This window comes from Stegostoma tigrinum, unplaced genomic scaffold, assembly GCF_030684315.1.
Source record: "Stegostoma tigrinum isolate sSteTig4 unplaced genomic scaffold, sSteTig4.hap1 scaffold_54, whole genome shotgun sequence".
NCBI lineage: Eukaryota > Metazoa > Chordata > Chondrichthyes > Orectolobiformes > Stegostomatidae > Stegostoma > Stegostoma tigrinum.
In genome coordinates, this window is record NW_026728472.1 from 1,579,359 (window position 1) to 1,723,537 (window position 144,179).

At 44.3% G+C, this 144,179-nt stretch overlaps 2 long non-coding RNA genes across 2 annotated transcripts; one reads left to right on the forward strand and one right to left on the reverse strand.

Annotated features, from left to right (window-relative positions):
* Positions 1-31,383: 31,383 nt before the first annotated feature.
* On the reverse strand, positions 31,384-39,875 carry LOC132208812 (uncharacterized). Its single transcript, XR_009444941.1, has 4 exons — positions 39,174-39,875; positions 37,624-37,723; positions 35,634-35,707; positions 31,384-33,932 (listed from the first exon to the last, which is right to left on the reverse strand). It is a non-coding gene; the product is annotated as an uncharacterized LOC132208812 (long non-coding RNA).
* Positions 39,876-42,047: 2,172 nt separating this feature from the next.
* On the forward strand, positions 42,048-119,887 carry LOC132208822 (uncharacterized). Its single transcript, XR_009444950.1, has 3 exons — positions 42,048-42,278; positions 68,127-68,200; positions 119,734-119,887. It is a non-coding gene; the product is annotated as an uncharacterized LOC132208822 (long non-coding RNA).
* The last annotated feature ends 24,292 nt before the right edge of the window (positions 119,888-144,179 follow it).

Genomic DNA, 144,179 nt, shown 5'->3' on the forward strand with positions numbered 1-144,179 from the left:
GAGCTTGTTCTAGTGGAGGAAAGACCAGCACTGGAACAACCTCTTGACTTTTTTTGAGGGGGGAGGTGGTTACTGCATTGTACATGGGCAGCACTGTAGAATCATTTAACCGGCAAAAAAGGAAGCAGCCATTATTCTCCCACACAACTGACTTCATCAGAGCAATGTGTAATCGGAGATAAGGCCAATAGCCAGAGATTAAGTCACCCAAACAAGTCCACTTATTATATTGAACTGAAGGTTCTCTAATTAAAGGAGTTAACTGGAACTGTTTGTTCAGTGACTGTGATTGATGTCAGTCTCCATGGATTCTAATTGTGTCACAGGAGGCTTTCTCTCTCCTATTACTAAGGGGCCCCATTCAGTGTGTTATCCCATAGTATAAGCGTGAGCATCGGCCAAAGCACTAACAGGGATCAGCAGCTGCAGAGAGAGGGCGCAGAGAGATCAGAATCTGAGAACAATAGACGGGAATGTTACAACAATCGGTTAGAGTCTGAGAACAATAGACGGGAATGTTACAACAATGGATCAGAATCTGAGAACACTAGACTGGAATGTTACAACAATGGATCAGAATCTGAGAACAATAGACTGGAATGTTACAACAATGGATCAGAATCTGAGAACAATAGACTGGAATGTTACAACAATGGATCAGAATCTGAGAACAATAGACTGGAATGTTACAACAATGGATAGGAGTTTATCTGAGGGTCTTTTCTACCTTTCAAAGCCTTGGGCCCTGTTAACATGGCGAATATACGGTCTACTGATGATCATTCAAGCCGGTTACTATCCCCTCCTCGCTATTGTTGGTGTTCCTGGTAAGTCACTGTCTCTGACCATTCTTTAATGCCAGAAACCATGTTGAACTTCATTGCTATTTCCGTTATCCATACTTGGGCAAAGGTGGAATCTATTTTCTTTTGTTTCAATTACAAATACCGTTCATTTCCATGAATTTAAGACCCTTCCTTTACAGACATGACTGCTCACAACTTTGAGGACCGTTTTTGCCCTGAACTGATTTATGTATCATTATTCTCTCCATCAGCAAACTGGTCCACGACCAGCTCGATAATACCCCCAGGCTCCACCTCTGTGTCATTGTTGCTGTAGAATAAACCATTAACTATGACTTGGTATCACACAGACTTTATGTTTCTAGCTCTCCACCAGCCAATCTTCCAGTTACAAATATTTGGTCAGAAACTTGTTCTTGTGTCTGAATTTACGTTACAATATGGTCACTGTGTCAGAGTAGTAATGTTGATCTGCACTAAGAGTGACCTCAGACCCATAATAATGCGCTTGGCTCGTTACTACCTTGAGAATTGACCTCACAGGCAAGAACAATTAGCGACGGTGAACAAATGCTGGCCCTTTCCAATAATGCCAAAATCCCATGAAATCACAAAAGAAAACGTTAAAGCAAACAAAGAAGGATGCTGGAGGCCTGAAACAAAAAGGAAAAGCAAGTGCTGAGGAAATTGATGATAATAAAATGTGAGGCTGGATGAACACAGCAGGCCCAGCAGCATCTCAGGAGCACAAAAGCTGACGTTTCGGGGCTAGACCCTTCATCAGAGAGGGGGATGGGGTGAGGGTTCAGGACTAAATAGGGAGAGACGGGGAGGCGGACCGAAGATGGAGAGAAAAGAAGATAGGTGGAGAGGAGAGTATAGGTGGGGAGGTAGGGAGGGGATAGGTCAGTCCAAGGAAGACGGACAGGCCAAGGAGGTGGGATGAGGTTAGTAGGTAGGAGATGGAGGTGTGGCTTGGTGAGGGAGGAAGGGATGGGTGAGAGGAAGAACAGTTTAGGGAGGCAGAGACAGATTGGACTGGTTTTGTGAAGCAGTAGGTGGAGGGGAAGAGCTGGGCTGCTTGTGTGGTGCTGTGGGGGGAGGGGACTTTCCACATTAAGCATAGGTTCACCTGCACATCTGCCAACGTGGTATACTGCATCCACTGTAACCGGTGTGGCTTTCTCTACATTGGGGAAACCAAGCGGAGGCTTGGGGACCGCTTTGCAGAACACCTGCGCTCGGTTCGCAATAAACAACTGCACGTCCCAGTCGTAAACCATTTCCACTCCCCCTCCCATTCTTTAGATGACATGTCCATCATGGCCTCCTGCAGTGCCACAATGATGCCACCCGAAGGTTGCAGGAACAGCAACTCATATTCCGCTTGGGAACCCTGCAGCCCAATGCTATCAATGTGGACTTCACCAGATTCAAAACCTCCCCTTCCCCCACCGCATCCCAAAACCAGCCCAGTTCGTCCCTTCCCCTCACTGCACCACACAACCAGCCCAGCTCTTCCCCTCCACCCACTGCATCCCAAAACCAGTCCAACCTGTCTCTGCCTCCCTAACCTGTTCTTCCTCTCACCCATCCCTTCCTCCCACCCCAAGCCGCCCCTCCATCTCCTACCTACTAACCTCATCCCACCTCCTTGACCTCTCCATCTTCCCTGGACTGACCCATCCCCTCCCTACCTCCCCACCTATACTCTGCTCTCCACCTATCTTCTTTTCTCTCCATCTTCGGTCTGCCTCCCCCTCTCTCCCTATTTGTTCCAGAACCCTCACCCCATCCCCCTCTCTGATGAAGGGTCCAGGCCCGAAACATCAGGTTTTGTGCTCCTGAGATGCTGCTTGGCCTGCTGTGTTCATCCAGCCTCACCTTTTATTATCTTGGATTCTCCAGCATCTGCAGTTCCCATTATTGCTGAGGAAATTGAACAGGTTTTGAAGCCCCTGCCGAAAGAAGAACAGAGTGTGCATTTTGAGTCCACTGGCCACACATTGGAACTGAAAGCAGCTGGGAAATAATGTGATTGAATCTGATGACAGAGATGTATGTTTTGAAGGAGAGAAGGAGTGTGTTGAATGCATGGAGAAAGAGAGAGATAAAAAGAAGCAATTAGGGACACTGCTGATGATCAGCTGGAATGGAAATCAAATGTGAGGCTAATCGTGTTTATTTTTGGCCTATTACAATATTACTGAATATCATTCCCGTGCAATATGTGTCCAAGTCCATGTTTAAAGTGAGTTATGTTCCCTTTGCTTCTCTTCCCTGAGTGTGCTCATCTTCCTTTATTCATTAATTGGACGTCAGCATCGCTGGCTGGGCCAGCAATTATTGCCTTTTCCTGCTTGCCCTCCAGAAGGTGTCAGTGAGCTGCTTTCTTCAACCACTGCGGTCCACGTGTGTCAATGCCCAGAGCCATTCTGTTCATTTCCCTGGGACCTTGCAGTGACTGATATAACTGAATGGCTGTCTTGCCCATTTCAGATGGCAGTTGAGAGCCAATCACATTGCTTTGGCTCTGCAGTCGCTGACGGCCAGACCAGTTGAAGATGGCTGATTTCTTCCATGAAGTACAGTGGTGGGCCAGATATTTTTTTTCTCTCTGACAATCGATGATGGTTTCACAGTTTCAATAAATACATAATTCCAGATATTTTGTTGAATTCAAATTCAAACATCTGGAATCCAGGATTCGAATCCTGGGTCCGGGTCATTAACTGGGTCCTTGGATTAACAGTCTGCATAAAATATCGCTAGAGTGCCTCCTCCCAGCATGTCCAACCATCTTCACCGGTAATAGTGGTTTTACTGTTATTGTGACAGAGGTACAGAAAAAATGTGCAATTGTATTGTAAACTACTTTTATGGAAAGTGGAACTGCAAGTATTTCAGGTCACTGGGACTGCATAAAGATGTAACAGTTTATCGTCCAGGAACAGAAAATGAGGAGAGGAAGGCATTTTCAAAACTGAATGTGTGCGCCACGTATGCACAAATTTGACTTTCCCCTGTCATTGGAAAGCCGGTGAATGTTATTTTCGTGGTTTCTTCGGATTGTGTTGTCAGCTGCTGCATTCATTTCGGGAGACCTGAAGGTCCGGTGACTCCACTCTGTGAGAGATATGGTTGCTGCGTTTACAGTGCATCTGGGATTTCAATATGGCTAACAAATAGGACAGAGTCTGCATCGAAGGGAAGCTCTGTGAACAGCGAGTATCAGGGCACTGAGGTCTCCTCTCTGGAGTTTCATGGAATGCTTTCCAATGTTGTACTCATTTCAGTTGCAAAGCTTGAAGCCAGTTTTATTCAACAATGAAGAGATCCCAGAGCTGTGTCACCACTTTCAGTATAACCTGTAGTCTCACACCAGGGAGAAGTCTGTGCTGACTCTGGCCATGAAGTTAACTGGTTTAATTCTAGAAATTTCTGGGCAGGGTTGATTTACATGCCCATCATGTTCCAGAGAGCCATCCTCTGACGTATTCATGAGGTGACAGATGTCATCTCTGTCCAGTGGACGTGAACATGTTGGTCTGTCTCCACAGAGGGAGGAACGTAAAAACCTTCCAGTAATATTAGGGAACAGGTTGACTGGTAAAAATGAGGATATGTATCAAATTAGGAAGAATAAAGAGGATGTATTCAAAAAATACATTCTTTTGAACAGTGATATTTTGCTGCATCAGATGTATGATGACTTTAGAGGGCTACGGATATACAGCTGGAGCATTAAACTTGCTGGATTGCTCTTTCAGGAGTTGATACAGACACGATGGGTCAATAGCTTCATTTTGTACTGTAAGTTCCATGATTCTATGATCTACATTCCGGAATATTGAGGGAGGTCAAGATTTTGGAAATGATCCTGCTGACTGGAAGTAGCCATTGTGATCACAAATATCTAAAACAGGATGAAAAGGGAGAACAGAAAATTAAGTAGTGGATAACATGATGTCAGTTATGAGAAAATATCAGTTTTTTGTAATTAATGTAACAACTAGATATATGGAAAATGATGATATAATTTGGTAGAGTCAGCCTAAATTAATGAATGGGAAATTATCTGATAAATCTGCTGGAGTTTGTCCAGGATGTTGGTTATGGCATCGGCAAATGAGAACTAGTGGGAGTGATGTATTTGAACTTATAGAAGACCTTTGATGTGGTTGCACACAGGTGAGTAAACCCATTTAGATTCCTTGGGTAAGGGGGAATGTATTACATGGATGAAATTTGGATAATGGAGAGAATACAGTGAGCCATGTCCTTCTGTACGCTGAAGGTAACCACTCAGAGGGTATCACAGACATCAGTGCTTGGAGCACAGATGTTCACAAGGCAAAGAAGTGACTTGCATGCGAGCAAAAAAAAATGCCATCCTTATTATTTTGTACTTATTAGAAAATGAGGTTTTGAGAAATGATGTTGTCGAAAAGGACCTGGATTGCCTTGGTCATGAGTTGCTGACAGAAATCAGGCGGGTTAGCAAGTGATCAGAACAGTAAATTGTGTATTGTCTTTCATTGCAAAATGATTCCGGTATGGGGTTAAAGACACCTTTCTGCATTTGTTGAGCATCGTGTGCAGGTTTTCTCTCCTTAATAAGGATTCTTTGCCACAGACAGAATGCAAAGGTGTTTCACCAAACTAATTCCTGAGATGACGCTGACATGAGGAGAGTGTGTAGAAAACTGGGGTGGCATGGTTGCTCAATGATTAGCACTGCAGCCTCACAGTACCAGGGACCCGGGTTTGATTCCAGCCTCGGGCAACTGTTCTGTGTGGAGTTTGCACATTCTCCCCGTGTCTGCGTGGGTTTCCTCCGGGTGCTCCGGTTTCCTCCCACAGTCCAAAGATGTGCAGGCTAGGTGGATTGGCCATGTTAAATTGCCCGTAGTGTTCAGGGATGTGTGGTAATAGGGGACGGGTCTGGGTGGGATTCTTCAAGAGGCGGTGTGGACTTGTTGGGCCAAAGGGCCTGTTTACACACCGTAGGCCATCTAATCAAAATGAGTTTTTAATCTGTCGTACTGTGACAGAATAAGAGCTGATTTCATTGAAAGATGGAAGTTTATGCACCATCACATATGTCTGAAATAAAACATTGATACGTGCCTGCAGATAGTTTACAAATCCCTGCCAAACCTTCACGTTGTTTTTCGTTTTTCTTTTAGTTTTCATTCGTGTGAATTGGGCATCGCTAGCTGGGCCAACATTTATTACCCTTTTGGCTCTTGAGAAGTTGGTGATGACCTGCCTTCTTGAACCAATGCAGACTACCTTCTTTGGGTTGACCCAAAATGTCATTTGTGAGGGAATTCAAGGATTTTGACTGAGCAACAGTGCAGGAAATCACAATATATTATCCACATTAGGATGATTAGTGTCTTGAAGGGGAACTCGATTATGGTGATGTTTCTAGATATCTTCTGCCCTTGTCCTTCTCGATGGAAATGATCATGAGTTTAGAAGGTGCTGTCTGAGGATCACTGGTGAATTTCTGCAGGCTATCTTGCAGATAGTACACACTGCTGCCACCGAGCGTTGGTGCTGAAGGGAGTCGACGCTTCTGTCTTAGAGGATGTCAAGTTTTTTGAGTGTTGTTGGTGCTGCATTGTTCCAAGTAAGTGGTAGTATTCTGTCACACTCCTGACTTGTGCCTTGAAGATAGTAGACAGGCTTTGAGGAGTCAGGATCTGAATTCCTTGCCAAAGTATTCTTCGCTTCTGGCCTGCTTTTGTAGACACTGCATTTCTGTGGTGAGTCCAGCTGTGTTTCTGATCAACGATAGCTCCCAGAATGATAAAGAGGGGGATTTAGTGATGGTAACACCATTGAATGTCAAGGGGCCGTGGTTGGAATGTTTCTTATTGGCGATGGCCATAGCCTGGCATTTGTCTGGGGCAAATCCTTTCGCCCAAGCCTGGATGCTGTTCAGATCTTGTTGCATTAGAATATGGACTGTTTTGATATCCGATGACTTGTGAATGGTGTTGAACATTATGCATTCATCAATCAATATCCTCACCTCTGAATTGATGCTGGAGGGAATGTTGGGCACTCGAAACTACCTTGCAGAGCTCATGCTGTGATGTCAAGGAGATATGTTGGCTAACCTCCAACAGCCATGGCCATCGCTCTTTGTGCCAAGTATATGTCTAATCACTCAAGAGTGTGCCCCGATACCAATTTATTCCATTTTTAATCAGGCTCCTTGATGCCACACTCAGTCGAATGCAGCCTTCAGGCCAAGCACTGTCACTCTCATTTCAGCTCATGAATTCAGTGCTTTTGTCCATGTTTGAACCAAGGCTTTAATGAGGTCACGAGTTGAATGACCCCAGTGAAACCCAAACTGGACTTCACTGAGCAAGTAATTGATTGCAAGGTGCTGTTCAATAGTAATATTGAGGATACCACCCACCACTTTATTGGTGATAGAAAGTAGACGGATGGGACATTAATTATTCAGGTAAGAGTTGTCCTGCTTTTCACGTACAGAAACTACCTGGCCAATTTTATATGTTGCCAGGTAGTTCCCAGTGTTGTAACTGCCTGGAACAGCTTGGTTAGGGGAATGGCATGTTCTAGAGCATAAGACTTCAATATAATGCCAGAATGTTATCTGGGCCTGTAGCCTTTTCAGTATTCAGTGTCTCCAAACATTTCTTGGTATCACATAGAATGAATAGATTTTGCTGAAGACTGGTATTTGTCATGGCGGGGACTGGTGGAGGAAGCCAAAATGGATCACCCACATGGCATTTCTGGCTGAAGATAGCAGCCAAAGCTTCAGCCTTACCTTTTGCACTGATGTGCTGGGCTCTTCCATCATTGCGGATGGGAATATTTGTGGAGCCTCCTCCTCCAGTGCATTGTTTGATTCTCCACCATCATACACAAGTGGATGTACCAGGGCTGCAGGGCTGAGATCTGACCCATTTGCTGTGAAATTGCTTCGCTCCATCACTTGCAGCTTATGCTGTTGACATACAAATAGTCCTCTTTGGTAGCCTCGCCAAGTTGACACCTCATCTTCAGGTTAAGAGAGCTCCAGGCTCTCGATGAACTCTCACCACTTTATTTGGCAGTTGGTGTGTGACCCTGCACTGATTCTCATGTTGTTCACAAACCTGTCAGGCACCACAGTGCCCTACATCAGACGGAGTTTGCCATCGCTTCCAGTTTCTGACCTCCATATAGAAAACCAATTTGTATTCTCGGAGATGGAAGACGTATCTTTGAGGGTGGCATAACCGATCCACTTTCCCTTCTCACAATCAGCAAATTACATGAAAGTACCATTAGCTATGCAGCCAGAAGGAGCAACATGGGACAGTCTATCTGTGCAGTCTGTGCTTCATTGATTAGTCATGTTGGGCTGGCAATAATGTCCTCCTATTTCTGTATAAGTGGTTCGAAGGGCTGAATGGCATCTTCCTCATTCCATGGAAGAGGCTCCTGGGCCAGATTAGGCAACCTCTGAGTCCTGTTTAAAAGTTTGATGTGCTGACAAGACACACTCTCTTCTGATGTAATAGGCAGGAATGGCTGAATGGGCTGTGCCACTTGCTCTCCAAAATCTCCATGGACTGAAAGACTTTCTTATACTCCTGTGAAATGATCTCATGGGGCTGAATGAGCTTTTCCTTTTACTACAGATATGTTCTGTGTCTTGTAGTGCTGTGACATGAATGTTACCCACACTTTCATATTTCAAGCTTGAATGTTTCCCAGTTCTTGCTACACACTGACACAGACTGCTTCAGGAACTGAGGCCTGACAAGTTGTGATCATTTTGTCATCTTCAGTGAAATCCCAATTTCTAACCGTATTAAGGGGGTAAGACATTGATAAAACAGCTGAAAATGTTTATGTCGAGGAAGCTACCTTGAAGATCTCCCGCAATGATACCCCGGGACTGAGATGATCGATGTCTAACAACCACACTATGCTATGAATGTCTCCGCCCAATGAAGAGTTTACACTGATTCCTTATTACTCTAATTTTGTTTGGTTTCATTGATACCATTGTGACTCAAATGCTGCCTTGCAATCTGTGCCCATCACATTTACATCGTGTTTGTATTTTTTGTTAATGTTAATAGGTTATGCTGCATGTGCAGGGACCGTTTCCTTCTTACAGAGAGTAGTGACTGTCGGAACTTCTCAATTCCAGAGAGTATGGAGAGATTGATCACTGAAATGTTTGGAAGTGGTTGAGGTTTTGACACAACAGAGATTTGAGAGCTACAAGGAATTGGACATGAAAGAGGAATTGAGGCCAACAGCCGATTAGCCATGGCCACATTGAAGAGGAAGGCCTGCTTGAAGGGCTGAAAGATCTACTTCTGTTTCTTACGTCCTTTCATGCTTTGGAATGTTGCAGTCAGGAAGACCAGAGGATTTTGTCACTGATCTCAGTGATCAGTGTGGGGGCTGTTTTTACAGTGAATCTAGGTCTAGACCACGACAAATTAATGGATACTGGGAAACATCTGTGAGGAGAGTTTGGGGCTGTTTCACACTGGTACCCACGTTTTCCACCAAAAACATTATCCAACATGCATCAGATGGTGTGTGACAGTCCTAATGGGTTTCTGTGCATGAGGTAGCTGGAGCAAGTGGCTTTCTACAGCTTTAGTGTGGCAGATTTGAGGAACCGAATGGGACATAGGAACATAGGACTGAGGACCAGGGCTGGGTCATTAGACACTTTGACTCCGCTCTTCCAGACACGAAGATTGTGGCTGATCTGGTTGCGGCCTCAGTTGTACTTTCCTAACTGTAGTTCGTTATCCTTGGATCACACTGCTTTCAAATATCTCACTAACACTGCTTTGAATCAATACAAACATGCAGGCACCCAGACTTCTGGGGAAGAGAATTCTCACTCAAATGGCCCTGAGAATTTCTGCTCACTCCTGTTTAGAAAGAGAATGGAGGGTCATTGTTTCCTTTTGTAGTCCTACTCATGACAAATTTTATTTGCAACCATGTTGGTGATATGGCTAATTACGCAGGTCTCAGACTGGGCTACGTTCACCGTTAGGCACAAGTCGAATAGACATCTTACATTTACTAAAAACAACTAAGCTATAAACAAAGCAATGTTACTCAAGCTATGATGGATGGATAAATGGCAAACAGTCTGAGCAATGAAAATATGTACATCGTATTTATTGATCTATAAATACTGAGACACATAAAGATAAGCATATACAGAGACTGTTACAATCGCGCGCGCACACACACAGAGTCATGCACACACATACACACGTGTGAAGACAAATGGAAAGAAAAAATCACTGCAGAATATCAGTTTGAATGAGCTTTCTGAAAAATAAGTGAAACTTCTGACACAAGCAAAAAGTAGATTGTCCCAAATGTTATTCCGCTCCAAAGTCATTCTGGTCACACAAGCTGCTGGCAGTTGGGTTTCTAATTGGAAAAGTTGGATTTAGTTTAATTCACTTTGCTTCAGGAAGTTTGAAAACTTCAATGTATCCTCAACAGGAATCCTCCTCGTGTAATAAAGATGACTGAAGGGGGTTTCAAATTCATATACATCGCTGTGAGGAGAAAGAGATAGATAAATGGATAGGCAGATAGATAGATAGATAGATAGATAAATAGATCGGTAGATAGATAGATAGATAGATAGATAGATAGATAAAGAGATAGATAGATAGATAGATAGATAGATAGATAGATAGATAGATAGATAGATAGATAGATAGATAGATAGATAGATAGATAGATAGATAGATAGATAGACAGACGGACAGATGGACGGACGGACAGACAGACAGACAGACAGACAGAGATTGGGGCAACAAGCCATCGCTTCTCAGGAAGGTTACATTTTCTCCCTGTCTGAGTTGAATCATGCCAAAGCATATTCTTAATCCGAATGTGTCTGAAAACGTCTTTCCTGTTTGTTCGTATAAAAAATGACTCCCCTTTTCATCAAAAATCAGTCGAGCTCAGCATTGAACATCTTCAAAAACCAAGTCTTCACTGACCTGGAGGTGAGAATAGACAGCACAACACGAAGAAAAGAGAACACCTTTGTACTAGTCTTAAATGAGAGTGCCCTTATTTTTTAAATGTGTTAATCTCACACCATGTCACCATCTCTTCGGAGTTTGAAGGATACAACCAATTAATAACAGGCATAGACCTCAAGCCAACTCCGCCCCCCACCCCCCCATTTTACCATTAAGACTTTTCAATCAAACATTTATCAAGCTCAGCCTCCAGTGCTCTTTCGGGAAGATAGATTACAAATAGGATAAGGTCATGAAAATGTAAGAAATTAGAGCAGAAATAGGCCATTCGTCCCCCACAGTCTGCTTTGCTGTTCGATCATGCCTGATATGTTTCTCAAACCTATTCTCCCGCATTCTTCCTTTAACTCTTGATCGTCTCATCAATCAAACAGTTGTGTCTGTGTCTTGAAGATACAATTGGCTGTGCATGCTTTCATGTCTGTGTGCATTTGTGTAAACATTTACATATGTATTTGAGTGCCTGTGTCCATGTATGCCCCCATGTGTATGTCAGTTTGTACGTTTCTGTGTTTGTCTCAATTTTTGACCGCATGTTTTCATCAATCTCTGTGTCGTTGTGTGAATTACTACAGTATTATGTATTTACAGGTTTGTGCAGAATATTGTGTCTGCATTCTGTCTGTACTGAAATTTCTGTTATTTTGGGGTGTATCCATTGAAATGGGGTCGAACACCAACACCCCCTGCAAATCTGCATTTGCTCTTTTGTTTAAAATACTACAATGCTACCCTCTGCTCGTCTCCCTGCACCGCTGCAAAAGCTGTCGGCTTTTTCCCCAGAAAATAATGAAGCTTGTAAATCTCTCACATTACATGACTGTGTCGTTTTTTAAATAATACCTTTGTGTGAGGTGATGTAGATTTGTCGAAATCACACTGAAAGACGATGTAAAATAGTCTGTACAAGCGAGTTTTGTGAAGGTTTGTAGCTCAGGTTGAGGTACTGGATGTGAGTTTGCTCGCTGAGCTGGAAGGTTAGTTTTCAGACGTTTCATCACCTTTTTTTTCTTTCTTTTAAAAAATATACTTTATTCATAAGATGTACAAATAATAAGACATATTTATACACCTACCCAGTCATGCAAGCCGCTCGGCGTTACCCAGGGGTTACGTACACCAACGAAAGGAAAAAAACACAAAACAAAGAAAAAAAAAACAAAGCAAAGAAAATACCCCAGCAGTTGTCTCCCCGCACAGTCCCCTTTGGCCCACTGACCAGATGGGGAAGGCACCAGCTGGGCCCAGTTACCAGATAGGGCCCTTTTTTACCATTCTGGACGAGAGGTTTCATATGGTGGCCTTTCCCCACTGCGCCTTGGCAGCAGCTGCCCCAAGCTTTCGAGCGTCCCTCAGCACATAGTCCTAGACCTTGGAGTGCACCAGTCTGCAACACTCAGTCCGTGTCAGTTCTTTCAGCTGGCAGACCAGCAAGTTGCGGGCAGACCAAAGAGTGTCTTTCACCGCATTGATGGTCCTCCAGGCGCAGTTGATGTTGGTCTCGGTGTGCGTCCCGGGAAACAGCCCGTAGAGCATGGAGTCCCGCGGCACAGAGCTGCTCGGGACGCACCTCGATAAATACCACTGCATCCCCCTCCAGACCTCCTGCGCATAGGCACACTCCAGAAGGAGGTGATCGACAGTCTCCTCCCCGCACCCCCGCAGCCACCTCGAGGGCAGCGTGCGTTGGCACAGAGATTCCGGACATGCATAAAGGATCTCACTGGCAGAGCCACTCTCACCGCCAGCCAAGCAATGTCCTTGTGCTTGTTTGAAAGTTCTGGTGATGAGGCATTCTGCCAAACAACTTTGGCAGTCTGCGTGGGGAACCACACGATGGGATCCACCCTCTCCTTTGCCCGAAGGGTCTCAAAGGTACTATGTGCTGACCACTGCCTGACGGCCTTGTGGTCAAAGGTGTTTCCCTTCAAAAATTTCTCCACGAATGACAGGTGGTACGGCACGGTCCAACTACTCAGAGTGTTCCACGGCAACGAGGCCAGGCCCATCCTTCGCAACACCGGGGACATGTAGAACCTCAGTAAGTAGTGACACTTGGTGTTTGCATACTGAGGATCTACGCACAGCTTGATGCAGCCGCACACAAAGGTAGCCATCAGGGCGAGGGTGGCGTTCGGTATGCCCTTTCCCCCATTTCCCAGGCCTTTGTACATGGTGTCCCTGTGGGCCCGGTCCATCCTCGACCCCCAAATGAAGTGGAAGATGGCCCGGGTGACCGAGGCGGCGCAGGTTCAAGGAAAAGGCCAGGCCTGTGCCACATACAACAGTACCGAAAGACCCTCGCACCTGACAACCAGGTTCTTACCCGCGATGGAAGGGACCGGAGCGTCCACCTGCCCAGCTTCTGCTTCAGTTTGGTGATACGCACCTCCCAAGTCTTAGTGCACGCCCCAGCTCCACCAAACCAAACACCCAGCACCTTCAGGTAGTCTGTCCTGACGGTGAAGGGGATGAAGGAGCGGTCGACCCAGTTCCTGAAGAACATGACCTTGCTCTTACCCCTATTGACTTTGGCACCCGAGGCCAGTTCAAACTGGCCGCAGATGTCCAATAGTCTACTTACCGACCGACGATTGGTGCAGAAGACAGCGACATCGTCCATGTACAGGGAGGTCTTGACCTGGAGGCCTCCGCTGCCTGGGATAGTCACGCTCTTCAGGCTCACGTCCTTCCTGATGGATGCGGCGAAGGGCTCCACACAGCACATTAACAAGGCAGGAGAGCGCGGGCAGCCTTGCCTGACTCCAGGTCTGACGGGGAAACTGTCCAATTCCCACCCGTTGATTGAGACTGCGCTAACGACTTTGGTGTAGAGCAGCCGGATCCAATTGCAGATGCCCTCCCCAAACACCAATTTGGAGAGCACATCCCTCATGTAAGCATGAGAGACCCTGTCGAAGGCCGTCTCCTGGTCCAGGCTGACGAGGCAGGTGTGCACCCGCCTGTCCTGTACGTAGGCGATCATATCCCTGATGAGCGCGAGGCTCTCAGTGATCTTCCTGGCCGGCACTGCACAGGTTTGGGCGGGATGAATCACCGACTCCAGGACAGACCTGACCTGGTTGGCTATGACCTTGGCTACGATTTTGTCGTCCACGTTCAATAATGAAATGGGACGCCAATTCTTAATTTCTTCCCTCTCCCCCTTCCTCTTGTAAATGAGGATGATGATGCCCTTCCTCATGAACTTGCACATTTCCGCTGCCCGAAGCACACTATCGTACACCTCCAGCAGGTCCTGGCCGACCAGGTCCCACAGAGCGGAATACAGCTCGACCGGTAACCCTCGCTCCCACGAGTCTTATTCCTCTCCAAGGACTTGAGGGCTCTGGTCAGCTCATCCAGGCATATCAGCCGGTCCAGCCACTCCCTCGTGCCTTCGTCTAAGACCTCCGTGATAGACGACAGGAACGACTCAGAGTCCGTGGCCTTTGCGTGGTACAGTCCGGCATAGAAGGATCTGCTGATCCTCAAAATGTCGGGCCGAGACGACGTCACCGAGCCGTCATCCTCTTTCAGCTGGCTAAGTACAGAGCTCTCTTTTTGCACCTTCTGAAAGAAGAAACACGAGCACATCTCATCCTGCTTCACGCAGCGCACCCTGGACTGGAAGATTATCCTGGAGGCCTCCGTGGCGAAGAGCGAGACTTTCTGGCCCCTCATCTGCCGGAGTTCCTCAGTGACATCGCCCCCATCAACTGCAGAAGGAGCAGATTCTGCACCCTTTTCTGGAGTTGCGGCAGCTTTCCCCGCCTCTCACTCGCCTTCCGAACACCTTTGAGGACAAAGAAACTCTTGATGTTCTCCTTCACCATTTCCCACCAGTCGCCCGGAGACTCAAAGAGGGGTTTCACGGTTCTCCAACCAGCTTACTCCCTCTTAAGCTCCTCGACGTTCTCTGGGGTCAACAGAGTCCTGTTGAGCATCCACGTCCCCTTGGCAGCCGGCTGGTCATCCTGTAAGTGACAGTCGGCCAGCAGGAGGCAGTGGTCAGAGAAAACACTGGCTCGAGGCCAGTGGACCTGACTGAGAACACCCGTGACACGAACAGGAAGTCTATCCTTGAGCGAATAGACCCATCTGGCCGTGACCAGGTGTACCTCCGCTGCGCTCCGTCTGCAGGGGTGCTGAAGACGTCGAGCAGCTTGGCGTCCTTCACTGTGCCCATCAGGAATCTGGACGTGACGTCCAGTTCACTCCCCCCACCCGCTGTCCCCACGCCAGATCTTCCATCTGCATCGATGATGCAGTTGAAGTTTCCGCCGAGGATGATCGGCCTGGATCTGGCCAGCAGGGGTGGAAGCCGCTGCAGGACGGCCAACTGCTCACTCCGTACCGCAGGGGCGTACACGTTGATCAGCCTCAGGGGAGCGCTCCCATTGGTGACATCAGCAACTAGGAGAAACCCCCCCACCACCTCCTGAACTTGAGAGATGGTGAAGTTGCGCCCCTGCAGCAGAATAGCCAGGCGCGAGGAGAGACAGCCGTTATCCCCCGACCAGATCGAAGGCCCAAAGGTCCAGGTGCCCGACCATTTCGCGTATCTGCTGAGCTGCAGTATCCCACACTCCTGCAGAAACAGGAGGTCTGCCTTGACGGTGGTCAGGTAGGCTAACGTGGACACACATCTTGCAGTGGACTTGACCCTGCGTACATTAATGCTCGCAACTCGTACCCCCATTTTGGGCAGTGACAGCAGTACCCTCCCCGAGTCTAAGGTCCAGCCCCTCCATCTGTCCCTTCATGCCCATTGCTCGGACGATCTGCTTGATGCTCTCTGGGCTCAGGAAACCGTCCATGCTGCCTTCCTGGTGGCATCTCCCCGTCGGGGGTACGGAGGCAGGGGAGTCTGGCTCTGGTCAGGCTGGGGACACGCTGTTTCCTGCTTCCCGCCTGGAGGTTTTGGGGGGACCTCCAGGGCCCCAGCGGCGTGTGGCTGGGTGTCAGAGGGAGCCTCAGGACGCCTCCCGTCACCTGGAATCGGGGTGCTGCTTTCCTTCTCCCTTGACATAACAGCTCTGTTCACATCCATCAACATCCACCTGTCAAAAGAAACACTGACTACACTATTATGAGAAGAACCAAAGACACATACACCAGACACCACTAACCTCATCAGCAAGGACAACATCATCAAGCTCGTGGACCTATGCCTCACCACCCACTTCACTTTCAATAACAAAACCTACAGACAAACCAACGGTACACCCATGGGATCTCCAATATCAGGGTTCTTAGCAGAGGCAGTAATGCAGAGACTCGGACAAACAGCTCTGCCAATCATCCAACCCAAACTTTGGGTCCACTATGTGGATGATACCTTTGTCATCACTAAACAAAACAAATTAGAGGAAACCTTCAAGACCATCAATAATACCCTTACTGGCATAACATTCACAAAAGAGGAGGAAAACAACAGCAAACTGCCATTCCTAGATGTCACAGTAGAGCGAACAGCCAATGGGGAACTTCAAACCATCGTCTACAGGAAAACAACACATACGGACCAAATACTGAACTACAGGAGCAACCATCCCAACACCCACAAACGAAGCTGCATGACAACATTATTCCAACAAGTCACCACACACTGCAGCACAAAGGAACTACGCAGAGCAGAGGAAAATCACCTATACAGTGTATTCAAAAAGAACGGGTACCCAATGAACACAGTCCGCTGATTTCTCAGCAACAAAACCAAAAGAAACAGGCAAAACGGGCCCCTACATCAAAGACATTTCCGAAATGACTGGCAGGCTACTCGGACCACTTGGCATAAGGGTAGCCCACAAACCAACCAGCAAACTAAAACAGCAGCTAATGAACTTAATAGACCCTATCCAGACAACAAGCGAAACAAACGTCATCTACAAAATACCTTGCAAAAACTGTGACAAACACTACATTGGACAAAGAGGCAGAAAGCTAGCCACCAGGATACATGAACATCAAATAGCCACAAAATGACATGACCCACTGTCGCTAGTATCCTTACATACAGATGAGCAAGGACACCATTTTGACTGGGACAACACATCAATCCTAGGACAAGCCAAACAGAGACACGCATGAGTATTCTTCGATGCATGGCATTCCAACCGGAACTCCATCAACAAACACATTGATTTGGAGCCAATCTACCATCCTCTGAGAAAAAGAACAGGAAATCACATCACCAACGCTGGAAATGTTATCACCAACCCAAGGAAACCTCAACAGATAAATAGAAAGTGGGACATAACACCAGCGCTTCATTGGAGGCTATCTGATGATGTTATCTAGAATGGTGGTGAAACGTCTGAAAACTAACCTTCCAGCTCAGCGTGCAAACTCACATCCATAGTCTGTACAGTCACAAAGGGGGTAGAGCAGCAAAAGGGTCCTGAGTGCTTATGAGCTCAGATTATTAAAGATGTCAGGATAATTGTGGAGGGAAGTGAATATTACAAATTTGATTCAATGCCTGAGCTTTTTGAAGGAGAAGGTGTAGGAGGGACCCTCCAAGTTCTTTTCCCAGGAGGTGATGGAGATGATGTGTTGTGACTCAACAAGACCGTGGAGATTCCGTTTGTAGTGACTCAACACAAAGAGAGATGGCTTTCAGGGCTAAGAGAGAGGAAAGTATGGAGCTGGATGAACACAGCAGGCCAAGCAGCATCCTAGGAGCACAAAGGCTGACGTTTCGGGCCTGGACCCTTCATCAGAAAAGGCGATGGGGAGAGGGTTCTGAAATAAATAAGGAGAGAGTGGGAGGCGGATTGAAGATGGAGAGAGGAAGAGATTGGTGGAGAGGAGACAGGCAAGTTAAAGGGGTGGGGATGGAGCCAGTGAAGGTGAGTGTAGGTGGGGAGGTAGGGAGGGAATAGGTCAGTGCAGAGAGGACAGATAGGTCAAGGGGACAGGATGAGGTTCGTCAGTAGGAAATGGGGGTGCGGATTGAGGTGGGAGGAGGAGATAGGTGGGAGGAAGAATAGTTTAGGGAGGCGGAGACAAGCTTGGCTGGTTTTGGGACACAGTGGCGGGGGGAAATTTTGAATCTTGTGAAGTCCACATTGATACCATTGCACTGCAGGGGTTCCCAAAGTGGAATATGAGTTGCTGTTCCTGCAACCTTCGGGTGGCATCGTTGTGGCACTGCAGGAGGCCCAGGATAGACATGTCGTCTAAAGAATAGGATGGGGAGTTAAATGGTTCGCGACTGGGAGGTGCAGTTGTTTATTACGAACCGAGTGTAGGTGTTCTTGAAAGCCGTCCCCAAGCCTCCGCTTGGTTTCCTCGATGTAGAGGAGGCCACAGCATCTAAGTTAGGCCAGGTGAAAAAAATAACTGACAGTATGTTTAAAATGAGAATTGTTCATCACTGAATATTGCTTCTTCCTCAGTTGGTGGGATATGGATATTTCTGAACCTCCAGGCAAGTCATCCTGGTCCTCTCTGAGTCCTGTCCATAAGGCGCAGGGTGGGAGAAAGGTGTGAGGAAACGGATGCTGGGCCCTCCACCAACCGACTTCACACTTTCTGCGCCATTACACGCTTGTTCTCCTGGAGTGACAGAAAGGGAGCGAGGGAGGAAGGGAGGATGGAAGTGGGTGATACTGCTGCTAGTGCTGTTGGAGGTAGGGGGTAACTGGTGAAATATCTGGAGTGACTCGGTCGAATTTTGAATCCATGCAGTGTTATTAGTATGGGGGTTATAGTGGAGGCAAGAAAGATAGAGAAGAAAGATCCTGCATGCACCCAGAATGTCAGCTCATGAATCTTGTTCGAAGGTCAATGTTATGAAAGAAGTCCATTGAGTGTGACAGAGCGGAGAGAATATGGTGGCACTTATCCGAGCAGAACAGGGAAGGGTTTGACACTTACCCCTATATTGCTGGGCATTTCTTCATCCCGCAGATACTGGACTGAAGTGGTCAGTGAGCTCGATCATGCTCAGTGTGCCTGGTGTTATGGCCTCCCCTGGAAAGAGAATAGTCTTCTTCTGTACGAACCCATTCACTAGGACCTCCAGGCCGCTGTCAAAAAATTGTGACGCAATAGCCCCTGATCTGCCATGCTCGCTATACACAGTGCTGGGCAGGTCCAGACTAAGAAAACCGCATCATGTGCCCATTAGCCTTTTAAAGATAGCACCAGTGCCAGGGATCACAGAATATCCGGGGGCATCCAGGCAATGATGCATACCATTAGCCATGATGAAGAGGAGAGATGGGATAACATTGAATGAGAGAGACAGTATGGGGTGGAGAAGGTAATTAATGAGATAGTAACAGAAAATAACCTCAGCCTCATGCAGATGTTCCTCTGTCAAACTCAATGAAAATGACACTGAGACAAATTATTGCAAGATTGAGCCCAATGAGTCGGAGGCCCTGCTGTTGCCACTCCGAGTCACAAAGCTACCGAACAAATGGTCATCCAACAGCCTCCATCAACTGAACTCACACCAAAATTCCATTCACCCTTCATTCCTGGAAACGTTGGCCCATGTTGCAAGATGCTATTGAAATATTTTCAGTTCACCATTCTGAAACCCATGAACACCTCCTTCCATGACATTGTCTATCAGTTTCCCTTTCTCTGTCTATTTTCTGCACCCCTTGTTTTTGTGGGATTCCCCACCGTCTCTCTCTGGCAGTGATTTTCACACCCATGGCACCCCTTGTCATGGCACATTGGAGATATGGAGCTATAAATGGGTGGGACCCTCACATCCTGTCACTTCCAGCATGGGCCGCAGAGTTCCCCAAGCTGAGCAGCGATCTAGGCAGTGTTACCGAGCAATGCACTGGGGTGGTTTGCTCAGCTCGACAAGGAGACAAATGTATCGTTTAAATTTAGAATTCACTGCACTGCCATGGTTTTCTCAGCTCCCCATGCTGCACATGTATCATCTCTGGGTTTACAGGACAGTTCACTGCTGTGGTCCTTGAAGCTCCTGGTGGTGGACAGATGTCTAGTCCGGGTTTATAGGCCAGCGCTCTGGTTTGATGTAAACAGTGTTCCACACTGGATAGATTGCCAGCTTGGTTCGAGCTGTACACTATCCTGGTTTGCACAATGCTCGATGCTGAACAGATATCTTATCTGGGTTTATGGTGTCTGGGCCGGAATTGGATTGAGGATGTGATATATCGAACAATTTTAGCTATCTGGCTGCTCCATTATTTTATGCTCTTATTCTTATGATTGCACCTTCCAAAGTCTGACTCCTCGGACTCCCATTCCGCTGTTTACACACTGATTTCTGGATCTTGTTGCCCATTAAGTAATTGTGCAGTTTACCTGAATTGATGTCCCGTGTCCTCACTGACCTATTGCGTTGTTCACTCGAGAGCATTTAGTTCATCATAAATAAACTCACAAACCATTTTTGAAAAAGTACAGCTCGTACTTTCTATCGATTCCCAGTGTCCTGTGTGGTGCTCCAGGTTGGGCAGGAGATATTGAACAGCTATGGCATACACCTTTGTAACTTGTTCTGTGTCTGTCTACTGAACATCTGTGTTAGTGTCTCTCTGCTAATCATGTGTTCAGGAATTCCCCGACTGTTGTTGATTCATACCTGGCTTCAAACTTGGAGTTAAGTGGTGTTTCACTTAATTCTTGTTGGGAAGTTCGTGGAAATGCTGGAGATAGTTTCCTGGAGGTTGTGCTTTAAGCTTCTGTGGGCATTCAGGAAGACCAGACGCTTGGGTGACCCATGCTAGATGAATCATGATGGCTGCAGTTAAAGCGTCCGTGTCTGTAACATGGCCAGCAAACAGAGCAGAGGCTGCACAGATGGAAATGAGTGAAAAAAATGGAATGAGGAATCACAATTAGATCAGACATGATCTTATTGAATGGGGGATCAGGATTGAATGGCCCACTCCTGAAACGTATTCATATATTTCTGTGTGTAGCAAGCCACGTGGAACCTTGCTGCATCCCTTGCTGAAGTCCATGTAGTCAATTTCTACTGCTCTGCCTTCATCAATCTTCATTGTCACTTCTTCAAAATATTCGATCAAATTAGTGAGACATGATTTCCAACGCACAAAGTCGTATTGAATATCTCTAATCAGTCCTTATCTTTCCTCATATGTATGTCCTGTTCCTGAGAGGCCCCTCGAACAATTTAGCCACCATTGATATAGGGTTCACTGATGCATAATTCCCTGGCTTTTTTCTACCACTTTCCTAAATAATGGCACCGCATTACCATCCTCCTGTCTTCTAACACTTTACCCATGGTTATAGTTAATAAATATCTCAGCAAGGAACCCAACAATCACTTCCCCAGTTTCCCACAGTGTTCTGGGATACAACTGCTAATTTCCCAGGAATTTACAGATCTTTATGCATTTCAAGATGTCCAGCATCTCCGCGTCTGTAGTATGGACACTTTTCAAGACATTATAATGTATTTCTCCAAGTTTTCAAGCTTACATATCCTACTCCACACATTATCTGATGCAAAACACTTGTTTAGTATCTTATCTTTCTCCTGTGGGTCCATAGATAGACAGCCTTGTTGATCTTTAACGGGCCCTATTCTCTCCATTGTTACTGTTTCGTTGTTAACAAATTTGTAGAATCTCCCTGAATTCTTGTTAACCCTGGTTCTAAAGCTATCTCAAGTCCCTGGTAAATCCCTGACCTCTCCTTTACTTCTCTCAACTTCTACTAGTTTCCAGTCCTTGTGATCACAGTATTTCAACATCCGACTCAGATCCTGGTTGCGGAACAGTTCAGGTGCAGTCCATCTCAAAGATTCAGTTCCTTCCTGACCCAAAACCGATACAAGTGCCACTGTAAATGGAACCCTTCCTTCCTGCACCACTCCTTTCATGGCAAACTTACTTCCTAAGTTGTCTTTTTTTTTGTACCAATTTACACGTGGCTCGGGTAATAACCCCATGATTGTAACAGTTGAGGTCCAGCTCTTTAATTTTGTTCCTAATTCCTAATATTCCCTACGCAGGATCTCTAATTGTACAACGAGACAAGGGATTGATAAATTGAAAGTACCTGTGACATGGATCACAGGGCACCATCAGATCAATCCCGAATTTATTTAAAGGTGGAGGAGATTTAACAGGCTGAATGATCTCGGGATGGAGGTTATTCATATGTGATTTGAAAAATAAAACATATAGCTCTGCTTATTCCCCTTATGTGTTACATACCAGGGGACCAACGTTATTCTGAAACTGCGAGTTCCCCAGGACGTTATCTGGAAACTGCAATAAACGACGACATAGAACATAGAACATAGAACAGTACAGCACAGAACAGGCCCTTCAGCCCACGATGTTGTGCCAACCATTGATCCTCATGTATGCACCCTCAAATTTCTGTGACCTTATGCATGCCCAGCAGTCTCTTTAATGACCCCAATGAACTTGCTTCCACAACTGCTGCTGGCAACGCATTCCATGCTCTCACAACTCTCTGTGTAAAGAACCCGCCTCTGACATCCCCTCTATACTTTCCTCCAAGCAGCTTAAAACCATGACCCCTCGTGTTAGCCATTTCTGCCCTGGTAAATAGTCTTTAGCTATCAACTCTATCTATGCCTCTCATTATCTTGTATACTTCAATAGGTCCCCTCTCCTCCTCCTTTTCTCCAATGAAAAAAAGTCCGAGCTCAGTCAACCTCTCTTCATAACATAAGCCCTCCAGTCCAGGCAGCATCCTGGTAAACCTCCTCTGAACCCTCTCCAAAGCATCCACATCTTTCCTATAATAGGGCGACCAGAACTGGACGCAGTATTCCAAGTGCGGTCTAACCAAAGTTTTATAGAGCTGCAACAAGATCTCACGACTCTTCAACTCAATCCCCCTGTTAATGAAAGCCAAAACACTATATGCTTTCTTAACAACCCTGTCCACCTGGGGGGGCATTTTAAGGGATCTTTGTATCTGCACACCAAGATCCCTCTGTTCCTCCACACTGCCAAGAATCCTATCCTTAATCGTGTACTCAGCTTTCAAATTCGACCTTCCAAAATGCATCACCTCGCATTTATCCAGGTTGAACTCCATCTGCCACCTCTCACCCCATCTCTGCATCTTGTCAATGTCCCGCTGCAGCCTACAACAGCCCTCTATACTGTCAACAACACCTCCAAACTTTGTGTCGTCTGCAAACTTGCTGAACCATCCTTCAATCCATCATTCAAGTCATTAGTAAAAATTACAAACAGTAGAGGCCCAAGGACAGAGCCCTGTGGAACACCACTCACCACTACTTCCCGGAGAATATTTTCCTTCTACTACCACTCGCTGTCTTCTGTTGGCCAGCCAATTCTGTATCCAGACATCTAAGTTCCCCTGTATCCCATTCCTCCTGACCTTCTGAATGAGCCTACCATGGGGAACCTTATCAAATGCCTCACTGAAGTCCATTAAACCACATCCACAGCTCGACCCTCATTCAGAAAATTCTACAAGTGGCATTCTCTGGAACATTCCACAACTGACTCTCTCCAGAAGATTCTATGTCCATATGGGGGTATTGCAAAGGCAAGAGAGAGAGAGTGTTGAGCTGATTTTGATGAGAGATTATCACTGTGAGGCTGAGTGGATTTCACCAGATCTTGTGGACCGAAGGGCCCTTGTGATATGGGTCTTTATGACTCTCTCATTTTGTACCTGGCATTTTCTGGAACATTCTATAACCAACCTTCTACAGAAAATTCTATAACTGACAATCTCTGGAACATGATACAATTGACATTCCTCGGAATATTCCATAAGCAGCATTCCTCAAAGCATTCTGTAACTTGCATTACCTGTGAACACCCAGATAAGTGCCTGACGGAAGAGATCGCATCCCAGGGAGTGGAAGGAAACGTTGTTTTGAAGTCCCCCTGGGAAGTTAAAGAGGTGAATAAGTTTTCCCTTTTTTACATTTCTTCATTACGGAGGGTCGACCACTGTTTAGACCAAAAGACAGAAATTTCCAACCTCATCTTTTCTTCAATTTTCTTTTGGCACAGCAATGTTTTTACCCTCTGTATTAGAAACTGCAAAGGCGTGAACTCTGCCTGCTCATGAGCAATCAATTGTGTGGAAACATTCTAGAAACCATCTGATGTTATGGATGAGTGCCTGTGTGTTTGGAGAGAGAGTGTTTTTTATGCTTAATGTCACATATTTGTAAGTAATTCAGAACCTACCATTTGCTATTTCAGCCCCAATTACTTCAATAAATCTCTGAATACAGTGACATATTTGAAAACTTCACTGGTTCCTCAGGAAAACTGGTAATTCTACCTCCAGGCTGATGCACAATTTGTTTTTTTTTCCCACAGTAAACGTTGCGACGATCTACATCCTGCTTTATAAAGATTGTGGATTGTCTCCATGCGTCCGTCGTTACCTAGTGGCCATGGCAGCGGCGGATCTACTGCTCATTATTCTTGACCTGATACTGAGACATATTCCCATTGTTTATAAGGAACAGTTTTATTTCCTGTGGTACATCCCCGTGTGTAATATCCACGCCGTCCTGCTTTATGCAGCCACTGACTGTTCTGTCTGGTTCACCGTCACTTTCACCTTTGATCGATTTGTGGCCATTTGTTGCCAGAAGCTGAAAAGTAAATATTGCAGTGAGAAAACGGCGGCTGTGGTTCTGGGAACAGTGACTGTGCTGAGCTGTTTAAAGAACATTTTCTGGTATTTTATGCTCACGGGTTGGTATTGGCTGACGAACCAACCCTGGTTTTGTGACATAAGAACTGGTGTTTATGTCTCTGCTGTCTGGGTCACAATCGAGTTCCTCCACCACATTCTAACCCCGACTCTCCCATTTCTCCTGATTCTGCTGCTCAATGTTTTCACCGTCAGACACATTTTAGTGACCAGCAGAGCCCGCAGGAGACTCCGGGCTCACACAAATGGGGACGGTCAGTGTGACACAGAAATGCAAAATCGAAAAAAATCCATCATTTTACTGTTTGTGATCTCGGCCAATTTCATCATGTTATGGTCACTGTTAATGGTGTATTCTATGTGGAATCGGGTGTGGTACTTTGGACATAATTCTGTGTATCTAGATATGTTTGTGCAGGAATTAGGCTTCATGCTGCAGCTCCTCAGTTGTTGCACAAACACTGCGATTTATGCCGTGACCCAGACTAAGTTTAGGCAGCAGCTGAAGAATGTGCTCAAATATCTCTTTATCCAAATTGATCAATCAATCAAATTCAATCATTAATCAGTCCATCCAAGGTTTTCTGATTTCAGTTCAATGTTGCAGCAATAAAGCACCATGTCGCTCTGGTAGCAAACTGAGGGTAGTGTTGGTTTTTCCAACCTTATCCCACTGGGATTTACTGTGGCACATTTCAATGTTTCTGTCAAATTAGGGGCCAGTGTGTGTGTTCAAACGTCTGTATACTCTGCCTGATGGAAGAGGATGTAGTAGAGCCTTAGCATTTGGGGTGGGCCTTCGATTATATTGGCAGGTTTTCTTGGCAACAAGATGTGTAATGGCGTTCATGAATGGAAGGTTGGCTTCTGTGATGATCTGGCCTTCAACCTTCAGTAGTTTCTTACAGTCCGGACCAGCAGTTGTTGTACCTGGATAGAGTGTTTTCTATGGTGCAGACGTACTAAATCTCCTAAGCCATTTCCTCAACTTCTCAGGAAGAAGATGCTTTGTTGTTCCTTTTCCAGGTTTGCTAGTTTTATCAAGACGGTGGCTGGATTAGAGAGTATGACCTCTATGGAGAGGCTAGAAAGGCTCAGTTTCCTGACTGCCATCAGTTTTGTGGAAGAGACACTGGATCCAAAACGTTGTCTCTGATTTCTCTTCACAAATACTGCTAGTTCTGCTGAGATTTTCCAGCAATTTTCTCTTTCACCTGTAGATAAACATGGATTGTCTTCTCTGAAGCAGTAGAACTGAGGGGAGACTTGATAGAAGTCTGTAAAATTATGGGATACATAGGTAGATTTGACAACCGGAATATTTTTCCCAGAGTTGAAAACTAGGAGACATGTTTTTAAGGTTGGTTGAAAGTGGGGAGGCATGTTCAAAGGAGAAGTGAGAGGCACGTTTTTACAGAGTACGGTAGGAGTGTGGAACACTCAGGCAAGTGTTGTCATAGAGGCAGATAAGATCGGGGTGTTTAAGAGAATATTACATATGCACATGGTTGTGCAAGAAATGGAGGGAAATGCTCCAGGGGCAGGCATAAGGCATTAGCTTAATTTGACGCCATGTTGGGGCAACATCATGGGCTGAAGGGCCCGCTCCTGCTCTGTACTTTTCTACGGTTATGTTCTATCTTTCTCGCTGTCCTTTTTTTGTCTCTGCCTGCCCCCCTCTCTCTCTCTATCCCAGTCTGTACCCACCCCTCTCTATATATCTGCCCCTCTCCTTCCATCTCTCTCTATCTCTCCCAATGTCTCTATCTGTTCCTCTCCCTGCCTCTGGTCCCTCGCTCTCCCTCTGTCCTCCTCTCCCTCTACCCCCTCTCTCTCCCCTTTCATTTCCCTCTCTTTCTTTGCCTCAGGCCCTCTCTCTCTCCCCCCCACCCCTGACTATCAGTTTCTCCACATCTATCCTCTACCTCTTTGCCCTCTCCCTTCTCTTTCCCCATCACACCTCTCTTTCTGTCCCACTGTCCCATCCCTTTCCCACTTCCCTGCCCCTCTCTCTGTATCTCTCTCCCTCTGCTCCGCTCACTCATATTCTCCCTCTATCATCCCTGTCTCTCGCACACACCTCACACATCTGTAACACTCTTGCTTACACTCACTGTCCCCCTCCCACTCTCAATTCTTCACTTCCTTTCCCACTATTTCTCTCATTACTCTCCCGCCATTCTTCTCTCTGTCCATCTCTGTGCCATCCACTCTGCCTGTCCCTATCTCTAATATATCCTTTACCCTACCTCTCTCTCTGTCCCTCACTCTCTTTGTCCTTCTCTTCCTCTGTGTCCCCTTTCTGTCTCCCTCCCTTAGCCTACCATCTCTCTCTCCCTCTCTCTGTCTCTCTCCCTCTGTCCCTGTCCCTCTTTATCCTTCTCTCCTCATCTGTTCCTGGCTGTCTCTGTCTGCCCTTCTCTCCGTTCCCCCATTCTCTCTCCATGGTCTTTCTCCCCTTCCATCCTCCACTTCTTCTTTATCCGTCTCTGTCTGCACTCCCCACCCCCAACAATGGTCCTTTTCCTGTATCTCCTTCTTTCCTTCTGCCCCTCTCTTCTGCCCTCTGTTGGTCTCTATCTGTCTCTCCCTCTCTCTGCCCACACTCTCACTCCCTCATATGTCACCCAATCTCTATTTTCCTCTGCTCCCCTCCCTCTCTGCCTGTCTATGCTTATTCTCTGTCTCACACCCTTTGTAACTGTCTCGTTCTTTCTCTATGTACCCCTCTCACTTGGTCCCTCTCTCTCTTTCTGTCTCACTTAGCCCCTGTCCCTCTCTCTGTCTCAGTCAGCAAAATTCTCTTTTTTGTTTGTCTCTTTAGCCATATATCGCTGGCCCTCTCTCTATCTATCATCACATTCAGTTACTCCTTTTATTTTCCCATTCTCCAATTACATAAGGTAATAACAAAACGTCAGTTAGGTTTACCGAACCTATTCTATGAGGTTATCTATCTGTGTCTCTCTGGCCCTCACACTTTCTGACCAGGTGTAGGGGTGACCTGTACTGGCTATGTAAGGTGACTTATACCAGACCACTCCGAGCTGCCCAGGCCTACTGACAAGATGGCAGACAGAAGCTAAGCAAAAATTAAGCAGCCTGTTCACACAGTGAAGTATAATTCTATCTTTGAATAAAACTGCTAGAAGGTCAGTAAAAGGACGTTCTATGTTGCCATCCCAGACAGTTCTGATAGAAGGACGCCTCAGGACAGAAAAATGACCTATTCAAGCTTTAATAAATAGAGGATGGTTGTTCCAGTAAATGAATAACGTTCGGCGATAGATTCGGTCCTGAAGCAGCTGCAAGGATAACAGCAAAAGTTATTTCCTCATAAATACTTGCCTCTTTGAAGTTACCAGCAATATTCAATAGTTTCGAGCTAAAACTGGTCTAATCATATAAGTTGGTTTCAATATGCAATCAGAATGTAATACATTCTTTAAGAACATTTAAGTTTAGATGTGAAGGTTAAATAGCCTTCTGAGATGCCTTCTGAGATGCCTTCTCTTTTGCCCTCACAACCCATAAATTATAAAATGCTGACTGTAGACGTAGTGGTACAATGTTACTCTTTTAATTAACTTTATAACAGAAGTTAACCTCGTAGAATAGGTTCGGTAAACCTAAATGACTTTTTGTTATTACGTTATGTAATTGGAGAATGGGAAAATAAAAGGAGTAACTGAATGTGATGATAGAATTCGACCTGTCTTTATAGATAAAATAAAAGTCTGTGAAAGTCCCAAAAGTGTATAATCATTTTACTTTTTTGAATGTGAATTAATGGGATGCACAGAAACATCCTCAAGCCAAAAGAAGACAATATCTAGTTCACAGCATATGATCATGAAACCTGGGACTGCCTCTCGAAGTGACCACGAGGTGTCCCAAGTGTTTAGATTAAGGGGAAGGACAGTGAATACATTGCATTTGACTACTGCAACACAGGATATATAAAAATGCTGTAATTTTTTTACAAAAGCAAAGGGTGTGTCACTGATCCATCCTCCAATTCCAGATTCTGCAAACATGCTTAGGCTCTCTCCCTCCATACACCAGTTTAAGTTTGAAGAAACCTCTTCCACTTGCTTGAATCCTGCCTGCCTCCTGAGTTTTTGTCCCTGCTCTGGATAAATGCTCCTACAGTTTGCTGCCTAGAGCAGGGTAACGTTGGACCACGATCTGGGCGAGTATCTTTCTTGACCATCCTTTCTAGCTAGCTTGGCAATTGGTGGATTTCTTCTGTAAGCCAGGACCCCTTCCACTATTTTGAGAAAGCACGCAAAATAGTGGAAGGGGATCCCGGCGTGAGAGCATGTGAACTAATACGAAAATGCAACAGAACACGAGAACATTTGAAATAACATGAGAATGTGCCGAACAGTGCAAGAGCATGCGAAATAATGCAAGGGTCTGAAATAAGGAAGAGGGGGTTGTGAGGCCAAGCATGCAAAATAGGAGAAAAGGGAGGACTGAGAGTCTCGGCAGAATCATGAGTAAAATAAAAAAAAAGAGGAAGGCTGTGAGCCCCTGTGTTATCATGCATAAATAAGCGCAAAAAAGAAGCAAATAAGAGGAAAAAAAGCAAACAAATACTCCCAGAAATCTCAAGAGAAGTGTGAAGTAGAAAAAGAACAATGGTCTGGGAAATAATAAAACAGTAAAATAGAAGCAGACACAGTTGTGTGAGAGTTTGACAAAGTGGCAGGGATGAATTGCTGAATAATGAGTTGGGTCCAGATTAGTCCATTCTGCAGAGACTGTTTTAAAAAGTGTAGAAACGTGCTGAAATGGCTACAGTATTCATGACTAAGAAAGAGAAAGTGAGACTTCTCTCTGTTCGAGTTCAGTGAATCTAGTAGAGGTATTACAAAAACAAATTTGCTTGAAAAACTCAGCAGGTCTGGTAGCATCTGTGAAGGGGAAAACAGAGTTAACATTTCGGATCTGGTGACCCTTCCTCAGAACTGATGCTGGCTGGGATAACGCCAGTTTTTACGCAGAAAACAAAGGGGAGAGGAATGGGGTAGGGCGTAAACGATAGGATAGAGTATAAAGGGTGAAAAGAGCAGTTGGACAGACAAACAGTTGATAATAATCAGATTGGGAGGGTGAATAGTTGTTAAGGGGGACTGCTAGTGACTGAAACAAGCAGTGTGTAATGGCAGGCTACGTTTTAACAAGGCCTGGCTTGTGGGCTAAGAGCCTGGGATATGGGAGAGCTTAGGCCCTAAAATTATTGAACGCAGTGTTGAGTATGGAGGGCTGCAGGGCCCCCAAGCCGAAAATGAGGTATTGCTCTTCCAACTTGCATTGAGCTTCGCTGGAACACTGCAGCAAGCCAGCGGACTGACATGTTGGCAAAGGAACAGGGTGGTGCATTGAATGGGTGCCAAAAAAGCGCAATCCGCCATTGTCTCTGAGACAGAAGACATCAAGAAAACACAACACAACCAGCCGCACTAATCAGCCTACCATATATGAAGGAAGTTTCAGAAATGACCACAAGACTACTCAGTTCCCGATGTATCAGAATAGCCCACAATCTGACAACCACACTGCGATAGCTACCGACGAACATAAGGGATCACATACCCAAAACTAGCAAAACCAGTGTATTATACAAAATACCATCAAGGGCTGTGAGAAATACTGCACAGGTCAAACCAGAAGAAAACTGGCAATACGGAAACACAAACGCCAACTAACCATCAAGAGACATGACCAATTCTCACCTGTCTCACTGCACACAGACGATGAGGGACACAAATTCGCCTGGGGCAACACATCCATCATCACACAAGTCAAATAGAGACATGCCCAGGCATTTCTGCAGGCCTGATATTCCAACTGGAACTCTGTCAAAAACACATTGAACAAGAGCCTTTGTACAAACCATTGAAAAACAGAACCGGAAGTAATAACAACCAGCCGAGCAAACTGAGGCATATAACTAACAAAAGGGACAGAATACCTGTGCTTCACTGGAGGTGCACTGAAGATGTTACCTAGTAGGGTGACAAAACATTTGCATCAAACTCACCAGCTCAGCGAGCTCTGCAACTTCATGTATCTCTGTCAGTCACTTTCCACTCACACTGCTTGCCATGCAAGAAGTCCTGTTCGGTTGATTCATCAGTATGACACCTAATTTTTAGGCATGCCTGGCGATGTTCCTGATCGTTAATCATTCCTTTGTCTGTCCAACAGTTCTTCTCTATATTTGGGCTCCAGCCCCTTCTATCATTTACTCATTACCGCCACCCCCCGCCATTCCACACTCTACATACAAACTCTTACTTTCTGAGCTACCTTCAGTTCTGAGGGTCACTCGAACTGAAACGTTCTCTGACTTCGCTGCACAGATGTTGCCGACCTGTTGAGCCGTTCCAGCATTTGTTTTTGTCACTGTTTGTTTCTTGGTGTCAGTAAGTTAAAAAAAAAGACTCTGGTTATTTGTGAATTCTCTAGTGTCTCAGCAGGTGGGATGACTGAGTAAACACTTGCCCTCAAATAGGTCAAGTGAATGGTCTGATTCCAGTGTGAGATTGAGTTAATGCTTTCCCACGTTCACAACAGATGAATGGACTCTCTCCAGTGTGAATTTGCTGGTCTCTCATTGGGAGGAATGACGGAATGAATACCTTCCCACACACAGAGCAAGTGAACAGTTTCTCCCCAATATGACTTGTTATAGAGAAAGGAAGGTTAAATGAAAGAAAGTCCCTCGTATTCACTGTATAAGTAAAAAGTAAACATTTATTTTTTAATAAAAATAATAGTGAACAAAATGAAACAATTACAAGCAAACTGAACAATTTCCAATAACTACTAACTATTCCCTAAATGGACTAAGTTCTACTGGTACGCTATTCCAATAAACATAAGTCCCACTTATATAATCCAAGTAGTAAGACAAGAAAATAAAATCTTAGTCTCTCAAAGTCTACGCGCTTTATTTCTGCTGCTCTCACGTCATAAATGCCTTTATTCCACGGATCCGGGTGTCAGGGATGTTTTCTCTGTGAAGTACTTTGTGAGGGCTCTTAACTAGAAATACCATGGTGACTTTTATGGATACAGGTGCTTTCTTAGAGACCTCAGTGATTGCTTGTGAGAGATAGATGATTACTTCTCAGATGACCATTCATTCTCACACTGATTTTCAAAATCTCTCGTTATCTACTGGGATGACATGTCAATTTTATTACAATAGCATTCATGCTAAACTATCAAAACCACCAGGTTTAAATTCAATTGTCTTTGAATTGCTAATGCTTGGATGAGACAAATTGGCTGATTCCAGCTCATTGCCAAAACACCAAAACAAGGTTTCCGTTCACACAGCCAATTGATACGTGTTTCAATTTTAGAACGGGCTGTACACCTTCAGCTATATGCAGACACTTTTTTTTCTCTCTCAGTATAAATCCCTAGGCTTAGAAAAGCACTATCCCTTCAAGGTACCATACAATCTTGTCCCTGAATGTTATTTTACAAACAAATTCTCGCTTCCTGCCTTCCAATTCACGATTACTCACGATTACAATTTTTTAACAGACTGAGTTGGTGAGCTTTCAGCTGTGATGATTCTTTTAAAAAAAGACTTCCCACAATCCCCACATTTCCACACTGTCTCTAATATGACTGCTCTGGTGTTTTGACCTTTTAGATGAATCTTCACAGACACTTCCACACAGAGAGAAAGTGTGTTCCTCTCCAGTATGAGTGGTATTTTTTCTTCAATGTTCAAAACGTTTTGACAATTTGGTTATGATGAAGAGAGTGGCTGTCAGATCTGGATATGGTTTCATCTGCACCTCAAGTTGCAAATCAATCTTTCAAAACAGGAAAAGAAAGGAGAAAAGAGAAGATACGCAGGTTGTTAAATTGAGAGAAATTAATCTGGACAATTGTGAAGTCAAGACTTGGGAGAAAAATTACCACATAAAATAGTTGACTACCGTTAAAATCAGTCACTGTTTGCAGTGAACTACTGAGGTTGGAGATTTGCGAGTGAAGGACCTTTATCCTCAAACAATTTGATCCCTTGAGTCCTCAGAACTAAGAACAGATGCAGAAAGAAAGTGCGGTAAGTACTCAGCAATCCTGGCAGCATCTGAAATTGTCCTTTTCCATCGATTAATAACCTCAATAATTGGCCTCAAGTTCTGTAGTTCCCGCTTCAAACATCTCTGACTCTCTCCTTTTCAAAATTGCCCTTCAAGCTGATACATTTTGCAACACTCTTGATCATCAGTATTATGTCTCTTTGTGATAAATCTTGTAATATAATATCTCTGAAATTCTAGTGAACATTTCATTATAGTGATAATGCAACACAAATGTCAATTGTGTTTCTTGACTTCTACAACTATCTGCGTTCATTCCTCATCTCAGCGTGAGAATTCTCAGAAAGAAAGCATAGGGATTCTCGTGGTTCACATGGTCCACTCCTACTTGCTCAACAGACTGCTGCGGTTTGGCAATATTTCCTGTTTGACACTACTTAAATTTGTTCACATCCAAGAATGGAGTTTTATGTAAAAACAACTGGAGGGGCAAAATGGATTTAGCGGTTCTCTATGAATTTTAAAAAATGTTCCAACAAATGCATAAGTAACACTGATAAGACATTGACCTTTTAAAAATTCGAGGGCTCACCATAGCCACCTACACGTACAATACGAGGATGTGGAGATAAGAGTTTAGAAACGGTCACCAACAGAGCTCCAGTAAAAGAGCCACAACAGGAGGATGAAGAGGAGCAGAGAAGGTGCCTGCTCCGATATCGCCCATGATCTGCTCCTTGAAACATTCCAACCCGGCCAAGTTGACACAGCTGACTATCAGCTGGCAGCTTCGTGAAGCTGGACCCAGTCCCGCCAAATAGTGGGACAGGCCAAGATGAACCTCTGTAATCTGTAAGGGTTGAGGGTGAGGGCGGTGATGGATGATCTCCGGCCCTGTTTTGCATCTCAACTTGTTCCTCCATAACCATCCCATAGCCTTGTAAACGCAGATTGTAGATAGTTGATGGACCTTGGTGTGCCTCATTACTGTGGCAGATATGGTGCAGAACAGCACCTTTCTGTTCTGTACTCATTCTCTGAATCCATCCCAGGTCTTTATCCCATTTCTCCATTCGCAGTGATTTATACATTGTGCTGTTATTCCTGGCTCTCACTTTATCCTCGTCAATCCTTTCCATTTCTCTGGTAATGGTGGAAACTTCAAAAATTGGAGTAAGAATCGTCCACTCATCCTTTCTTGCCTGTTCTGATCTTCAAATTAATCACGGCTGATCATCCAGCTCAGGGACCCCACATCATTTTATCTCTTTGGCCCTCAGAACTATATCGAACTCCTCCTGGAAAACAGTGAATGTATTTGACTCAGCCACTTCCTTTGCAAAGAATTCCACATGTTCGCCACTCTGTGAGTTAAAAGAAAATCATCTCTATTCAGCCTAAATGGTTTTCATTTGATTCTTTTCTTTATGCTTCTCACTGATTGTCTTTACTTTGCATTTCAGATTTCTGGCGACATTTCATACTTCATCTGGACACTTTTAAACAAAAAAATCTCTTTACTTCTCCACCACAACACCCTCTGATATCGCAACATGAGCCCTTTTGTCAGTGAATGTTTCCCGTGCTTCACCCACTCATTCTGTCACCCCCACCCTTCCCCACTGGTCAGAAAGTTCACCTGATTTCTGTCCCCACAGACATGACTGGATTCAGGGTCCACACGTCCAGAGCCACGAAAGAGACACCTCGACCCATTGAGTTTGTCCCAGTCAAAATAACAAGAGACTAACTGCTCTAATCCCTTTTCCAGCACGTGGCCCATTCCCAATATTTTGGCATTGCAAGTACTTATCTAAATACATCATAAGTTTTCTGAGGATTTCTGCACGTACCACACTTACAGGCAGTGAGTTCCATTTTCCCACTATATTTCGGGTGAAAAAAATCTCCAATTTGTACTAAACTTTCTGTCCTTTACTTTGGTTCATGCCCCCGGTCATTGATCCATCCAACAAGGGGAATTATGCGTGATGCCTCTTCTTTCTATGTCCCTCATCATTTCTACATACCTCAAAAATGTTCTCGCTCACCCCAGACTTTGCGGGCTGTGTGCTTCCCTGCTGATGGAGAGAAAATAGATTCTCCCCTGCCAGAAATTCTGGGGTGGAGTTCCTGCTATTTCCACCAAATATTTTCTGCACACCCAAATCAATGCTGAAGTAGACCCTGGTCCCTCATTCACGAGAGGCCCCAGAGCCTGCATTCTGGGAGTGGGAATGGGAGAAAGATCGAGAAAAATGGGGAACGAAAACATGTAACACTAGCAGAGAACTGAAACCCATCAACACTACTAGTATGGGGCCAGAAAACTCAGAAACTCTCACCAATTCGAAACCCCATGGTTGATATCCCTACATGCCTGTCACTCACACCCGAATTCACGCCCATTTCAGTGCAAACTTCCATCTCACAGCTTCCTGGTCGTTAACCCATCCAGGCACAGGAGTGGGATAGTTCAAGGTGAGTAACTCAGTACCTCACTGTAGGTCATCTTTCTCTGACCCAATGATGTATCTTTTTTTTCCCATTGCTCCCTTCCCAGTGATTCCAACCTCCTGCAGTTGTCCGTGTCTCCCAGTTTAATGAAGCAATTTCCTTCCCATTCCTCTGGCGATTTCGTTGGGGGCTTAGTGGCGGGGTGCATCAGACTATGTCCTGATTTGCTGATTGTCACTCAAGTTCACTATTTGTCTTTTAGATTTAAACCATTGGCTGTGTTTTTCAGTTCTCTCATCCCAACAGATGGCCGAAATCATTCAATTCATGTGCAATTTATAGCCTACTCAGAAACTGTGATTAATTTTCGAGCTCTTTCTCAGTTGGGAGAAGATTCAGATGTAGTTGCAATGTAACCACCTCCCCGATTCAATCACAGTCCTTGGTACTAATAGGAAATCCTCAGTAAACATCAATGGAAACGGTGTGGAGGGTAGAAGACAGATGGAGAACAGACATAATGCAAAATAATTTTTAAAAACCTGAAGAATTTTGGATGGTGTGTATCAGGAGCAAAAACAAAAGTTGCTGGAATAGTCAGCAAGCCTGACAGCATCTGTGAGGAAGAAAAAGAAATCAGAATTAATGCTTCAGGTCCAGTGACGCTGCCATAAAAATCTAAAGAACTGTGGATGCCATAAATCAGGAACAAAAACAGAATTTGCCGGAAAACCTCAGCAAGTTTGGCAACATCTGTGAAGAAGAGTCAGAGTTAACGTTTCACATCTGTTGACCAGAGAAAGGGTCAGTATGGATGGACAATGCTTTTCAAAATGTGAAATATCTAAGTGGATTGGTATGCTGCTAATGAAGACAGATGGCGGAGGTTAGATGGCATCTTGTTGCGTGTGGAATTCATTGAAAAAAATTCGAGCACTATTCCGAACTTCTATTCAAAATACAAACTGGAGCTAATACAATAAACTGAAACAACTTCATTTCTGACAAAGAGCCACTGAATTTGAAATCGTAACTGCTTTCTCTGTTTGATGCTGTCACACCTCCTGCATTTCTCCAGCAAATTATTTTTCTGTTCCAGGAAAACGTTTGCTCTATTGTTGATAATTGGCTAACAGCTCCATAAATGCTCTCAGTTGCAGAGTGACCTTCACCTGAATATTGCTCTCTCGATCCGCTTTCTAAACTGAGATGCAAATACGAGACAGACTCGCTCTTGACTGTGGACATACCCACAATTCCAAAAGTCATGGCAACCGCTCTAAGTGCCGTCGTCGCGTTCACTTATGGTTGGAGCATGCTCATAACGATTGCAAACCTTGCCGCTGAATCGGCAGAGAAGGCCATCAATCAATTAGCCCAACCAATGGGAGAGAACGATGGGTGGGACTGTAGGACAGAGCGGGAGTCGCTGGTCCTCCAACTAATGGGAGTGAACAAGCTGTGTTTATAATGAGAATCCAGCAGCTTTCGTGACAACTTTCTCCCATGGCAGCCCCAAAAATTTCCAGTTTCATTCAGCTCCATTTCACAACCTGCCCTTGTGCTTTTGTGTTCGCTTGCACTTTTTCCCAGTTTTTTCTTTAAATTTCAGATGAATAGGCTGCACAGAATATTAGAGGGGGGCAGCAAGGTGTTTCAATGCTTCACCCTGCTGCCTTGGATGGCCGATTCTGAACTCAGCTGACTGTATGGAATTATTACACTGAGCCCGTGTCTGCGTGGGTTCTTCCCACAGATCAAAAATGTGCAGGTCAGTGGATTGGCCATGCTAAATTGCACGTTGCTTCCAGGGATGTATAGGTGAGGTGTTTTAACCACGGGAAATGGAGGGCTATGTGAAGAGGTAAGGAGGTGTATCTGGGTCGGATGCTTCTCATTGGTTGGACAAATTTGATTGGCCAAATGGCCTCATTCTGCAATGTCAGGATTCCATGATTGGATGTGCAGTTGGGAAACTCAACCCAAACAGCAAATCAGAATCTGACAGATCGCTAGTTCATAGTTATCTGAATATACCTGGGTTTTGAACATTAAAGGAAATATCACTGTTCACTATAGAGAGCAGACATTACCATGTTCTGTGTTTGGACAAGGATTCAGCTGATCAGAAATAAATGTATTGTTGATTTAGAGAAACCATGGAAACGTGAGAAATGTGGAAAGAGATTTGCATTCTGGTCTGAACTGGGAATTCACTGACCTAGTTCCAGCCGAAGCTCTGATTTGACTGCAGGGAAGGAGTCACAGTGAGTCAATCTGCAGATGCACCAGAACTTTCACAATCGGGAGAGACCATCCAGGTACTCTGGCTGCAGGACTGGGTTCAAACTTTCATTTCAACTCACTGCATACCCTTGTTGAAAGACCTAGAGCAAGCTGGGAAATGTTTGCCTGTGATATCAAGGAAGCATTAGATAGAGAGTCGCATCAAGGACCAAAATTTGAATTAGTGTGAAAATATTACACTGGTTGGAGTACTCCTGAAGAAAAAAGGAAGATAATTGTACTTACTGGAGTGCAATCGTCTCAGCGCCTGGATATCACTGCAAGAATTCTGCGGCGTAGTGTCTTCAGCCCACACACCTTCAGCTGCTACGACTTTAATCAGGCTCTGCATGTGACAAATTTCCAACATTAATGTTGCAACTTCATACCTGATAATACATTTGATAAAATAGCGTGAAAAATTGGAATGTGAGTATTTAATAATTAAGATTGTTGGATACCAATCATTCACATGCTTTTTACATTCTTTGTGAATTATGAATTACAATTAACTTTGCAAAAGCAATTTGAATTCCGAGGTGCCATACTGAAATTAACCTTAAACTCAAGGGTATGTACGCCAAATCATGTTGACGTTTGGCACAAGACTGTGGTGTGATATCACAAAATGGGATTCACTTGAATTTGCATGACATCATGGAACACCAGTAAAACTGAAATTTATGATGATAAAGGATTAAGCTAACAAGTGGCTGGACCATACTTGACATTAAAGATGAGGTTCGTAATTTTGAAGACCAATTGCTGAGACAATTGCTTCAGATGAACCAAAGGGCAGTATAGGGCAGAAGGTATTTGCTAGACTTGCTTTTATTGGTCGTTGCATTGAATATAAGATTTGGGAGGTCATGTTGTTGCTTCACAGCACATTGGTTAGTCTACTTTTGGAATGCAGTGTGCACTTTTGTTCTCCCTGCTACCATCAGGATGTTGAGCGAAACTTGAAAGGGTTGAGAAAAAAATTGCAATAATATTCCCACAGTTGCTAGGTATAAGCTATAGGGAGAGACTGATTAGCCTGAGTTGGGGAGGGGTATATTTGTCAGAGAGGCGTCAAAGGCTGAGGGGTGACCTTATAGAGGTCTATATGTTTAAGGTGAAGGGAAAGTAAATGTATGGGGCTTAGGGCAATGTTTTCATGTGGAAAGTGGTGCGTGTATGAAATGAGCTAGCAGGGACATGGTAGAAGCTGAAGCAAGTGCATTCAAAAGGCATCTGGATGGGTACATAAGGAGTAAGTGTTTTGTTGTGGGCCAAATGGGGGTAGCTTAATTTAGGATATCTGATTGGCATGGATGGGTTGATTGAAGGGTCTGTGTCCACGCAGTACAACTCTATGTCTGCATCCAAAGACAAACCAAACAAACCAAAGACATAATTTACTTCACCCAACCTGTATTTACATGCATTCCAGGCACCAGGAGGTCCAATAACTGAATGGACACCCAATTAACTTTGACAGGAAGCTTTGTACACTGGCCTTTGCCCACTGCACCTTGGCAGCAATTTCCCCCAAGCTTTACAGAGTCTTCATCATGAAGTCCTAGACCTTGAATGTGCCTGGCTACAACGCTGTGCCCAGGTCAACACCTTGTTCTGGAACACCAGTAACTATCGAGCAGACCAAGACCTCTTTGCCAGATATCAATGACAGTTTGTAAGGGCTTGATACAGTATCTATTATTAACGCAACAACAGAATTTTCTGGTAAAAGTTCAGCAGATCTGACAACATCTGTAGACCGAAATCATGGTTAAAGTTTTGGTTCGGCGGACCTGTCCTCCGAACAGTATTCATTACATTGTTTCCAACAGCAGACACCTCTTGTACAGCTGTGGTACTGTCTGTTACAGTTCCTCTAAACTCTTCCAGTCTTAAGATCTAGGGCAGCATGGTGGCTCAGTGGCTAGAACTGCAGCCTTACAGCACCAGGGACACAGGTTCGATTCCAGCCTCCGGCAAATGTCTGTGTGGAGTTTGCACATTCTCCCTGTGTCTGTGTGGGTGTGCTCTGGTTTCCTCCCTCAGTCCTAAGCTGCGCAGGTAGGTGGATTGGCTATGCTAAATTGCCTGTAGTGTTCAGGGGTGTGTGGGTTACAGGGGGATGGGTCTGAGTGGGATGCTTCAAGGGGCTGTGTAGACTTGCAGGGCCGAAGGGCCTATTTCCACAATGTAGGTAATCTTCACTTGCTACAAACGTTTTCCGAAACCCCACGCAACACAGCATTCACCATTTTCAGCTGGTGAGCCAACAAGATCCGGAATTGCCTCCTTAAACCTCTCTAACCTTCTTTAAGATATTCAATGTAAAATAAACTTTTTTCACCAATGTTTGAAACATTTTAGTTTGATGAATATCTAAAACGGTCCACACAAATGCAAATCATTGCTGTTATTGGCTTACATTGAGTGGAACAGGATTATCACTCTAAGGCTTTACATTCTCGGACCATCACGGCCACAATCATTTTCAAATTGGAAACTTCATCATGCCAGATAATAAAATGTGAGGCTGGATGAACACAGCAGGCAAAGCAGTATCTCAGGAGCACAAAAGCTGATGTTTCGGGCCTAGACCCTTCATCAGAGAGGGGGATGGGGTGAGGGTTCTGGAATAAATAGGGAGAGAGGGGGAGGCGGACCGAAGATGGAGAGAAAAGAAGATAGGTGGAGAGAGTTTAGGTGGGGAGGTGGGGAGGGGATAGGTCAGTCCAGGGAAGACGGACAGGTCAAGGAGGTGGGATGAGGTTAGTAGGTAGATGGGGGTGCGGCTTGGGGTGGGAGGAAGGGATGGCTGAGAGGAAGAACAGGTTAGGGAGGCAGAGACAGGTTGGACTGGTTTTGGGATGCAGTGGTTGGAGGGGCAGAGCTGGGCTGGTTGTGTGGTGCAGTGGGGGGAGGGCACAAACTGGGCTGGTTTAGGGATGCGGTGGGGGAAGGGGAGATTTTGAAGCTGGTGAAGTCCACATTGATACCATATGGCTGCAGGGTTCCCAAGCGGAATATGAGATGCTGTTCCTGCAACCTTCGGGTGGCATCATTGTGGCACTGCAGGAGGCCCATGATGGACATGTCATCTAAAGAATGGGAGGGGGAGTGGAAATGGTTTGCGACTGGGAGGTGCAGTTGTTGGTTGCGAACTGAGCGGAGGTGTTCTGCAAAGCGGTCCCCAAGCCTCCGCTTGGTTTCCCCAATGTAGAGGGAGCCACACCAGGTACAGTGGATGCAGTATACCACATTGGCAGATGTGCAGGTGAACCTCTGCTTAATGTGGAATGTCATCTTGGGACCTGGGATAGGGGTGAGGGAGGAGGTGTGCGGGCACGTGTACCATTTCCTGCGGTTGCAGGGGAAGGTGCTGGGTGTGGTGGGGTAGGAGGGCAGTGTGGAGCGAACAAGGGAGTCATGGAGAGAGTGGTCTCTCCGGAAAGCACACAGGGGTGGGGATGGAAAAAATTCTTGGGTGGTGGGGTCGGATTGTGGATGGCGGAAGTGTCGGAGGATGATGCGTTGTATCCAGAGGTTGGTAGGGTGGTGTGTGAGAACGAGGGGGATCCTCTTTGGGTGGTTGTGACGGGGGCGGGGTGTGAGGTAGGATGTGTTGCGGACCGCTTTGCAGAACACCTCCGCATAGTTCGCAACAAACAACTGCACCTCCCAGTCGCCAACCATTTCCACTCCCCCTCCCATTCTTTAGATGACATATCCATCATGGGCCTCCTGCAGTGCCACAATGATGCCACCCGAAGGTTGCAGGAACAGCAACTCATATTCCGCTTGGGAACCCTGCAGCCTAATGGTATCAATGTGGACTTCACCAGCTTCAAAATCTCCCCTTCCCCCACCGCATCCCTAAACCAGCCCAGTTCGTCCCCTCCCCCCACTGCACCACACAACCAGCCCAGCTCTTCCCCTCCACCCACTGCATCCCAAAACCAGTCCAACCTGTCTCTGCCTCCCTCACCTGTTCTTCCTCTCACCCATCCCTTCCTCCCACCCCAAGCCGCACCCCCATCTACCTACTAACCTCATCCCACCTCCTTGACCTGTCCGTCTTCCCTGGACTGACCTATCCCCTCCCTACCTCCCCACCTAAACTCTCTCCACCTATCTTCTTTAGTCTCCATCTTCGTTCCGCCTCTCCCTCTCTCCCTATTTATTCCAGAACCCTCACCCCATCCCCCTCTCTGATGAAGGGTCTAGGCCCGAAACGTCAGCTTTTGTGCTCCTGAGATGCTGCTTGGCCTGCTGTGTTCATCCAGCCTCACATTTTATTATCTTGGATTCTCCAGCATCTGCAGTTCCCAATATCTCTGATACAACTTCATCATGCCAGCGCGTTTTCAGCATTTCCTTTGTTCTAACTGACTGCAAAAATGTAAAGGAGCTTATGTTCCGAGTCTAGGAGCTGTGAACCATAGAGAGCAGCTGAGACACGTTCCTTCACCACCTCACAGTGAACCCTCTCACTCCTGAAGCTGAGCAACAGCAGGGGAAACGGGAAACAGGAAGGTGACTTCTCCCCTACCCATACGCCACGCACGCGTGATTGACAGCGGGTTTGCGCCAATAGAAAGGAAGGGGCGGGACTGGAGGACCAAGTTGGCGTGGTCGGTCCTCCACCCAATCGGAAACAGCAAGGGGTGGGGCTGAGCGCCGACAAGAGATCAGTCTGAATTGAAACAACTGCGGATGCTGTAAATTAAGAACAAAAACAGAAGTTGCTGGAAAAGCTCAGCAGGTTTGGCAGCATCTGTGAAGAAAACAAAACAGAGTTAACGTTTCGTGTCCGGTGTCCCTTCCTCAGAGCAGTAACGTTCCGGCTGGTGTTTGCACGCAGGCGCAGCGTCATTTTGACTGACGTAAGCGGGTGATTGCAGGTATTGTCGGAGCACGTAAAGGAACAAAGGACAAGGACATCGGGGAAATAATGAAGATAACAAAGTGTGAAGCTGGATGAACACAGCAGGCCAAGCAGCATCTCAGGAACACAAAAGCTGACGTTTCGGGCCTAGACCCTTCATCAGAGAGGGGGATGGGGTGAGGGTTCTGGAATAAATAGGGAGACAGGGGGAGGCGGACCGAAGATGGAGACTAAAGAAGATAGGTGGAGAGAGTGTAGGTGGGGAGCTAGGGAGGGGATAGGTCAGTCCAGGGAAGACGGACAGGTCAAGGACGTGGGATGAGGTTAGTAGGTAGGAGATGGAGGTGCGGCTTGGGGTTGGAGGAAGGGATGGGTGAGACGAAGAACAGATTAGGGAGGCAGAGACAGGCTGGGCTGGTTTTGGGGTGAAGTGGGGGGAGGGGATAAGCTGGCCTGGTTGTGTGATGCGGTGGGGGAAGGGGAGATTTTGAAGCTGGTGAAGTCCTCATTGATACCATTGGACTGCAGGGTTCCCAAGCAGAATATGAGTTGCTGTTCCTGCCACCTTCGGGTGGCATCATTGTGGCACTGCAGGAGGCCCATGATGGACATGTCATCTATAGAATGGGAGGGGGAGTTGAAATGGTTTGCGACTGGGAGGTGCAGTTGTTTATTGCGAACCGAGCGGAAGTGTTCTGCAAAGCGGCCCCCAAGCCTCCGCTTGGTTTCCCCAATGTAGAGGAAGCCACACTGGGTACAATGGATACAGTATACCACATTGGCAGATGTGCAGGTGAACCTCTGCTTAATATGGAAAGTCATCTTGGGACCTGGGATGAAGGTGTGTGTGGTCTGGGAGGCTTTATCACCACTTGTGTACAACTGTAGATCCGAATTAGAACTTCTTGTTCATGCATTTTGCAGTAAACTGAAAAGGGATGCAGGTTTCAGATGGCGAGAGGCCCAGCTTACCGCCAGAATATTGGCCCCAATGTCCCACGTGTTGAGGACAGAATGGTCCCTGCTTTTCACTGAGCACCTGGGGGTTGGAGATGTTTTCTTTTTCAATGAACTACTATAGTAAATGTGTACTCCACACTTTCAAGAGCCCTCGTATCCTTCCTGACCAGAGTTGGATGCGATAATTGACTGACCTCACCCGAGCTTTATCAAGGTTCAGCATCTTTTCTGTGAGTGTATGCTCATTACCTCCATTACTTCTTAAATTCAGAGTCATACAGCATAGAAACAGACTCTTCAGTCCAGCCAGTCCATGCTGACCATTACCCCAAACTGAACTAGTTCCACTGGCCTGCTCCTGACCCATTATCCCTTCAAACTTTTCCCATTCATACACCTATCCAAATGCCTTTTCAATGTTGTAATTATACTTGCATCCACCACATCCTTAGGTATTTCATTCCACACACAAACCACCCTCTATGTAAAAAAAAAATGCCTCATCACATTTTTCTTTTTGACATCTTTCTCCTCTCACTTTAAAAGTGTGTCCCCTGGTTTTGAAATTCCCCATCTAAAGACAACTACCATCAACTCTATCTGTAGCTCTCATTATTTCATAAACTTCTATTAGATCGCCTTTCAACCTCCTACACTTCAATGAAGAAGGTGCACGCCTAACTTTATAAGTCAAACCTCCCATGCCAGGCAACATCGTGGTAAGTCTGTTCTGAACAGTGTACAGTTTGATAATATCCTTCCTATAACTGGGCACCCAGAACTGGACACAGTATTCCGGAAAAGGCCTCACCAATGACCTGTGCAACCTCAAGATAACATCCCAACTCATAATCAAAGGACTGAGCAATGAAGGCAAGAATGCCAAATGCCTTTTTAACCACCCTGTGGGTATATATGTTGCAATCTTTTAAAAAGAAATGTACCTGCACCCCTAGGTCCCCTGTTCTCAAACACTACCTAAGGCCCTTCCATTCATTGTATAAGTCCTGCCCTTGTTTGTTGCATCAAAATTCAACACCTCACATTTATTCAGACTGAATACAATATGCCAGTTTTTAAGCCCATTTAATCAAGATCCCTTTGTAATCTAAGATAACCTGCTTCACTGTCTATTATGCCACTATTTTGGTGTAACCCATAAACTTACTAACCATTCCTTCTATATTCTCATCCAAATCATTTATATGAAATGACAAAAGATAACCCAGAACTGATCCTGGTGGAACCCTCCTGATCACAGGCCTCCAGTCTGAAAGACAACCCTCTGCCGTCCTCCCTGGACCGACCTATCCCTTCCCTAACTCCCCACCTATACTCTCCTCTCCACCTATCTTCTCCTCTCTCCATCTTCGGTCCGCCTCCCCCTCGCTCCCTATTTATTTCAGAACCCTCTCCCCATCCCCCTCTCTGATGAAGAGTGTAGGCCCGAACCGTCAGCTTTTGTGCTCCTGAGATGCTGTTTGTCCTGCTGTGTTCATCCAGTTTCACACTTTGTTACCTCCGCCATTACTGTCTGGCTCCTGCCGTTAAGCCAGTTCCATATTCAATTGACAAGGTCACCATGAATCCTAACTTTACTAATTAGTCTACCATGCAGAACCTTGTTTACTGCTCTGCCATTAACCATTGTTTTGGTACCCTCCTCAAAAAATACAATCAAGTTTGAGATCATGATTTTCCTCAGAAAATACCATGCTGACTACCCCTAATCAATTTTTGCCTCTAAATGTCCATGAATCCTGTCCTTTATATTCACTTTCAACAATTCACCCACAACTTAAGTCAGTCTCGCAGGTCTATAGTTCCCCAGTTTCACCATACCATCTTTCTTAAAGAAAGATTTAACATTAACCACCCTCCAGTCATCAGGTACTTCACCTGTAGTTACAGATGATGCAAATATTTTTGCCAAGAATCTAATAATTTCCTCCCTTATTTCCCACACATTCTGGGATACATTAGATCCAGTCCCAGAGATTTGTTGACCTTTATATTCTCCATGAGCTCCCAAACTTCCCCTTTTTTTCACATGAAGTTTTTTTGAGAACATCAAAGTTTATTTCTCTGCATTCTCCAGACACCATTTCTTTCTCCACAGTAAAAGCTGACAAGAAATATACATTTTGTATCTCTCCCATCTCCTGGGGTTCAAGACAAAGATGATGTATTTGATCTTTAAAAGGCCCTGCCCCCTCTCTGGTTACCTTCTTGCTCTTAAAGTATTTGTAGAATCTTTCTGGATTAATCCTTTACCTTTACAAATTTATCTCATATTCCCTCTTTGTCTCCTTGATTTGTCTCTTAACAATGCCGCGCACTATATTGATTAAGAGATTCAATTGAATCAACTTGTCTATGTCAGAAATAAAGTTCTGTTTTATTCTCGACTAGAACTTCAACATCCTTATTCATCCATTGTTCCTTAATCTTACCAGCCTTACCCAGCACTCTAACAGGAACTCACGTCATCACACTCTTGAAGGTCTCCCACTTGTCAAATGCCCTTTTGCCTGCCAACAGTCTACTCCAATCAACTTTTGTAAGTTCTTGTCTCATACCATTGAAATTTGCCTTACTCCAGTTCAAAACTCTAACACTTATGGAAGGCTTATCCTTTCCCATGACCATTTTGAAACTAACAGAATTATGATCACTAGACCCAAAGTGTTCTGCCACATTCATTTCAGTAACTTTCCCTGCCTTACTGTCCAAAAGAAGTCCAGTTTTACTCCTTTTCTTGTAAGAGAATCCATATAATCTGAGATCTGTCGACATATTTGTTTCTCAATTTCTCTCTTACTATTGGTGAGCTGAGAGTTCAATCCCATCAAAGTGATCTTCCCTTTCTTCATTCATTCTGTGTGGGAGTGGACAATTTTTCAAAAATATTTTCCCTAGTTAAAGCAGTTGTGTATTCCTTAATAAAACACACACGCACACACACACACACACACACCCCTTTTCTATTGTTCCTACATCACCTAAAACCTGGAACATTGAGCTGCCGGTTTTGTCCATCTCACAGACAAGTTTCTGTCATAGCTATGAGTTCATCAGCTTTACCTTTAAGACACCTTGCATTGAAAAATTCTTCAGCGTTACTACATATTTTGACTCTCTCATCTTTCTTTTGGAATTGATGTGCTCTCCTCACATTCAGAACCTTCCCCATAAATCTTCTGTTTACACTGCTACGTATAATTCCCCCACTCCCCCTCTCTGTCAGTATAAAGTCTCCTTTAATGGAATGAACAAAGCTCCTTGCTGAGATATTGATCCCTTTCCAGTTTACATTAGACCCATTCTTTTGGAACATGTCTTTTCTATCCCAAAAAGGCATTCCAATTATCCAAAAACCTGAATCCCTGAACAATACACCAGATTTTCACCATCGATTTGCCTCCTTTAACCTTGTTCTCCCTACCTCGTTTGGCATTGGGAGTAAACAAGAAAGCACAACTTGTCAGGTTTCTTTTTAAACATTTTACCTAACCGATCAAATTCACTTTGTACTGGTTTAATCTTTTCCCTAAACATGCAATATCAGATGGTGGCGTTGCTGGTGGTGACGTGGAATAGGGAGCGATTTAATAAAATGTTATCAAAGGCATGTAGTCTGGACACACAGAGTCAGGGAAAACAATCAAGATTAAATGCAGTCAGCAGTCATAACCCAGGGGGCTCATGGCAACAATTGCAGATGGATTGTACAGGCCCCTGACCGAGAAAAAAAATGCTGAATGGTCTACACATGTAGAAAAAAGGAAAATAGATGCAGGAGTAGGCTATTTGGCCCTTTGAGCCTGCACAACCATTCAATATGATCACGACTGATTTTGTAATCTCATTATCCCAGTCCTGCCCTCTCTCCATACTCCTTCCTCCCTTTAGCCGCAAGGGAAACAACCAGCTCCATCTCGACTATATCAAATTAATTGGCCCCAGCAGCCTTGTTTGGGAGAGAATTCTACAGGTTGGCACTCTGGGTGAAGAATTTCTTCGTCATCTCAGTCCTGAATGGTTTACTCTAAGGCTGTGACCCCTAGATCGAGATTTCCTCATCATCTGGATTACTCTTCCTCCATATAGCCCATCCAGGCTCATCAGAATTTTATGTTTCTCTGCCATCCCCCACTCATTCTCCTAAATTCTAGAGAGTACATGCCCAGTTGATACAGTCTCTGACCCAGCTCATCCAGTCTTACTTCAGATCACAGATTATAGACTCCCTACATTCAGGATGGGTCATTTCGTCCATCAAGTCCACATTGACCCTTTGAGGAGGGACCCAGTCCACCCTATCACTGTAACCCCACAATTACCCAGTTAACTGATTGAGCCTGCACATCCCTGCGCACTGTCACTAATTTAGCATGATCGCTTCACTTGAGATTTAATGGGTGGGTGGAAGCATTCCCCTGCCGTTTCTGGAAAAGGACACATTGTACAGGGACAGAAATTAAACAGGCATGCGTACTGTTAGGAACTGAACAGAGATTCCATCTCCCATACCAGCCCCAAAGTTCAGGTATGACAATTTAACCGAACACTGAAAACTGGTCAAAGGCCCTGACAGAGACAAGGCAAGATTGGTTTAGAGTACACCCCACCATTCTAATGAAACTGAGGTTATCCCCAGCAAAGTGTACACCTTTTGAATTGCGACTAGGCAGGCTATGCAGCTGCAGGAGGACGCGGTAGGAGAACGGCCGGAAATGTGCTACGGAACAGATAGGGTGAAACAATTTGAGAGGGAACTGGCAAAGCATCTGCATGAGCTGAGAGGGAAAGTTGCAGATGGACAGGGAATCAGAGATTGGGAAAGGGAGCATAGAAACATCCAAGCTGGCATTCCTAATCCAGGAAATCAGGTCCTGGTGAAAATATTACTTGATCGTGTGGCACTGTGACCATGATGGGTCAGACCCGAGTAGGTGATTATTACAGATGAAATATGCACTTTTGTCGATGTTAAAGTGGGGGCCAAAGTAGAAGCAATGGTCCCATTTGAAAGCATACAAAGGCCAAACATGATCATTAACCCTTTCGGCAAGTTGTGTTGGGTTCCTGTTCTTCACAGGCTGGTGGAAAACCGTCATCGCCCACTTTGGGAGTTAGTCATGCATTCTAAAAGCAACTGAACCAGAGGAAGGGACGTTTGACTGCATATATGACATTGTAATGGGAAGGTTAAATTGTGAATCATGTTCAGGACATAACCCTGGGAGTGATAGTGATGGAAATGTGTTTTATGGCAGTATGGAAAGGGAAGGGGTGAAGCTGGCTGTGGCAGGCACGCAGTGAACTGAAATAAGAATGAAAGTGAATTGATTAATATGGACCTCAATAAGTATTACATATAATCACGTCTGAATTATGGGATTAGAACAAAGACCAGTGAGGTTTCTGTGTGGGCAAAGTGGAATGGCAATATGATTTATGTGACCACAGTATCTATGTTACCTGCAAACTGTATGCTCATGTATCGCTATGGATTTAGTGTAGGTATGAGCCTGAAAGGGGAAGAATTGAAATTGCTAGTAATTGATTTAAACAGGCTGCGTGGTGGCCCACTTTACATAGGGTCTTGGGATTCTCAACATGTGTTACCAATGTCACCATTACAAGGCAAAATGTGACCATGACCCCAAGCCCGGAGACTGTAACTTTTCACCTCTGAACCAAAACATTGTGAAGGCCAGCAGGATCTCTGGGCTGGGTCAGTCGTGGAATGTCTAGGAAAAAGTGTGACTGTTGTGCCAGGATATAAGCTTGTGCATGTAGATTTTGGCCTGACAGGAAGTACAAGTGCTCGATTGTTGTTCCACTACCACGAAACAATTGTCTTCCAAGCTCTTACGATTACAGCTGGGTAGGAGGGAGTTTAACTCTGAGAAAGGTCTGCAGGCCTTCAAAGAAAGGATCACTGGAAATAGCAAGAGCAGGTGATAGTGACAGGAAACACATTAGATAGAGAACTACAATCGATGAGCAGTTTCAGAGTCTGCAGAAAATGCATAGAATTGTGGACAGAAGTTATCAAGCTCAGGCTAAAACAGGTCAGCCAGACAGAAAAATTTCCCACATTATATTTGATGCTATTGAAATTTTGAAGCCTCTGTAAAACATGACCAATTCCCTCATTGACCGACTGGCTAACATATTAAATGGTGTCAACAGAACATCGAAAAAGCACCATAGCTGGGAGTGGGGACAATAGACGGCTGTAAAAACACAGTAAATATGACTGTAGAGAGATAACCATCCAGTGACCGACGGAAAAGTGACAGACAGATTACAAAATAGAGCGAAGTTGTGGTTATCTCACCTCAAAATTTGAAGAATATAAACAAGTTTATTTTAATGACCCAGTAAATTTGTAAAGAGATTGAATTTCACTCTCATCTATGTAATTCGAATAGATGCTGTCTCACTCAGTGAAGAAAATTAGAGACGTAGAGTGTTTAGAGAAGAGACATTAAAGATTTATCCATGAATTAAATACTGGTTCCAAACTCATTGGCCGCATCTGAGTGCGAGGACTTTAAACTAGAACTGCAAGTCGGAGAGACTTTGTTTGATTTCTCAGGCCAAGTGAGAGAGGGGCCGCTCCCAATCTATCAGCTGTCACAGAACTGTAGTAACCTTAAATTAGAGTTTATTTTAAAGAACTTACAATAAGTAGTAGAAATTGATATCATTTCTAATGTCATGAATTCTGGTTAACAGCGAAAATAAAGCCCAACACAAAATTTGGAAGAGTCCTCAGTGATAAGGGAGTATTGAGGTTATTGGTAATTAATGTGGTGCAGCTGATAAATGTTTGGGAAGGAGTATAAAACTGTCAGGATTGAAATGTGATTTAACAACAGGTATTCTAAAGGCAAATAATAAAGGAATCAGGTAAACATCAACAGACTGTGGGAGCACCAAGTTCTGTAAAGCCATTAGCCATGTGTTTACTGGACTGGATGCATCGATTAGGCAAATATGGCTAACAATTACATTGACATTGTATGTCACTATTGTCATATGAAATGTATAAAAATGCTGCACTTGGTGGGGGGGGGGGAGTGAGACAGCACCAGAAAATCTCCCACAATGCATTGCAAAGGAGCTCCGGATAAAGGTTGCCCGTGCTGCTGAACACAGAACACAACACTCCTGTTTGATATTTCACCCGTCCACAATTGTGGAGTGTATTTTTCTGACTGGAGTTTGGGGCTAGTGCTGTCCCACAATGATCAGAGCTGAGACCATACATACACGCACACGTACCTATGAGGTCATGCATTCTGGGAGGCCAATTGCAAGGGGAATGTAAACAATAAATGGAAGATAGCACTGACAGACAGACGAATCTTCAAGTGCAAGTCGAGAGCGCTCTGATAGTGGCAACACCTATGCATAAAGTGGTAGAGGAGGACTATGGCATGCTTGCTTTCGTCTGTCAGAGGGCTGAATATAAAGTTGTAATTCGGCCACCTTTGGAGTGACGCGTGCAGTTTCGATCACGACATTACAGGAAGGGTGCGGAGGCTTTGGAGAGGTTGCAGAAGAGGTTAACCAGGATTTTGTCCAGCTTGGACAAACTTGGGTTATTATCACTACACAAAGTCAATGGCTGAAGGGCGACCTGAGAGGGAGCCAGTGGACAGTCTGAGCCTTTCTCCTCAGGTGAAAATGACAAATTCTAGGGGCAAATGGATTAAGGTTAGAGGCGGAAAGTTAAAAAGAGTTGTATGAGGCACATTTCTTATACAGAAAGTGACAGGCGGCCATAATGTACTCTCTTGGGAGGTGATAGAAGCAGAAACGATCAATCACGACATTTAAGAGGCAGTTAGGCAGACATATGAACAGGCAGGGAAGAGAGGGATATAGATCATGTCCAGGCAGATTGTATTACTTCAGAATGGCATCAATATGATAATAGACGTGATGGGCCAAAGGGCTTCTGCTGCTGCTGTACTGCACTGTTTTCTACGTGGCAGGAATTGTGGGGCTATAATTAATATTTTGAATAGAAAACATCTCTTCTTTAGAGCACACAGTGAGTTTATGCATTTTGAGGGAAACAACGTGGAAGGGAAATATATATTTGAATGGCACAGATGCAAAGAGCAGGGAGCGGGGAGTTACTGTGCACAAATCTTTATTGGAGAGAGAACAGAACCAGAATGCATTGAGGAGATAGGATGGGACCTTGGGCTTCATTAATGGAACCAGCAGTTTCATCAGAGCCAGACGTGTTCAGCTCTATGACCCAGCACAGTTAGGATAGACGTGTGACTGTCTCCAGCGGCTATCTCTCTGCCAGATATTCAGCTTTTGGGACTGTTGAAGGACGGAGTCTCTCTGAGGAAATGGAAAGACCATTCGCTTTTTGGACACTTGGAATGATTCTTGTGTTACGCAGCATTTCACAAGATTTAATGGAATTATTGTTGTAGGGGACTGTCCTGTCAGAGGCCTAAACAGGAGATTTTGTGGCAGTGAGTGTAAGTTCAGGATGGTTTGTTAATTGCCTGGTGCTATGATTAAGGATGTTTCTAAACATTTCAAGTCTGTTGTGAAAGCTGAGATTGAGAGGCCAGAAATTAATGGACATATTGATAGCAATAACATTTTTAGTGCATAAGTAGTTATTATTTAGCTGCCTGACCGGCATACTCATTGCCCTGTTGTTGTGGGGTTTTTGTTTTCCTGTGAGCTCTAATCTTCATTACTGCTGCTTCTGTCACAAAATTAGCTGCTTCCATCAACTCTTTAATCTGGTCTTCGTGCTGTATGTGGCCCCCAGACAAGGTGACGTACCCTCGCTGAGGCCAGGCCAATATATGACCATGAACTATACCAAAGACATCAGGACTGTCTGTGTATATGTTGACTCTCTGGCTCCTGGCTGATGTCAGAGCTTTTAATAGTTGTGCCAGTTCTGAAAATTTTCCACATAATTCCTGCAATAATTAAACATTCCTAAAGCTTGACTTACTCCTTTCCCAGTGTGTGACTCGGTAGTTTAAAATCGCATTCTTTTGTTTTTTCGGGACTATCCTCTGCCCCTATCTGACTGATATCCCAGACACGTCACTCCCTGTCATCCCAACATGCTTTCTGTGGTTTAATTTTAAGCCCTGCCTGGCTGATGTGACTCAATACTCTATTGAAGATCCAGATGTGCTCTTTCTGACCAACTGAGGTGATGAGGTCTTGGTAAGATCAATTTGACTAATTCCATGAGCCATACATCGGTGCTTGTTTTGTCCATCTCACAGACAAGTTTCTGCCATAGCCATGAGTTCATAAGCTTTACCTTTAAAACTCCTTGCATTGAAAAGAAAAGTTCTTCAGAGTTACTGCATATTCTGAATCTCTCCTCTTTCTTTTGTAATTGATGTGCTCTCCTTGCATTCAGAACCTTCCTCATCAATCACCTGTTTACGCTGCTACGTATAATTCCCCCACTCCCCATCTCTGTCAGTATAAAGTGTCCTTCAATTGAATGAGCAAAATTCCTTGCTAAGATATTGATCCCTTTACAGTTTATGTCGGACCCATTCTTTTGGAACATGTCTTTGCTATCCCAAAAGCCATTTGAATTATCCAAAAAGCTGATTCCCTGGACAATACACCAGCTCCTCACCATGACTTTGTCTCCTTTAACCTTGTTCCCCCTACCTCGTTTGGCACTGGGAGTAAACAAGAAAGTACTAATTGTCAAGTTTTTTTAAAAAAAATCACCTAACGTGCCAAATTCACTGCTTTTAATCTTTTCCCTGAAAAATGTCATTGCTATCAATATGTACAATAATTTCTGGCCTCTCAATCTCACCTTCCACAAGAGACTTGAAATGTTTAGAGACATCCTTAATTCTAGCACCAGGCAATTAACAAACCATCCTAAACTTACACTCACTGCCACAGAATCTCCTGTTTAAGCCTCTGACAGGACAGCCCCCTACAACAATAATTCTGGAGACATTCTTACTTATCCTAACAGTCACTCAACTATCTGACTGATCCTGTTGGGTTGTAGAGCTGAACACATGTCGGACTCTGATGAAGCTGCTGGTTCCATTAATGAAGCCCAAGATCCCATACAGTTTTCTCAATGCATTTTGATTATATTCTCTCTCCGATTAAAGATTTGCACATAGTAAGTTCCCGCTCCCTGTTCGTTGCATTTGAGCCATTCAAATATACATTCCCCTTCCACGTTGTTTCCCTCAAAATGCATAAACTCAGTGTGTTCTAAAGAAGAGATGTTTTCTACTCAAAATATTAACTGCAGCTCGACTATTCCTGCCATGCAGTCAACAGGACAGTACATCACCGGAAGAAGCCCTTTGGCCCACCACGTCTATTCTAATACTGATGTATTACTTCAGAATGGCAACCTGCCTGTACGTGATCTATATCCCTCTCTTCCCTGCCTGTTCGTATGTCTGCCTAAATGCCTCTTAAATGTTGTGATTGATCGTTTCTGCTTCTATCACCTCCCAAGAGAGTACATTGTGGCCACCTATCACCTTCTGTATAAGAAACGTGCCACACACACCACCTTTAAACTTTCCCCCCTCTCACCTTCATCGTATTGCCCTCAGAATTTGTCATTTTTCACCTTTGTCAAAAGGCTCAGACTGTCCACTCTCTCCCTCTCAGGTCGCCCATCAGCCATTGACTCTGTGCAGTGATAACGATCCAAGTTTGTCCAAGCTGGGCAAAATCCTGGTAAACCTCTTCTGCAACCTCTCCAAAGCCTCTGCGCCCTTCCTGTAACGTAGTGATCGAAACTGCACACGTCACTCCAAAGGTGGCTGAATTACAACTTTATGTTCAGCCCTCTGACAGAAGAAAGCAAGCATGCTGTCATCCTCCATTACCACTTTATGCACATGCGCTGCCACTATCAGAGAGCTATGGACTTAGACCTGAAGATACGTCTGTATATCAGTGCTACTCAGGGTTCTTCCATTTTTTGTCTACACTCCCCTCGCAATTGACCTCCCAGAATGCATGACCTCATAGTTACGTGCGCGTGTATGTATGGTCTCAGCTCTGATCGTTGTGGGACAGCACTAGCCCCTGATCTCCAGTCATAAAAATACACTCCACAACTGTTGACAGGTGAAATATCAAACAGAAGCCTTGTGTTTTGTGTTGAGCAGCACAAGCAACCTTAATGCGCAGCTCCTTTGCAATGCATTGTGGGAGAGTTTCTGGTGCACTATCACTCCCCCATCCTCAAACCAAGTGCAGCATTCTTCTGCATTGACATTGTATGTCATTACTGTAACGTGTAGTGTAACTGTTAGCCACATTTGCCGAATCGATGCATCTAGTCTAGTAAACACATGGCTAATGGCTCTACAGAACTTGGTGCTCCCACAGTCTGTTGATGTTTACCTGATTCCTTTATTATTTGCCTTTAGAATACCTGTTGTTAAATCACATTTCAATCCTGACAGTTTTATACTCCTTCCCAAACATTTACCAGCTGCACCACATTAATTACCAATAACCTCAATACTCCCTTATCACTGAGGACTCTTCCAAATTTTGTGTTGGGCTTTATTTTCACTGTTGACCCGAATTCATGAGATTAGAAATGACATTAATTTCTACTACTTATTCTAAGTTCTTTAAAATAATCTCTAATTTAAGGTTACTACAGTTCTGTGAGAGCTGACAGATTGGCCAGTGAGTTTTGAATCAGTATGTAACTCATGGATAAATCTTTACTGTCTCTTCTCTAAACACTCTGCATCACTAATTTTCTTTACTTAGTGAGACAACCTCTATTCGAATTACACAGATAAGTGAAATTTAATCTCTTCACAAATTTACCGAGTCATTAAAAGAAACTTGTTTATATTTTTCAAATTTCTAGGTGACATAACTGCATTTTCACTCTATTTTGTAATTTGTCTCTGTCACTTTTCCACTGATCACTGGATGGTTTCCTCTCTGCAGCCCTAATTACTGCATTTTTACAGCCGTCATTTGTCCCCACTCCTGGCTATGTTGCTTTTTCGATGTTCTGTTTACACCATTTAATACTTTATCTTTCCTGCAATGAAATAGCCCTCATTTCAGTGCCGACAAACATTTACTCAAGAAGCTTAGGTAACTCTTTGACACTTTTTTTTGTGTTTGCCTTTCTGATTTACAACTAACTAAAAAGTTCAGACTACTGTAGGATCAGACTTCTCTTTTTAAATTTTACTAAATAACAAACTTGGGACTGTGGCTTAGCTTAGCTTTTCAAAAATGTCCCCAATTAAAATGCTTGCACGTTTAGAACTACCTGTTGACAGAAATTACAGAGAATCTTATGCGGTATCTCTGTATGGAGAGTACAGGTCTAGCTGAGAAAATCTGTGATGCACATCTGGAAATCCCTTTTGACCATTTTATGACAGCTAAAATCCCCGAACAGCCATTTTTAGTCAACTTTAATCATTGGCTGCACCAGCAACTCGCTCCTCTAAGCACTTGACTTAAATGCTAAGCAGGCCTATGTAACTTATGGGATATATTTACTCTCCCTGATGTTTTACCTGATGGGGAAATCCTTCAGCTCCCATGTTTCTCTGTGCTGTGGCCCTTTGGTACATCATTATTCTTACACACCAGTGTTATGAACACAATCAAACATTGAATTGTATTCCTTCTAGTACATGGGATATGATCTGGATCATGGGTGTGTATTTGGGTAATCAGTCCCCTGTCCTTCGTCTGATTTATCCAGTTCTGTTGTTTTAATTCCCTGTCTGCTTGAGCTGCAGGAGTTTAAATCTTTTGTATGTTCAGATCATTGAATAACTTCTTCAGCTCCTTCCACAGCCTTTAACCAATCTGCAGTCACATGTGGAATCAGTGGTAAATCCATCACCATGGACTGTAATGAATCTCAATCCACTTCATGTTGCTGGTTAGTAAGATGAATCACTGCCTGTCTCACCGGCTTAGGCCCGGTCTACCACTGATGGTAATGTTCTTTGTTGGGTATTGACAGCAACATTGACCTTGCATGGCTTTGTTCCTTCCTTTAATAGCTGGCTGCCATCACTAGATAATACCTCGATCTGACCAGGGTGTACTACAAGAAGGACCAGTTGATCACCAGCAAATAATAGATTGTGGACAGTTGCCATAACTTACAAAACCACAAGCTGTAAATCTTTGGTCATTTCATCCCGACATGACCAGTGATCCCCTCCTTGTTGACGCCTCGTTTAGTCAATTCCCTTTTTCATTTTTTATGATAACCATGTGAGTGGGAGTGTCTTTTCGTGATATCCAAGTCCCTTCATGGTATCTCCTAATATTGTGGACATTCTTTAGGGTGGCTTTATAATTGACCCATGTTTGGGGATGTGTAACATTACCCTGATACAATATTCCTGCTCATCAATGGTCTCCGTGCCCAATAATCTGCTGGCAAGGGTGAAATACCAAAGGTGTGCCAGGAATATGTTCTGTCCTACCCATTCTCACAGTTGCTCATTGGTCACCCAGTTGGCGATTTGGTGCATGTCCAATTTCATCAGATTTGTACTGATCATTGTCAACAGCCAGCTGCCGTAGGTTGTGCATGTCTGCATGATATGTTCTTCCTGAGATGTGTTAGCCAGTCGGTCATTGATTGTATTGGTCATATTTTACAGAGGCTTCAAAATTTCAAAGGCATCTAATATAATGTGTGAGGTCTTTCTGTCGAGATGACCTGTTTTAGCCTGATCTTTATAACCTCAGTCTACAATTCTGAGCATTTTCTGCAGACTCTGAAACTGCTCATCTATTGTAGATCTCTATCTAATGTGTTTACTGTCACTATCACCTGCTCTTGCTCTTTCCAATTATCCTTTCTTTTAAAGCCTGCAGACCTTTCTCAGATTTAAACCGTCTCCTACCCAGCTGTAATCGTAAGAGCTTGGAAGACAATTGTTCTGTGGTAGTAGAACACCACTCGAGCACTTGTACTTCCTGTCAGGTCAAAACCGACATGCACAAGCTTATATCCTTGCACAACAGTCACACTTTGTCCTGTATGTTCCATTACTGTCCCAGACCAGAGATCCTGCTGGCCTTCGCAATGTTTTGGTTCAGAAGTGAAAGTTACAGTCTCCGGGCTTGGAGTCATGGTCACATTTTGCCTTGTAATGGTGACATTGGTAACACTTGGTGAGAATCCTTAGACCCTGTGTAAAGTATGCCACCACGCAGCCTGTTTAAACCAATTACTAACAAATTCAATTCTTCCCCTTTCAGGCTCATACGTACACTAAATCCATTGCGATACATGAGCATACAGTTTGCAGGTAACATAAAGTACTCTGGACACATAAAGCATATTGCCATTCCACTTTGTCCGCACACAAACCTGACTGGTCTTTGTCCTAATCCCATAATTCAGGCTTGATTATATGGAATACTTTTGGGGTCCATATTAATCGATTTGCTTTCATTCTTATTTCAGTTCGCTGCGTGCCTGCCACAGCCAGCTTCACCCCTTCCCTTTCCATACTGCCATAAAACACATTTCCATCACTATCGCTCCCAGGGTCATGCCCTGCCCAGGATTCACAATTTAACATTCCCATTACATAGCCACATATACAATCAAACTTCCCTCCCTCTGGTTCAGTTGCTTTCAGAATCCAGGAATAATTCCCAAAGCGGGTGATGGAGGTGACCACCAGCCTGTAAAGGACAGGAACCCAACACAACTTGCCGTAATGGTTAATGATCATGTTTGGACTTTGCATCACTTCAGTTGGGACCATTGCTTCCATTTTGGACCCCGCTTTAATATCAACAAGAGTGCACATTTCACCTGTAATTATAACCGAGTAGGGTCTGACCCATCATGGTGCAGTGCCAGACGATCGGATAATATTTTCACCAGGACCTGATCTCCTGGATTAAGAATGCCAGCTCAGATGTTTCTATGCTCCTTTTCCCAACCTCTGATTCCCTGTCCGTCTGCAACTTCCCCTCTCAGCTCATGTAGCTGTTTTGCCAGTTCTTTCACAGATCGTTTCGCCCTATCATTTCCATTGCACGTATCTGTCTGTTCTCCTACCATGTCCTCTCGCAGCTGCATAGCCTATCCAGTCACACATTCACAAGGGGGTCAGCCTCGTTCGCTTTGCTGGGGTTAACCTCAGTTTGATGAGAATGGTGGGGTGTACACTAAACCAATCTTGCCTTGTCTCTTTCAGGGCCTTCGACCAGTTTTCAGTGTTCGGTTAATTTGTTCTCCTTGAACTTTTGGGCTGGTATGGGAGATGGATTTTGTGTTCAGTACCAAACAGCACACGTACTTGTTTAATTACTTTCCCTGTAAAATGAGTCCCTTTTTCAGAATCTGCAGGGAAATGCTTCCACCCACCCAGTAAGTCTCAGGTGAAGCGACCATGCTAAATTACTGATAGGGATGTGCAGGCTCAATCGGTTGATGTGATAATCGTGGGCTTACAGGCATAGGGTGGACTGGGTCCCTCTTCAAAGCGTCAGTGTGGCCTTGATGGGCTGAATGACCCATCCTGAATGTAGGTGTTCTATAAATCTATGATCTGAGGAAAGACTGGATCAGCAGGGTTAGAGACTGGATCGACTGGGTGTGTACTCATTGGAATTTAGTAGAATGGGTCGGTTGCGGGGGGGGGGGGGGGGGGGGACGGCATAGAAACATAAAATTCTAATGACCCTGGATGGGCTAGATGCAGAAAGAATGTTCCGGATGATCAGGAAATCTAGAAAACTGGGCGGGTCACAATCTAAGAAAAAAACATTCAGGACTGAGATGAGGAAGAATTTCTTCACCGAGTGTGATCCTGTGGAATTCTCTCCCACAGAAGATGTTGGGGCCAATTAATTAGATTTATTCGAGAGGGAGCTGGTCGTTTCTGTTGTGGCTAAAGGGAAGGAGGAGTATGGAGCGATGGCAGGAATGGGTGACTGAGATTACACAATCAGTCATGATCATATAGTATGGTTGTGCAGGCTCAAAGGGCCAAATAGCTGCCTCCTACTTTTTTGTTTCTATATATTTAGCCCATTCAGCATTTTTTGGGGGGTAAGGAGCCCATAGAATACATCCGCAATTGTTCCCATGAGCCCCCTGGGTTATGGCTGCTGTCTGCATTTAATCTTGATTGTTTTCCCTGACTCTGTGTGCACAGACTCCATGTCTTTGATCACACTTTATTATATCGTTCCCTACTCCAGGCCACCACCAACAACGAGTCGTCTGATATTGCATTTTATCCCACCCAGTATGGGCCAGCCGAGGATATGTGGTGGCACGATCTGATCCTACATCTTCCTGACTCCATCTTGCTCTCTCATTGCCCCACCCTTTTCCCATTCACATTTCTCGTGTTGTGGGGCTGTTTCTTGAAATGTCGTCAAACTTACTTCTCTTCCTCCAGTAACTGCTGGCACTGCCACTTCCTCAAATATCTGTACTTTTTCAGTAAGTATTTCAGCTGCCTGACCCACATACTCAATGCCCTGTTGTTGTGGGGTTTCTCCTTTCCTGTGAGCTCTAATCTTCATTACTGCTGCTTCTGTCACAAAATTAGCTGCTTCCCTCAACTCTTTAATCCGTTCTTCGTGCTGTATGTGCCCCCCCAGGCAAGGTGACGTACCCTTGCTGAGGCCAGGCCATTATATGGCCATGAACTGTACCAAAGACATAAGGCATGTCAGTGTATATGTTGACTCACTGGCTCCTGGCTGATGTCACGGTTTTTAATGGTTCTGCTAGTTCTAAAACTTTTCTGCATAACTCCCACAATAATTAAACAACCCTCAAGTTTGTCTTACTCCTTTCACGGTCAGTGACTGGGTAGTTTAAAATCGCATTCTTTCATCCCCCTGGGGCTATCCTAAATCCCTACCTGACGATATCCCAGATACCCTCCTCCCTGTTGGCCCAACTGCACTTTCTGTGGTTTAATTTTAAGCCCTGCCTGGCTGATGTGATTCAATTCTCTGTTGAAGATCCGGATATGTTCTTTCTGACCGACTGAGGTGATGAGGTCTTGGTAAGATCAATTTGGCTAATTCCATGAGCCATATGTTGGTGGAATATGACTGGTCCATTGTGGAATTGCTGAAACAACTGTGACCATGTATACTGTTTTCCTCAGAATAAACAACAGCTGTTCTGGGATTCCAGGTCCACAGGTACAGACCTGGACTGAGATAGTACCCTGTTGCGATTTCAGCCCATTATGTACAGTGTGCTTTTGCTACTGTAGGATACTCTTCAGTGACAGATGTGTTCAGGGAGGTATAATCAATAGGGAGGCAATCTGAGTCATCAGGCTTCAGTGAATTAGTTTGGGATGCTGTCAGTCTGACTCTGACCTCCTTCATCCAGTTGTTCATGATCACAATTACTGCCTCCTCAGCCCCAGCTTTGATGGGGTACTGTTTATGTGGTGGAATGAGAGGGCCCTTGATCTTTTACAGGGTTTACAGATAATAACCCATATTCCTGTTTGAGAGTGGGTCCCAGGTGTAACTCCCCAGATTGCCTGACTGTCCCAGTCTCCCGACAGTGTAGGTACTCTGGAGATGCAGCCTGTCTTTTTCCTCCTGCCCCTGTCCTGGCCGTCATAGTTCGGGTTTCTACAGCGTAAGATGTTCCTTGTTGTTTTCAAAGATCAACTCCCAGAATTATCCTTATCTCATTTTCACACATGTCACATTCCAAATGTGCATCTGAAACAGTTCACTTCATCTCGCTTCCTCAGTTCCTCCTGCAGCTCCTTTCATTGCAGTGGTTGGGGTGGTGAGGGTCACATCTATATGGTTATGTTGGTATTTGTTTCTGTCAATTGTCACAGAATCATAAAGATGTGCAGCATGGAAATAGACCCTTCAGTCCAAGTCGTTCATGCCAAGCAAACATCCTAAATTAATCTCATCCCATGTGCCAGCATTTCGCCCATGTCGCCTTAAACCCCTCCTATTCATATACCCATTCAGATGACTTATAAATGTTGTAATTGAGCTAGCATCTACCACTTCCTCTGGCAGCTCATTACATATATGCACCACCCTCTGCGTGAAAATGTCGCCCCTTAGATCCCTTTTAAATCTTTCCCCCTCACCTTAAACCTATTCCCTCCAGTTTTGGACTCCAAACCCTTGGGACAAGATCTTGACTATTCACCCAATGCATGTTTGTCATGACAGTATAAGCCTCCGTAAGCGCCCCCCCCCAACCCCCCAGCGTACAACATTCCAGGGGAAATAGCCCCAACCTATTCAGCTTCTCCCTTCAGATCAAACCTGCCAATCATGGCAACGTCCTTGTAAATATTTTTCTGAACCTTTCAAATTTCACAACATCCTTCCTGTAACGGGGAGATCAGAATTGAATGCACTATTCTAAAAGTAGCCTAACCGATGTCCAGTGTGTCTGCAACATGACACACTAACTCCTAGATTCAAGGCACTGACCTGTAAAGGCAAACGTACCAAATACCTTCCTCACTCCCTTGTCTACCTGCAACTCCACTTTCAAGAAACTATGAATTTGCACTCCAAGTTCTCTTTAAGTGGTAACACTCCCAGGGCCTTACGATTGAGTCCATAACTTCTGCATTGATTTGCCTTCCTAAAACGAAATATTTCATATTAATCCAAATTAACCTTCATCTGCCACCCCTCAGCTCATTGGCCCATGTGATGAGGGTCTTATTGTACTCTCGAAATAAACTCCTTCACTTTCCATTGCACCACTACTTTTGATGTTATCTGCAAACATACCTTCTCTATTCACGTGCACGTCACTTATGTAAATGACAAAAAAACAAAGTCCTTTTGTCCCCTATTGTCTGTCCAAGCTTTAACTTTGATCCACAGCGGTGCCATTGGCATTGCGTTCTCATACTTCCAGGTCATCGCACCCATTGTTGTCCATCTGCCCTTAAGTGGGTGTTTTGTCATCCAACTCGTTTGAGTCAGTGTCATTGTCCTCACGGCCTTCTAAGAAGACGAGGGCACTCGGTGCTTCCCCTACGCTAAGTATCATCATGCCCTTTCGCTTTAAGCCCTCGTGTGAGAGCTGCCATCTTTGCTTGTTCCCATTTCTCATTGGCCATATTTCTGATGGAGGCTGTCAGAGTTACAGCCACCTTCTCATATTTGCAATTTTTCTTTTTGTCCATTCCACCAGGTTCTCTGCTTTGGGTTTGGGTCATCCTGATTATCTTCGTGATCAGTTTCTTTCTGAAATCCGGTACAATTTGTAACAACCACCCCTCTGGACCTCTTTTTTTAATCATCCGTAGATACGATCCATTCAGAATCCATTTTGGCCGCCTTGGGCTTATGCCCCCCCCACCTCGTGCCCCACTTTTCCACCATGATGTCCTGTTTTGTGGCCCAACCCCTCCCAGGTGTGGACTAGGTCTATCAATTGTCCACTGAATTCAGCACAATTCCCTGCTCCCTCTTATTACTTTTTATACTGCCAAGAGCTATTCTGGGGTTTACTGTCTCCCTAAAGTGTACTAAATATTAAACATACTTGCGTGATTAGATTCGACACAGCTGATCATTGACTGGTTTAATATTGTCGGAGGAGAAATATAAAAGAGGGGTCTTGAGACAATGAATGGATATTCATGGTGCCTATTAAATTGTACAGTGAAACATATTTACTCTGATTCATGAATTTGATAATAATGAAACATATTCTGTGATTATCAGAATATAGAAGAACAAAGTTTGACTTTTTAAACTTCACTTAATAATAACTTTGAATTTCTCTGTCTGTAAAGCTGAAAAGTAGACTGATTATTGAAGTGTTATTGATGTGATCACAGCAAAAGAATCATCAGGTACTAACTGCAATTCATGAGATAAGCAATGTGATCATTTGCATTGATTCTTGTATTGAAAATTCAAGCTTGTTTAATGCTTGTAAAATATTTCGCTATTCATTATAATTCAAGAATACAGCACTGAAATGATGTCAGTAAAAAATAGATTTTAGTTTTAGTTTTACTGTTATAATCGACCAATACAATAATTGGACATACGGTTGGATGACTGCACTCTAAACTGTTAGATATCTAATATTGGCTGTGATGAGAAAAACAATTTAGTTTACAAGGTGTTCTGTACTAGGAATAATTAAAAAATAATTTGTGATTACGAATCAGCTACTTAAAAGACAATTACTGTAATTGGCTAAAATATTTACATTTTGGTCAGATAATTGGACCAAGGGACATACACGTTGTACATGTGTTTGTTCAACAGAATACTCAAGAGATATTTTTCCCCAGGTGCTAATTATACATACGCAGATCAAAGCAGCTTGAAATATACATGGAAGCCAAATGATCAATGAATTAAGAAAGAATCCATAGTTATACCTGACAGTTTAAAATTCTGAGTAGTTTGGGCACATGTTCATGTTGTTCAAACAGGCAACATGTGGATCAAAGTTAAACCTTGGACGGACAGTCGGGGACAAAAGGATGCTGCTTTTTGTCATTTACATAAATGATTTGGATGTGCATATCGGAGGTAGGTTTGCAGATGACCTCAGAATAAGTGGCAGATTTTCATGTTGGGATTCTTGTCTGTTTAACTATAATCTGTTCCATTCTCCATGCAAGAGGCTCTTCTTGTGTGTGATGGACTGCCACTAACAGTGTAATTTCTCTGAGAGTCCTGGGATCAAGTTTCCTTTGTCTGCAAATCAGGCAGCCAGTAAACCTGCTTTTCTCAGGTGAAGCAGAGATTCATTTCTTAGTGAATAAGTGGTAGATGCTAAAGTTATTTCACTCAGAATGGTTTCTAGCATGCACCATCAATCAGTGTACCTGCTAAGTTATTTTCTGAACAATTCCGATCTCTATCTGTCAATCTGATGGTACATCTTGTTTGTCACTTTTATGAGAATTCAACCCTTTGTTTCTGAGCTATTTTTCTCAATGATTTGACAAATCTATTGCTTCACTGTGTGCAGTCTAAGAGCCGTTATGAGCCAGTCTCACCAGTTAGCCACAGTAACGTACCCCCGTATCACCGTATTATACATTTTTTAGCATTATCGTATCAGCAAATTCTTTTATTAAGGGGACCAGGAGTGAGTTTTTTTTTAACATGACGTTTTTTCTGCTTAATATTTTGATTTTAAAACATAAGACGATGGCTTGTATTTGTGAGAGGGTCATGTTGCTGTGTGCAACAGCCTGTCATTAATGGGATTATGTTCCCTGGAACAAGATTTCTTTTGTCAACAAATTACGCATGAAGTTACTTGAACACCTGGGAAAAGGATGTGTTCATTGCAGTGTGACTTCCATCAATGCACTTTGTGGAGCCCCCTGAAGCCAGAGGTACACGTATGTGTGCAGATTTGTTTTCCTCACTGAAGGAAGCACACATTAGCATACGAGTGTTTGTAACACGGGGCAGCAGACTTATTCTGGGAACTGCGGATTATACTGAGGTGCGACAAGTTGGCTAGATATAAATATCTGACATTGCGAGGGAATAAAGAGGCGTTCTCTTTGAACTGTATGTTATTCCCAAAGACAGTGACAGGATAAATGTTGGCAGCTATCTTTGCTGATAGGAATCTAGAATAATGGATCAGTCTCAGCGGTAGAACAGCCTGAGTGACTGAGATAAGCAGAAATGTCTGCACGCAAATGCCTGTGAATCTGTGATCATTTCCACCTCAAGGACTGAATCACTTACTATATTCCAGAAAATGGCTTGCAATGTTTGCTGTGCTAAGGGGATCAAAAAAGTTGCAAAAACTGGATGAGTGCTAAGAAGTCAACAATGATGTCACTGAAATGAACTGTGGATGCTGGCAAATTGAAACAAAACAAAAAATGCTGCAGAAACCTAGCCAATCTAGCAGCATCTGTGGAGAGAGAAACAGAGTTCAAGTTTCACGCCTGATGTGCCTCCTCTTCAGAACAAACAATGTTGTTAAACTGCAAGTCAGGCTGTAGGTGCTAAATGATTTAAACCTGACCCAGTCTTTGAAATTCTTTTGCAGAGAAATGATCTCCCCATTTGTTTGATAGTGGCACTGAGATTGTGCTGTTGAAGTAGAAAGGACACTTTCTGTATCTCGTTGATAAATTGGTGTCTATTGCTCATCACTGAGACTGGGCGGGAGTTCTGATAGACTGCAATAGTCAACATAAAATACTGTTTTTTGAAGAACAGGGAGACTTTCTGCTATGCTAGGAATCAGATCACAATGATCCTCACTGACCATAACAGGGTTCAAACCAAGAGATTTATTTTTGTGACTAACACAGTCAAGATGTGGCATACTGTACTCACACAGTCCTGTCTTCATCACACCCCAGCTTCATGATTCTGAGTCAGAGAATCTCGATGTAGAAACATTTCCTCTATATGAGACAATCCACATTTTCTCTCAGAACAGTCCCAGCACAAGATTCAGTTAGTGAATCGTTGGAACAGGTAAAATCACTGGAAGTCGAGACTGCTTGAAGTGTAGTTACAGTTCTCACATACAGAATTGAACTGTTATTTGGATTGTTCATTTTAATCATTGATAGATGTGCCTGTAGTTTTCATTTGAAGTGGGAGCTGGAATGTTTCAGCCCTGAGAGATGTTTCTGAGGAACCATATGAGTGTTTACAGGGAGCTCCTTGGAAATGTGTCAGTGTTTACTGGGGACTCTGAGGGGGAAATTTGTCAGTGTTTCCGGTGAGGGTCAGAATGTGCCTAGAGGAAGGTGTCAGCGTTTACGGGAGGTGGGGGCGTCGCCTAGGAGAAGGTGTCAGTGTTTATTAAGGGTCCCCATTGAGTGTGAGAGTATTTACAGAGTGCCTTTGGAGAATTAGTATGGGATTCTGGTTTGCGGTTACTTTTTTGATCTTTAAGCGCCTTCCAGACCTTTGATTGTGAACACTGGGCCTACTTATGGGGATGCGAATGAGAAGACTTTAGACAGGTATTTGAGGGCAAAGGAATCTCTCTTTATTTCGGTGCATAGAGGTAATTATAATTTGAGAAATGGGTACCTCAGTAAATTCTATGAAGTTAACACAATATACTATGAAAAGAGATTACCACTATTAGACATTATTTACTGACATACAGAAAACAAACATTTACACTGTTCTCTGATGAAGGGTCTAGTCCCGAAACGTCAGCTTTTGTGCTCCTGCGATGCTGCTTGTCCTGCTGTGTTCATCCAGCCTCACATTTTATTATCTTGGAATTCTCCAGCATCTGCAGTTCCCATTATATCTCATTTACACTGTCTGCCTGAATTCCTCCCAATAGGGTCCCAATGTACAGCTATCGATGTTAGAGTTTGGGATCTTGGGGTTTATGCTCCCATCCCAGAATGTGGTTTTGAAGTCCCAGTGGTATTCTGGATCACCACACCTGGAGCCTGGATTTGGACTGTATGAGTTTTTACGTTTGGGTGAGTCAGCTGATGCGCTAAGGTGTGTTTTGGTGAGTTCCCGATTCTCTTCACCTTTGGGTTTGTGAACGGGTTTTCACCTCACGTTGTGACTGAGGACACGTGCCTTCGGTGAAGTCAGTGATTGATCATGTTGTCGGTGTCTGGTTTGGATGGTCTGGATCAGGTTCTTGCTGTTGGTGTTTTGGTTTCAGAAAGACCCGTGTTCGGAAGCACTTTGTTCAGATTCCTCCTCCCGTACGATCGGGGCTGGCAGTTATACTGACTGTGAGTCCCATTATCTTCAATCTGCAGTTTTCACTCTGCTCTTGATGTTCTCCCCTGAGGTTAATTAGCTTTCCGATGGTTAGAGTGTGTTTGAATGGATTTGAATGTCGAGTATCTCTTTCAGCTCCAGACTGACTGTGCTGAGTAACCTGAGGTGTAAAAGTTGTCTTGGATCGGTTCCTACTATCTCATCGATCAGGGTCAGTTGGTTTCGGTCAGATGTCCTTCAAGAGAAGAGGGGCAAAATGGGATTCCAGGACTAAAAATAATTTTCTGAAGAACGGTCAAACCATGAAACGTCAGCTTTCCTGCTCCTCTGATGATGCTTGGCCTACTGTGTTCATCCAGCCCTACGCCTTGTTATCTCAATAACCCCACACAGCAACCTCCGTTCCCAGGCATAATTATTGTGTTGTGTATTTTTCACAGACTCAGTCCAACTGTCTCTTTGAGTAGTTTTGGATGGGCAGAATCCTGGACTGCAACACAAGGTTCATCAAAATGGTTTACTATTGGCGATTTTTTATTTCTTCACGGAGTCCTGCATGAATCAGTACTTGTGCAGGTTTCCCAGTGAGTGTGTCAGTATTCACAGTGAGCCTATGGTTAATGATTCAGTATCTATAGACTTTTTCCAGTGATTGGTGTGGAGTGCTATTTACAGAATGATCACTCGGAACTATTTCAGTACCCCAGGGAGTTGCTGGGGAGTTTGTCCTCACTGCAGTGTGTGAAAGGTATTTGAGGTGTCTTTGGGGAGTGTGACAGTATTGGCAGTCTGTCTGGGGTATTCATTTCAACACATACAGTGTGTCCAGGGGGCCTTTGTTATTATTTACATGGGGTTCCCTGGCCGTGTATCACTATTTACAGGGGGTGTTCAGGGAGAATGCCAATATTAATACAGTATCCCTGGGGAGTGCGTCAGTATTTACAGGGAATCGTTACAGCATTTTAATGGATCCCGTGCAAAGCAGATTGAGGGGTAACACGACAGAGGTTTAAAAATCCTGAGCGGTATTGATAAGGTGGATGGCAGATTTCAATTCAAGAGGGTGGGGATTTCAAGGCTGGGGCATACTCAGAAGGTGAGAGGAGAAAGATTTTAATAATAAATGCATTGAATTTTGTTTTTGTTTACATAGGATTCATGTATGGGATGGACTTCCGGAGGAAGTACTGGGTGCGGGTACAGTTACAGCATTTAAAAGGCAATTGGGTAAGTGCATGAATAAGAAGTATTTGGAGGGATATGTCCCACCTTCCTGTGCTTGGCCCCAATTCAGTTTGGGTTTATGGTCGGCATGGACTGGTTGGACTGAAGAATCCAATTCTGAGATATGTGTCTCTGTATCTCTAAAAGCAGTATCCACAGGGAATCCAGGATGAGTGTGTTAATATTTACAGGGGTTCCAGAAGGGATGCATCAGTATTTACAGCATGTCCCGGGGAGGATTTTCAGCATTTCCTGGGTGTTTCTGGGGAGGGCATCAATATTAAAAGGGCATTCCTAAGAAGCGTGACCGACTTTTACAGAAATCCCAGGAGAGTGCATCAATATTTACAACAAATCCATCGGGAGTGTGCGAACAATTTCTGGGAATCTGACTGGGAGAGTTTCACTATTTATGGGAGGGCCTGGGGAGTGAGTAATGTTGACAGGGAATTCACACACGATGTGTTAGAATTTTGAGGGACCTGTGGGCAGTATATCAGTATCTGCAGAGAATCCAGGGGAATGTGTCAATAATCACTGGGTGTTCAAGAGGGAATACAACAGTATCTACAGTGGGTCTGCGGGTAAGTCTGTCAGCATTTACAACCGGTCCAGCGTGACTCTGATGATGTTTGAGTTCAGTGGGACTGTCAGTATTTACAGGGGATCTTTGTGCATGTGTCAGTATTTTTTTAAAAAGTGTTCCAATGTAATGTGGTCGAGTTTAAAAGGAATCACCACGAAGTGTCTCAGTTTTTATGGCTTCTCCGAAGGAAATTGTTAGTATTTGCCAGGACACTCTCAGGGCGTATTTCACAGAATGCTGCTGACAGTGTGTCATCATTTACTTAAGATGGTGTCCACGTTAACATGGGTCTGGGGGCAGTGTGTCCGTGTAACAGACATCCACGGAGAGACCACAGTGAGTCTGCAGTGACTGACTGTAATTTTCAGGTGTGCCCAAGGACGGTGTCAGGATTTCGTGCCTTTTGCGAGTGTGTTCATAATTGTAAGTGATTTGTGGGGTAATGAGTCAGTGTGTATAGAGATTCCCCAGTGAGTGTGTTCGTATTTACACAGTGGGTGCAGGTGGCGCAGGGGTTGAAGCAGGGAAATTTTTTTGCGTTCAGACAAAACGTGCCCAGAAACCATAACCACACTCCTCTACATCAAAGACATTTTGGAAATGACTGCCAGACTACTCGGAACTCTTGACATCACGGTAGCCCACAAAACCACCAACACACTAAAACAGCAGCTAATGAACTTAAAAAACCCGATACAGACAACAAGCAAAATGAACGTCATTTGCAAAATACCTTGCAAGAACTGTGACAAACACTACATTGGACAAACAGGCAGAAAGCTAGCCACCAGGATACATGAACATCAACTCGCCACAAAAGACACGACCACTATCACTCGTATCCTGACATTCAGATGAGGAAGGACACCACTTTGATTGGGACAACACATCCATCCTTGGACAAGCCAAACAGAGACATGCACGAGAATTCCGAGAAGCATGGCATTCTAACCGGAATTCCACCAACAAACACATAGATTTGGAGCCAATCTACCATCCTCTGAGAAAAAGAACAGGAAATGACATCACCAACACAGGAAATGACATCACCAACCCAAGGAAACTGAAACAGACAAATAGGAAGCAGGACATAACACCAGCGCTTCACCAGAGGATCACTGATGATGTTACCTAGAATGGTGACAAAACGTCTGAAAACGAACCTTCCAGCTCAGTGAGCAAATTTGCATCCAGAGCACGAAGAATCTTAGATATTTCATTATTTCTCCCTCATTCTTCAAAATGACAATGGGACAAGCTCAGACCAATTAACTTGTCCTCATTCGAAAATCCCTCCATTCCCCCAATCAACTGAGTGAAACTTCACTGGCCTTTCGCAAATGCAAGAATATCTTTCCAAAGGGTAGCCCTGCTGTTCATAATATTCTTGGTGTAGTCTGACTCACCTTATTTATTTTAGCAAAGATTCTCCATTTTAAAACTTCATTCCCTTTTTAATAATTGTCAGAATTTGATTTGCCTTCTCTATTACCTGCTGAACGTATAAGCTCCCTTTTTCAGATTGATACTTATGGATTCCCGAAAACCTTTGTGCAGTCAGTCTGAAACCAACACTATGAGCCTGACAGTAAGTTAGAAATGTGCTGGCCTGTATTAGAACATAGAACATAGAACAGTACAGCACAGAACAGGCCCTTCAGCCCACAATGTTGTGCCGACTATTGATCCTCATGTATGCACCCTCAAATTTCTGTGACCATATGCATGTCCAGCAGTCTCTTCAATGACCCCAATGACCTTGCTTCCACAACTGCTGCTGGCAACGCATTCCATGCTCTCACAACTCTCTGTGTAAAGAACCCGCCTCTGACATCCCCTCTATACTTTCCTCCAACCAGCTAAAAACTATGGCCCCTTGTGTTAGCCATTTCTGCCCTGGGAAATAGTCTCTGGCTATCAACTCTATCTATGCCTCTCATTATCTTGTATACCTCAATTAGGTCCCCTCTCCTCCTCCTTTTCTCCAATGAAAAGAGACCGAGCTCAGTCAACCTCTCTTCAGAAGATAAGCCCTCCAGTCCAGGCAGCATCCTGGTAAACCTCCTCTGAACCCTCTCCAAAGCATCCACATCTTTCCTATAATAGGGCGACCAGAACTGGGTGCAGTATTCCAAGTGTGGTCTAACCAAAGTTTTATAGAGCTGCAACAAGATCTCATGACTCTTTAACTCAATCCCCATGTTAATGAAAGCCAAAAAACCATATGCTTTCTTAACAACCCTGTCCACTTGGGTGGCCATTTTAAGGGATCTATGTATCTGCACACCAAGATCCCTCTGTTCCTCCACACTGCTAAGAATCCTATCGTTAATCCTGTACTCAGCTTTCAAATTCGACCTTCTAAAATGCATCACCTCGCATTTCTCCAGGTTGAACTCCATCTGCCACTTCTCAGCCCACCTCTGCATCCTGTCAATGTCCCGCTGCAGCCTACAACAGCCCTCTATACTGTCAACGACACCTCCAACCTTTGTGTCGTCTGCAAACCTGCTGACCCATCCTTCAATCCCCTCATCCAAGTCATTAATAAAAATTACAAACAGTAGAGGCCCAAGGACAGAGCCCTGTGGAACCTCACTCACCACTGACTTCCAGGCAGAATATTTTCCTTCTACTACCACTCGCTGTCTTCTGTTGGCCAGCCAATTCTGTATCCAGGCAGCTAAGTTCCCCTGTATCCCATTCCGCCTGACCTTCTGAATGAGCCGACCATGGGGAACCTTATCAAATGCCTTACTGAAGTGCAAGTATTACAAAGGATATGACAATAAACAATAATTGCACCCTTCAAAACAACAGAAGATGTCTGAGTTGATGAAAGGGAATTTTTTTGATCATCCTGTTCGATTCTTTTTTTGGTGTGGCTGTCAATTGCAGAATAAATAAGGTGAGGGAGGGGATTGACATTGGGGCATATGGTTAATTGAATTTTCAAAATCACTATGACGAGTTTGAACAGGGGCTGGAGAGTATCTAGGGGGTGAATAAGGCCTCTTAAAGATCAACAAAGCCATTATATGTGGGACAACTAGAGATGGATGCAATCATAAACAAGTATTTCTCTTCAGTATTTACTGTGGAGAAAAACACAGCACCTCAGGAGCTTGGTGAAAGAAATAGTGATCACTAGAAAAGAATCCACAACTGAGAGCATGAGGTGCCAGGAGTCTAAAAATGCACAAAGGCAGGTAAATCCTGAGGCCTTGATCAGGTCTATCCCAGGACATTGTGGAAGGCTAGGTAAGAAATTGTGAGGTGCTCTAGCAAGATATTTATAGTCGTCAACAGCCACGGTGAGATGTCAGAAGACTGGAGGGTGGCTAATGTTGTTGCATCACTCAAGAGGCTGCAAGGCAAAGATTGGATACTACAAACCAGTGACACTGATATTCGGGTGGGCTTGAAATGGACATCAGTTACAAGCTGTGGGAGTAGGTGGGCTTGAAATGGACATCAGTTACAAGCTGGTTGCCTGAGGTGGAGACTGAGAGGTCCAGGAAGGTGAAGGATGTGCTGGAGATGGCCCCACCACACCTGGCACCTTCCCCTGCAACTGCAGGAAATGCTACACTTGCCCCTACACCTCCTCCCTCACCGCTATTCCAGGCCCCAAGATGACTTTCCATATTAAGCAGAGGTTCACCTGCACATCTGCCAATGTGGTATACTGTATCCATTGTACCCGGTGTGGCTTCCGCTACATTGGGGAAACCAAGCGGAGGCTTGGGGACCGCTTTGCCAAACACCTCTGCTCGGTTCACAATAAACAACTGCACCTCCCAGTCGCGAACCATTTCCACTCCCCCTCCCATTCTTTAGATGATATGTCCATCATGGGCCTCTTGCAGTGCCACAATGATGCCACCCGAAGGTTGCAGGAACAGCAACTCATATTCCGCTTGGGAACCCTGCAGCCCAATGGTATCACTGTGGACTTCACCAGCTTCAAAATCTCCCCTTCCCCCACCGCATCTGAAAACCAGCCCAGTTCACCCCCTCCCCCCACTGCATCTCAAAACCAGCCCAGCCTGACTCTGCCTCTCTAACTTGTTCTTCCTCTCACCCATCCCTTCTCCCAGCCCAGCTGCACCTCTATTTCCTACCTACTAACCTCATCCCACCTCCGAGACCTGTCCGTCTTCCCTGGACTGACCTATCCCCTCCCTACCTCCCCAGCTATACTCTCCTCTCCACCTATCTTCTTTTCTCTCCATCTTCGGTCCGCCTCCCCCTGTCTCCCTATTTATTCCAGAACCCTCACCCCATCCCCCTCTCTGATGAAGGATCTAGGCCTGAAACGTCAGCTTTTGTGCTCCCGAGATGCTGCTAGGCCTCCTGTGTTCATCCAGCTTCACACTTTATTATCTTGAATTCTCCAGCATCTGCAGTTCCCATTAACACTGACATCAGTGTTGGGTACGTTGTTGGAGGAGATCCTGAGTGACTGGATCTTCAAGCATTTGGAAAGACAAGGAGTGATTTAAGGCTAGTCAGCACGGCTTCGTGTGTGGAAAATCGTGGCTCAGAAAGTTGATTGATTTTGCTTTGCAAAGGTAGCCAGGAGATAGATGAAGGCAGATTGGTATATGGCTCTCAGAAAAGTTAGAGCACATGGCGTCCTGAGAAAGCTTGCCAGTTGTGTACAAGATGGGCTTGACAGTGGGTGCTGCCTGAGGTTTGTTGTTCTTCCTGGAGGCCTATGCATGTGCTGCCAGGTTCGGTTATGTTGTGTGTCATTTATATTGATGATGTGAATGAGAGTACAGGAGTCATGGTTAGTAAGTTTGTGGGTGACAGTAAAATTGGTGGCATAGTGGATAATAAAGGAGATTATCTAAGAATTCAATGAGACCTTGACCTATCAGGTTGATGGGATGAGGAACAGCAGATGGAGGTTAAGGTGGATAAATGTGAATTATGAATCTTGGAAAGTCAAACCAAAGCAGAACACAAACAGCTTACGTTCAGGCCCGAGATGGTGTTGTCAAACAGAAAGACTTAGGGGTGCAGATCCATAGTTCCCTGAAAGCGGCGTCACAGGTAGACTAGACGGGGTTTTGAAGGTGATGTTTGGCATAGTTTGCTTTCGTTGGTTAGAGCATTGTTAATAAGAGAATGGGACGTCATGCTGTGGCTGTACAGGACATTGATGAGGCTGCCAAAAAAGCATTCTTAATTATCAGGAAAAACTTATCTGGTTTACCTGTGTCTTTGAGGGAAGGACATCTGACATTCTTAGCTGCTCTAGCCGACATGCGATTTCAGACCCACAGCAATTTGGCTGACTCTGAGCTGTGCTGTGGCAGTTAGTGATAGGCAACGATTGCTCGACAAGCTCGTGACATCCTCATGCCATGAATGAATAAATAAAAGTGCATATTTCTCTCCCTACCTCTCCAGACACCTCCAGCTCAGCAATTCCTCCTGGATTTGTAACATCGTTCAGGCCCTTCCCACTTTCCGTAACACTCTCATCACCTCCAGCACCTTCAACTTTCCCTGTTCCTATCATCTCAATAAATCCCGATAATGTTTCCTGTTCCTACCGCATTTCTCTGCTAGGAAATCCCTTTAATACCTGCGTCCATACTTTGGGAGCCCTCTTTTGTTAAGCAGTCTCTTTCTTCTGATTTGTTCTGATGGTTTTTTTGTGTGGTCTTCTATGGTTCTTTCAATTCAATATATTCCTTTACACCCTGAGTAAGTCACAGGTAGGAATTTTTTGCAGAGCTTTTGTCAATGGAATGCCCTTCTTTGTTGGATATTTTACAGTGTTCCTTCAAATGATTTCCACTGTTCATTTACAGCCATACATTTCAGTCTGTTTACCTGTTTACACTGGTCATTTCTCCTCTCAATGTCATACAATTGGTTTTGTTTCTGTGTCTAATTGTTGCTTGTTTTTTGTATGCTCACATTAAAACTTCATGATCCCTTTTGAATTCCACTTTTTCATAATTTCCCTTCGGATCTCAGTATGACATGACTCATTCACGCAGCTTCATCACACAACAGTCAGTCTGGGACAGTTACATCCCCAGCCAGTTGCACAACATGTTATTCAAAGAAATACTGACAGAAATATCCTTTGAGCTCCTCTTCAAATGCCTCTGTTTTATTGCACGTACTTTGCCCATTCCAAGGAGTAAATTATCATGCACTTTATACTACAATGTCCTGTCACAAACTGATGCATAGTTTTCGTGAAACTCTGTGCTTCCTGTCCCTTTCTGCTTGTCTTCAGCCACATCACCATGCTGTTCCATTCACTCTTTCTGTTTGGGTTTGGACATCTCCTTTCCCCTGAACCCTGTCCCTACATTCTCTCTGTCAGTTTAAAGCCCTGTTCATAAATATTATAACATGATTGGCCAGGACACTGGTCCCAGCACGGTTCCAGTTATTATTTATTCACTCATGAAATGTGGGTGTCTCTGGCTGGCCAGCATTTATTACCCACCCCGAGCTACCCTTGAACTGAATGGCTTGCTGTGCCATTTCAGTGTGTAGTTGTGAGTCAACCACGTTGCTGTGGGTCTGAAGTCACATGTAGGCCTGACCAAGTGAAGATGGCAGAATTTCCCCCCTAATTACTGAGTCAGACTCAATCATTAGTTGTCATGGGAAGCCTACTTTCAGCTTTGAGATACTGTACCTTCCGAAGACGACAGAGGAAGTTCACGGTTATCAATCCAGGCCTGTGCTGTCTTTGTGAGGATCAGCACAACAGAAGTGAAAGCAAATCTCCCACGATAGGGCGGTAATGCTGTCTCTGATCTTCCTGTTCTGTGCTTTCCCTCCATGACTGTGTCTGTGTCATGTCTTGTGGACCAGTGTCTTCAATCATTCTAACTCCTATTTCTGTCACCACCTTTCCTCTCTGCAATCCCTCCATAAATTTGAAACATATTCCAATCCTGACCACCATCCCTATCTGTGTAAATTGCTTCGGTCTGTGCAATATGCCTTATCTTGGGAGCCTCCTCCTCCAGTAACTGGAGTCATCGAGTTGTGAAGCACGGAAAGAGACCCTTTGGCCCAACTTGTTCATGCTGACCGGGTTTCCCGAACTGAACAAGTCACATTTGCCTGCGTTTGGCCTGCATCCTTACAAACCTTTCCTGTCTGTGTACCTGCCCCAATGTCTTTTCACTGTTGTAATTGTACTTACCTCAACCACCTCCTGTGGCATCTCGTTCCATATTTGCACCATTCTCTGTGTGGTAAACGTTACCCCTCAGATCTGTTTTCAAACTTTCCCCTCACCTCAAGCTTATGCTTTTGGACTCCCCTAGTCTGGGAGCAAAGACTTTGTCTCTTCACCTTTTATATGTTGCTCAAGCATTCATAAACCTCTAAAAGGTGACTCCACAGCCTCCTCTGCCCAGGTTACAACAAATTCATCCCTGATTTCCCAAACGTCCTCAGATACACTTCATCAAGCTTTTCTTGACCTCCAACAGCACTCTTCTGTCGTGTGGACTCTTTTCAAGGCATCGCTCTTTATTTCCCTGAATTTATGAGTCCTTCTCCACAGTAAGCACTGACGTGAAATCTTGTTTAAGATCTCAAACACCTCGCTTCTTCTTACCTGTTTTGGGACCTCTGCTCTTTGTGATCTTTATGAATGACTTGGATGAGGAGGTGGAAGGGTGGGCGTTAGTAAGTTTGCTGATGGTGGAGTTGTGGGCAGCATTGTAGGTTGCAATGAGACAATGACAGGATGCAGAGTTGGGCAAAGAAGTCGCAGATGGAATTCAAACCAAAAAAGCACCAAGTGATTCATTTTATAAGTTCAAATTTGAATTGGATATTCTTCACACAGAGTGTTTGGCATGTGGAATGCACTGCCAGCAATGGTCGTGGAGTCAGATATTTTAGAGACTTTTAACTGACTCTTGGATTGGCAAATGGAGGATTGTAAAATGTAGCCTGTGCAGGGTAGATTGACCTCAGTAGGATAACAGGTTGGTACAACACTGTTATTTCACGTCCCATTTTTGCCATCTGGATTTCCTTCATTAGGTGTATTCCTGCACTCCCATATTCCTGAAGGGATGCATTGATCCAGCCTTGTCCCCTCTTTCTTGACCAGGGCGCCTCTATCACAGGACATCCAGTGTTTCCTGTTTTTGTCAGCGTTGTCCGTCACACTAACAAGAACATGCTGGCCCTGACCTCTTTCTTTATCTTGCTTTTAAAAGCTCCCAACTTGCCAGATGCCCCTTTACCTGCAAATAGTCTGCCCAATCATCTTTTGAAAATTCCTGTCAAATACCATCAAAATTGGTCTATCCCCAATTTATAATTTTAGCTTGTGGACCAGGCCAATCGTTTTCCAGAGCTATTTTCAAACATGTGTTGCCCTGATAACACCTCAGTCCCTTGCCCGACCTTGTTTCGCATGTGGACGTCAGGTTTTGTTCCATCTCCTCGGTCCATCTGCGGATTGTTTGAGAGTTTTCTTGAACACACTTAACAAATTCCTCCCATCAAAGCACTTCACACTATTGAAGTGCCAGCCTAGGTTTGGAAAATTATAATCCCCTCCCATTACACCCTTATTATTGTTACAGTTATCTAAGATCTCTCAACATATTTGCTCCTCATTTTCTCACCGATTGTTGGGGTCCTGTTGGACAATTGCATCAAAGCGATCACACATTCTATTTTTTGTGTTCCGCACTTGTAGCTTCAATGTGCAAACCGCAGGAATATTCTCTGTAAACACTGTTGTCATGTTTTCCCAATTCAAATATACCTATCTCCTCCTACCTTGCCTCCTCTTCTGTCCTTCCTGTAGCATCTGTCCCCTGCAGCATTGACTTGCTAGTCCTTTCTTTCCCTCAGCTGTGTTTCTGCATTACCTTTGATATCCCAGTCCCATGCCCCCATCCATGCCCTGAGTTTATCTGCCTTACCTGCCCAGTCCATTGTGTTGATATAAATGCAATTTAATTCATCAATTTTCCCTCATATCCTTCCCTGCCCTGTCTATTTAAATTATTGTTTTGAACTTCTGTGCCAGCCTCTGTATTGCCGCACTGCTGTTTAGGGTCCCACAGCCCTGCTCGACTGGTTTATATCCTTTCAATGCCTCAAAGAATTCACCTTGCCAGGACATGTGTATTCCCGCCCCCAGTTCAGGTGGGCCCCCCGTCGATCTGTGCTGACACCTTCAGTGATCTATGGGCTTTTGTACCAAGGCCCCTAAGTTTATCAGTACTCTGCGTGTACCTACCGCCCATTACGTATGTCCTTCACTTGCCATACCTCCCACAGTGTATTACCTCACACTTCTCAGAAGTAAAGTTCATCTGCCGTTACTGTGGTCTGTTTGTCACTTGATCAATATCAGACTGTAGTCAGACCATTTCCCTCACGATGGACAACACCCCAACTTTTCATCTGAACATACTGTAGATCCTCAGTGTCAGGTTCGTTTTTGGAGACCTTCACGGACTTGCTGCAATAACAAGACACTGGCCTGTTTAGAAATACACAAATCCTTTTATTACCAAGCAAGAACAAGCTGTGGCGAGCGACTGAACTCAACCCAGCACAGAGTGCAGAGTCTCGTAAGTAATTCTCCCCGAGCAGCGGACAGTCCCCGCTTTTTATACATAATACATAATACAATTTCACATCTCACAATGACATGATACGTGAAACAATTACTACAACAGAAAAAGACAGGATACAAAACAATTATTACATCAAGGACATAAAAGACCAGGATATAGTATCGATTGTTCGTGAAGTGGCTGCTAATGGCAGGAGGAGATTTCAAGTTGTTAACGAGACAGATTGTAATTTCAAGTTACCGATGTGTCTGGCTGGAACAAAGTCAGTGCCCTGGCCCCTTTGTCAGAGACAGATTTTACATATTTCAGAAGTCTCACACCTTTACAAATGCTCCTCACTTAACCTTATTTGAGACAGTTTAATACTAATAAGGAGTGACAAAGCCTTACACCAAATTCCTAGCTGGGCAGGAAGCTTTTGGGCAGTGCCTGCATACCTATGTGTAGGCAGATAAAGGACGTTAATTTATAGAAGTCTGGAAATCAATGGGATATTATCCCACTAACATCTCATCAGCATCCCAACTGAAATCCACGGCTACAATATGTTTCTCCTTTCTGAGCACAGATGAGAAGTGTTCATTTAAGACCTCACTTGCTTCCTCTGGCTCTATGACGATTCTCTGCATTGGTCTGGAACAGGCTCGACTCTACTTGGTAATTCTCTTCCTCTAACCAGACGTACAAAAACAACAGTGTGGCTTTTTCCTTAACGGTACCTGCCAAAGATATTTCACGCCATTGTTTGCGCTTCAGTTTTGAGGACCTCGTTTTGCAAATTCTATAATTTTGAAGGGCTTTACCCTTTTTCAATGCGCTGTATTTTCTTTATCAAACTCATGCTATCACTTCATCAGTATTCACTGGAATGCTGCCTTTGTCATTCACTCTCCATGGAATACAGTGACCCTGGATTCTCATTGTATCTCTTTATAATAGTCTCACTTTCCAAATAGAATCAACTGCAAGCAGTTCCTCCCCAGTCTATATGTGCCAGCTCCTGTCTAATGAGAGTGCTAATGCTGAGTGATAGAAGTAATGTACTGATAGGTGGCTTTCCTCAAATTTAGACAATTAACTTCTGCACTATCCTTATCGCTTTCCATAATGATATTCAAACTTAGAGCTATTATCTCTGTCCCCCAAAAAATGGCGGTAGGAGGAAACTTGATTTGATTTCTCAGATGCATTTTAACAGGCTCCCATTGAAGAAGCGAACAAACATATTTGGACCAGATGGTCTTGGAGGTGACATGCTGGCATTCATTAAGAATTGTTTACCAGACAGAAAAGCACATGTTAATAAAATGTTGATGTGTGAGTTTGCAGGCTGCACCTTGTGAATTTGAGGAAGGATTCATGCTTGGGCTCCAGCTATTCACAATCTCTCTCTCGATGAATGAGATGCACAGACCAAATCTCATGTTTCCATGTTTGTTGATGGCAAAGCCATAGATGGGATTGTGAGCTGCGCAGAGAATACAAAGAGGATGAAGGGGAACATGAATTGTCTCTGAGTTTCGTCGCATATTCATGCATGTGATGTGACCATCATTTACTTCCCATCTCTAATTGCCTGGAGAGGGTGGTGGTGGTTCTGAGCAATATTAGCTTTGGCTTCTCTTTACACATGTTGAGCTTTTCCAGCAACTTCTGTTTTTATTTGTGAGCTGCCTTGATTGACCCACTGCAATCCTTGGGGAGCGTGGACAGCCGCAGTGCTGGTAGGAAGAAGCATGTCTTCGAGGAGCCCTTGGAAATGCTCCTCGTGTCATACACCTGCTGTTGTTCTCCTTCCAGCATTTGGCCTTATGAAATGCTGCTGTGATGATCCTTGTAGATTGTAGACACTGCTGTCACGCTGTGTTATGAGTGAAGTGAGGAAATATCATTCCAAACATGAGGCTGCTTTGTGCTGGATGGTGTCTATCTTCTTGAGTATTGCTGGAGCAACATTCATCCAGGCAGGGAGAGAATATTTCTTGACATTGCTGACCTGGGCACTGGAGATGGGCAGCATGCATTCTGTGGGATGTTGTTGTTTTTAAAATTTCTTTTCATTGCAAAATATCAGTTTTTTGTTTGGGCAGATTGATGTTAGTCTGTGAACGATGAATGGCCAGATCTATACATGGAACTGTGCTTTATTTTCTTGTGGATTCTGAATGTCCAGGTCTCTGCATGTTCAGTTCTGATTGTTTTCATTCTGTCGACTGCCAGCAGTTGGTCAAGTGTGGAGTGATTTCTATTTTTTCAAAAAAAAGATATTTGGCAAGCAGACAGTCAAGTTTCCTGAGGGGAACAAGCTTTGTTTTCAAGTCCTGTAGACTGTGATTGCTGTCTCTTGTATGTATGCAGACTGCATAGGGTCAGTCCTGTGTGAGGAGTTGTTTCCAACCTGTGGGCTGCTGTTGGCCAGTCCTGTGTTGTACACGGCTGTTGTGTGTATCCGTGTGAAGTAACTGCACCGAGGCCGGTATGCCATCACCAAGTCACCCTTTATTTACTCCTGCACAGTACATTGCCTATGGTCAGTTCTGTGTGTAGAGCTTGAAATTATACTGTGGCCTGTGGGCATTTCTGTCTGAAAGCTGCTGTTGACCTTGTGGACTGTGGTCAGTTGTGTGTGCAGACCTGGTTTTAATTTCTCTGCGGGGAACTGAGTTTATTCTTCGTTTTTTTCAATGGCTAGACATGTCTGTGCGTGTGTGCATCTTTGTGTCTCTCTCATTTCTGAAGAGCTCAATTCGCTGCACAGACGCTGCCAACCTACGTACTTTGCACCAATTTCTGTTCTGTTTCAGATCTTCAGATTTCGCAGTTCTTTGTTTAATTTTAAAGCTTTAATTTCACCTGTTAGGGCATAGGGCATACAACAGTCATGAACCAGAGCAGGTCCTTCAGCCCATCATTTCTGCGATGACCATGATGTTATTCTAAATTAATGCTCTCTGACTGCATGTGATTCAAATCCCTCTCTTCCCTGCCCATTGAATCCGTTTAAGGGCTTCTTAAACATTGCTGTTGTCCCCGCTTCGACCACCTCCCCTGGCAGCTTGTTCCAGGCAGCAACCTAACCTCTGTGTAAAAATTCTCACGTCTGCTTTAAACTTTCCCCTCTCAGCTTTAAACTAATGAACAGTTGAATTTGACATTTTTCACCTGAGGGACGAGACTTTGTTTATTTATTCTATTCATTCCTCTCATTTTTATATATTTCAACAAGTTGCCCCCTCAGCCACTGATGCACGAGCAGATACAATCCAAGTCTGCCCACGCTGTTCTTGTAGCTAATACACTCTCTCACCCATGTCACGCCCTGGTTAACCTCTTTTTCCCTCCTCTTTAAAGCCTCCCCATCCTTCCTTCAATGCAAACAGGTAATTCTATGAGAACTGCTGGTTCATATGTTGTGAATTACAAATTGTCAATGATCTGTTGGAATCTTGTATTTATCCTGTGGACTTCAAATGATCAGTTATTTATGATCTAATTTTCATCGAATGAGTTGTAAATAGTCAATGTTGTGTGGAGAGTAGGTTTTTATCCTGTGCAGTTTTGAGTAGTAATATTACACACAACTGACATCAGTGTGGAGATGATCTTTATTGTGATTACTCGTGTGTGTGTGTGTGTGTGTCTCTGTGTGTGTGTGTGTCTCTGTGTGTGTGTGTGTGTCTCTGTGTGTGTCTGTGTGTGTGTATCTCTGTGTGTGTGTGTGTGTGCGTGTGTGTGTGCGTGTGTGTCTGTGTGTGTGTGTATGTGTGTGTGTGTATGTGTGTGTGTGTGTGTGTCTGTGTGTGTGTGTGTGTGTGAGCCTGTGTGTGTGTGTCTGTGTGTGTGTGTCTGTGTGTGTGTTTGTGTGTGTGTGTGTGTGTGTCTCTGTGTGTGTGTGTGTGTGTGTGTGTGTGTGTGTGTGTGTGTCTGTGTGTGTGTGTGTGTGTGTGTGAGCCTGTGTGTGTGTGTCTGTGTGTGTGTGTGTCTGTGTGTGTGTGTGTGTGTGTGTGTGTCTCTGTGTGTGTGTGTGTGTGTGTGTGTGTGTGTGTGTGTGTGGTCTTTGTGTCCTTTGTGAATGTTCTATTCTGCGTTTGTGTTGACACCTCTTCTTAAAATAACAGTACACCCCCTTGTTACTGTGTCTTCGTCCAGTCCCTACAGCATTCCTCATGTCTGTAACTGCCCAGAAGCTCTAACATCCTCCTGTTCTGACATCTCCTCACAATACCAAACCTGTTTGATCACCTCCTGCCCCTTTGGTCTCTGGTAAACCTCATACCCCGTTGACACTTTTTCAATTTCTGAAGCCTGTTTTGGATCACACAGCCTGCTCTGCAGTTGTCTGCGCATGTGTGCAACTGCGTTTCTCTTTCATTGCTGAAGAACTCAATTCTCTACGCAGATGCTGCTAACCTACATACTTTTTGCACCAATTTCTGTTCTGTTTCAGATCTTCAGATTTTGCAGTTCTTTGATTAATTTTAGAGCTTTAATTTCGCCTGTTAGTGCATTAAACAGTACTGAATCAGAATAGGTCCTTCGGCCCACCATGTCTGTGATGACCATGATGCTATTCTAAACTAATGCTATGTGACTGCATGTGATCCAAATCCCTCTCTTCCCTGCCCATTGATGTATCTGTTTAACTGCCTCTTAAACATTGCTCTCGTCTCTGCTTCGAACACCTCCCCTGGCAGTATGTTCCAGGCAATTACTGACTTCTGTGTAAAAACTCTCATGTCTGCTTTAAACTTTCTCTCTCAGTTTAAACTTATGACCCGTTGTATTTGACATTTTCACCTGATGGAATGATTCTGATTATTCACTCTATCCGTGCTTCGCAGTTTTATATATTTCAACAAGTTTCCCCCCTCAACCACTGACGCTCGAGCAGAAGCCATCCACCTCTGCCCACCCTGTTCCAATAACTAATACACTCTCTCATTCATGTAACATCCTGGTTAACCTCTTTTTTTCCCCTCCTCTTTAAAGCCTCCCCATCCTTCCTCAATGGCAAATAGGTAATTCTGTGTGGACTGCTGGTTCATATGTTGTGAATTACAAATTGTCAATGATCTGTGGGGAGTTTTACTTATACTGTGGACTTCAAATGGCCAGTTATCTATGATGTAATTTTAATCAAATGAATCGTAAATAGTCAATCTTTTGTGGAGAGCACGTTTTTATCTTGTGGAGTTTTGAGTAATAGTATCACACAATTGACATGAACATGGAGATGATCTTTAGTCTGTTTATTCGTGTGTGTGGCCTTTGTGTGATCAGAGAACGTTCAGTTCTGCGTGTGTGTTGGTATCTGTTCCTCAGACAACAAAAGGGTCCCTTAATACTGTGTCTTTGTCCAGTCCCGACAGCATTCCTAATATCTGTAACTACCCAAAAGCTCGAACATCCTGCTGTTCTGACATCTCACAATATCAAACCCGTTTAATCACCTCGTGCCCTGCCGGTCCCTGTATACCTCACGCCCCTTTCACACATTCCATCTCTGAAGCCTGTTTTGGATCACACAACGTGCTCTGTTGTTGTAATCGTCGCCATATTCAATAACACTCCATATCGCTTCAACCAATTCCCTTATGGAATCGGCCACAGTCTCATGATATTACCAATGGGCTGTTAATTCAGAGACACAGATAAATGTTCTGGCGACCTGGGTTTGAATCCCACTGTGGCAGATTGTGGAGGTAGAATTCAATAATATAATCACACATGGTGTGTCCATTGTTGATCATCTGTTTTAAAAAAACCTCCACTCATTTACGAATGCCCTTGTGGGAGTGGCATCTGACCAGGCCTGGCTGACATATGTTTCTAGACCCATAACAAAACAACTGTCTCTTAACAATTGCTCAATGCAAGCAGCAAGTGGCACTGAATGCTGGTCCATCCTGTGAAGCCCAAGTCCCATGAATGAAGAAATAAAAAGATATATTTCTCACCGCGCCCTCTGCAAACACTGCAGCAATTTGTATTGGCTTTGTGATATCGTTCAGTGCCTTGTCACTCTCTGTAACGCTCTCACTGCCTTCAACAGTCCCTGGTCCTGTCACCTCATGGAACCCCAACAATGATACCTCTTCCTAACACATTCCTCCAGCGAAGGAGACCCCTTGCAAACTGTTTAACACCTACTACTATAGTTTGGTAGTCCGCAGTCATTTCTGAAGCACATTCTTTCTCTTGAGAATTGTTAGGTATTGTTAGGTTGTCTTTTAAGCCTTTCTTAATTGAATGTTATACCGTATGCCCTGCGTGAGATACACAGAAATTTCTTGCTGGTGGTGTGTCTGTTTGAATGGAATATCCTTTTATTGACTATTTTACACTGTTCCTTCAAGCGTTTTTCACTGTTCATTTACGGCCATACGTTTCAGTCTATTTACCCTGTTTAACTTGGTCAGTTCCCCCCCCCCCCCCCCCCCACCGCCCCGCCACTTCAAACTGCTGTAATTGGCCTCATTTCTGTTTCTGACTGTTGTTTGTAATTTTTGTGATCACTTCAAAACTTCATAATGTCTTTGAATTCTACTTTTTCATAATTTCCCTGAGGATCTCTCGGTGTGACATTACTCATTCACTCGGTTTCATTCCACAACGGTAGATCTGGGATAGCTCCGTCCCTAGTCTGTTGCACAATGTTTTTGTCGGTGTTTCTTTGAATAACACACTCTCCGAGCTCCTCTTCGAATGTCACTATCTTACTGCATATACTTTGTCAAGGCCAAAAGGAACATTATAATGTACTTTCTTAACCAAAATTTCCTGTCACAAACTTGTTTATTCATGTACAGTTTTTGTGAAACTCTGTTGCTTCCTGTCTCTTTCTGCTTGTCTTAAGCGACATCGCCGTGCTGTCCCAATGCTTCACCTTTTGTGTTTGGATTGAGAAATCCCCTTTCTCCTGAACTCTGTCCCAGCATCCTCTCTGTCAGTTTACAGGCCTGTCCAGACACCTACTGCCTTGATTGACCAGGACACTGGTCCCGGAACAGTTCCAGTTATTCACTCATGAGATGTGGGTGTCTCTGGCTGGTTGACATTTATTGCCCGCCCCTGGATGCCCTTGAACTGAACAGCTTGCCATTCCACTTCAGAGGATAATTGTGAGTCAACTAAGTTCCTGTGGGCCCGAAGTCATATGTAGGCCTGACCTAGTAATGATGGCAGATTTTCTTAACATACTTTACAAATTCTTGCCATCAAAGTGCTTAACACCATGGCAGTACCAGCCTATGTTTGGAAAATTGGAATCCCCGACGATTACACACCTATTATTCTTAGAGATAGCTAAGATCTCCCAACATATATGCTCACCGACTTAAGTGGGGTCCTGTAGTACAATTGTACTCATTCTTATTTCTCAGTTCCACTAATATTGCTTCACTGGGCGAACCCCAGGAATATTATCTATTAACACTGCCGTCATGTTTTCCCCATTCTAAAATACCTCTTCCCTCCTATCTTGCCTCCGGCTACTCTCCTTTCTGTAGTGTCTGTACCCTGGGACATTGATCTGCTCATCCTTTCTCTCCCTCAGCTGCGTTTCTGTAATACCTTTGATATCCCAGTCCCATGTCCCTGTCCGTGCCCTGAATTTATCCGTTTTACCTGTCGGGCCCATTGCATTGAAATAAACGCAGTTTAATTCATCAGTTGTGCCTGTAATAGAATTTACTTTTTACCGCGATTTCTTGTCACACACCTTTTCACACATGTGCAGCTTCAGTGAAGCACTTTCCCCTTCCTGCTCCTTTGTGCTTGTCTTCAGCCACATCACCATGCTGTCCCAAAGCTTTGCCTTGAATGTTCAGATTTGGAAATCTCCTTTCACCTGTACCCTGTCTGTGCACCCTCTGTGTTAGTTTAAAGACTTGTCCATAAACCTGCTAGTGTGATTAGCCAGGACACAGACCCCAGCATGATTTACTTGAGTATTTATTCACTCTTGGGATGTGGGTGTCTTTGGCTGGCCAGTGTTTATTGCCCACCCAAGCTGCCTTTGAACCGAGGGCTTTGCTGGGCCATTTCAGAGGGACATACATTGTACAGAGGGAGGTAAATGTCAGGTGCATTGCTCTGGGTCTGGAGTCACATGTCAATCAGACGACATGCACATAGCACATTCCTTTAATGATATAAGGTAATCAGATGAGTGTTTATAACATTGTCATTGGTTTCTGGTGTAATAGTCTAGTGGTATTCGCCATCGCGTGTCCCACTTGGAGCTCGCCTATCCCTGAGTACTGATACTAGTGTGCCATGAATTAAAAGCCCTTCTTCCTGACCACGGTGTGATCCAAACACCTTCCTGGTGATATCACCCAGTATCTCTTCATGTGATACCTGTCACTGTGTGGATTTAATTGTTGCCTCTGACTGCACCTTTTGCAGATACTATGAGATCCTGAGCCAACAGAATTCTCCACTCCAGAGATCTGGCAGCAGAGGCCAAGGATGGAGTCTGGGATTCTCCAGATCTCTGCAGAGCTCACTGCCATTCTACATGTGTCATTCTCTCTGGATCAGTATAATTTCTCAGCCTGTCTATGTTTCTGTCTTTGGCAGCCACTCGGGAAGTTCCTGACTCTCAGAATTCCCACCTCCAGTCTTGTCCATCGCCACATGGAAGTCAGTTAGTCAGCTAGAGACACAAAGGGCAGGGAGATCTGGACCCTTCAATGAATCCTGCTGCGAGGTACAATCACTCTCAGAGAACCAATGAGACCGCTAAAAAACATGAACCCACAAGACATGATGGACATACAGTGTCGAAGTTGTAGCACAATACAGAAAGAGCCCAGACTCAATCACCACCCTACGTTCACCTCAGTTGTACTGAGCCTTCCCAGGACAGCATAGGATGTTCATCGTTATCAATCTCAGCCTGTGCTGTTTCAGTGAGGATGAGTGCAAAAGAGGTTAAAGCAGGCCTCTCTCAAGAAGGTTGTTTTGAAGCCTGGGATCTTTCAGTCCTGTGTTCCCGTTCCAACATTGTCTCTATTGTTGTGTCCTAGTCGTACAGCAAGTTTACAGATCCCTTGTTGCAACTCATCTGCGCAATTGCGTTGAGCCCTTCTGGAACTGACAACAGTTGGTATCTCTGTCACCTCCTGTCCTCCCTCAATTCCCTTTGTATATTTGAAAACTATCCCAATTCTGACGACCCGGTCCATCTTTGCAAATTGCTCCAGTCTTGATAACATGCCCAATCTCGGTATTCTCCTCCTGCACCTGCAGTCACTACAACAATCCTTGTAACTGTCGTAAGATGATTAGGTGCAGAGCTGGATGAACACAGCAAGCCAAGCAGCATCTGAGGAGCAGGAAAGCTAACATTTTGGGCCGAGACTCTCCTCCTGCTTGGCTTGCTGTGTTCATCCAGCTGTATGCCTTGTTATCTCAGGTTCACCAGCATATGCAATTCCTACCATCTCTTATATCTGTCATCTTGTCCAGTACCTACAGCCCACCCTGACTCTGTAACATCACCCAGCCCCTACAACACATGATATCGCTGTAACCATCTCGAATCCCTGTAACACTCCTACCTCTCGTCCTACGTCACCTCATGACCTCTGTCACCATCGACCATTCCTACAGACCTCCCCAGCCCCTATTGCCTTTCCTGACTTTATAAACCGCTCCAATCCCTTAAACCCTCCCTTTGTGCAGCATCCTGAAGTTATTTTAACCCTCCCCATGTCCGCAATCTCATCCAGTCTCGACAATCTCCTCTATCACTGTGACATTCTCCCATTACTGTGGTGTTCCCTAATCGTGCCTCCTCCAGTCATTACTAGCCTTTTCTACCTCTGTATCCTCCTGAAGTCATTGAAATCATCCATGGATCTGTAACATCTTCTTGATTCCTGTATCCATCTTCAGTTCCTCCAGCTAGTCTCTATTTCTAACCTCCTTCAGCTCCGTGCCTGCGTATTCACCCTCACTTTAAAGTCATTCCCCGTCTGTGTAATCGCCACCAGCTCAAACAACCCCTCTTATCTGTGGGGGGAGAAAAAAACACACTCTCCAGTCCCTGGAGCCATCCCGATCCATGTAATCACGTCCAGACCTACCTTGCTCACTTTCCTCATGGTCCTAAGCCCTCACCATCGATCAAACCAATCCCAAAGGTTTTGGAGTAGATTTGTAGCTCATGTTATGGTTGGGTAACATTTTCAATGCAGCCTCCGATGAAGCGTCATTGTATTTCCCTGCTAGGAATTCCTGTCTGTCCATACTTTGCTTGTCCCAGGATTTTGGTGTGGTCCCAGTAGAATTGGTGTTCTCCTTATCCATGTGCATTGAGATGAGTTACCACCCCCACGCCCCACTAACTACCTTCATTGATCTCAAATCTCCCCAACTCTGAAACATCTTCCAGTGTCTATGATTTTGCTCCTACCTGCAAGCTTCTCTAGTGCCTACATTCCTCCCCAAACTCACCTTCCACTGGCACTCTCCCTATCCATGTAAATGCCTTTTGTCCCTAGATCCTTCCCTTTCTGGGTAGCTCCCTCCAGGCCCTAGAGTCATCTTTACATGTGGTACCTCCTTCAGGCCTCTGCTCTTGCTCTCGTGCTCGCTCTCGTGCTCGCTCTCTTGCACGCTCTCGCGCTCTCTCGCACTCTCTCGCGCTCTCTCTCTCTGTCCAAGGCCCCTCCAATCAATCTGTTCACCCCCATGCCTTTTAGTAGTCTCTGCATTTTGCACTTCTCCTTCAATGTGCTGCATCCTTGATTTTTTTTTTCTGAATGCTTGTCTGCACACCACTCACCATCCCTCAATCCTTGTTCTGCCAATAACAGTCTCCACCAAAAGTGCAACAGTCCTTAATTCTGTAAGATTCTGCAGTTCCTGAATATCTGTCTATCTGTCTAACCTCTAGCCATCACTTTTAACCCACTCTCACTGAAAGTCTCTGCACATTTGCAACAGGGCAGCTGGAATGATGGCGCAAAGTGAAGTGAACAGATAAAGTTGCATTTCACTCTGATCTAGTTAAGAGATGAGACGTTGCAGGGAAGACGGCCATTTAGCCCACTGTGCCTGGTCCACCATTGAATGTGATCATTGCTGCTCTGATAATCTTCATCTCTACTTTCATGCCTTTTCAAAGTGACCCTGATTCCCTCACTGATTTAAAAACCTGACTATCTCTGCAGGTAATCCGGCTTCAACAGCCCTCTCCAGTGAGTAAGTAACAGATTGTCTACCCTCTGGTGAAATTCCTCCTCATCTCCTTGAATGAGTGAGCCCTTCGTGTGATTTTTGTACCCTCCATTTCTAGATTCTCACGCAAGGGGAGTCAAATTCTTTGCATTGACCCCGTAAAAACCCTAAAGAGTCTTCAATGTATCAAAAGATTTACCTTTTATTCTAAATTCCAAAGAGTTCGAGTTCAATCTTTTCCATGTCTTCTCATTAAAATCTCTACATAAAGAGGATCAATCTTCCGATTCTTCTGTGGACTGCCTCTCGGGCAAGAATATTTATTCTCCCTGCATAGAGGCAATATTGATCACAGTATTCTCAGTGTGGGCCAAGTAGTGCATTCTAGAGTTTTTGAAAACTTCCCTATTTCCATTCTCTATTCCCTTTGAAATGCCAGCATTCCATTGACCTTCTCTGTGACCTGCTGAACCTGAATGAAACCTTTGGAGTTTTATACACAAGGAATCCGAAGTTGCAATCAATGTGAAACCAAGAGATGACAGTAGTAATCAGGAAAGGACTGGAATGTATGATAAACGCTAACCCAGAAATGATAACTGCACACTTGGAAATCAGGTAGGTGAAGCACAGGCCAAAGAAGTATAAATTATGGGAGTGGAGTAAGCACATTCATTCCGTCGAGTCTGCTCCACCATTTGACTGTGGCTTGTATCTATCTCAGCCCCGTTCTCTTGCCATGATCCCCTTGAAGCCTGATCCCCTTATTAATCAGGAACCTACCTATCTCTGTCTTCAAGTCATTCAGTGATTTCGCCTCCACAGCCCTCTGTGACAATGCACACATTCACCACCCTCTGACTGAAGAAATTCCTTCACACCTCTGCTCTGAAGGGTTGTGCCTTCACACAGAGGCTCTGCCCTAGACTCTCCTACCAATGGAAACATCTTCTCCATTTCCACTCTGTCCACACTCCTCCGTATTCTGTCAGTTTGAATGAAATGCTGCCTCCTCCATCGAGACCCCATCAAATACAGACACAGAGCCCTTAACTGTTCCTCATTTGACAACCACCTGATCCATAGCATCTTTCTTGTAAACCGTTTCTCTATTCCCTCCAAGAGAAGCACAGCCTTCCTTCAGTCTGGGTCCCAAAACTGCTCACAATGTTCCATAGGCTGTCTGAGCTGAGCTTTTTGGACCCTCAGCAGTACATTTCTGCTTCTCTCTGGAAATAAGTGCTAACATTTCCGATGCCTTTTTGACTCAAACTGAACCTTCGTCTTCAACTGAAGAGTATACAAAACCAGGATTGCAAGACCCTTGTGCTTCAGATTTTTCGCCATTTAGAAAATAGTCTACACCTCGATTTTTCCTACCAAAGTTCATGAACTCATAATTTCCCACGTTGGGTTCCATCTGCCACTTTGTTTCCCATTCTCGTACCTGTCTTTCTATAGCCTTCGCTTTTCCTCAGCACTATCTGTCACTCCACCTCTTCTAGCCGATGATGCAACATTAGCACTTCACTTACTTCATCCAGACTGCTAACATATAACATGTGCACTTGTGGTCCCAACACAGACAGCTGTGGAACTCCACTCATCAGTGGCTGCCATCCTCGAAAAATCCCTTTAACCCACTCACTGTTTCAGTCAATCCACTATCCGTGCCAAGAATGTTGTTATGAAAGGCAAATTTTGATGGACGGACCCTGTTGGATTTGTTATTTTTCTGACTATGAACAGAATAGATCGAAGAAGTGGAATTATTCGTTTGAATTTTCAGAAACCTTTGAATACGTGGCCACTGAAGAGGTGGATAAATAAAATAGGCACGTGTGGGCTTGGAGGGCATGTAATGGCGAGGATTGTGAATTCTTTATCAGACAGAAAACTGAGTGGAAATAAATGAATTTGTGCTGAGCCCTCAACAGCTCACAAATTGGATCAATGAATTTGTTGGATGAACAAAATTGGATGTTTCTGTGGACTAGGAGGTAGCAAGAACAGCATTTGCCGGAAGTCAGATTCGATACAATGTGGGGCTGGAGGAACACTGCAGGCCAGGCAGCATCAGAGGATCAGGAAGGGCCTCAACCTGAAACATCAACTTTCCTGCTCCTCTAGATACTGCCTAACCTGCTGTGTTCCTTCAGCTCCACATTGTATCGGCTGTAATGGCTACATTCTTATGGTGACAAAACTAGATGGCAAGGAGATTTGTGTGAAGAAGCAAGGGGTGCATCAACAGTCTGTGAGTTTCTCTATTTTTAAAATGATTTAAAAGATTAGTTATGGGATGAAGACATCACTGACTAGGCCATCGTTTATTTCCCATCTCTAAGGTGGTGTTCTGCTGCCTTCATGACCTCCTGCAATCCTTTCGGTCTAGGGACAGGCACAGTAATGTTAGGATGTCGCGTGGCTTGGAGGCGACGTTGGGAATACTGGGGATTCCGTGCAACTGTTACTCCTGTTCTTCTTGATGATACTTGTTCCTGGTTTGTGAAGTACTATGGGAAGAGACTTCCTGAGTGACCTCCGTGCTGCTTGGAGAGCTTTATTTCATTCGTTCATTCATGGGATGTGGGCATTGCTCTCTGAGCGAACACTTATTGTCGATTTTGATTCATCCCAGAGAAGGTGGTGGTGAACTTCTGCCTTGAGCCACTGCACCAGCCGTTGGAAATGCATTACCTTGCACTTGCCCACATGGAATCACATCTGCCTTTTCACCATCCAAGTTTCCAGCCTATCTCTGTCCTGCTTTATCCTTTTGGTAATCGTCCCCACGATCCATTGTCCACAATCTTTGAGTCGTCCAGAAAACTACTGATCAGGCTATTTACATTCTTCACCAGATCATTTATCTATTTTACAAAGAACACCTGTCTCAGCACCAATCTCTACAACAAACACACCTCCCGTTTAAAAATAACACTGTTCCAGCCCACTATGGCCAAGCCAGTTCTGTATCCATCTTAACAGCTCACCGCAGATCTACTTGACTTCACATTCTGTATTATCGTGCGATGAGGAATCTTATCAAACGTCTTGAGACCATCCATATGGACACCACCCAGCCCCATGATCTCATAAGTCATCTTTCGTCCCTTACTCAGAATATTCTATCAAGTCTGTGAGACATGACTTACCGTGCACAAAGCCACACTGTCTATTGTTAACAAGTCCATGTTTTCCAAAAATAAGTAAATTCTATCGCAAAGAACCTTCTCCAATAATTTCCCAACTACTGACCTCAGGTTTACAGGTCTGTAATTTTCTGGATTATCCTCATTGCCCTTAAAGGAACAACATTGGCTATTCTCCAATACTCTAGTGCCTATCCTGTCACGAAAGAGGACACAAAGATTTTGTATCAGGCCCCAGCAAATTATTCCCTCAGATTCTGTGATTAATTCCATCAAGATCTCAGACTTTTCGACCATAATGCTTTTCAGATCACCTAGCACCACCACTTTTTAAAAAAAAACGTTGAAATGCTCTTGAACATCAAGGCACCCCTTTTCTTGACTGACCATCCATCATAACCTTCCCCTCTGCCAATGCCAATGTAAGTATTCTTCAAAGATTTCACGCACTTCATCTACCTCCATGCATAAATTCCCTTCTTTGCCCTTGAGTGGATGTAACCTTTCCCTCCCTAATCTCTTGTTCTTTATACTCCGTAAAATGGTTTGGGATTTTCCTTAATCCGGCTCTGGCAAAGATATTTCATGGACCCCCTTATGCCTCACAAGACCTTCCTGTTTTCTTTATGTTTTTGAGAGCTCTGTCTGCCTTCAGTTTCCGAAATCTTATGTATGCCTTATTTTTCTTTCTGACTAAGCTCATGATTTATCTTGTGGCCCAAAGTTCCCAAAACTTGCCATTCTTACCACCATGTGCCAATGACCATATTTCATGTTCCTAAATCCTTCTATCTGCTTGTAACATTGAAAAGGGTCTGATGGATTTCTCAGATGATTCTCTCAAGTTGTTCATTATAGCCCATGTCGTTGAGGCCTCCTTCCATTTCAATCTACCTTGTGTGTCTTTTTTTTTGTTAATCCTTATTTTACTTTTATTTTCATTTTCTGTATTGTAAAAAAATCTCAAAGATCACCTTGATGTTTCTTGCCAATGTGATTTCTCTCACACTGTTTGCTTTCTAATTTCTTCTTGAATTGTATCTCTCCATATTCCACAATCTTCTCAGATTTTTGTTGTTTTTAGCTACTATTGTCTGACATAATGTTTCTTTTTCTGCCTGAAAGTTTCCTGGACTTTCAAGGATCTCTGGATTTAGGAGCTTGCCCCTTTTTTCTTTGCATTTTCTTGAAACTGTGTTCATTTCCTCTCTGGATACCTGCCACTGCTCTGATTCTGATTCATCTGCTTGTTGCTGCTTCCAGTTCACATTGAGTAAATCTCTTCTCAGCTCAGTAAAATTGGATTTACTCGCATTAAAATAATATAATACATATACATATAATACGTAACACATTACATAATACTCAGCGCTATTCATGACTCCTGAAACACTGAAGCAGTCGTGTCAAAATGCAACAAGATGTAGACAATATTCAGGCTTGGGTTGACAAGTGGCAAGTAACATTTGCGCCACATAAAAGCCAGGCCAGAAACTTCACCAATAATGAAGTGCATCTTGTAAATGTTACACACTCTGCTGTTATTGTACGTCAGTTGTGGAAGGAATGGATCCTAATGGATGTAGTGCAATAAAACTGGCCACTTTTTCCTGGGTGGAGCCAAACCTCACTATTGATGCACTCCTTCAGGACCGTGTGGAATATTCCACCATACTCCTGACCTGTGCCTTGTAAATGATGAACTAGCTTATTGGATTCAGAAGACGAGTTACTCATTGCACTATTCCTAGCTGATGACTTGCTTTAGTAGCCACTATTTTGATCTGGTTAGCCCAGTTAAGTTTTTGATTAATTGGAACTCTTAGGATGATAGTGGGGCATTTATTCATGGTAACACCATTGAATCCATGGAGCTGTGGTTAGATTGGCTCTTATTGGTGAAGGTCACGGCCTGGCTTTTATGTGGCACAAATGTTACTTGCCACTTGTCATCCGAAGCCTGAGGATTGTCCACATCTTGTTGCATTTTGACACGACTGCTTCAGTGTCTGAGGAGTCACAAATAGTGCTGAGTATTATGTAACCATTGGCAAACATGGTTTCCTCTGACTTTAAGATGGAGAGAACGTCATTAATGAAGCAGATGAAAATGGTTGGGTTGAAGACACTACGCTGAGGAACTCCTGCAGAGACGTCCGGGAGCTGAGATGATTCATCTCCAACAGCTACCATTATCTTCTGATGTGCCACGTATTACTCAAATCACCAGACAGTTTGCACCCGATACCTAGTGATTCCAGTTTTGATGGGTGCCTTGATGCTGCACTCACGGTCAAATGCAGCTTTGCTGTCAAAGGCTATCACGCTCACCTAATTTCTGGAATTCAGCTCATTTGTCTATGTTGAATCAAGCCTGGAAGGAGGCCAGGAGCTGAGTGACCCTGGCAGGACCCAAACTGTGTGTCACTGAGCAGGTTATTGGGGACACAAGGTAAAATTTAAAAGCAGCATGATTTCGAGCTTCTGATTTGCTGTTGTAACCACTGCAGGAAGATGAAACACAAAGGGAGTTGGGCTCCTTCTACGTGAAATACAAAGCTAGCACGTAGGTGCAGCAAGTAACCTGGAAGACAAATTGAATATTGGCCATTACTTCAATAGAAAAAAAAGGTAAAGGATTTAGCAATGGTAATGTCAAATGTTAATGGTGAGATTCCCAATGTTCAGGATGGTCATTGTCTGATATTTGTGTGGTACAAATGTTGTGCGCTGCATGTTAGCCCAAGCTTGCATGGAGTACAGATCTTATTGCATTGGGAAATGGACTGCTTCAGTGATGAGTTGCAAGTGCTGCTGAACATTGAGCTGTCATCTGCAAACAACCCCAATCCTGATCTTATGATGGAGGGAAGCTCATTGAAGCAGGTGAAGAATTTTGGGCATAACAAACTCCGCTGAGGAACTGCTGCAGTGAAATTCTGAAGCTCAAAAAACTGACTTCCAAAACCTATGATCATCTTCCTGTGGTCCAGGTCATGTCTCATGTCAATGGAAAGTTGCCCCTTGATTCTCATGAGACCATAAGATCTAGGGACACCAGTAGGATGTTCTGCTCCTCAAGTCATGCATCCATTTATCAAGGTTCTCAAAACACAGGATAACTAACAGCAAGAAAGGCAAGTTCAATTAATGCATGGGAACACTAAGAACTTAAATCGGGGATCAGACCAAAGTCGAAACAGATTTCAGAGCAAAGAAAGCCTGTTGGAGGAGATCTTGAGAGACTAGATATTCATGCATTTGGAAAGGCAAGGATTGATCAGGGATAGTCAGTACAACTTTGTGTGTGGAAAAGCCTGCCTCAGAAACTCGATTTGTATATTTTGAGGAGGTAGCCAGGAGATGGATGAAGGCAGAGTGGTACGTGGCTGTTAGCAAGACCTTCGACAGGGTTCAGCATGGTAGACTGCTTGATGTGCTAAGATCACATGGGCTCCCAGGAGAGGTTGCCAACTGGGTACAAAATAGGCTTGATGGTGAGAGACAGTGGGTGATGGTAGAGGTTTGTTCTGACTGGAGGTCAGTGCTGCAAGGTTCGGTGCTCGATTAACTGCTGCGTGACATTTCTAATAACAATTTGAATGGGAAGATATGAGTCATGGCTAGTAAGTTTGTAGGTGACGGTAAAATTGGTGTAGTGGACTGTGAAGATGGGGATCTAAGAGGACAGCAGGATCTTCATCTACTGGGCCAGTGGGATGAGGAATGGCAGATGGAGGTTAAGGTAGACAAGTATGAGATATTACATCATGGAAGGACAAGTCAGGGCACGACGTAAACAGATGGTAGTTCCCTGTGTAGTGCTGTCCAACAGAGACTTGGGTTGCAAGTACGTACGTACATGAAAGTGGCATCAGAGGGAAATCGGGTGGTGAAGGTGGCTTTTTACAGACTTGCCTTCATTGGTCACAGCAAGGGGAGCATGAGTTGGGACGTCATTCTGTGGCTGCACATGACATAGATGACGCCACCATGCGAGCATTGTTGATTATCAGGAAAAACTCCTCTGATTCACTTCTGTCCTTTAAGGAAGGGCACGTGACATTCTTGGCTGGTCTGGCTGATGTGACTGCACACCCACAGAAATATGCCTGACTCTGACCTGTGCTCTGACAATTCGTGGTGGGCAATGATTGCTGGACCAGCCAGAGACATCCTCTTGACATGAATTATTTTTTACAAAAGTACATGTTCCCCCCCGCCCCCTCCCCCCATCAGTGCAAACACCTCCAGATCCCACAATTCATCCTGCCTGTGTGACATCGTTCAGGCCCTTGCCACTCTCCATATCGGTCTCACATTCTACAGCACCTTCAACTCTCCCTGTTCCTATCATTTCCTTCAGTCCCAACAATGTTTCCTCTTCCACTGCACTCCCCTACAAGGAGATTCCTTGCAATCCCTTTAACACCTACGCCCATAATTTGGTAACTCACTGTTCCTAAAACATTCCCTTTGTTCAGATTTGTTGGGTTTTTTTTGTGTGTGGCTTTCTCAGCCTCTACCAATTGAATATGTTGTGTTACACCCTGAATCACACGTGGGGATGTTTTATTGAGCTTTTGTCAGTTTCAATGGAATATTCTTTTGATGAATGTTTTACACAGTTCCATCAAATGTTTTCCACTGTTCATTTACAGTGATCCATTTCAGTCTTTTCACCCTATTTACCTCGGTGAGTTCTCCTCAGGCTGATGGATGAAGTGAAGTCGCATGGGGTCCATGGTGTGCTCACTAGAAGGCTTGAAAACTGGCTAGGCAACAGGAGACAAAGAATAGTAGTGGAATGAAGTTTCTCAAATTCGACACCTGTGACCACTGGTGTTCCACACGGATCTGTGCGGGGACCACTGTAGTTTGTGATATATGTATATAATTTGGAGGAAGGTATAGGTGGGCTAATTAGCAAGTTTGCAGATGACACGAAGATTAGTGGAGTAGCAGATAGCAAAGGGGACTATCAAACATTACAGCAGAATATAGATAGATTGGAGAGTTGGGCAGATAAATGGCAAATGGAGTTCAATCCGGGCAAATGCGAGGTGATGTGTTTTGGAAGATCTAATTCATGAACAAATGATACAGTAAATGTAAAAAGCGTGGGGAAAATTGATGTACAGAGAAATCTGGGTGTTCAGGTCACTTATTCCCTGAAAGTGGCAACGCAGTTCAATAGAGTGGTCAAGAAGGCATACCGCATGCTTTCCTTCATCAGACGGGGTAATGTGTACAAGAGTTGGCAGGTCATGTTACGCTTGTACAAGACTTTGGTTCGGCCACATTTAGAGTACTGTGTACAGTTCTGGTCATAACATTATCAAAAGGATGTGGACGCTTTGGAGAGGGAGCAGAGGAGGTTCACCAGGATGTTGCCTGGTATGGAGGGCGCTAGCTATGAAGAAAGGTTGAGTAGATTAGGATTATTTTCATTAGAAAGACGGATATTCGGGGGGACCTGATTGAGGTCTAGAAAATCATGAGGGGTACAGCCAAGGTGGATTGCAAGGAGCTTTTTTTCCCAGAGTGGGGAACTCAATTACTCTGAGTCATGAGTTAAAAGGAAGACGAGAAAAGTTTAGGGGAGATATGCGTGGAAAGTTCTTCTGTAGAGTGTGGTGGGTGTTGGAAGGCATTGCCAGCGGTTGTGGTAGACGCGGACACGACTGTGACTTTTAAGATGTATCTGGACAGGTACATGGATGGGCAGGGAGTAAAGGGATACAGACCCTTAGAAAATAGGTGACAGGTTTAGACAGAGGATCTCAATCGGCGCAGGCTTGGATGGCTCAAGGGCCTATTGCTGTTCTGTAAGTTTCTTTGTTCTTTGTTCTAAAATTCATACAGTTGGTTTTTTTTCATGTTTCTGATTATTGCTTTTTCTTTGTATGATCACCTTAAAACTTTATAATCCCTTTGAATTCCTCTTTTCCACAATTTCCCAGAGGATCTCTTGGTGTGACATTATTCATTAACTCAACTTCACCACTCAATGGTCAATCTGGGATAGTTATGTCCCTAGCCAGTTGCACAACGTGCTATTCAAAGAAACACTGACAAAAACGTTCTCTGAGCTCCTCTTCAAATGCTACTATTTTATTGCACGTTCTTTGTCCACTCCAAAAACCAACATTGTAATGTACATTTTAGCATGATTTCCTGTCACAAACCTGTTCACTGATGTACAGTTTTGGTGAAACTCTGTGCTTCCTGTCCATTCTGTTTGTCTTTAGCCACATCACTGTGCTGTTCCGATGCTTCACATACTCTGTTTTGATTTGGAAATCTCCTTTCCCCTGTAGCCCCATCTCAGCATCCTCTGTCAGTTTCAAGCTCTGTCCACAAACGTACTGACATGATCGGCCAGGACAGTGGTCCCAGCATGGTTCCAGTCATTATTTATTCACTCATGAGATGTGGGTGTCTCTGTTTGGCCAACATTTATTATCCAACCCTAGGAACCCCTGACCTGAATGATTTGCTGTGTTGATGACTAGCTGTGCCTTTTCAGAGGGTAGTTGAGAGTCTGTCACATGTAGGCCTGACCAAGTGAGGATGGCAGATTTCCTTCCCTGATTATGGAGTTAGGTAGAATCACGAACTCATCATTTAAAGGAGGTCTATTTTCAACATTGGCTACGGAAGGCACAGTAAACCAGAACAGAAAGTACACAGTTATCACTCCATCCCTGTGCTTTCTTCGTGAGGATCAGCACAAGTTAAATGAAAACTAATTTCCCAAAGCAGGGTGATAATATTGCTTCTCATCTCTCTGGCCTGTGTTCCCCCTTTAGCACTGTATCTACGTCATGTCTCATTGAACAGTGTCTTCAAACATTCAAACTCCTATAACTGCTCCTATTTCTGTCACCACCTCCCCTCTCTACAATCCTTTGATGCATTTGAAGCATACTCCAGCCCTGATCACCACCCCTATCTCTGTAACTTGCTTCAGCCTCTGCAACATGCCTTGTCTCGGTAGTCTCTTCCTCCAGTAACTGGAGTCATAGAGTTGTGCAGCACGGAAACAGACTCTTTTGCCCAACTCATCCATGCTGACCAGGTTTCCCGAATTGAACATGTCACATTGGCCTGTGTTTGACTTGTATCCTTACTAACCTTTCCTATCTGTGTACCAGCCCCAATGTCTTTTCACTGTTGCAATTGTACTTACCCCACCACTTCCTCTGGCACCTTGTTCCATATTTGCACCATTCTCTGTGTGGGAAACATTACCCCACAGGTCTGTTTTAAAATATTCCCCTCTCACCACAAACCTACGCTGTCTACTTTTGGACTCCCCTACCCAGGGAGCAAAGACCTTGTCTATTCACCTTATCTATACTGCTCAGGCATTCATAAACATCTTAAAAGGTCACCCCACAGACTCCTATGCTTGAGGGAATTATCTCTGCTCGGGGTCCAACAAATTCATCCCTGATTTCGCGAAAGTCCTCAGATACACTTGGCAAGCTTTTTAAGACCTCCAGCATCACTCTTCTGAACTGCGAACTCTTTTCAAAGCATCACTCTTTATTTTTATGAATGTGCTAGTCTTTCTTTACAGTAAGTACGGACGTGAAAAACTGTTTAGTGTCTCACCTACCTCCTGTGGTTGTCGATATCAGTGGCCTCATTCATCTCTATGCATCCCTGTTTTCTTCCTCATCACTGTTTTGCTCTTAATATACTTGGAGAATCTCTCTGTATTCTCCCTAATTTTATCGGCCAAAGTTATCTTGCGTCACATTTTTGCCCTCCGGATTTCCTTCATAAAGTCTATTCCTATACTCCCATACTCCTCAAGGGATTAATTTGATTCAGCTATATATCCCCTTTTTTTTGACCAGAGCCTCTTTATCACCAGTCGTCCATAGTTTCCTACTTCGTTCAGCACCGTCCTTCAGACAAACAAGAACATATCGGCTCTGACCTCTCGCTTTTGAAAGCTTCCAACTTTCCAGATGCCCTTTTACCTGCAAATAATCTCACCAATCAACTTTTGAAATTTCCTGTCAAATACCATCAAAATTGGGATTGCCCGAGTTTGTAGCTTTAGCTTGTGCTCCAGGCCAATCATTTCCCACAGCATTTTTCAAACTAATAAAATGGTGGTCACTTGCCAAAGTGCTGCCCCAACATCACCTCAATGTCTTGCCCCTTGTTTCGCACGTGGAGGTCAGCTTTTGCCTCTTCTTCAGTCGGGCTATCTACGTATTTGTTGAGAGTTTCCTTTTTAAAACACTTAAAAAATTCCTCCATCAAATTTCTTAACACTATGACATTACCAGTCTAAGTTTTTAAAATTATAATCCCCTATTTTTCTTACAGATATCGACGATCTCAACATGTTTGCTCTGCTGTGTTTGGTTGGCACTGCAGCCTCTCAGCAGCAGGGACCCAGGCTCGAATCCAGCCTCAGGCAACTGTCTGTGTGGACTTTGCACATACTCCCTGTGTATGCGTGGGTTTCCTCCGGGTGCTCTGGTTTCCTCCCACAGTCCAAAGCCGTGCAGGTTGCGTGAATTGGCCATGCTAAACAGTGTTCATGGGTGTGTGGGTTATAGGGGGATGGGTCTGGGTGGGACGCTGCAAGGGTCAATGTGGACTTGTTGGTCCAAAGGGCCTGTTTCCAAACCGTAGAGACTCTATGATTTGATGATTTCCCAATATATTGGCCCCTAAATTTCTCACTGACTGTTGAGGGCCTGGCGTACAATTGTATCGAAGTGATCACCCATTCTGATTTCTCAATTCTGCTAACATCGCTTCACTGGGCAAATACCCAGAATATTCTCTATAAACACTGCCGCCATGTTTTACCAATTCAAAAATCCCTCTTCCCTCCTATCCTGCCTCCCCCTCTGTCCTTCCTGTTGCGTCTGTACCCTGGAGCAATGAGCTGCTCGTCCTTTCTTTCCCTCAGAATTGTTTCTGTCACACCTTTGATATCCTATTCCCAAGTCATCATCAGATTATCAGGCCCATTGCATTGAAATATATGCAGTTTAATTCATCAGTTTTACCTCATTTCCTGCCATGCTGTTGCCTGCCTTGTCTATTTAAATTGCTGTCTTGAACTCCTGTGCCAGCCTCTTTCTTGCGCAATTGCTGTTTGAGATCCCATACCCCTGCTAGGCTGGATAAATCCTTTCGGGTACCTCTAACAATTCACCTTGCCCTTCCCCCAGTTCAGTTGACTTCGCCACCCTGTTTATCTGTGCTGACAACTTCAGTGATCTGTGGATTTGTGTACCAGGGTCCCTTTTGTTTTTCAGTTCTCTTCCTGTGCCTACTGCCCATTATGAATGTCCCTCACGTATCATACCTCCCACAGTGTATCACTTCACACTTACTAGACGTAAGTTTCATCTGCCATTACTCTGCTCAATATCAATATCAGACTGTCCTCTAAGAACACCCATTGCTCTATGGACAACGCCCCCAACTTTCGTGTCTTCTGCAAACCTACTGATGATACGGCCTGCTCTCATAGCCAAGTCATTAATGTACAGAATAAACAGCAATGGACTCTGCACCGATCCCCATGGTCTGCTGATGTTAAAAGGCTTTCAATCACAAAAATTACTATCGAGTAGGTTTGGATCTATTTTGCCCACTTGCCTCGAATCCCATGGGTTCTTACCTTTTGAACCAGCCTCCGATGTGCGACATTGTCAAAGACCTCACTGAGGTTCATTGCAAACCACATCATCTGCACTGTCCTCATCAATATTTTTAGACACAAGGCCAAAGAACTGGAATGAACTCATCAGACAGGATCTCTCTTTTCTACATCTATGCTGATTACTCCTGACTGATTTCTTCCTTTGCAAGTATTGATTTGTCCTTTGCCTCGAAAGTTTTTCCAATAAGATCACTCCTACTGATCCAGGCTATCTCTTCTGCAATTAGCTGACCAATCTTTGCTGCCATTCTTGAACAAAGGAATCTGATTAACTATCCTCTAGTCATTGAGAACTTTACCTGTGGCCAGCAAGGTATTGAATATATCTGCCAGGCCTCTGCAATCTCTTTCCTTGTCTCTGACAGCAGTTTGGGATGAATTCCTTTGGTCCCTGGTAATTTATTCACCAATACGCCTGCAAAAGCATTTAATTCTTGCTCCTTACTGACCTTAACATGTTTGAGACCCTCACCACCCTGTGCCACAATGATGCCACCCGAAGGCTGCAGGGACAGCATCTCATTTTGCTTGGGAACCCTGTAGCCCCAGTATCAATGTGGACTTTGCAAGCTTCAAAATCTCCCCACCCCCGACTTCATCCCAAAACCAGCCAAGCTCGTTCTGACCTCCTTGACCTGTCAGTATTATCTCCCATCTGTCCACTCCTCCCACCTCACTGACCAACCCCCATCCCAACTCCCTTCCTACCCTCACCTTTATTGGAGCCATCCCTGCCTCCTTGACCTCTCTGTCTTTTCTCCATCTATGTGCTCCATTATCCACTCGCTGTTGTTGCCTCCCCACCTCTTTCTATGTATTTCAGAGTCCACTTCCCTCTCCCCACCCCTTTCTGAAGAAGTGTCCAGACACAAAGCATCAGCTTTCCTGCTCCTCTGCTGCCTGGCCTGCTGTGTTCATCCAGTTCTATACATTATTATCTTAGCCCTGGATTCTTGTTGAAAACTTTATAATAGCCCCACTTTCCGAATACAGACTCAACTCCAAGTAGTTCCTGCCCCAGTCGATATGTGCCAGCTCCTGTCTAATTATGGTGATAATGCCTACTGGTAGTGGTAATCTCATGATAGGTGGCATTCCTCAAATTTAGGCACTTAGCTTCCATACTAAATTATCGCTTTCCATAATGACATTCAGACATGGAGTTAGTATATCTATCCCAAAAAAATGATAGTGGAGGAAACTTTATTTGACTTTTCAGATGCATTTTTACTGAAGAAACAAATATACAAATTTGACCACATGGATTTGAAGGTGATGTGCTGGCATGTGTTGAGAATTGTTTAACACAGAAAAAAAACGTGCTTATGAATTGTTGATTTGGGAGTTTGCAGGCTGTGCCTTGTGAGTTTGAGGAAGGATTCATGCTTGGGCTCCAGCTGTGTGGAGCTATAGCTGTCAGCTATTGTGTGCAGATTGCAAATGGTCAGTGCATATGTGGGGAATTGTTCTCAACCTGTGAGCTGCTGTTTCAGTCCTGTGTTGCAATCTGATTTTGTGTGTGTCCCCATGTTAAATACATGCACCAAGGCTGCTATCCTGTCACCAAGTCACCCTTTATTTACTCCTGCAAAGGACACTGCCAATGGCCAGCCAGCTCTGAGTCATTCCGCTGAACTGAGCAGATTATAAATCCACTGTTTTCTTCATCCTTTCTTCTTGACTTAGCGTCTTTTCTTTGTTTATTTTCCCCTAATCTTGCACTGATGGGGAGCGGGTTTTCTCCTACAAATTGTGTTTGGTAAATTGTGACTCTGGTTTGGATTTAACTCCTGGATTTTGATTGGTTAGGTGGATCAATTGAGCTGGTTCCCAACCTGTGGTCTGAAAATGGTCAATTGTGTGTGGGGAGCTTCTATTTGTCTTGTGATCTGTGGGCAAGTAGTTTTGTTTGTGGAGATAATTAATGCTACAGTTACTGAATGGTCAGTTCTGTGTGGAGAGGTTGTTTTTATTCAATGGACTGTGGTCATTTCTGTCTGAAGGCTGCACTTGACCTTGTGGACTCTGGTCAGTTGTGTGTGCAGAGCTGGCTTTAATTTCTCTTGGGAGCTGAGTTTATTCTTTGGTTTTTAAAAGGTTCGGCATGTCTGCACGTGTGTGTCTCTGTAATTTCTGAAGAACGTTGTTCTCTGTGCAGATGCTGCCAGACCTACTTAGTTTCTTTCCCAAGTTCTGTTTGTTTCAGATCTTCAGATTTTGCAATGCTTTGTTTAATTTTAGAGCTTTCATTTAGCCTGTTGGGGCATAGGACAATGAATGACACAGATAAGGAACAGGTCCTTTGTCCCACCATGTCTGCAATGACTGTGATGCCATTCTAAACTAATGCCACATGGCTGCACATGATCCATATTCCTCTGTTCCCTGCCTGTTGATGTATCTGTCTGAATCCCTCTTAAACATTGCGATCATCTCTGCTACCTCTCCTCCCCTGACAGTATGTTCCTGTGTGCAAACTCGCACATGTGCCTTAAATTTTCCCTCTTCCAATTTAAATGAATGATTCCTTGCAATTGGCATTTCCACCTGAGGGAAGAGAATCTGATTATTCACTCTATCCGTGCCTCTCAGTTTTATATATTTTAACAGGTTGCTGCCACCAAACCCCCCGCCACCACCTCCCCCCACGCCCGTCACCAGCCAAGAAGGCACGAGCAGAAACCATCCAAGTCTGCTCACGCTGTTCCTATAGATAATACACTCTCACCCATGTAACGTCCTCGTTAACCTCTTTTTCCCTCCTCTTTAAAGCCTCTCCACCCTTTCTCTACCGTATATAGGCTATTCTGTGTGGACTGCTGGTTCAAATGTTGTGAATTTCAAATTATCAATGATCTGTGGGGAGCTTTTATTTATCCTGTGGACTTCAAATGGCCAATTATCTATGATCTAATGAAATGTAAAGAGTCAATCTTGTGTGGAGAACAGGTTTTTATCCTGTGGAGTTTTGAGTAATGATACCACACACAACTGACATGAATGTGGAGATGATCTTTATTGTGATTATTTGTGTGTGTGGCCTTTGTGAGCTCCGTGAATGTTCAGTTCTGCTTGTGTGTTGGCATGTGTTCCTCAAACAACAAAACCCACCCTTATCACTGTGTATTTATTCAGTCCCTACAGCAATCCTCATGTCTGTAACTGCCCAGAAGCACTAACATTCTCCTGTTCTGACATCTCCTCACAATATCAAACCTGTTTCATCAACTTCTGCCCTGTTGGACTCTGGTACACCTCATATCCCTTTCTCACTTTCCATCTCTGAAGCCTGTTTTGGATCACGCAATGTGCTCTGTAGTTGTAATGGTCTCAATATTCTGTAACACTCCATATCTCTTCAACCATCTCAAATGTTGGGTCGGCTACAGTCTCAAGATAATACCACTGGGCTGCTAATCCAGAGACACAGATAATGTTCTGGGGGCCTGGGTTTGAATCCCACTGCGTGAGATCATGGAGTTAGAACTGAATGAAAATATTCCGAAATGAAGTGTTCATTGTTGATCGTCTTTTTTTAAAAAATCTTAACTCATTCATGACTGCCCTTTAGGGAAGGACATCTGACCAGATCTGGCCGACATGTGACTCCAGACCCACAATAAAATGATTGACTCTTAACTATCCCTGAGCAGTTGCCCAATGCAATCAGCAGTAGGCACTGAACACTGGCCCATCCAATGACACCGTCATCCCATGAATGAAGAAATGAAAGGGTATATTTTCCTTCCAACACTCTGCAAACATTGCAGCAATTCATTCTGGTTTTGGAACATTGTTCAGGTCCTTGCCACTCACTGTAACACTCTCACCACCTCCCAGCAGCTTCATCTCTCCCTGTTCCTAGCATCTTGTGGAACCCCAGCAATGTTTCCTCTTCCTACTACATTCCTCCTGCGAGGGGATCCCTTGCAACCCTTTTTTCACCTACTTCTATATTTTGGTAGTTCATTGTCATTTTCTGAAACACACTCTTTCCCTTTAGATTTGTTAAGTATTTTCTGGTTGTCTTCTAAGACTTTCTGAATTGAATCTGATACTTTATGCCCTGAGTGAGATGCACGTAGGACTTCCCAGCTGAGTTTTTGTCTGTTTCAATGGAAAGCCCTTTTTTGAATGTTTTACAGTGTTTCTACAAATGTTTTCCACTGTTCATTTGCAGCCATACATTTCAATCTCTTTACCCTGTTTCCCCTGGTCAGTTCCCCCGTCAAACCCATGTGATCGACCTTGTTTCTGTTTCTGATTGATGTCTGTTATTTGTGTGATCACTTTAAAACTTCATAATGCCTTTGAATTCCACTTTTTTCAAGTTCCCGGAGGATTTCTTGGAGTGACATTACTAATTCACTCAGCTTTATGACACAACGGTCGATCAGGGACAGTTACATCCCCAGCCAGTTGCACAACGTGTTATTCAAAGAAACACTGACAAAAACAATCTCCGAGATCCTCTTCGAATGTTGCTGTCTTATTGCATATACTTTGTCCATGCCAAAAAGGAACAGTATCATGTACCTTTTACCAAAATTTCCTGCCACAAACCAGTTCACTCAAGAATAGTTTTAGTGAAACTCTGTTGCTTCCTGTCCCTTTCTGCTTGTCTTCAACCACATTGCTGTGCTGTTCCAATGCTTCACATTTTGGGTTCGGACTTAGAAATCTCCTTTCACCTGAACCTTGTCCCAACATCCTCTCTGTCAGTTTCCAGGCCTGTCCATAAATGCCCCACCATGATTGGCCAGGACACTGGTCCCAGCACAGTTCCAGTTATTATTTATTCACTCATGAGATGTGGGTGTCTCTGGCTGGCTGGCATTTATTGCTCACCCCTGGCTGCCCTTGAACTGAATGGCTTGCCATTCCATTTCAGAGGATAATTGTGAGTCAACCACGTTCCTGTGGGTCTGAAGTCACATGTAGGCCTGACAAGGTAATGATGGGAGATTTCATTCCCTAATTACTGAGTCAGATTTGATCATGACTCTGCCATGGGAAGCCTACTTTAAGCTTTGTTGTACTATAACTTCCAAAGACAGCGGAAGGAATTCACAGTTATCATTCCAGGCCTGTGCTGCCTTTGTGAGGATCAGCGCAACTGAAGTGAAAGCAAATCTTTCACAACAGAGGGAAATACTGCTCTGATCTTTGTTTTGTGATTTCCCCCTCGATGACTGTATCTGTGTCATGACTCGTGGACTGGTGTCTTCAACCATTCTAACTCCTCTAACTGCTCCTTTTTCTGTCACCACCTCCCCTCACTACAATCCCTCCATATATTTGAAATATACTCCAATCCTGACCACTATCCCTATCTCTGTAATTTGCTTCAGTCTCCGCAACTTGCCTTATCTCAGTAGTATCCTCCTCCAGTAACTGGAGCCATAGAGTTGTGCAGCACAGAAACTGACCCCTAGACCCAACTCATCCATATGGCTCAGGTTTCCTGAACTGAACAAGTCACATTTGCCTGAATTTGGCACATTCGTTTCAAAACGTTCCTGTCTGTGTATCTGCCCCAATAACTTTTCATTGTTGTAGCTTCATCTGGCAGCTCGTTCCATGTATGCACCATTCTCTGCGTGGTTAATGTTACCTCTCAGGTCTCCTTGAAACATTTTCCCTCTCACCTCAAACCTCCTCCCTCTAGTTTTGGATTCCCCTCCCCTGGGGGGAGGGGGGGTAGGGGACAGATGTTGGCTGTTCATCTTCACTATGCTGCTCAGGCATTCATATACCTCTAAAAGTTCACCTCTCAGTCTCCTGCCCTTGAGTCAAACGTCTGTGCTTGGGTGTGACAAATTCATCCCTGATTTCCAAAAGTACTCTGAAATACTTGATTAAGCTTTTTAAGACCTTCACCACCTGTCTCTTGTAGTCGAGACTCTTTGCAAGACATCACTCTTTATTTCCCTGAATTTCCTGGTCTTTCTCCACAGTCAGTACTGACATGAAATACTGTTTCGTATTTCACCCACCTGCTGTGGTTCTCCATATCGATATCCTCGTTCATGTGTCTGCAGCCCTATTTCCTCCCTTATCACTCTTTTGCCCTTGATATACCTATGGAATCTCTTTGTAATTTCCTTAACTTTGACCAATAATGTTATCTCGCATCCCTTTTTGTCCTCTGGAATTCCTTCATAAAGTTTATTTCTACATTCCCATAGTCCTCGAAGGATTCATCAATCCAGCTCTTTATCACCTCATTCTTAACCTGAGCGCCTCTGTCACCAGTCATCCAGAGTTTCCTCCTTCTGTCAGCATTTTCCTTCGCACTAACAGGAACATGCCGGCTCTGACCTCTCTCTTTTGAAAGCTTCCAACTTGCCAGATGCCCCTTTACCTGTAAATAGCCTCCCCTACCATCTTTTGAAAATTCCTGTCAAATACCATCAAAATTGTTCTTGCCCCACTTTATAACTTTAGCTTGTGGACCAGGCCATTCTTTTTCCATAGCTATTTTCAGAGTAATAAAATTATGAGTCACGTTCCCAAAGTGCTGCCCCAATGACACCTCAGTCCCTTGCCCGACTTGGTTTCGCACGTGGAGGTCAGGATTTGCCCCTTCTCCAGTCAGGTCATCTTCATATTGTTTGAGAGAGTTTTTCTTAATATACTTAACAAATTCTTCCAATCAAAGCGCTTAACACTGTGGCAGTACCAGCCTAAGTTTGGTAAAATAGAAACCCTGATGATTACATACCTATTATTATTACAGATATCTAAGATCTCCCAACATATGTGCTCCTCAATCATCCACCGACTTTGGGGGACCTGCTGTACAATTGTATCAAAGCGATCACGCATTCTCTTTCTTTCAGTTCCACTAAAATCGCCTCACTGGGCGAACGCCAGGAATATTCTCTATAAATGCTGCTGTCATGCTGTCTCATTCAAAAATAGCTCTTCACTCCCATCTTGCCTCCAGCTACTATACTTCCTGTAGTGCCTGTACCCTGGATCATTGATCTGCTCATCCTTTCTCTCCATCATCTGTGTTTCTGTATTACCTTTTGATATCCCAGACGCTGTTCCCACCTGTGCCCTGAATTTATCTGTCCTACCTGTACGGTCCATTGCATTGAAATACATGAAGTTTAATTCCTCAGTTTTACCTCATTTTCTGCCCTGGTCTTGCCTGCCTTGTCTGGTTAAATTGCTACCTTGAACTTCTGTGCCAGCCTCTTCTTGCCTCACTACGGTTTCGGGCCCCACACCCCTTCTAGGCTGCATAAAGTCTTTTGGGTACCTCTGACGATTCACGTTGCCCTTCCCCCAGTTCACTTGACTTCACCACCCTGTCTGTCTGTGTTGACACCTTCAGTGATCTATGGACGTGTGTACCAAGGCCCTCTTGTTTTTCAGTTCTCAGCCTGTACCTACAGTTCATTACGTCCTTCACTTACTATACCTCCGAAAGCATATTACTTCACACTTATTAGAAATAAGTGCCATCTGCCATTACTCTGCCAAGTTCACCAGCTGATCAATATCAGACTGTAGTCTGAGATGATCCACCTCACTATGGACAACACCCCTAACTTTTGTATCATCTACAAACCTACGATGAAATCTTGTGGTTTCACAACCAAGTCAGTAACATACATAATAAACATCAATGGACGCTTTACAGATCCATGTGGCTTGCTGATAGTCAAAGACTTTAATCACAAAAATAAAACTCCACCAGTTTGGATCTCTTTTGTCAACTTGCCTCAAACTCCATGGGTTCTTAACTTTTGAACCGGCCTTCCATGCCGGATGTTGTCACAGGCCTTCCTGCGGGTCTTTGCAAACCACTTCATCTGCACTGCCCTCATCAATATTTGTCGGCACAATTTCAAAGAACTTGACTGAATTCATCAGACATGATCTCTCTTTACCAAAACCGTGCTGACTACCCCTAATCGATTCCTTCCTTTGCAAGTTTTCGTTCAACCTTTCCCTCAGATTTTTTTTTCCAATAAGTTCCCTCCCACGGATATCAGATTGTCTGCTTTCCAATTACCTGGCCATTCTCTGATGCCCTTATTGAGGAAAGGAAACACATTAACTGTCCTCCAGACATTCAGCACATCACCTGTGGCCACCAAGACATTAAATGTAACTGCCAGGCCTTGTCAATCTCCTTCCTTGCCTCTTATAGCAGCCTGGGATACATTTCATTGGGCACTAGTGATTTATCCACCATTACCCTTACAAAAGCATTTAATTCTTGCTTCTTATTGATCGTAACATGTTCGAGGACCTCACGATCCTAACTGAAGTCCCTGACTACAATGTATTTCTCCTTTGTGAACACAGGTGAGAAGCATAAATTTCAGACCTCACCTACTTCCTCTTGCTCTATGCAAAATATGCCCCTTCGCTTTCTAACAGTCTTCACTCTCCATGGTAATCCTCTTCCTCTAACTAAATTTATAAAATACCTTGTGGCTTTTCCCTTAACAGTACCTGCCAAAGGTAATTCTAGGCCATTGTTTGCCCTTCATTTTTAACGACCACCTTTTGCAAACTCTATACTTTTGAAGGCCTGTACCTATTTTCATTGTGCAGTGTTTTATTTACCAAACTCATATCAATTCATCAGCATTCACTGAAATTCTACCTTTTTCATTCTCTCTTTGCGGAACACAATGGCCCTGGATTCTGATTGTACCACGTTATAATGGCCCCACTTTCCAATTATAGACTCGATTGCAAGTAATTCTTCCTCCAGTCTATATGTGCCAGATCCTGTCTCATGATAGTGATAATGCTGAGTGATAGAAGTGATCTTCTGATAATTGTCTTTCAGCAAATTTAGACACTTAACTTCCACGCTATCCTTATCGCTTTCCATAACAACATTCATATTTCGAGTCACTATCTCTCTACCCCCACCAAAAAAATTGGAGGTAGGAGGAAACTTTATTTGACTTTTCAGTTGCATTTTAACAGGGTCCCACTGAAGAAGCGAATAAACAAATCGGGACCACGTGGACTTGGAGGTGATGTGCTGGCATGCGTTTGAGAATTGTTCAACATACAGAAAAGCCCATGCTAAGAAATAGTTGGTTTGTCAGCTCACAGGCTGTGCATTTTTATTAGACGAAGGATTCATGTTTGGGCTCCAGTTATTTACAAATTCCTGTCGATGATTGAGGTGTACAGATGAAATCTTATGTTTTCATGTTGGTTGATGGCATGACCACAGCTGAGAGTGTGAGCTGCACAGAGAATGCAAAGAGGATGAAGGGGACATGAATAGTCTCTGAGTTTCATCGCATATTAATGCATGGGATATGGCCATCACTGGCTCTGTCATCATTTAATTCCGATATCTAATTGCCTGGACAAGATCGTGGTAGTTCTTAGCAATGTTAACTTTGGTTTCTCATCACATATGTTGAGCTTTTTAATGTATCAATAGATTTACTTTTTGTTATAAATTCCAAAGCGTTCAGGTTCGTTCTTTTCCATGTCTTCTCATGAAAATCCTTTCATCAACAAGATCAATCTTTTGATTCTTCTCTAGAATGCCTCCATGGAAAGATTTATTCCCCCGAATATAGGGAATACTGTTGACAGCATTCTCGGTGTGGGCCAAGTTATGCATTCTCGAGTTTTTACAAAACTTCCCTATTTCCATTCTCTATTCCATTTGAAATGCCAGCATTCCATTTGCCTTCTCTATGACCTGCTGAATATTCATGCAACCTTTTGAGTTTAATACACAATGAATCCCAAGTTGCAATCAATCTGAAACTAAGAGGTGACAGTAATAATCAGGCAAGGACTGGAATGTGTGATAAAATATAAGCCAGTAATGACAGCTACACACTTAGAAATCAATGGGAGACATAGTACAAAGGGTTATAAATTGTAGGAGTGAAGTAAGGTCATTCATTCTATCGAGTCTGCTGCACAATTGAGTCTGCTGCACAATTTCATTGCGCCTTATATCTGTCTCAAACTCACTCTCTTGCCTTGATCCGTTTGAATCTTGATCCTCTTATTCATCAAGAACCTACCTATCTCTATCTCCAATTCATGCAGTGATTTCACCTCCGCAGCCCTCTGTGGCAATGGACAGATTCAGTACCCTCTGGCTGAAGAAATCCCTCCACATCTCTGTTCCTAAGGGTGAGAGATAATGGGAACTGCAGATGCTGGAGAATCCAAGATGATAAAATGTGAGGCTGGATGAACACAGCAGGCCAAGCAGCATCTCAAGAGCACAAAAGCTGACGTTTCGGGCCGAGACCCTTCATCAGAGAGGAGGATGGGGTGAGGGTTCTGGGATAAATAGGGAGAGAGGGGGAGGCGGACCGAAGATGGAGAGAAAAGAAGATAGATGGGGAGGTAGGGAGGGGATATGTCGGTCCAGGGAAGACGGACAGGTCAAGGAGGTGGGATGAGGTTGGTAGGTAGGAGATGGAGGTGCAGCTTGGGGTGGGAGGAAGGGATGGGTGAGAGGAAGAACAGGTTAGGGACGCAGAGACAGGCTGGACTGGTTTTGGGATCCAGTGGGTGGAGGGGAAGAGCTGGGCTGGTTATGTGGTGCAGTGGGGGGAGGGGACGAACTGGGCTGGTTTAGGGTTGCGGTGGGGGAAGGGGAGATTTTGAAGCTGGTGAAGTCCACAGTGATGCCATTAGGCTGCAGGGTTCCCAAGCGGAATATGAGTTGCTGTTCCTGCAACCTTCGGGTGGCATCATTATGGCACTGCAGGAGGCCCATGGTGGACATGTCATCTAAAGAATGGGAGGGGGAGTGGAAATGGTTTGCGACTGGGAGATGTAGTTGTTTGTTGTGAACTGAGCGGAGGTGTTCTGCAAAGCGGTCCCCAAGCCTTGGGGACCGCTTTGCAGAACACCTCCGCTCGGTTCGCAACAAACAACTGCACCTCCCAGTCGCAAACCATTTCCACTCCCCCTCCCATTCTTTAGATGACATGTCCATCATGGGCCTCCTGCAGTGCCATAATGATGCCACCCGAAGGTTGCAGGAACAGCAACTCATATTCCGCTTGGGAACCCTGCAGCCTAATGGCATCACTGTGGACTTCACCAGCTTCAAAATCTCCCCTTCCCCCACCGCATCCCTAAACCAGCCCAGTTCGTCCCCTCCCCGCGTTGTACCACACAACCAGCCCAGATCTTCCCCTCCACCCACTGCATCCCAAAACCAGACCAACCTGTCTCTGCCTCCCTAACCGGCTCTTCCTCTCACCCATCCCTTCCTCCCACCCCAAGCCACACCCGCATCTCCTACATACTTACCTCATCCCACCTCCTTGACCTGTCCATCTTCCCTGGACCGACCTATCTCCTCCCTACCTCCCCACCTATACTGTCTCCACCTATCTTCTTTTCTCTCCATCTTCGGTCCGCCTCCCGCTCTTTCCCTATTTATTCCAGAACCCTCACCCCATCCCACTCTCTGATGAAGGATCTAGGCTCGAAACGTCAGCTTTTGTGCTCCTGAGATGCTGCTTGGCCTGCTGTTTTCATCCAGCCTCACATTTTATTATCTCTGTTCTAAAGGGTTATGCCTTCACACAGAGGCTCTCGCCTAGCCTCTCCTACCAATAGAAACATCTTCTCCACTTCCACTCTCTCCACACCCCTCCGTATTCTATCAGTTTGGATGCATTTGTGCGTCTTCCATCGAAACCTCATCAAATACAGCCCCAGAACCCTTAACTAACTGTGCTTCAGATTGTTTGCCATTCAGAAAATAGTCGGCAGGATTCCACCCTACATCAGGGGTAACCCTAAGGAGTTTCAAATCCATCGCCTTAATCACTTGGCCATAAATATGTGATTGCACTCGCATGGTCTCTCGCACTGTATTTTTTTGATTGAATATCGCTGTTGTGAGGATGCAGATGAATATGTCACCTGATTCCGGGACAAAAATCGATCCCATTTGTGAAATGTTTCATGACCTGAAGTCGACTGCCTCACATTTTCTTCTCTTTGTGATAATTAAACAGGTTTGTTGTTTCTAAACATGGGCCTCTTGCATACTCAGTGAATCAAAATGAAAATGTAACAGATAACGACGAAACAAGCTCACTCTTTGTTTAAGGGGATCCTGCAGTTTTCAAACTTCCTCAAATGGAACAAGAAATAATTGCAAGTGTGTTTGTGTCATTCACACAATGGGACACTTATTGTGTGAAACCAGCTGAGCTGCAGATTCCAGTTGGTAGGATTCAAACAACACGTGAGCGAACCCACTGCATTACCAACCCATTACTTAACCACTCAGCCACGATTGTGTCAAAGTTTACAGCTCACAGTCGCCTCTTGCATTGGATTTCATCTGCAAATATCGCTGAATAGGGTTGATGGATGGAAATCCCAAGCAAATCTGTAGAGAAAATCCTTACCATTCCGGTATTATTGCATGGCCTTTCTGATTTCTCTGTTACTTTTTCCTCTCTATTGGGAAATAATCAACTTTGTTGTTTCAAAGCATGGTCATCTTGCATTCTCCATGAACATGGGAAACATTGAATGTGGAGAAATATTGCACTGAGTAATGTACTAGTGAAGTCCCAGCAACGTTCAACATTGTGGCCATTCATTCTTTTAAGTATATTTCAGGAGAAATTGGTGGATTTTTGCCTGGATAATTTGTATCCATGAACATTGAACAGAGAAGGCAAAAGAAACTAACTCAGAGACAACAAGAAGTGCCGACACCGGAGTCAGAGATTCTATGGAGCTGGAGGAACACAGCAGGCCAGGCAGCATCACAGAAGCAGAAACTGACCACTTAGTTTCAGGGTTCCTGCCAATTGTGCATGCACCTATGCTTGTGATGCATTTGCTGAGCACCTTTGGCTTTTAATCAGAAGACCGAGTGTTTTGGGCAGTGCCAGGGACAAAACTAGGGTTTCTTATTGCCCAGCCAGCATTCTCTGGTTCTTGCTGTGCAAATTTACAATGTGTGAAGACGCCTACAAATATTTCCAGCTAAACTGCCAATGTTCCAACTTCACAACGTTCACTGATATTGTAGTGGTGCTCTCAATCTCTTCTGATTTTTGTCCCCCTCTCCTTCTAATGTCATCATCAGCACCTTCCTCAGAAATAACCCTGTACCTTACCATACCCACAGACAACTGACCTTCCATTGCAGTACTTGTACCTGGTATCCACAAGGTTATATCCATGGTGTGTCATATTTCGCATCAACATGCTTCCACTGATGGAATAATCGAAAAGTGCTGTTAATTTTCACACACCCACTGACAACAACCAGATCTAGCTCAACACCCTCCCTATCCACTCCAACATTTCAGGAATATCCTCCATTTTAAACTTTACAAATCCATGCCATCGTATTTGATTGCTGCTGAAAGTTCCATTCTCCAATTTCCAAGTTCTTTCCTATCCTGGTAACTGCCTAAAGCTGAAGAATGACACATGGCAAGTGATTAAAATGGAGAAACGTCGTACAGTTCTGTCTGATCCAATAGTAGCCTGCACAGCTACTGCCTTTGCTGTCCTGTTTTGTGTATCGTTGGATATCGGAGCTTGTTCTGAGAAAAATAAAGAAACAACCAAATTCACATCTAACCTTGGAGAAACCTATGGGTGGGAACTCACAATAGGAGAGCAGCAAAATGGCCTTTGAAAATGTAACTTTTAGTTTCTTTTTGTAAATCTACAGTAGTGAGTAGAGTTTTATCTTATAATATGTTGTTATTGAGATCTGCCTCTTGGTTTTAATTTTTTAAAATTTAACAAAGTTATAAGCTATCCTGGAGCAGTGTTTTTAGAGCATTAAGTCTGTTCTTTTCTGGGTCTGTCAATTGTTGAGATGCAAAGATGGCCTTTAGTAGAGTGATATGCTCTTTATGTTGAATGTGGAAGTTTAGGGAGAGTTTCCATGTTATAGTTGACTATGCCCAACGTAAGTGTGTTAGGCTGCAAATCCTATAGGATTGCATGGATTGGTTGGAGTGGCAGTTAGAGGCAAGTAGAAATTTACACTAGCAAGGGGAAAGGATGGATGTCAGTTGCAGGGAGAGAGATAAACTGAAATGCAATCAGGTATTGGTTGACCTCCAGGAAAGGGAGATGGAGTCAGGTATTGCAGGAGTCTCCTGTGGCTATCCCCATCTCAAACAACTGCGCTGTGTTGAAAAATGTGGGGAGTGGTGGATTCTCTGGAGAATGCAGCACTGACAACCAGTTTCCTGGTCCAGAGACTGTCTCTAAGGTGACACCAGTTCCAGGCCATTGATTCTGAGAGGGGACTTTTTAGCCAGAGGTACAGACAAGTGTTTCTGCAGCTGACAGCGAGACATCAGAATGATGTATTGCCTCCCTGGAGCCAGAATCAAAGATATCTCAGAGAGAGTATGAAATATGCTCAAAGGCGAGAGAGATCAGCAGGTGGTCATTGTACACATTGGAAATAATGACATAGGAAGAGAACAGATGAGATTATGAGGAGACAATATAGGAAGTTAAGCAAGAATTTAAAAATTAGCTCATCAAGGATAGAAATATTTGGATTACTCACAGGGCCACAAGCTAGTGGGGGTAGGAGCATGAGGCTAGAGCAGATGAATGCATAGTTGAGGAGCTTGTGCAGAGGAGAAGAATCCACATTTTTGGATCGCTGGAATATCTTCTGGGGTAGGAACCACCTGTACAAGAAGGACGGATTGGATATGAATTGGAAGGGAGCAAATATACTGGCAGGGAGTTTTGCTAGAGATGCTCGGGAAGATTTAAACTGGAGGGGTAGGGGAGGGGATGTTTTGTGAACCAGGGAGACCGTGAAGAAAGAGATCAGTCTGAGACTGGTTAGGTTGGGAAAAATTGTAAGTCAAACGGACAGGGCAGACAGGAACCAAGTAGAGAACTGCATTTATTTCAATGAAAAATCCCCAGCAGGCAAGGCCGATTACCTTGGAACATGGCTCAGAATGCGTGACTGGGATAGCAGAGAGACATGGCTCGGGAATAGACAGGACTGGCAGCTTCATGGTTCAGGAATAGATGTTATAGTAAAGATCAAAAGAAGATGTTTGGACAAGAGAGGATGGGGAGTTGTACTTTTGAAGAAGGGTAACATTGCAGCTATATTTATCCAAAGAAGCCCAGGGATGTTATTTGGCTGGAATTGAGAAATAAGAAAGGTTTGATCACATTACTGCAAGTGGAAATCGATAAACAAATATGAAAAAACATCTCAGCTATCTGTAAGAATAATAGATGGTTATGGAAGGGGGTTTTAAATTTCCAAAAATGGACTAGGACTACCATAGTGTTCAGGTCTTAGATGCAGAGGAATTGGTTGAGCAGGTACAAGAAAATGTTCTAATTCAGTGTGTGGATGTACCTTCTGGAAAAGATGAAAAACCTGACCTGCTCTTAGGAAATAAAGCAGGGCAGGTGCCTGAAGCATCCGTAGAAGAACATTTTGGGGCCAGTGACTATACTTCAATGAGTTATAAAGTAGTTATGGACAGGGATAGACCGGATCTAATAGTTAAAGCTCTGAATTGGAGGAAGACCAATTTTGGCAGACTTAGGCAAAAACTTTCAAAAATTGATGGGGGGTGGTGGTGGGAGCTGGTGGAGGGTACAGATATTCCAAGGTAAATGGAGACATGGAAAATGTGAAGTGTTCAAAAATGAGAGCTCAGACACAGTATGTTCCTATTATTGCGAAGGACAAGGCAGGTTGATACAGGAAATGCTGGATGATAAGAGAAATTCAGCTTCTGAACAAGAAGACGAAAGCATATGTGAGGTATAGGCAGCATAATAGAGTGATTTTCTAGAAGAGTGTAATGGCAGCAGGAGTGCACTTAAGAGGGAATGCAGGAGGGCAAAAAGGGGACATGAGTTTGCTTTGTCAAACAGGGTGTGGAGAATCCAAAGAGTTTCCACAAATACGTTAAGGGGGAAAAGGAAGAGTAACTGGGGAGAGAACAGGGCCCCATAAGCATAAGCCATGCCACCTATGTGTGGAACTGCAGGAGGCAGGTGAGATGATACACAAGTATCTTAGATCAGTGTTTACTGGGGAGAAGGATATAGAAGATAGAGAACACATGGAAATAAATTAAAATCTTGTAAGATGCCACTGTTACGGAGGAAGAAATGCAGCATATCTCCAAATGTATAAAGTTGGGTAAATCCCCAAGACCTATCGAGAGTATGCTAGAACTCTGTGGGAAACTAAGGAAGTGACTACTTTGCCCCTTGCTGAGATATCTGTATCATCGATAGGCACAGGAAAGGTGTTGGGCAGCTGAAGATTGGCTACCTGGTTCCGCTTTTTGAGAAACCTGGTAAGGAAAAGGGGGGCTCTTGACCAGTGAGCCTGACATCAGTGGTGGGCAAGTTGTTGGAGGGGATTCTCAGGGGCAGGATTCACATGTATTTAGAAAGGCAATGGATTGGGGAGAGTCAACATGACTTTATGCCTGAGAAATCGTTGTTTGAGTTTTTTTTATCAAAGAGGACTGATGAGGGCAGAATGGTGGGTATGATCAATATGGACTACAGTTAAGACATTTGACAAGGTTCCTCATGGTAGACTGGCTAGAAAGGTTAGATCACACAAAAATAAAGGGAGAACTGGCTTTGTGGATACCGAGTTGGCTCAAAGGTAGAAGATGGAGGATGGAGTTGAGATGTTTTTTGGATAACATCCCGTTGATTTCTATATTTCTATAAATTCATGTCCTTTATCTGCCTGCACATCGGGATGCAGACACTGCCTGAAGCTTCCTGCCTGAATACAATTCAAGTTAAACTGTGCAAATCTTTATATTCCTGCACGGGGGTATGTGGAAACTGTCTCATAAGATTAAGTGAGGAGCATTTGTAAAGGTGTGAGGCTTCTGAAGTATGAAACTTCTGTCTCTGACAAAGGGGCCAAGGCACTGACTTTTTTTCAACCCATACACTTCGGCCACTTGAAATTACATTCTGCTACTTCGGCAACTTGAAATCGCCTCCTGTCATTAGCAGTCACTTCGTGAACGATCGATACTATATCCTGCTCTCTTTATGTGTTCGAAGTAGTAATTGTTTTGTATGATGTCTTTGTAGTGATTGTTTCATGTATCATGCCATTGTGAGATGTAAAATTGCTTTATGCATTACACACTTGACAAAGTATAAAAAGCGGGACTGACCGCTGCCCAGGGTGAATGGCTTGCGAGACTCTGTACTCTGTGCTGGGTTAAGTACAGTGATTTTCCACAGCTTGTACTTGCTTGGTAATAAAAGTTTTGTGTTTCTCTAAACAGGTCTGTGTCTCGTCGTTGCATCAAGTCCGTGAGTGTCTCCGAAAATGAACATAACATTTGGTGCCGTGACCAGGATTGCAACATGTACAGCAGTCTCATGTGGAGTGCTGAATAAGGGATCGATCGAGTGTCAGTGGAGTGAGACAGACAGGCTCGCAAGGTAAGATTCACCTTGGTCTCTCTCACTAGCCTGCCACCCGTGCGAAACCTCATCCCTGTGTGGCTCTGTACTGACGGAACCCCAAGACGACTCACGGTCTTGAACACTGCTAAATCTTAATGCCTGGAGGTTCAAGACTCCAGGTACGTAAAGAAATCCGGGAGGTTCGAGTCCCTAGATCTGGTAAATGGGAAAATAAAATCCGGGAGGTTAGAGTCCCGCAGTGGCCAGGTCAAGAGTCCCTAGGTCAGGTAACTGGGAAGAGGGAGTGGATTAGTATAAGATTGGGAAGGTATAATAGGTTCTGGATGTAAGTTTGCTCGCTGAGCTGGAAGTAGTTTTCAGACGTTTCATCACCATTCTAGGTAACACCATCAGTGAGCCTCCAACGAAGCGCTGGTGTTATGTCCCGCTTTCTATTTATCTGGTTAGGTTTCCTTGGGTTGGTGATGTCATTTCCTGTTCTTTTTCTCAGGTGATGGTAGATTGGCTCCAAATCAATGTGTTTGTTGATGGAGTTCCGGTTGGAATGCCATGCTTCGAGGAATTCTCGTGCATGTCTCTGTTTGGCTTGTCCTAGGATGGATGTGTTGTCCCAGTCAAAGTGGTGTCCTTCCTTATCTGTATGTAAGGATACGAGTGATAGTGGGTCATGTCGTTTTGTGGCTAGTTGATGTTCATGTATCCTGGTGGCTAGCTTCCTGCCAGTTTGTCCAATGTAGTGTTTGTCACAGTTCTTGCAAGGTATTTTGTAGATGATCTACCCCTCCCTACCCCCACCTATATTCTCCTCTCCACCTATCTTTTTTTCTCTCCATCTTCCGTCTGCCTCCCCCTCTCTCCCTATTTATTCCAGAACCCTCACCCCATCCCCCTCTCTGATGAAGGGTCTAGGCCCAAAACGTCAGCTTTTGTGCTCCTGAGATGCTGCTGGGCCGGCTGTGTTCATCCAGCCTCACATTTTATTATCTTGGATTCCCCAGCATCTGCAGTTCCCATTATCACTCATGGTGTTTTAAACTCTGGTTACCACGCCTCAGGCAATGGGGAGGGTTAAGATGGTGGGACCCTCATGGTCACCTTAGCTGGTAGAGGAATTGATCATGTGTTGCTGGCATCACACTATATCACAAACCAGCCTTCCACCCAACTAAGCTAACACACCCTGACCAATGCACAATGCACCATTGAGGATAGTCTGTCCTCCCTTTGTGTACTCAATATATAGATGTAGAAAACCATCAGGAATTTATCATATATAGTCTTGTTACTGATTTGATTTGCTCAATTTTTGTGCAGATTGAAGTCATCCACAATAATCCTCAGAACACAAGGTATGGGAGCAGAGTTAGGCTATTTGGCCCAGAAGACTGTTCAACCATTTGATTGTGACTGATATGTTTCTCAACCTCTTTCTCCTAACTTCTGGAACCATTGATCCCATTACCAATCAAGAACCTAATCACCTGTGTCATAAATACATTCAAAGGCTTGGCCTCCACATTCCTCTATGGCAATGAGTTTCACAAAATCATCGCCCTCTGACTGAAGAAATTCCTCCTCATCTCAGTTCTAAAGGGTCATCCCTTCACTCTGAGGCGGTGCCCTCAGGTTCTCGCCTCTCCTATTAGTTGAAACATCTTCTCCATGTCCATCTATCCAGGTCTCTCATTATTCTGTAAGTTTCCGTCACAGCCATAGAGTCTGACAACTTGAAAGCAGACCCTCAGCCCAACTAATCCATACAGACCATGTTCTGAAACTAAAGTAGTCCCATCTGCCTGCACATGGCCCATATCTTTCCGAACATTTCTTATTTATGTACTTATCCAAATGGCTTTCAAACGTTGTCACTGTGCCTGTATCCGCGACTTGTTTTGGAAGTTCATTTCACATACCAACCATGGTGAGCAAAAAGGTAGCCCACTTTGCTGGAAAGTGACTCCTCTCACCTTAAAAATATGCCCCTTTGTCTTGTTATCTCCCACCCTGAGGAAACAACAACTGCCATTCACTTTCTGTATGCTCCTCAAGGACAGGTCTTTAACATTTACTGGTTAGGCCCTGGGTTGTGTTGAACCCAGATACCTGCGTGCCCTAGATGGTGCCATAAGTGGCCACTTGTAAACGATTCATTGGACTTATGTAAGTGCATGTGACTCCATGATTTCTGAATTCTCTACAATCCTCTACAACCTCCTTGTTATACCTCTAAGGTATGTTTGGGCCCTTGGATATTGGGGAGGGAGGTGGTAAATGGACAGGTGTTGCACCTTCGTCAGTTACGGGGGAAGGTGCCACAGGGCTGTGGGGAGGTGTTGGGGGTGAAGGAAGTGTGGAACAGGGTGTCCCGGAGGGAATGGTCCCTGCGGAAAGCGGACCAGAGAGGGAAGGGGGATATGTGTCTGGTGGTGGAATCTTGCTGGAGGTGGAGGAAATAGCGTCTGATGATCTTCTAAATGTGAGTGCTGATAGGATGGTAGGTAAGGATAAGGGGAACCCTATCACGGTTGTGGGAGGGAAGAGATGGGGTGAGGCTGGAAGTGCGGGAGATGGGTCGGACCTGGTTGAGGGTCCCATTGACAACGGAGCTGTGGAATCCTCGGTTGAGGAAGAAGGCCATATTTGTGGTCACTGCCTTCACCTCTCATCAAATCTCCCTCGTTATACATCACTAAATCCAGAACTGTCTGTTCCTTTCTGAATGCAACCATTAGCTGCTCCAAAACAATCTCATTGACGTTCCATAAATTCCTTGTATTGAAATCAGCTGCCAATTACATGACGACTTGGATGCTTGTACACACGTTCCATCAGTATTTCAGCCTTTCCATGTGCCTATCTTTCATAGATATTTATTAGATATTTAGTTCCCAGCCCTGATCTCCTGGCAACCACATGTGTGTTTGTCTTGCATCTCCAATCTGCCCACTTAACTGATGCGTGTCCTTTCCGTACTAATACTTGGGCATATTTTCATTTTCTGGATCCTCACTAATGCCTTTTACCTCGTCCTAAAATGTTGTATTCAAGTCTCAGTAAACTATTCTCGTTCAGTTTGAACTCGATCCAATTCAGCCCGTGAACTTTTTGTGCATTTTCTCTGCCCCCAAAGGGTTTTACCTGTTTAAAGCCACAAAAGAAAAGTTGCAAACAAAACCAAATAACTGCGAATGCTGGAATTCTGAAACAAAAATAAACAAACAGACAAAGCTGGTGACACTCAGCAGGTCTAGCATTATCTGTGGTGCCGTCTGAGAACAGTCAAACGTTTCTACCTGACTTTTGTTGCACACAGCTCCAGTTTTGTTCTCAATTCCGCTGCCTCTCACCAAATCCAACCTATCTCCCGCTGAACTGACTGTACTCCGTGCACTCAGATCCAACCCTGGCTTTGTCTTTGAGCCTACTGACAAGGGAGATGTTGTTACAGTCTGGTGTAATGACCTCTACCATGCAGAGGCTGAGCGCTAACTCTCCGATACCTCCTCCTACCTTCCTCTGGACCATGTGCCGCCATGGTACATCACACCATTGTATCCACTACTGTTAGTGATCACATTTCATCCATTGATATCCCCCACCCCCAACCCCGCCTCCCCCATCAACCCGCCCCGCTTCCAAGCTAATAATCTCCCCCAACCCTGCACAGCTCGTTTCTACCTCCTCCCAAAAATCCACAAACAGGTCTGCCCAGGCTTACCCATTGTTACAACCTACCCATGGCCCGCAGAACTCATCTCTTCCTACCTCAACTCAGTCTTCTTTCCCCTGTCCAATCTCTACCTACATACATCCATGATTCATCTGACGCCTTGTGCCAATTTCAAAACTTCCAGTTTACCGGCTCCAACCACCTCCTCTTTACTATGGATGTGCAATCCTTTTACACATGCATTCCCTACCACGAGGGTTTTAGGGCTCCATGCTTCTTCCTGGAGCAAAGACCTGATCCATCCCCACCCACCACCACCCTCCTCTGTTTGTCTGAGCTTGCCCTCACCCTCAACAAGTTCTCTTTGAACTCCTCTCATTTTCTTACAGTCAGAGGGGTTACCATGTGTACCCGGATGGGCCCGTGTTATGTGTGTCTCTTCATGGGGTACGTGGAACATTCCTTGTTCCAGTCCTATTCCAACCCCACCCACAACTCTTTCTCTGATACATCGATGAGATCATCGGTGCTGCTTCCCTCTCTCTCATTTGGAATTGGAAAAATTGATTAATTTCCCCTTCAATTTCCACCCTGCCCTCACTTTCACCTGGTCTATCTCTGACTCCTTGCTTCCCATCCTCAACATTTCTGTTTCAATTTCTGCGGTAGACATTCCACTAATATCCATTACAAACCCACTGACTACCACAGCAACCTGGACTATACATCCTCACATCCCACCTCCTGTAAAGACTCCATCCCATTCTCTCTGTTCCTCCGACTCCTTCACATATGTTTAGATGAAACCAAAATCAACAAGGTTGCCTCCAACATTTCCACATTTTTCTCAACTGAGGATGCCCCAGCAACGTTCTCAACAGGGCCCTCAATTGGATCCACCCCATCTCCTGCACTTCCACTCACAACCTTTCTCTTCCCTCCAGCAAAAGCGATAGAGTTCCCCTTGTTCTTACCTACTGTCCCACCAGCATCCACATCCAGAAGATTATCAGGTGCCATATCTGCCACCTCCAACAAGATGCCACCACCAGGTGGTGTATACCTCTCCCTCCCTTGGCTGCCTTCTTCAAGCACTGTTCCCTCTGGGACTTCCTGTTCCACACTCCCTTCACCCCATCAACCTCCACAGCCTAACGGCACCTTCCCCTGCTACCTATAAAGGTCTAACTCCTGCCCATTTACCTCCTACCTTCCCAGCGTCCAAGGGCCCAATTATACCTTCCAATGAAGCAACATTTCACCTGCATTTCCCAGAATCTCGTCCACTGCATTCTCTGCTCACAATGTGGTCTCCTCTACACTGGGGAAGTGAAGTGCAGACTGGGTGACTGCTTCACAGATCATCTACGTTCAGCTTGCAAAAGAAACCCTGAAGTACCTGTTGCTTCCCACTTTAACACACCATCCTGTTCCCTGGCCAACATGTCTGTCTCTGGCTTACTGCAAATCTTCGAGTGAAGCCCCACACAAGCTGGAAGAAAATCACCTCATTTTTATACTTGGGGACCCTGCAGGCCTCCAGACTCAATATCGAGTTCAAATGTTTTAGGACCTGAACTCCCCCGTGTTCCAGCCCCAAACCCCACACACAAGGACTTGTTACGACATAGCCTGTCTTTGCACTCTGCCTGTTCTTGGTCACTAATAGTCCCTATTACGACTAATCACGCTTGCAGCCTAATCATGTTCACTGCTTTGTCTGTCCAACTTCTATTTTCTCTCTCTTTAGGCTCTATCCTATCATTTATTCCCTATTCCTTCCCCTCCCCTTTCTTCTGCGTATAAACTTACATTTTCCCAGCCTCCGTCAGTTCTGAGGGACGGTGACCAGGCCAGAAACGTTAACTGCTTTCTCCTTCGATGCTGCCAGAATGGCTGAGCTTTTCCAGCAACTTTGTTTTTGTAATACCTCTGCTAGATTGACTAACCTAGTACAGACAGAAGCCTCAATCTCTCTTTCTTAGTCATGAACACTGTAGCTATATCAGCATGATTCTACACTTTTTTAAACAGGCTCTGCAGAATGGACTGATCTGGACACCAAACTATTTTCCCACAATCCATCCCTGCCACTTGATCAGACTCTCTCACAACTGTGCCTGCTTCAATTTTACTGTTTCACTATTTACCACACAGTTGCTCTTTTTCGACCTTGCACTTCTCTTGAGGTTTCGTGAGTATTTTTTTCTCATTTCTTTTCTTATTCACTTTTTTCTCGCTTATTTTACGTGTGGCAACACAAGGACTCACAACCCTCCTCTTTCCTTATTTGACTCGTGATTGTGCCAGGACTCTCAGCCCTCCCTTTTCTCCTAATTTGCAGGCAGGGCCTCGCAACCCCCTATTCCTTATTTCAGGTTCTGACATTATTTCACACACTCTTGTGCTGTCCTTTGCATTCTCATGTTATTTCAAATATTTTCGTGTTATGTTGCATTTTCACATTAGGTCAGATGTTCTCGCGCCAGGATCCCCTTCCACTATTTTGTGTGTTCTCGCAAAATAGTGGAAAGGTTTTCTGGCTTACAGAAGAAACCCACCAATTGCCAAGCTAGCTAGAAAGAGTGGTAATTAAAGATTCTTACCCAGATCATGGCCCAGTGTAACCCTGCTCACAGCAGCAATTTGTAGGAACATTTTCCAGAGCAGGGACAAGAACTCAGGAGGCAGGCAAGATTCAAGCAAGTGGAAGATGTTTATTCAAGCAGAGACCAGTCGACAGAGGAAGCAAGCCTATGGATTTTCGTGGAAACTGGCTTTGGAGGATGGATCAATGACACACCCTCTGGTTTTACAAAGAAATACAGCATTTTTTATATATCTTGTGTTACAGTAATCAATTGCAACATATTCACTGTCCTCCCCAATTAATCTAAACACACAGATCCTGTGGGACACCTAGTGGACACTTATATAGACAACTCCAGGTTCCATGATCTTACGCTGTTTGCTCGACATCATCATCTCTCAGCCTCAGAATCTTTCTGTGCATCCCATTCATTTGCATTCAAAAAGTTTGATGATTATACTTGCTTGGGTCTTTCGCAGACGTGTTTATCTATAAGGACAGTTTGAAATCCATTATCTGTTGTATGTTGGTACAGTCATTTATCACATTTAGTTACTCCTTTAATTTTCCCATTCTCCCAATGCATAATGTAAAAACAAAAAAAAAATCAGTTAGTTTAACTAATTGCTATCAGGTTAACTTCTGTATGAAGTTAATTAAAAGTGTAGTGTTGTACCACTACTTCTACAGTCAGCATTTCATAATTTATGGGTTGTGAGGGCATAAGAGAAGGCATTTCCTCAGGCTAGTTAACCTACACATCTAAACTTAAATGTTCGTAAGGAATGTATTATATTCTGATTGTGCCTTGAAACCAACTTATGTGATTACAGCAGTTTGAGATCGAAACTATTTAATATTGCTGGTAGCTTCAAAGAGGCGACTATTTATGAGGAAAAAACTTTAGCTGCTTCAGAACCTAAACTAGAACATGATGTTATGCATTTACTGGGACAACCATTCTTTCAGTAATAAAGCTGGAATTGGCCATTTACCTGTCCTGAGGCATCCTTTTATCAGAACTGTCTGGGATGGAAACATACAGCGTCCTTTTACTTACCTTCTCGCAGTTATGCTCAAGGATACAATTATACTTCACTGTGTGAGCAGGCTGCTTAATTTTTGCTTAGCTTCTCTCTGCCAACTTGTAAGCAGGTATGGGCAGCTTGGAGTTGTCCAGTACAAGTCACCTTACATCGCCACTACAGGTCACCCCTACGCCAAGTCAGAAAGTGAGATGGACAGAGAGGCAGTGGAACACGGAGAGAGATATCGCGAGAGGGCCAAAAATATATGGCTAAAGAGACAAACAGATAGAGAGTGTGGTGCAGGGAGAGGGACAGGAGCTAACTGAGACAGAATGAGAGAAAGGGACCAATGAGAGAAGGTACACAGAGAGAGAGAAAGACACTGTTACAAAGGGAAAGGGTGTGAGGCAGAGAGGGAGCACAGAGGGGCAGAGAAGGAGGAGAGCATATGAAAATAGAGAGGGAACGACTTACGAGGGAGAGAGAGGGTGGGCGGAATATGGGTGAGATAGAGATCAACAGAGGGGGGAAGAGAGGGACAGATGGAAAGAGAGACAGGGGAAAGGACTGTTGGGAGGGGATGGTGCAAACAGAGACAGATATAGAAGCAGATGAGAATAGAAGTGGAGAAAGAGCATGGATAGGGAAGAGGGAAACAGGGAGAAGGGCAGACAGAGAGAGCCAGGAACAGATGAGGAGAGAAGGACCAAGAGGGACAGGGAGGGAAAGAAAGAGAGAGGGGAGGCAGAAGGAGGACAGTTAGAAAGAGAACGACAGAGAGAGTGAGGAATAGAGAGAGACATAGAGAGTTGGACGGTGAAGGATGTATTGGAGACAGGGACAGACAGAGTGGATGGCACAGAGTGATGAAAGGCGGGACAGTGCTGAGAGACAGAGTAGGAAAGGAAGATAGGGATCGAGAGTGAGGGGGGAACAAAGAGTGAAAGCAACAGTGTTACAGATGGGTGAGGTGTGTGTGAGAGAGAGGGGCGACAGAGGAAGAGAGAAGGATGTGACAGAGGGAGAATATGAGTGAGGGGGCCAGAGGGAGAGAGACACAGAGAGAAACGGGCAGAGGAGTGGGAAAGGGACGGGGCAGTGGGAGAGAGAAGGGTGTGGAGAAGAGGAGAGGAAGAGAGATGTGACAGGGGATAGAGAGGAGAGAGGGCATAGAGAGAGAGGGCTAGATGGGGCGAAACGTGCAGGCAGGGGCGGAGGGGGTGAGAGATAGGGCCTGAGGAAAAGAAAGAGAGGGGGATGGAGGTGGAGTGAGCCGGTCTGGAGGGAGAGGAGGACAGAGAGAGAGAGAGGGAGCAGAGACAGGGAGGGGAACAGAGAGAGGCAGTGGGAGATGGAGAGACAGAGGCAGATATACAGAGAGAGGGACAGGTAGAGAATGGGAAAGAGAGAGAGAGAGGAATACAGAGAGAGAGAGAGGGCAGGCAGAGGAAATAAAATGAGGACAGCAAGAGAGATAGAACATAAACATAGAAAAGTGCAGAATAAGAACAGACCCTTCAATCCAAGATGTTGCACCAAACACAACATCAAATTAAACTAATCCCTTATGCCTGCCCCTGGAGCATTTCCCTCCATTTCGTACACAACAGTGTGTGCATGTAAAATTCTCTTAAATACCCTTATCTTATCTGCCTCTCGGACCACACCTGCCAGCACATTCCACACTCCTACCACACTGAGTAAAAAACATGCCCTTCACAGTTCCTTTGAACATGCCTCCCCCCTCCCATCAACCTTTAAAACACATCTCCTGGTTTTAGTTATTTCAACTCCGAGAAAATATTCTGGTTTTCAACCCTACCTGTACATCTCATAATCTTACAGACCTCTATCAAGTCTCCCCTCAGTTCTACTGCCCCAGAGAAAACTACCCAAGTTTATCAACAAGAGAAAGAGAAAAGTGCTGGAAAAGCTCAGCAGATATGGCAGTATCTGTGAAGAGAAAACAGAATTAATGTTTCAGATCCAGTGACTCTTCCTCAGAACTGATGGTAGCCAGGAAACTGCGTCTTTCTAGCCTCTCCTTCCTTTAATCCAGGCAGCATCCTGGTAAAGCTGGTAAAGGCGCAACAACACCTCTTCTTCCTGAGGAAGCTGAGGAAATGGATTAAGAGATTTAGTATATCTGCACCCGAGAAAGCATTCTATCCCAGCACAGCAACTAGCCTGCTCAGGACCGTAAGAAACTACTGAAGGTTGTGTGCACAGGTCAGACCATCACAGAAGCCAACCTTCCATTCATTAGCGCCATGACACATCTCGTTGCCGGGGAAAATCTGCCATCATAATCGAAGACCCACGCCACCCGCTAAGGCTCTCCAACATCCTCTTCCATCAGGCAGAATATACAAAGTTTGAACACATGCACTGGCGCCTAATTTGACAGAAACACTGAAATGTGCCACAGTAAACCACTGTGGGATAAGGTTGCACAAACCAGCACTACCCTCAGGCACATCAACATGGTGCTTCATTGCTGCAACATTGAACTGAAATGAGAAAATCCTGGATGGATTGATTAATGAGTGAATTTGATTGATTGATGAATTTGGGTAAAGGGATATTTCAGCACATTCTTCAGCTGTTGCCTGAACTTAGTCTGGGTCACGGCATAAATCGCGGTGTTTGTGCAGCAACTGAGGAGCTGCAGCATGAAGCCCAATTCCTGCACACAGTGGTCTAGATACACAGACTTATACCCAAACCACCACATCCGGTTCCACATTGAATACACCATTAACATTGACCACAACAGGACGAAATTGGCCGAGATCACAAACAGAAAAATGATGGATTTTTTTCGATTTCTCATTTCTGTGTCACACTGACCGTCCCCATTGGTGTGAGCCCGGAGTCTCCTGCGGGCTCTGCTGGTCACTAAAATGTGTCTGACAGTGAAAACATTGAGCAGCAGAATCAGGAGAAATGGAAGACCTGGGGTTAGAATGTGGTGGAGGAACTCGATTGTGACCAAGGCACGAGAGTCATAAATACCACCTCTTACATGACAAAACCAGGGGGCATTCACCAGCCGATACGTTGCTGTGAGCATAAAATACCAGAAAATGTTCTTTAAACAGCTCAGCACAGTCACTGTTCCCAGAACCACAGCCGCCGTTTTCTCACTGCAATATTTACTTTTCAGCTTCTGGCAACAAATGGCCACAAATCGATCAAAGGTGAAAGTGACGGTGAACCAGACAGAACAGTCAGTGGCTGCATAAAGCAGGATGGCGTGGATATTGCACACACGGATGAAGAACAGGAAATAAAACTGTTCCCGATAAACAATGGGAATGTGTCTCAATAGCAGATCAAGGATAATGAGCAGTAAATCCGCTGCTGCCATGGCCCCCAGGTAACGTCTGACACATGGAGATAATCCACAATCTTTATAAAGCAGGACGTAGATCGTCACTACGTTAACTATGGAGAAAGAAAACAAATAAATTATACATCAGCCTGGAGGCAAAGCCACCAGTTTGGATGAGGATCCAGTGCGATTTTTAAATGTGTCGCTGTATTCAGAGATTTATTAAAGATATTGAGGCTGAAATGCAAATGGTAGGTTCTAAATTACTTCCAAAAATGTGGCGTAAAGTACAAAAAACACTCCCCCTCCAAACACACAGGCACTCATCCATAATAACAGATGGTTTCTCGAGCGTTCCCACATAATTGATCGCTCAATAGCATGCCGAAGTCACTTCTTTGCAGTTTCTAATATGGAGGGTGAAAACATTGCTGTCCCGAAGGAAAATTGAATTAAAATTGAGGTTGGAAATTTTTGTCTTTTGGTCTAAACAGTGGTCGACCCTCAGTAATGAAGAAATGTAACTCAGGGAAAACTTATTCACCTCTTTAACTACACCGGGGTTCTTCGAAACAATGTTTCCTTCCTCTCCCTGGAATGGGATCTCTTCTTTCAGGACATTATATTTTGTTCAAGTAATTGACCTCCGGGCTTCCACAGGTAATGCCAGTCACAGAATGTTTTGGGGAATGTCAGTTTTAGAATTTTCTAGGGAATGGCGGTTATAGAATAGGCCTGGGAACGCTAGTAATACAATATTCCAGAGACTGACAGTTATAAAATTTTCTGCAGAAAGTCGGGTATAGAATGTTCTAGAGAATGTTGGTTATAGAATGTTCCAGAAAATGCCACGTACAAAATGCAATAGAGTCATAAAGATCCATATCACAATGGGCCTTCAGTCCACCTGGTCTGATGAAATCCACTCAGCCTCACAGTGTTAATCTCTCATCAAACTCAACTCGACACACTCTCTCTCTCTCTCTTGCCTTTGCAATAACCCCATAGGGGCATAGAATCTTCTGGAGAGAGTCAGTTATGGAATGTTCCAGAGAATGCCACTTGTAGAATTTTCTGAATGATGTCGTTTATTGCAGTTTCCAGATAACGCTCTGGACATTTTGCAGTTTCAGAATAATGTCAGTCGCCTGATATGTAACACATAAGGGGAATAAGCAGAGCTGTTTTTTTTTCTCAAATCTCATCCGAATAACGTCCATCCCGAGTCCAGCCAGCCTTTTAAACCTGCTCCACCATTTAATAAGTTCAGGACTGATCTGATGGTGTCCTGAGATCCATGTCACAGATACTTTCAACTATTCAATCCTTTGTCTCGTTATACAATTAGAGATCCTGCATAGGGAATATTAGGAATTAGGAGCAAAATTAAAGAGCAGGACCTCAACTGTTATAACCACCTGGTTATTACCTGACCCACGTGTAAATTGGTACAGAAAAGAAAAGACAACTGAGGAAGTAAGGTTGCCACGAAAGGAATGGTGCAGGAAGGATGGGTTCCTTTTCGAGGGGCACTGGTATTGGTTTTGGGACAGGACGGAGCTGAACCTTTGGGACGGACTGCACCTGAACTGTTCAACAACCAGGATATGACTCGAAAGGTGAAATACTGTCGTCGCAAAGACTGGAAACTAGTAGAAGTGGGGAGAAGTAGAAGGAGAGGTCATTAACATTTCCAGAACAATGAGATTTACCAGGTACTTGAGATAGCTTTGGAACCAGGATTAACAAGAATTCAAGGAAATTCTACCAATTCATTAGTGACAAAACACTAACAATTGAGACAATAGGGCCCGTTAAAGATCAACAAGGCTGTCTATCCATGGAACCACATGAAAAGGGTAAGATACTAAACAAGTGTTTTGCATCCTATATCGTGTGGAGTAGGATATATAAACTAGAGAATTTGGAGAAATACATTATGATTTCTTGAAATGTGCCAATAGTACAGAGGAGGAGGTGCTGGACATCTTGAAATGCATAAAGTTGGGTAAATTCCTCGCAAATGAGCAGTTGTACCCCAGAACATTGTGGGAATCTGGGGAAGTGAATGTTGGGCCCCTTGCTGAGATATTTGTATCAACAATAACCATGGGTAATGTGTTGGAAGAGAAGGGGTTGGTATGTAGTGCTATTATTTAGGAAAGATGGTAAGGAAAAACCAGGGAATTGTGCATTAGTGAACCCGACATCAGTGGTGCCTAAATTGTTGGAGGGGATTCCAAGGAACAGGACATATATATGAGGAAAGGTAAGGACAGATCAGAGATTTTCAACATGACTTGTGTGTTAGAAATCATGTCGCACTAACTTGATTGAATATTTTGAGAAGTGACAAAAAATATTGATAATGGCATCAACTGTCTGTACAGACTTCAGCAAGGCATTCAGCAAGATTCTACGTGGTAGACCAGTTTGCAAGGTTAGATCGCATGGAATCTAGGGGCAACCAGCCACTAGGATATAAAATTGGCTTGAAGGTGGGATGCAGAGCATAATGTTAAGTGTTGACTTTTTTTTGTCTGATTGGAGGCCTATGACCAATGGTGTGTTGCAAGGATCAGTGCTGTGTCCGGTAGTTTTTGTCATTTATATCAATGAGTTAGATATGAACATAGGAGGAAAAGTGAGTAAGTTCACAGATAACTCCAAAATTGCTGGGGTGTCAACAGTGAAGAATAATATCTCAGAGAACAATGGGACCTTGATTAAATGGGCTGGTAAGTGGTAGATAAATTTTATTTTAGATAAATGTGAGGTATTGCATTTTGAAAGCCGAATCAGGGCAGTATTTATAGACTTATTGGTAGGGATCTTCAAGGAAATAATGGAATCCCTACAGTGTTCAAAAAGGCCCTTCTGCCCTTTCAGTCCACACTAATACTCCAAAGGACATCCCACCAGGATCACCTGCACCATATCGCTGTAAACCTGTATTTTTACTGTAAATCCAGTAATACACATCATTGGAAAAAAATGGCCAATTAACATGGCCAATCCACCCTAACTTGCACATCTTTGGACAGTGGTAGTAGACAAACGAACCCACAGAAAAGCCGTGCACGCACAAGAAAAGCGTGCAAACTCCACATAGGCATTCATTTGAGGGTGGAACTAAACCTGGACCCCCATTTCCGGGAAGTAGCAAGGCTAACTACTGAAACACCATGTCACCCTGGGGTGAAGGTTCACAGTTCCCTGAAGCTGGAGTCACAGGTAGACAGGTTAGTGAAGAAAGCATTTAGTACACTTACCTTTTTTGGTTAGTGCGTTGAAGAGAGGCGTTTGGATGTCATGGGACTGTACAGAACATCAGTTAGTCCACATTTGAAATACGGCATTTAATTTTGATCTCCTTTCTATAGAAACAATGTTGTTGAACTTGCAAGTATGGAAACATGATTTATAGGGTATTGCTGGTGTTAGAGAATTCGAGCGAAAGGGAGAGTTTGAATTGGGTGGGGCCATTGTCCCCAGAGCTTTGGAGGATAATGGATGACTATATAGAAGTAATAAAATAATGAAAGCATTGGATATGACGAATAGTCAAGGTCTTTTCTGAGGGTAGGAGAAAGCAAAGCTAGAGTGCATAGGTTTAAGTTGAGGGGTAAAGACTGAAAAGGGTTCGAAGGTGCAACCTGCTCAGGCAGAGAGCGGTACATGTACCGAATGAGCTGCGAAATGAAGTGATGGAGGCTGGCATCTGGATTTGTACATGAAAAGGAAGGGGTTGGGGCATTTAGGCCAAATGTTGGAAAAGAGGACTAGGTTAATTAGGATACCTGGTTGGCATGGACAGATTGGCAGGAAGGGGCTGCCTCCGTGCTGCACAGCTGCCTGACTCTATATGAGAAGGTGAACATTCAGTTTCTCTCAGTTCTGACGAAGGGTCACCGGACCTGGAACATTGACTCTGATTTTTGTTCATGAATGCTGCCAGACCTGCTGAGTCTTTCCAACAACTTCAGTTTCTGTTCCTGATTTATAGCATCCATAGCTTTTTTTTTCAGTTTTTATTGAACCTCTCTAGCCTGTTACACAGAAAAGGAGGTGGCTATTCAGCCTCTTGGGTCTCTTAAACTGAAACAGGAGGAGGCTATTTGATCTCTCAAGTCTGCCACAGGGGGCCTTTTAGGTTTTGAGCCTGTTACAATGGAACAGAGGGAGGCCATGTGGGCTCTGGACTCTGTTACAGCGGAAAAGGAGGTGGCCAAGCAACCTCTGGAGCCGGTTACACAGGTTGGAGGGTGTGAGCTATCGGGAGAGGCTGAATAAGTTGGGGCTAGTTGGCCGGGAGCATCGGAGGCTGTAGGATGAGCTTAAAACTTTATACAGTCATGAGCGGCATGGATATGGTGAGTAGTCAAAGGCTTTTCCCCAAGGTAGGGGAGTCCAAATCTAGATGATACAGGTTTAAGGTGAGAGGGAAAAGATTTTAAAAAGGACCAAAGGGGCACTTTTTCTTTTCACACAGAGGAGCACTTCTGTATGGATTGAGCTTCAGTTGAAGTGGTGGAGGATTGTTTCGTTTTCAGGTTTAAAAGACATCTGGAAGGGGATATGACCAGGAAGGGTTTAGAGCGATACAGGCCAATTGCTGACAAATGGGGCTAGATTCATTTGGGATATCTCATCGTCCTGGACAAGTTGGACAGAAGGGCCTGTCAGCACACTGCACGCCTCTATGACTCTACTACTGGAAGATGCCATCCAGCTTCACAAGTCTGTCATACAACTGCACGACCTGTTAGCTCGCTTGCACAATTACTGAGAGAAAAAAAATCATAAATACATCGTTCAGATTGTGAGGATGCTTTTCAGAAACAGAAGAAAGGCTTCCAGTCAATAGAAGCTGTAAGTAATGTGAATGGACCATTCAGTCCCTCAATTCCATTCCATGGGTAAAGCACACAGCTATTCGAACCTATTGTTCAGGATCAGGAGGAACACGTCTGTTTTCATGATAAAAAAAATTAAAAGATTGTGGATGTTGTAAATCAGGAACAAAAGCAGAAGCTGGTGGAAAAATTCAGAATAATTCTGAAGCAGGATCACCGGACCTGAAACGTTAACTCTGATTTTCTCTTCACAGATGCTGTCCGACTTGCTGATGTTTTCACAAAGCTGGCACACAGGGACAGAACAAAGCCATTTAACTGCTCGAGACGATACACAGTTTGATCTGGAGGTCAGTAAGTCTCCAGGATTCTGTTACCCAGGAACAGGAGGAGGCAACTCACTCTCCACCACTATGGTACACTGGCAGGCACGGTGATTTGGCTTGTTACAAACAGAAATATATGAATACGTTGCAGGAGTGGGCCATTCAATCCTGTTCCCCCATTCAATAATATTCAATGTAATTGTGATTCCTCACCCATTTCCCTCTCTGCAGGTTCTGCGCTGTTTTCTGGCCATGTTACAGACAGAGACACTGTAACTACAGTCATGACGACTCATCTAGCATGGGTCACCAAAGCATCTGGTCTTCCTGAATGCCCACAGAAGATTAAAACACAACCTTGAGGAAACTATCCCGAGCATTTCCATGAACCTCCCAAAAAGAATTAAGTGAAACACTACTCAACGCCAAGTTCGAAGCCTAGTCTGAATCAATAACAGTCCGGGATTCCAGAACATATGATCAGCTGAGAGAAACTAAGACAGACGTTCAGTAGACCGTCACAGAACACGTTACAAAGGTGTACCCCTTAGCTGTTGAATATCTCTTGTCCAACATGGAGCTCCGCGCAGGACACTGGGAAGTGAAAGAAAGTGCAAGCAATCGTTTTTTTTCAATGTCAGTTTCATAATGATGAACTGAATGTTCCAGAGTGAATGATACAATAGGTCAGTGAGGATACGGGACATCAGTTCAAGTTAAACTGGACAATTACTTAATGGGCAACAAGATGCAGCAATACGTGGGTAGACAGCAGAATGGGACTCGCCTGGGGATTCAGAATTTGGAGGGTGCAATCGTAAGAATGAGAGCATAAAATAAATATGCTGCCAGGTCAGCTAAAATTGAATTTTAAAAAAAATCACATTCACAATCCAGTTCACAGACTCAGCCCAGACACCATAAATTCAGAGAAGGCATCCGTTCAGCATCGAACACTGTGCAAACCAGGATAGTGTTCGTCTCAATGCAAGCTGGCAATCTGTCCAGTGTGGAACACTGATTACACCAAACCAGTGCATTGACCTATAAACCCAAACTAGACATCTATCCACTGCAAGGACCACAGCAGTGCACTGTTCTATAAGCCCAGAGAAGATAACTGTGCAGCATGGGGAGCTGAGCAGACCACGGCTTGCATTGAGTTATAAATTTAAACTATGTATCTGTCGCCTTGTCGAGCTGTCAAACCACCCCAGTGTATTGCTCAGTAACACTGCCGAAGATCACAACGTGTAGAGCTGGATGAACACAGCATGCCAAACAGCACCAGACGTTCAGTAGACCGTCACAGAACACGTTACAAAGGTGTACCCCTTAGCTGTTGAATATCTCTTGTCCAACATGGAGCACCGCGCAGGACACTGGGAAGTGAAAGAAACCAGAGGAGCAAGAAGGCTGACATTTCAGGCTTAGGCCCTTTTTCATCCAGCTCTACACCTTGTGGTCCCAGATTCACCAGCACCTGCAGTTCATACTATCACTGCCTTAGTTCGCTCTCAGCTTGGGGAACCTTGCAGCCCATGCTGGAAGTGACAGGATATGAGGCTCTCATCCATTTGCAGCTCCATATCCCCAACGTGCCATGACAAAGGGTGCTGTGGATGCGAGCATCACTGCCAGAGAGAGATGCCAGGGAATCAGTTTAAATACCAACCAAAACAAGGGGTTCAGAATATAGACAGAGAAAGGAAAACTGAGAGATAATGTCATGGAGGGATGTGTTCACGGGTTTCAGAATGCTGAAGTGAAAATATTTTGATAGCACCTTGCAACATGGGCCAATGTTTCCCACAATGACGGGTGTATGGAATTTTGGTGAGTTCAGTTGACGGAGAGTGTTGGATGACCATTTGTTCCGTAACTTTGAAACTCAGAGTGGCGACAGCAGAACCTTTGACTCATTGGGTTCAACCTTGCAATATTTTGTCTCAGAGTCATTTTCATTGAGTTTGACAGGGAACATCTGCATGAGGCCAAGCTAATTTCCTGCTTCTACCTTCTCAATCTCACCTCATTAATTACCTACACCACCCCATATCTTCCCTCTCACTCAGCATCCTCCAGTTTTGCCCCTTCATCATGGCTAGTGGTACTGACCACTGCCTGGATGCTCCTGGATATTCTGTGATTCCTGGCTCTGGTGCCATCTTTAAAAGGCTAATGGGCACATGCGGTTTTCTTTGTTTGGACCTGCCCTGAACTGTGTACAGTGAGCATAGCAGATAAGGGGCTATTGCATCACATTTTTTTGACAGGGGCCTGGAGGTCCAAGTGAATGGGTTAGTACAGGGGAAGACCATTCTCTTTCCAGGGGAGGCCATGACACCAGAACATGATCCGAGCTTTTTGCCTATTTCAGTCCAGTATCGGCAGGGTGAAGAAATGCCCAGCAATACAGGATAAGCATGAAACCCCTCCCTGTTCATTGAGGGTAAGTGCCACCGTATTCTTTCCACTCTGTCACACTCAATGTACTTCTTTCATAGCATTGACCTTCAAACAAGATTCATGAGCTAACATTCTAAGTGCATGCAGCATCATACCTCTCTCCCACCTCCACTGTAACCCCCACACTAATAACACTGCATGGATTCAAAATTCGACTGACTCACTCCAGACACATCAGTATTTACCTCCTACCTCCAACAACCCTAGGAGCAGGATCACCCACTTCCATCCACCCTTCCACCCTCACGCCCTTTCTGTCATTTCAGGAGAACGAGCGTGTAATAGAGTAGAAAGTGTGCAGCCGGTTGGTGGAGTGCCCAACATCTGTTCCCTCACAACTTTCTCCCACCCTGCGCCATATTGACAGGTCCCAAAGATGCTCAGGATGACTTGCGTGGAGGTTCTGGAACATCCATATCGCACCAACTGAGTAAGAAGCAATATTCAGTGATGAACAATTCTCATTTTCAACCTACTGTAAGTTATTTTTCACTTGGCATAACTTAGATGCTGTGGCCCAGAAAACTGTCCCTCTTTTATGTTGAGTCAGTGCAAATGGAATCTCCACGGTCTTGTTGTGTCACAACACATCGTCTCCACCACCTCCCAGGAAAGGAACATGATCGAACAGCAAAACACACTGAGTGGGTCGAATCGGCCATTTCTGCTCCAATTTCTTACGCTTTCATGATCTTATGCTCGTTGTAATTTATCTACCTAAAAGAGCAGTGGAGGATGAAGTTGATAAATATTTGGTTGAAAAGTCTTAATGGTAAAAAGCGGTATGGGGGGTTTGAGGTCTATGCCTGTTACTAATTGTTGTATCCTTCAAACTCCAAAGAGATGGTGACATAGTGTGATGTTAACTCATTTAAAAAATAAGGGCTCGCCTATTTAAGACTAATATAAAGGTATTACCTTTTCTTAGTGTTGTGCTCACCTCCAGGCCAGTGAAGATTTGGTTTTTGAAAATACTCAAGGCTGAGGCCAACTGATTTTTGATGGAAAAGGGAATCATTGTTTATGCGAACAAACAGGAAAGGCATGTTCAGACACATTCAGATAACAATATGCTTTTATATGATTCAACTCAGGCAGGGAGAAATTGCAACCTTCCTGAGAAGCGACGGCTTATTGCCCCCATGTCTGTCTGTCTGCCTACCTGTCTGCCTACCTGTCTGCCTGTCTGTCTGTCTATCTGTCTGTCTGTCTGTCTATCTATCTATCTATCTATCTATCTATCTATCTATCTATCTATCTATCTATCTATCTATCTATCTATCTATCTATCTATCTATCTATCTATCTATCTGTCTATCTATCTATCTATCTGCCTACCTACCTACCTACCTATCTCTTTCACCTCACAGCGATGTGTGTGAATGGAAACCCCGCTCAGTGATCTTTACTACACGTGGAGGATTCCGGTTGAGGATTCATTGAAATTTCCAAACTCCCTGAAGCAAAGGGAATTAAACTAAATCCAACTGGTCCAAGTCGAAATCCAACTGCCAGCAGCTTGTGTGTCCAGAATGACTTCAGAAGCAGAGTAACATTTGGGACAATCTGCTTTTTGCTCGTGTCATGAGTTTAACTTTTTTTTTTGACAAAACTCTTCAAACTGATATTCTGCAGTGATTTTTTCCCGTTTGTCTTCACGTGTGCATATGTGTGTGCATGACTCTGTGTGTTTGCATGTGTGTGTGATTGTAAGTGTGTCTGTATGTGTTTATTTTTATGTGTTTCAGTATTTATAGAATGATAAATACTGATGTACATATTTTCAATGCTCAAACTATTTGTCATTTAACCTTCCATCACAGCGTCAGTTACGTTGCTTTGATTATGGCTGAGCTGTTTTTTTAGTAAACGTAAGACTTCTACTCAATTTTTCCTAAACGCTGAACGTAACCCAGTCTGAGCCCTGCATAATTAGCCATATCACCAAGTTGGCAACAAATAAATTAGTGAAGAGTTGGACAAAAAAAGAAAAAAAAAGACCCTCCATTCTCAGTCTAAACAGGGATGAGGAGAAATTCTCAAAGGGTCATTTGAGTGGGAATTCCCTTCCCCAGAAGTCTGTGGTTCCTGCATGTTTGTATTGATTCAAAGCAGCGTTAGTTAGATATTTGAAAGCAGAGTGATCCAAGGGTAACGAACTACGGATAGGAAGGTGTGACTGAGGCGACAACCGGGTCAGCCACAAGCTTAGTGACTGGTGGAGCAGAGTCAAAGTGTCTAATGACCCACTCCTGCTCCTCAGTCCTATGTTCCATTCTGATCCTCAAATCTGCCATACTGAAGCTGTGGAAGGCCACTTGTTCCAGCTACCTCATGCACAGAAACCCCTCAGAACTGCCACACGCCATGTGATGCATGTTGGATAATGTTTTTGGTGGAAAACGGGGGCACCAGTGTGAAACACACCCCAACTCTCCTCACAGACGTTTCCCAGTATCCCTTTATTGGTCGTGGTCTAGACCTTGATTCACTGTGAAAACAGCCGCATACTGGTCACTGACATCACTGACAAAATTCTCTGGTCTTCCTACCTGCAACATTCCAAAGCATCAATTTCAGGGAAATCACAACCAATAACTTTTCAAAAGCAGAATGGGAGGAAACAAGATACAGAAGTAAATCTTTCAGCCCCTCAAGTCTGCCTTCCCCTTCAATGCGATCATGGCTAATCTGATGTTGGCTTCAATTCCTCTTTCCTGCCCACTTCCTTGCAGCTCTCAAATTTCTGATGTGTCAAAATTTAATCACTTCTTTCCAAACATTTCAGTGACCTATCTCTCTATGCTCTCTGGAATTAAGACGTTCCGACAGTCACTACTCTCTGAGAGAAGGAAACAGCCCCCACACATACAGCATAACCTATTAACACGAACAAAAGATACAAACACAGTGTAAATGTGATGGGCACAGATTGCAAGGCAGCATTTGACTCGCAGTGGTATCAAGGAAACCAAACAAAATTGGACTAAATAGGAATCAGTGTAAACTCTTCAATGGGTGGAGACATTCGTAGCACAGTGTGGTTGTGAGACATCAATCACCTCAGCGCCGGGGTATCATTGCGGGAGATATTCAAGGTAGCTTCCTCGGCACAAACTTTTTCAACTGTTTCATCAATGCCTTACCCCCATCATAGGATGAGAAATTGGGATGATCACCGAAGATTACACAATGTTTAGCACAACTTGTCAGGCCTCAGTTCCTAAAGCAGCCTGTGTCAGTGTGCACCAAAAACTGGACAACAGTCAAGCTTGAAATATTAAAGTGTGTGTAACATTCATGTAACAGCACTACTGGACACAGCACATATTCACAGTAAAAGGAAGACATCATTCAGCACCTCGAGGTGATTTCACAGGAGGATAAGGAAGTCTTTCAGTCCATTGAGATTTTGGACAAAGGGGACAGCCCATTCAGTCACTCCTGCCTGTGACATCAGAAAAGAGTGTGTCTTGTCAGCACATCAAAATTTAAAACAGGACTCTGAGGTTGCTGAATCCAGTCCATGATCCTTTTCCATGGAATGAGGAAGATGCCATTCAGCCCTTTGAAACACTGATACATAAATAGGAGGATATTATTGCCGGCCCAACATGATTAACCAATGTACCACAGACTGCACAGATAGACTGTTACATGTTGCTCCTTCTGGCTGCATGGCTAATGGTGCTTTACCACAATTTGCTGATTGTGAAAAAGGAAAGTGGATCAGTTGTGCCAAGCCTCAAAGATACATCTGCCATCTCTGAGAATACAAACTGTTTTTCTATATGGAGGTCAGAAACTGGCTGCAATGGCAAACTCTGTCTGACTTAGGGCACTGTGGCCCCTGACAGGTTTGTGAACAACATGAAAATCAATGCAGGATCACACACCGACTGCAAAATAAAGTGGTGAGAGCTCATTGAGAGCCTGGAGCTCTCTCAACCTGAAGATGAGGTGTCAACTTGGCGAAGCCACCAAAGAGGACTGTTTGCATGCCAAACAACATAAGCTGCAAGTGATAGAATGAAGCGATTTCGTAGCAAACAGATCAGATCAGAGTCCTGCAGCCCTGCTACATCCACTTGTGTATGATGGTGGAGAAACAAACAATGCACTGGAGGAGGAGGCTCCACAAATATTCCCGTCCTCAATGATGGGAAAGCCCAGCACCTCAGCGCAAAAAGTAAGGCTGAAGCTTTGGCTGCCACCTTCAGCCAGAAATGCCGAGTGGATGATCCATCTCGGATTCCTCCAGAGGTCCACATCATTACAGATACCAGTCTTCAGCCAAATCTATTCTTTCCAAATGATACCAAGAAATGTTTGGAGACACCGAATACTTAGAAGGCTACAGGCCCTGGCAATATCCTGGCATTGTATTGAAGCCTTAAGCTCCAGAACGTGCCACTCCCTAACCAAGCTGTAGCAGGGCAGTTACAACGCAGGCATCGACCTGACATCATATAATATTGTCCAGGTACTTTCTGTACATGAAAAGCAGGACAGCTGCCCCATCAGCCTACTTTCTATCACGAGCAAAGTGATGGGTGGTATCATAAATAGTACTATTAAAAACACTTTGTCATCAAAAAGTTGCTCAGTGAAGTCCCGTTTGGGTTTCACTGGGGTCTTTCAAATTGTGACTTCATTAAAGCCTTGGTTCAAACATGGACAAAAGAGCTGAATTCATCAGCTGAAGTGAGAGTAACAGTGCTTGGCTTCAAGGTAATATTCGACTGAATGTGGCATCAAGGGGCCTGATTAAACATGGAATCAATCAGTATTTGGGTACACTCATGAGTGTTTGGAGATATGACTGGCACAAAGGGCAATGGCCACGGTTGTTGGAGGTTAGCCATCGGATCTCCATGACATCACTGCATGAGCTCTGTGGGGTAGTTTTGGACGCCCAACATTCCCTCCAGCATCAGGTCAGAGGATGTTCATTGATGAATGCATAATGTTCAACACCATTCACAAGTCAGTAAAATACCAAAACAGTCCATATTCTAATGCAACAAGATCTGAACAGGATCCAGGCTTGGGCTGAAAGATTTGCACCACACAAATGCCAGGCTGTGGCCACCACCAATAAAAGACATTCTAACCACGGCCCCTAGACATTCTGAATCCTCCTCTGTCAACATTCTGGGAGGTATCATTGATCAGAAACTCAGCTGGACACACCACATAACTGCAGTGGCAACAAAATTTGATGAGAAGTGAGGAATACTTTGGCAAGGAACTCACATCCTGGCTCCTCAAAGCCTGTCTACTTTCTTCAAGGCACAACTCAGGAGTGTGACGGAATACTACCCACTTGCTTGGATGAATGCAGCTCCAACAACACTCAAGAAAATTAACATCATCCAAGATACAAGCATTGACTCCTTCCAGCACCAACATTCAGTGGCAGCAGTGCATACTACATGCAAGATACCCAGCAGAAATTCACCAAAGATTCTCAGATAACACCTTCGAAACCCATGATCATTTCAATCGAGAAGGACAGGGAAGAAGGTATGGAGAAACATCACCACATTCGAGCTGCCCTTGAAGACACTAATCATCCTGATCTGGAAAGTATATTGCTTATTCCTTCACTGATGCTCGGTCAAATTCCTGGAATTCCCTCATGAGTGACATTACGATTCAACCCACAGCGGGTAGTGATTCAGGAAGGCAGCTCATCAACAACTTCTCAAGAGTCATAAGGGCAATAAATGTTGGCCCAGCCAGTGATGCCCAATGCACACAAATGAATGCTAAAAGAAAAAGAAAACAACATGGAGGTTCGGCAGAGAATCGTAAACTATCTGCAGTCATGTATCAATGTTTTGTTTCAGACGTGTGACGGTGCATAAACTTCATCTTTCAATGGAATCACCTCTTATCCTCTCACACTGCTACAAATTAAAGCCTCGCTTTCTACACACTCTCCTCATGTCATCGTCATCTCAGGAATCAGTCTGGTGAAACGCCTTTGCATTCTGTCTGTGACAAAGAATCCGTATTCAGGAGA